The sequence below is a fragment of the Emys orbicularis genome, chromosome 6 (genome assembly GCF_028017835.1).
Source record: "Emys orbicularis isolate rEmyOrb1 chromosome 6, rEmyOrb1.hap1, whole genome shotgun sequence".
NCBI classification, from domain to species: Eukaryota; Metazoa; Chordata; order Testudines; family Emydidae; genus Emys; species Emys orbicularis.
This window is the reverse complement of record NC_088688.1, coordinates 112,851,870-112,996,048: the sequence shown is the minus strand read 5'-3', so window position 1 is coordinate 112,996,048 and position 144,179 is coordinate 112,851,870. Positions and strand designations below refer to the sequence as shown.

Here is a 144,179-nt window from a genome sequence, read left to right as displayed (position 1 = left end):
ATGATTCTGCTACGAATAATAAACTGCTTTTGAGTAATATTCTATTGAACACGCATTGCAGGTGCTAAATTATCTTCTTGAAACTTGTCTTTTTTTTCATTTGATTGTAGAAGTTAAATTATTTCAGATCTTACAGTATTTGTCTGGTTGCTGTGGGATTGGTTTGTATTACTGTTTCTCTCTATGATGTGTATATTGATTGATGTGTCTGCACTATACACTTGTGGCAATATGTGTGAAAGGAATAGCATAATCAGAAATTACTGTTTTTAGTTGGTGGTGGTGATGTTGCTAATTCACTCTCACACGATTAACTTTGAAACCGGAAGTAATTGCTGTGAACTGGGTGAGAACATTAAACACCAATGATTGGATATACCCTCTGTCATTCAAACCAACAGCATATTCAACCAGAAGAAAAACACAGAGACTTAAACTCTGTGGAACAGTAGGTTTCAGCTGAAACTTCAAATTTTAGGCCATGTTTTTTGTGGTGTTTGTTCCTTTCTAAGAATAAACATGTGTGATTTTATTTAGGCTGCATCTTTAAGTATTTTATGCTGTTATTCTTTTTCTAGTTTGGTTTTTTAACTTTTTGAAAAATTAGAGAACACCTTTTACTTTTGCATTTTGCTGTATGTCTGTAAATTGTTTCTTCTTAAGGTGTACGTCACATAATAACCCTCTTTGGAAGCGGCAGAAAACAGAATGCTATTTTTGAGTGTCTGTATGAACCACAGAGCTTAGGAGCAACAGTCCTTGAACTAAACGAGTAAAAGAGCCCATCTTTTTACCACACAATCTGCAATATGTCTTCTTATTGATTATAACTTCCTGTTGAAGCATCTAGTTTAAAAGGAGAAGATGGGCCCAACAGATATGGGGCCTGATGCTCATCTACATTAAGACCTTCCTTTACAGTGCTCCAACAGTCACAACCATGTGAAGGCCCCTTTACACTGCCAGAGCGGTGAAAAGGGGCCTGAACGTAAATGAGAATCAGGCCCATGATGTACAATAATAGTTTAGTTAGTTGTTCTCTATATCTAGCAGATTTATTCGATTATTTTAATATTCACTCCTGCTACTGTTAACATTACTTCGTAGCATTTCTAAGTATTAAGACAATGTCTTTCCTTAATATTTTTTTCCATTAAACTAAGGTCTATGTGACAAGTTACTGTGTGACTTAATTCCCTAAAAAGAAGAAGGTGCTCTTTCTTCAATAGACAGTTCTGACATATATGTATCATAGTTATTTTTAAGGTGCCCATCACTTAAATAGCTGACACCATAAAAAACAAATGTTGAATGGGATACCAAGAGCATGAAAAAGAACAACATGCAATGAAATTTATATAGAGGTTCTGTTAGATAAAGAACCAATTGAAAAATAATTCCCTAAAGGACCCAGTTTGCCCCTTTATTCACACTGAGTAGTATTTTATCCTGCAAGTTCTCCCACTCAAGTCAATGAGACTACTTGCAAAGTAAAATACTACTCTGTATTTTACTGAGAATTAGCAGAATTAGCCCTATCACATGGTAACTGGCAGAAATTGCTGGGACCATCTATTGGTAATAATGTAGAACTTAAAATGTTTCCTGATAATGTGGATGTTCCTTTATAAAGGGACAGGGAGAAAAAATAATTAAGTTATTATTCCACTGTTTTATTTATTTCAAGTTAATAGGTGATTTCATGCTGTTTTGGACAACCATAACTGGACAACGTAACAACAGTCAAAGCACTGAACAAGATAATGGTAGCATTCAAATTCCATGAAAGAATGATCTTAGAAAGGTGTGCATGTCCAAGTGGCCCATGCACAGGTATCAGGGAGTTCTTACGTTCAATATGTTCCTATATGGGTACACAGCTGAGGGCACAATCTGGCTTTTAAAGTTTATTTCCACTATATGTTTGTACAGCACCTAGCACAATGGGGCCCTAAGGATATAGCGGTAAATCTGTAATACAAATAAATATTTTTTTCTTTTTACTTACTTAAGGTAAAGGCTTAAAGTGTTAGTGAAAACTGGAAGAATGATGAAGCTCTGGGGTAGAGCAATATGTTGTTTTTGTAGGTTCAACAAGGAGTTTTGTATTTTTTTTTCTCCTCAAAACCTTTCATTCTAAAGGTGAAGAGGAACTGGGGTGAATGCCCAGGGCCATGGAAATTATAGGCCCTAGGCCCAAATTGGTATTTTCTCTTTTTTAACATTTTACCACCCATCTGATCTCTTAACCTTCCCATCTGTCAGCATCCCTGCAACCCCACAACATGGTTAGTATAATGACATGATTAAATGTAGCTTTTCCACTGTCACATAAAAGTCTCATTTACTCCTTAGAGTGGAAAGTGAGGTTCACAGAGAGTAATGGACTCATTGAATTTTCTCCAATGACCATGAAAGGGAGAGGACAGACAAGACCAGCTTTAAGAGTGAGGGATCCAGCTACATGGTTTGGGGGCTAAAGCCCCCCAGTTACCTTTTGGTGTCCCACCCGGGAGAGGGATTGGGTTGCAAAACCACATTGAACAGCTGCCAGCAGGAGAGCTGTCCTTGGTGCTAGTGGCTCCCCCAAAGATCCCTGCCGCAGTTCCCACCGAGGAATGCGTGCCTGGTTGCTAATCCATGTGATGAATGCGCTGGTAGCCAGAGCTAAATTCTAATCTGTTTCTCCCCCAACACTATCACTGTCGCTTCCGCCGCCTCCTCTCTCTCCTCTTTCAGTATTTTTCTGCAGAAATCAACATGCAAAAATATTTGCTTTCATGGTCGAGCTTTCCAAATACCACACTATATATTTTTCTTTAATCTACTAACATTTATATTTTTAAATATATACAGCAACATTCCCAGCTGCCACATGCCAACCCATAATTTGTTTGTATCTCGCTGAACTTTTAAAAATAAAACTCTTGAAGAAAAGAAAATTTCTTCCTGCGACAAGTACTGTGGGATTCCAGAAAAGGGATCACAAGCCTTGTTCAACTTTTTCATGACAACACCCATCTACCTCACCATATTTCATTCTATTTATCTGAATTCACTTTATCTTTATCACCCTCAATTGATAAGCATGCTGGTTTTGCCAAGGTACTATACGTTTTATTGGCAGAGGCAAGGAAAACAAGAATTGTGCAAACATCTTGACACATGAAAGTGAAACCTGCATATTCTCCAACACCCACCTGTAATGTACAAAGTCTTTAAGTCTGGTTTTTAAAAATGGATGATTTGGAAGGGGAGGTGGAGACATTATTTCTATTAGTTGTACCTAGAGGTCCCAACCAATACTGGAATCCCTTTGCCTTAGGCACGTTATACAAACACATACTAAGAGACAAACTGCCTTAGAAAGCTTGCAAACTAGACAGGTGAGAGGTGAGTAAAGAAAAGAAAGAAACACATATGACTATTAAACAATCATAATACCTTGCTCTTTTATAGCAATTTTTAAATCAGTAAATCTCAAATTGCTTTACAAAGGAGATCAGCCTTATTAACCACATTTTACAGATGGGGAAACTGAGGCACAAAGCGGTGAAGTGACAATTTCTGAAAGGTGACAAGGGGTAGTATAAAAACTCGAGTAGAATAAGCTTAGATTGGGAAGGGAAACTGAGGCACAGTTCGATGAAATGGCTTTCCCAAGGTAACACAACAGGTCGGTGGAAGAGTTGGGAAGAGAACCTAGATCTCCACAGTCCCAATCTAATGCCCTAGCCACGGGGCCACCCAGATTATCCTGGCGCCAAGCAGGATTAATATTTTTTGCATATCTGTAGTACCTTTCATCTGAGGCTTTCAAAACACTTTGCAGCCATCAGTGGACTGAGTTTCACGTCCCCTGTGAGGCTGCGGAATTACTGGCCCTACTTTATAGATGAGGCAACTGAGGCACAAACCGAGGAGGTGACTTGTTCAAGGTCACTCTGCCCGTCAGCAACAGCCTCGCTCTTCATTGGCTATTCCCCAAGGCTGACTGAAGGCTCTGGAGGAGCTGGGTTTTGTTGGGTTGTTTTTCCACCCCTCCCTCCTGCGCGTGGGGCTGTCAGGCGAGATTAGGCCGCAGCCCAGGAAAGGAGCCGCCTGTGCTGAAGGCGGACAAGATTACTGCCGAGCAGGGCCGCCCTACCCCCCATCCCTCGCTCCATGGCACTGGAAGCACCATCCAGCAACGGCCCAAGCCGCAAGTCCTCCGCTGACTCTGCAAGAGCGGGGAGGGTGTGCGTGGGGGGAGAGGAGGGGGGGAGACGGGAAGGTTCCTGCCCCAGAATCTTTGGCTGCGAACGTTCTATAGAACGTCGGTCGGAAGCCAGGAGCGCATGCGCCCCCGGGACGGGCTCTCACACACCGCGCTCCCCAGCTGTTCCATGGCTGGCCGCTGTTCGCCTGGGTGCGTGACATCAGCGGCTGGGCAAGTCAGAACACGTACCGGGCGGCTGGGCAGGGGAGGGGACAGGCGCGGGGCGGGGAGGTGCACCAGCTGTACGAAGAAAACAAGTCCTGAGCTTCTCCAGCGGAGCCGCAGAGGCGGTGTCCCTGCAGCCGGCACTCACCTCTCGCTCGGCGCCGCGGCGGTGCTGAACCTGGGCCGGGGAAGAAAGAGGAGGGCGACGCGGGAGAAAGCCCGGGGAGCTGTTCAGACCCGCCTGCCCGGTGGTGGGCACCGCTGGAGCTGCAGCCACCCCAGGAAGCGCCGCTGCCCCTCGGGGTTCTCGGAGGAGAGGCGACGAGCGGAGCTGCACCGGCAGCCGCGCCGCGGTCTGATGGCTTAGGAGAGCGGTGCGAGCTGGAGCAGCCCCGGAGAGCTCCAGCCCCGAGACTTTGCCGAAAGGGGGAAGCGCAAGACGGGGGCCCCGGACACTGGTGCTAATTGATGTGAGATCCAGCAGCGAGGAAGAGGCATGGGCCAGCCCGGGGCCAACGACATGGCCAGCGCCGCTGCCTTAGGGAATTTGGAGAAGGTGAGGGAGCTGCTGGACCAGAGGGCGGACCCCAATGCAGTCAATTCCTACGACAGGACGCCGATCCAGGTACAGGGACCAGCGAGAGGGTTCGCGGGGAGCCAGGCAGGAGCCTCAGGACCCGGTGGGAGGTGGTGGTACAAAGAGGGGGAACCAAAAAGACTCCAGGACTGCAGGTGCTGAGCACTTAGCACGCTCTGGTTTTAGTGAAGGCAGCGCCTCGTAGACTCGGGCTCTCTAAAAGCCTCGCAGGCATTCTACAGCTATCATCACACACAGCAGCTCCAAAGTGCGGGGAGCGTCGGTTGTTACTTTCACCCCGGGCTGACTGCTCATAGCGTGGGGGTGGCAAAACGACACATCAATGTAGTCCTTCCGAAAGTCAGCCGATCCCCTTCCCTGATGGTTCTTTTCGCTATTTATTCGCCATGCACTCAATCATTCTTGCAGGCGATTAAAAAAAATTAAACCTGTTTTTGTTAGCGTGTGTCGCATTTTGTGACTGCTTTTACGCAGGGAGTGTTGTTTCTCATACATGTGCCAAAAATCACCCCTTCCGCCGAGAACGTAAAGTTGACACTATAAATATCAATGATAGCCCATAAAATCCAAAGGCGAAGCGGAATGGGAAATTCTATCCCCAGTGCATACAAACGCTAGACATTTTTTCACAAGATTAACAAAATGCTGAAATGGCGGTACACCATCTCGGTGGCCGCAGAAATATCTATAAGAAACAAAGTATTTAAAGTCATAAAACACTAAATTTGACTCCTCAGATAAACATCAGACATTATTAACATTCTAAAAGGACATGCTTCGGTTGGCTAGTTATAGATAAAGATATAAATATATGCCCGATTTAATATTTATCCTCTAGTATTTCTTGGTAATTTTCAGGGCCCGATCCTGCACCCCCTACTCAGACAAAGCCCCCATTTAGTTCTTTGGGGGTGATCTACATGAGGGAGGACAGTCCGAAGGAGTAGGCACCAAAGCCACAGTTATGAAATGATCGAAGAAAACTAGTTCATCTCACTTAACGAGAAAACCGAAAGTCTATTAAAAACACGACCTCCTTTGAAAGCAGTTTTAGTTTTAACAACCTATTGTTTTTATCTGTAACTGTAATTGTGACATGATGACTCAAACCCACCAAGTGCTTTAAATTCTCGAATTTCAATAATTGCTATATCTGTGCCTAAATATCATTTTCGGAAAGGGTGCCCTTTCATTTTAAATCTACTACAGGAAGTAGTGATATAATATTTTCGTCCGAGACCGAATACATTAACTAAACTATATACGAGTAGAAACACTAGATCATGGAGGGGAAAAAAGGGTATGCATTAGAGTGAGTTATTTATGTCATATATAGTGAAGTACAGACATTAAAAACTTTAATCTCCTGCAGGAGTACTAGAAAGTAAAGTACATTCTAAATCTTGATTTCTACTTAGGTTCAGTTATTTATGTATTTAGCAAACGTTTATGTATATTCTCGCATAAAACAAAATTGGAATTACCTGAAAAGCTATTGTGTAAGACCGGCAATGACAATTTGTATTACAACATCAACATTTTACTGAAAAGGAGTAATTTATGCATTTGATAATATCCCTTCAGTAGAAATTGTGCTGCATCATTTAATTTGCTGCACTTTTGTGAAGTATCTTTCAGTATTTAGATTTCAACATAAAAAAACTAACTTTAAAAGCAGCGAGCTTTCTAGTATGGTTATAAGGTAAATAGAAATTTTAGTGTCTTCATGGCCATTTGACTAAGTTAAAACTGTATTTTAAATCCCTTAAAAAGAAACACATAGACACAGGCGAATCATTGTTTTCGTAAAGTCGTACCGGCAGAAAGCATAACAGCTGTATAAGTGCTAGTGAATGATCTGCTATTTTAAGCGCAGGGGTGGGGTGCGGGAGTTGGAAGTGCCATAAACTAAAGCAAAGTTAATTATTTTTAAATTGAAATTCAATATTTTTATACAGAGGGAAAGATTTAAATCTATATTATACCTACCATTCAAAAAAGCAGCTTGGAGGTAGTTTTTGCTTTTATTGTTGTTATTCTTGTGCGTGTGTTTATAAATGAATTTCAAGTTTGAATTTTGTATTTTCATAATGAGCAGCTTCTTACTCAGGTAACATTTCTGTTCGCCTTAACGGGAATTCTGCCAGAGTAAGGACTGCGGGATCCCGCCCTTTGGGTCCACCTAAGAACCCTCCGTTTTAGTAAAATGTCAGACTTTCCTAAAACCGGGGTTCACGTTTATGCAGATAAATGGTCGGTAGCATTTCTCTGTAGATGTGCTCACAAGCTGAAAGCGTTTTCCCCAAATACATTGTGCGTAAGAGGGGATTATTTACAGTATATCACGAATGTGCGCGCCTGTATGCACACTGATGTTTTAATACATACATGAAATAATATACACATTTACATACCTGGGGGGGGGGACACACCTAAGACTTGATTTTCTGGCCATTTCAAACAGCTTACCGTTTCTCCTGGTCTTGCAGCCTTTGTGGTATTCGACGCCTTTGGAGCCTAGGAGGCGATTGACTCTGATCAACATTTTATTAACCTATCTTCCAGATGCCCTGTTGTAGGTACAGGCCTGACCCGATTCCCATTGACTGTAATGGTAGTTGGATCAGGCTCAGACTGAAAATCACAATAGTTAACCCTTTGGCATTAGTTACAGAGAATCCAATCCTGCAGTTCAGTCCCTACCCAGGCTTGGCCACCAGTGGGAGTCTTGCCCGTCTAAAGAGTTGGCCAAACACGGAGTCAGTGACTGACGGCTTCTGCCCCTCTCCTCTAGGTCATGATGATGGGAAACACCCAAGTGGCGGAGCTGCTGCTGCAGAGAGGAGCGGATCCCAACCGCCCGGACCCGCGCACCGGCTCCCTCCCAGTGCACGATGCGGCGCGAGACGGTTTCCTGGACACCCTTGTGGCGCTGCACCGAGGCGGGGCTCGGTTGGATCTGCGGGACAAATCGGGCCGCCTCCCCATTGACCTAGCTGTAGAGAGCGGGCATCAGCAAGTGGTCAGCTACCTCCGAGCCCAGCCTGCAAGGAATGCCGCTCCGCCCCAGGCATAGGGCCCGGGCGGGTGGCCAGCTCCCTGCGGGGCTCTGCCCTGCTCAGCCACACAAAGCACTGAACTGCAGGCACCAGGTTCGTCTACAGCAGCCGGGTACCATCCCCCAGGACAGCTAGGAGCCGCCTTGTTACCCTGACACAGTAGGCTGGAAATCAGAGGGTGGCAGCAGGGGAGGCTGTGGCCACCACTCATTAGGTTGCACCCAATTTTGTTCATCTTTAATCCAATGCTGTACCCTCCCCACATTTACAGAAGAGTCCACATTAATTGATGTTATAATATTTCCTCCTAGAACATAACTTATTGTCCGGCTTTTTTTCTTAAATGTATGAAGTATAATAAAGAGGAATAATATATTGTAAATATGCCACTTGGAAATGTTCTCAAATGCTCTAAAAGCAAACACGATCTTTGTTTTTGTTTTTGTTTTAGATTTTTACTTTGCACAAATATGTATATTAGCTTATACTTGAAAAAAAATAAAAATAAACGTTCAAACACTACCACTGTAAAGGAAACCATGAAGGTAAATATACCACTTAAATTAATAAACTATTACTAGTCTGACAGAAGCCAAATCTTTGTGTATTTCTTGGGTTGCAGTTTTCCTTCCCAGACCTGGAATACGAATAGATGCTTCCCAGTGCCTGGATTTTCCAAAAGATGCGGATAGGAAAGAAGCTAGACGTCTTTTCAAACATAGAAACCTGAGAGGGTCTAAGAATTTTATATTCCTAGGGCAGGGGTCGGCAACCTTTCAGAAGTGGTGTGCCGAGTCTTCATTTATTCACTCTGATTTAAGGTTTCGTGTGCCAGTAATACTTGTTAACGTTTTTAGAAGGTCTCTTTCTATAAGTCTATAATATATAACTAAACTATTGTTGTATGTAAAGTAAATAAGGTTTTTAAAATGTTTAAGAAGCTTAATTTAAAATTAAATTAAAATGCAGAGTCCCCCAGACCCGTGGCCAGGACCCGGGCAGTGTGAGTGCCACTGAAAATCAGCTTGCGTGCCGCCTTTGGCACGCATGCCATAGGTTGCCTACCCCTGTCCTAGGGCCAGATCCAACTCCCATTGATGATAATGGTTGACTCTGATTTTAATAAAGGCTATCTGAGGCTCATAGTGCTAAAATGATCGTTTTATTTTATTTAACAGGGTTTTGGATAATTAGGGGTACTCCTATTTGCATTTTAGACTCATATTTTCACTTAACAACTGAAGGTGTAGACTATATCGTCAGGTGAAATCATGTAAGATGTTAAAAGTCGCTATAGTAATAAAATATTTGCAATGTGTCCCACAAAGATTAAGAACATAAGAATGGCCACACTGGGTCAGACCAATGGTCCATCTAGCCCAGTATCCTGTCTTCTGACAGTGGCAGGTGCCAGATGCTTCAGAGAGAATGAATAGAACAGGGCAACTATCAAGTGATCCATCCCTTCCAGTCCAAGCTTCGGGCAATCAGAGGGTTAGGGACACCCAAAAACTGGGATTGCATCCTTGAACATGTTGGCTAATAGCCATTGATGGACCTATCTCCATGAACTTATCTAAGTCTTTTTTTAACCCAGTTATACTTTTGACTTTAACATCTCCAAGCAATGAGTTCCACACTTGACTGTGCCTTGCCTGTAGAAGTACTTCCTTATATTTGTTTTAACACTGCTGCCAATTAATTTCATTGCAAGAACCAATTATGTGAAAGGGTAAATAATATTTCCCTATTCATTTTCTCCAACCATTCATGATTTTATAGACTTCTATAAGATCCTCCCTTAGTTCTCTCTCTAAACTGAACAGTCCCAGTCTTTTTAATCTCTCCTCATATGGAAGCTGTTCCATATCCCTAATAATTTTTGTTGCCCTGCTTTGTACTTTTTCCAATAGATCTCTTTTTTTAAAAAGATGTGATGGCCACAACTGCATGCAGTAATCAAGGTGTACCATGGATTATAGGATATTTACTGTTTTATTATCTATCCCTTTCCTAATGGTTCCTAACATTCTGTTAGATTTTTTTGACAGCTGCTGCAAGTTGAGCAGATGTTTTCAGAGAACTATCCACAATAACTCCAAGATCTCTCTGAGTGGTAACACCTAATTTAGACCCCATCGTTTTGTATGTATAAGTGGGATTACGTTTTCCAATATACATTACTTTGCACTTATCAATACTGAATTTCATCTGCCACTTTGTTGTCCAGTCGCCCAGTTTTGTGAGATCCCTTTGTAACTCTTCACGATCAGCTTTGGACTTAACTATGCTTTTTGTATGCTTTGCAAATTTTGTCATCTCGCCCCATCCTTTTTCCAGATTGCTTTACAAAGTGCAGTGCCACAAGAAGGAAACTGCGAATGATACAGGTTTTTAGAAATCCTATGCTGCCTGACACTGAAAATACAAAATAGTTCTATACATTTCAATATCCTGATGTTCCCTGTCTTTTCATTTCTCTTTTAATTCCCTAAAAAAACAACCATCACCCATATCCAAGAACAAAATATTCAGGACCAACTGTGTATGTGTGTATATACATTCACAATCAATTTAGGAAAGTCTCACCCCAAAATGGAAGGAAGTCTCAAATACATATTAGGGAGAAATTACACTGAAAAAGTTGAGCTTCCAACAACAAGAGCGAGAAATGAATACATTAAAAAAGGACTATTCATCTAAGCAATTTCAAGCCGTTGATAATGTATCCAAAGGCATAATTTCTCAGCAAGAAAACAAAAAGCTGTAACCCAGAATTAAAAAAAATAGAAAACAGAATCCAGTAAGTCAATACACACTCCAATTTTTTATATTTTTTATTTTGGATCTGCGTGGTCAAAATGTTCTTACTATTATGAGAGAGATACTCTTATCTTTATAGAGTTGAAATTTTGGTGGAAATAGAACAGAGCTGGTAATACACTAAGAGGCAAAAACTCACGATAAAAGTAATTTCTTTCTGTTCTCTGACTTTGAATGACCTTGATCATATCAGACATCCTGTGTCAACTGCTCGTTACAGAATTAAATTCACCCCGTGAAGAGGGCTAGCAAGACTCCTATGTCTAACGGTAACCCATGACGAATAAGTGTAAGTGAAGGCCTTATGCAGCTCCTCTGCAAGGGATGAATGTTAAACTATTTTCCATACAGATTTGCTCTCCTCATTTTATTTATGTTTCTAACAAATCTGGAGGAAATCTTGTTCAGTTTACTCACATGCGTAACCCCACTGATCTCTGTGGAATTAGCTGGGCAAATTAGAAGGCAGGATTTGGTCCCTTATTTGGATTATTGCTGTTCACATCCCTGCCATTTAAAAAAGAAATCTCTTGTAGACAGTAACCGGCTCTTCACCAACCAAAGGCCTAAAACAGATTATTCTCCTCCCTCTGGGGAAAGATTAATGGAGATTTTTAAAAGGCATTATTTACTTTCATTTGAACTCTGGGGGAAGAGAGGATCCCTCTCCTGACCTTCCTAAGCAACCTCTGTAAAACCGGTATTTGCTCTCTGGACTCCATTCTGGAAATTGTGCCATTGACTTCCATGGGAACAGCAGCAAGAAATGTGTGCAGTGATAATCGTGTCCACCAATTTTAACTTCCCTTAGTTGACATGAAAGTTAAACATCAATAGACCAAAATTCAAGCTCTCCTCACTTTTCAGAGTAGGCAGGTGACAGGAGAATGTACTTGTACTTGAGCTCTGGCGACCCATACCTGGACTACTCCGATAGAGCACCGCACCCCCTCCGAGCACTCCCCAAATCACCCAGGACCATTGAGAAGCGTGCTGGGGACTATGGGAAAAGCAGGATATTCACGCTAAAAAGCAGACACCACGTCTCCAGGTCTGAACCACGGCTCAGCGAGTGGAAGGGTTCATTGAGAGCCTGCAGTGTCAACTCTATAGATTGGGGGGTAATAGGAACTACACTTTAGCTACATATTTCTATAAAGTAAAATTGCCCGAGGTGCCCAGTATCTAAAAATCTTCATGGCTATTGTAACTTCATTGCGAATTCGCCATGTTCATGTTTAGCACCGCGACGTGTTTATAGAAGTAGCAGAGACATTCGATTAACAGGAGTGTTTTTTTATTAGTGGTAACGAAGGTTATGCATAAGCATCAGTAGGAAAATCGCTCCCACAGACCGCGAGAAAGAGAAGAGCAAAGGTGAGCGGTTCTGGCCCACAGGGCCCCTGGAGAAAAAAATTGACCGGCAAAAATGTAAGCACATGTGTATCATATAGGGCCACATTCTCCGCTGGTGTATGGCAGCATAGTTCCACTGGAGTCAGTCGAGAGTGGCAGATTTACAGGGAGGGTTTGACCCACAGTATCCCTACATTTATTTGACAATGGATTAAACCCTATTTGATACACAGGTAGGCGTTGCCCATAAATATTATTTTCACACTAGTTATCCTTTGGGGGCCTAATTGTGCTCTCTGGTGCAAGGGGAAGCTTTGCTATTAATCTTTTTGGAAAACTATGGGGCTGTTATGAGGCCATTAACGTATTGTAACCTGACCTTTCTCAATTTCCCCTGCCCCCTCCCCCCCAGCATTCATGCAGTTTCCCTGACTTTGAGCCAGACTCTGCTCACTTTATTCATGTGAGTAAAAGGACCAGACAGATGATTTTCCTCTTTAGCTAAATTAGAGCTGCTGCCCAAGCCTGCAACTGGTTCTCCCACAACCATAAACATACCGGAAGAACCTCCGAAACTGGGAGCTGATCCTGCTACTCTAACTCGTGTGAGTCATTCTTACTTATGCAAGCGGTTCTAAGCGGCCTATTCAGCGGTGACGTTCACCACTGTGCAGAGGGGAAACACAAAGCCTATTGCAGCAACTGAGTTCCACTATTTTGAGGGCTGGAATGGCACTTAAGTAACTGCATAGGGCTTGTGCTGGCTCTCAGCGCAGGGGTGAATTTTATCGTGAGGAAGGTTGCCAATACATGACCCTTTAACATAAACTTTTGAACCCTCTGAATGTAGAGCCCATATTATCTCAAGGGCAGCATCATTGGCTGACTGTTTGCAGCATTGGGCTTTCCAGACATTCTCTTTGCCTCGAATAGAATTATAGGGTTTGGACACTACTGCTTCTCTATTAACAAAATGTGTATAGTTTGTATTAAATAACACCATTGTAATTGATTTGTAATAACTTATCTAACACAATGGCATTATATACTTCCCCGGGATAAGGGACACTCCTACCAGCATTTTTGAACTGAATTTTTGAATAGTATTCGCATTAACTATTGATAACGACTGAAAAGGGGTTTGTTTGTTTGTTTTGCTTCCACCTGCACCACAGTGGGTCAATTTCTCCTTGCTTTACTCACATCAATAGTCCTAGTGAAATCAGTGGGACCACCAGCTTTGCTAAGGCAAGGCAGCAGGATTTGGCCCATATTGTTTAATTACTTAATCTACATTTTATTGCTGTAAGAATTTGTTAGCAAAAAAAAAAGCCACCTTTGTTATTAAATTCCTGTTTTCACTCATTCTTTTCCCAGAGGTGTTGAAGGAAGTTTTAAATGCTTGTTTTCAGGCTACTGAAATTTTTTTTTTTTTTGACAGCCCAGAAGAGGCGGTCTCTGAAAATATGTAATATTCACTCTCTGTACACATGAGCCATCCCAGCTCCTCCATCCCACATTTACAGTACTCAAAACAAAAACAAACAAACTCACCCAAGTGCCCTGGAGTCCTCCTCCTCCCTAATAAAAACAATTCAGAAATGTTCAAAAATCATCTTTCGAGACTTCCTGCCCTTGAAGTGTTCCCTGCATTCTCTGCCCACCCCAAACGCTCACTACATTTCTCTTGGTGTCTGGAATGTGCAGAGGCTGCACAACACCCAGGGCCTTCTGAAAACTGAACTGTCTACACTAAGGGGGCTATCCTGGCAGAGCTCCATCGCCCTACAACGGCCGGCCTAAGCCAGACCCCCAAGGCTGCGGCTGCTACGTAGTGCCCAATTCGCGCACCTGAGCCAGGCTCTTGTGCCCATTTTGTGTCTCTGCTGAAATGGCGCTGAGAGGAGAAGGAGTTCTCGTTTCTATCTGCTCAGCGGCATGGGAAGGACGGGAAGAAAGTATCTTCCCCAAACATCACCGATTTCGTGGGTGCTGCCCCCAGATCAGAACGTAGTAAACTAGGGCATGATGAGCCGTTTCTGAGCTAACAAACAAAAAGTCCAGGAACTCCCTTCGACATGCTCTTAATACCCACTGGGAAGGAGATGTAAACAAGCCCAGATCAAACATTGTTTTCTAAGGCATCTTCTTAATTTGCTTACCCAACACGGGGATTAATACATTGACTCAAACCTAACTTCCTTGAGAATTGGAGCATGCAATTTCTTTTGAATAATATCCCCCCGCGCGCCCCTCACAGCGAGCTGCCCCTCACTTGCTAGGCTTGTGTTTGTTTGTTCGTTTGACACTTCACAAACATCTTGCTTTTCTCCAACATGACACATTGGGATCAAACCGAAAATAAAACAAGTCCGGGCATCCGCACAAACACTGGCGGGGCTGAGAGATCATCCTTAAACTCCCCGACCCACCGAAACGGCGTTTGCTTTTTTAACCACCACTTCTAAAAAAGTCACCTATCGGGAGAAGGGGGGATATGCCGCGCAGTTAGTTACCCCTGGCTGCAAGGAGGGAGTAAAAGCAGGGCCCGATCTGCGGAGCGGCACAGACAGCAACGGATCCGCGTCTCATTCAAGGGGCCATGTGACAGCCGCGGACAATATTTGTCGTTTGCAAGCGACACGGGCCGCTATTCGGGCTTTTTCCCGCGATGGCTCTTTCCTCTGCGCCGCTTCCTACCTTCTCCAGGGAGCCGGTTCTGCGGGCTTGCGGAACCTCCCCGCCGGCCCGAGGGGACGCTCCCCGCTCGGCCAGAGGCTGGGGGGAGGTGCTTCCTCCCCCAAAGGGTCCGATTAAAAAAAAAATCAAACTAGAGAGGAGAACGAATAATGTCGTAAGAGGCTTTATTTAAAAAAGGGGCTGTGATTGGCTGGCTTTCCTGCGGCGTTTGTGCACTTGGTGGAGGAGCCGGCGATGCTCGCTGGAGCGATGCACAAGGCTCCCTGCAGCCCGCCAGCGAGGGGGCGGACACCCTCGCTGCCCCCAGCGGAACTGCCCCCCTGCTAGGATCCAGCACCGGGTAGGGGGAGAGGAAGAAGAGCAGAACTGTCTGCAAATGAATGGAGTGCACGGCTGCTCGTGCAATGGCCTGGACCTGCCTATAGGGGTATCTATAGCTAAAGCACTCCGGGGGGGGGCGGGGGTGGATTTCCCGCTCCTTGTGCCCTGCGTGGACAGTTACTAACCTGAGCCCCGCAGGGTGCTCGCCCCAAACCGCTGCGCGCTGGCAGGAGCGCCCCAGCCAGCATGGGCATTAGAATAAAATGCACCGTCCGATTTAAGCGCCCGAGAAACCTCCCACGCGTCAGGGCTGTTTTGCTCAAGATCATCCAAGGCTTCCTCGAGGCTTATCCAAGATCCAGGCCCCTTCGCCTTTCCCTCGTGGTGATTTTGAGGAAGCGCTGCAGCAGGCGGGCTGAGCCTGGTCACCCCGCTGAGAGCAGGTAGGAACCAACCTCAGAGAGGGGTGGGGATGGAAGGTGCCACTCTTGAGCCTGAAGGTGAAATTCCGGCCCCAGTGAGGTCAATAGCAAAATTGTCATCCACTTAAGTGGAGTCAGGCAAAACCGGACTGGCTTCACTATAGTAACCTGCTAGGTAGTGTGTGTAGAGACAGCCAGTCATGCTGATACTCTTGCTGGGGTCATTTCTTATTATTCCGATTGATTTCAGGAACTTCTGCTTACAGACTGATGGCCCGAGGTGGTCCCATATTTAAGGGTGCACTATTTTGGCCCCCTTATAATTTTCTGTAGTGTACAGCAGCAGATTTTGTAAACATTATAATAAATTACAATCAATAAACGTCCACAAACTATTGCTTCATCATTATGGCACTCTGTTTGTTCCAAGTAGATAGAGCAGGAGATTTTTCTAGAGTAATGAAGGTGCATCTATAATCACCATCAAGGATTACAATTGGAGACAAACGTTCTCTTGAGTAGGCACCAAAAATATTATTTTGGAGGGAGAAAATGGCCGATGACACACACACCACTATTTTGTGAATAGCCAGATAGGAAAGTCAGCATGTTTGCCTTTTCAATGTGATATTTTTAACAGTGAAATCTATTGGCCTGGTTTTATATATTGTTATTGTATAAACATCCAAAACTAAGGTAACTTTGCTTATCAGTTCATAGAGTTAATTATTAGAAGTCATAGCTAAAGGATCCTGAGGGGCTCACTCAGGCAAAATTCAAGCACTTCAGTGGTAGTTTTGCTTGAATTGGGACTTCAAAACTGGTCCTTGCAGGGTCTGTTTGGCCCTTTACAGTGCAGTTTAGGCCTTGTTTATTATGATTTATTGAATACACAATAAACAAAGTACTCTGTGGATTATCTGTGGATTATAAAATGTGCAGCGATGTTAAACTGAGAAAGAACACGATTTCTGTAGTCTAATAGGAAATGCCAAGACCGGTATTACCGGGCATAAAAACCACACTTTTTAAAAAATCCAAACAAGAGAGCCCCCGGTTCGGAGATTTAAAATATATATATCACAGTGTTTGGAGCAGTAAATAATTCTATACTGCTGATGGAATACGAAGCACTGGTTAGGCCACTGTACAGGGAAGGTTTTGATCAAGAGCAATTATGGAGTGTACATCATTATCTTTAAATATCCTTATTTAAACTAGATGATCGGCCTCCTTGCTTCAACCGCAGCGATAATAAGTGCTAAAAAAATATATCCTCATCAACATCACGTCTGTGATTAACCTGAAAAGCATAAATACCAAAATATGGGACTGATTCTGAAAATAGTTACTGCCTTTAAGTCACTGAAGTCAGGGTCAGAAACCCTGCTCTGGCCAGCATGTTTTGCCCTATATTTCTGAGCCCCCAAATAACTATTTTTATATAATTGAATTAAAAACAAAAATTAAAAAGCAAATTAGTACTAAAAAGTTCATTAAGGTATTCAAAACATGATTGTTTTTCTCTTGGAAGGCCAAGTTATGTTTTGACTGAGGCTATAAAACTTGGAATTCCCCCTCTGGCCCTATCATGGTTGTTCTATACAATATAATGATATTAAAATAAAGAATAATAAGCCTGGGAAAAGAGTAAAGTGAATCTCGAAAAAAAAGAGAAACAATTAAGGGCCCAGATTGTAGGCAGATGCATTCATAGCCCTTGCTGAGGGTACTGGGAGTTGTGTGTGTGTGGGTGTGCGTGTGTCTGAGGGCAGAACTGGACACATTCATTTGAAAATATGGCAGCTGCACTGATCTTTGCCCTTTCCCCATCTGGATTAGAATGAATCTAAAAAGTGACAATATTTATGAGTATCTAATTTAGTTGTTTTATCAGAAAGTGAAAGATCCGGGAGGAAATAAAAAGCGATGAACCGACTGAAAAGAAATAACAGGGCCCAGCCCTTCAGCTCTAACTCCCTGGAGCAGTGCCATGGAACTGCTCCGAGGAGCAGTTACCGAACCAGATAGACCCCGAAGTTTACAAAATGGCTGATTATATTTTACAGCAAATCCTGCGTATATTAATGTAAATGAAAATTAGGCAGAAAGTTACTTATTTTGTATGCACTCGTGTAGGATTTGTGCTAAGACTTGGGACATTTGTTTTAATTTGGCACATAAGTAGTTTGTTGATTTAAAAGCAGTAAAAAATATTCTAAAATGCTATTAGGAAACCCTGCATTCTGATTAATCCGCAGCCAGCCTGAGATTCTTGAATATTGTAATGGGCCAGAACACATCTTTCAAATAACACTACTGTATTGTTACAGTAAACCTAGAAAATACATACAGTACAGTAAATGAAACTATTAGTAAAACACAGAGAGCATTTTCTGGCATTGGTTGAACCATAGGATCAGGAGACCAGGAGTTTTTTCCTGGTTATGTCACCTACCTTTTATGCGACCCTGGACAAGGCACAATCTCCCTTTGCCTCAGTTTCTCTGCTTCTACATTTACATTCGAGGTTTACCGAATGTGGTGAGGCTTAATTAATTATATGTTTGTAAAGCGCTCTGAGATAGTTACATAGCATCCCTCATCCAACAATTGCCATTCACCTGCTTATACTGTATTCTTATTATAACTCTACCAAAGTTCTCCTCTATCGTGGTTCTTTTTAGATTTATTAAAATTAGTCAAGCTATTTCCATACAGGCTAAATCCATCCTTTCAGTTACTTATTCAGAGACTGAGGAAGCCCTTACGTACCACGTTATCAGAAAACCATGACCCATCCATTCAATTGAACACTGACCTAATATATTGCTATATTAGAAAACAGCAGAGAGAAAATATTTCAATTCTCCATTGTTAGTGGGGGGCCCACATTTTTTCCTTATTTGCATGTTCACCTATCACAGCAAAATATAATATCAATCACTTTGCTGGTAAGTGAAGACACTTTAAATATTAAAATAGGTTGTTTTCTGTTTGGGGTATAACCAAAATAGTTTAACTTTGTATAATTGCAGCTTCCAATTAGGTCTGTTTTCATCATTATTCAAAATTATTTTTTTCAGTGCACTTTAGAGAGGCAGAAAAATAAAACCCTTAGACCAATTAATTGGGGTTGCTAAATTGTTTAATGGGAAATTTTCTGCAGAAAGTAAGCTTTCATACAAAAGTATAATTCTCTTTTTATCCCTTCCGCTTCAACAAAATATTTTTCCAGCAGTAAACAGCTGCAGTAAGTAGGTTAATCAAATATAATTCTGTGGTCAGCATTTGTTCGGCAATATTGTGGTCATCTCAGATATTATTTTGTGATACTTGCTGGTATATGCGAGCTGCTTGACTGAAACAGCACAAGGAATGCTAGGATCTGGATTTCTGAGGGAAGCGTGGACGGATTTAAAGGGGTGCAGAAGGGAAAAGGGAATAGTTTGAGGCCATGGGTAGAAAAGGTTGAAAACTGACGATGTAGAAAAAAAAATATTAGCAGGGTTCTCGAAGCCTTTCTTCTGCTATCTTGTTTGATGCTGATCTGCAGTTTTGTGGCTTGTGTCAGTTCCCATAAAATAACGCTTTTCTCTTCTAATTGGGCCAAATCTATGCAGGGCACCCAAGTGCCGTATCAATTTCTTGGTTTATAAAGGCTTTTGCGATTATTTACTTTATATTAGCGTGATAGGTCGATGCATTTTCCAGAACTTTAAAATAAACCACCATTTGTGCAGCCCATTCCCACCCCAGTACGGATGAAAAATTCGGACCTGTCACAAAGATGCCAGAAGGATCCAATGGAACTTGCCTTGCATTGTGAACGCGCCAGACTTGGAGCTCTTCCCTCCCTGAGTGAGAAGCTGGGCTCAGATAAGGAAACATGACACGTTTGTGGACATCCATTTTCAAGATACACGTTTTGCCTGACAGTGACTGGGATCCTCTCTTTGCCGTGTGCGTACATATCAGGGCTGCTATCACAACTCCTACGCCAATTCCCTTTGTCTGATATGAAATAGCACCGTGCTCTATATACACAAGAGCATCTTCTAAAGCCACCCCCTTGTAAATTTGTGTACTGCTAATTCGGGTAACCGGGTAGCTCTCAAGTTTCTAGGGCGTCCTGGATTTGCTACCGCAGCAAGCAGACGTTTGTTTTGTTTTTTTAATTTGCTCAGCTGCTTTTTCTTAGTATTTCTGTAGCCATCGCACCATTTTCTACTATAAACAGAAAAGATTAAGGAACTAAACTTCAGAATTGTACTTCCTTAATCTAATGTCTGTATCTAAACAGAGTTTATCACCGTAGGATCTGGGCACTGATTCCGACCAGCTATAGTTTCATTTTTATTAGTCTCCTTTTTTCCTTTATACAAATCAATTGTATAGCTGCCCACTATACTCAGGAAGCTGTAAACTCAGAGATGAGCATCAGACTGTGCACATCCACTGGAATTAGGGCTTGACTGATTTCATTCCCACTAGAGAAAATCCAAGGTAACTTCGTTGCCTTTAGCGGAGTTTTTCACACCGGTAAAAAAAATCACAGTAGCGCCACGAGAGTTACTAGCGAAAATTCAAGGTAGGAATGTGATCAGATTTCTGTCCATTGTCCCTGCAGAGTTAGCAGGAGTACAAACTAAGGCCACAACCCTGCAAATTACTTTTTCACCTGAATAATTTTATGCTCGAGTATAGTACCATTCATTCATTCAATGTCGCTACTAGCATTTTTGCAGGCTCCAAGCCTTATTTTCCCCCCAAGTAAACCAAGCAGTTATTTGACTCAGTATCTGACTCAGGAAGCAGATGCTTTGATTAAGGTAGTTTTGTTTTTACAGTCACGTTTATGAGCATAACAACATGGTAGGTGGGTAGTTTAAAATGTTAAAATCTTAATCTCTGGGGATTGGTCCTGCTTTAAGCAGGGGGTTGTATTAGATGACCTCCTGAGGTCCCTTCCAACCCTCATATTCTATGATTACAGCTAATTTTGGGGGAGGGATAGCTCAGTGGTTTGAGCATTGGCCTGCTAAACCCAAGGTTGTGAGTTCAATCCTTGAGGGGGCCATTTAGGGATCTGAGATAAAAATCTGTCTGGGGATTGGTCCTGCTTTGAGCAGGGGGTTGGACTAGATGACCTCCTGAGGTCCCTTCCAACCCTGATATTCTATGATTCACCATCTTGTAACTTGTTCCTAAATATCCTTGTTATGGCAAAATATTTTTAAAGTGCTTCAGAGCTGTGTGGTTTGGGTATTTAGTATTATTAATTTAGACCTGGGGGGGGGGGGAGGAAGTGCAATCTTGTATCTTTGAAGCACTGTTTCTGTGGGAGAACAACATGAGGTTCAAGTCCTACTGTGCAGTAGTTCTCCTATCAGAAGGTGAAAAGTAGAGGAACTGCACATAGCCTATGAACCACAAGAAACAAGGCCTAAGCAAGGTTTCTGTTGTGCCTAGGCCTCCTGGTGGCCTTCTCCACAGGAGTGGATTTCTCCCAGGGGGAAAAGAAAACAAAAAGATATTTTATAGTTTCCAGGTACAGTGAAAGCACATAGGCCTCTCAAAAACAGATAGCAGCATTGCTACATCCTCTGGTCCCCTTCCTTGTCAATAACCTGAACTACCTCTTGATTTCCAAACATTTGGCCTATACATCCTGCTGTTTTTTCTCTCTACTACAACCGATATAAGAGCTACTTTTTATCATCATCAATACTGTCCTCAGCATGTCCCTGGTGGCTTGAGTCACTATTTCTTCTCTCCTTGATGAACAGCCACTAGATCAGTGGTTCCCAAACTTTAACAACCTGTGAACCCCTTTCACTAAAATGTCAAGTCTCACAAACCCCCTCCTAAAAAGGAATATTCCCAGGGATTTTCTCCTTTCCCTGAGTACAAATTATAAAAGCAGTGATCTTGGAAATATAAAATTTGTTTTTATGACATGCTTATTACACACTATTTATTATTATTAATCATTACAGTATTGTTATTACATTATGAAAAGGGTAACACTCTTCCAAGAGCTCATTTTCGTAGCTTGTATCACTTTGAATAAACCTGTTATAAGACAAGGCTCCTATGTTTCATCAAGGAGTATCAGATGTGAAACAGCATGAAGACATTTAAGAAGCCAACTCCAAGAGTTCCTCCTACACAAGCATTCAGGTCTTGAGCAGTCCAGGCAAACAACACACGTTACAACAAAGCTTAAACTTATTCTTCATAATAATTTTAAAAACAATACTAGCTGCCTATTTAATATTAAAAACAGCAAAAAAATATCCACCTCCTGTTCCATTTTTTATAAGGCGTCTTGAAGTTTAAATCTCATCAGTGTGATAAATATGCTTGCTTTGATCTGCTTAGCTCTTGGAAGTCCAAGTCCAGGGGCTCCGGGCTGCTGTGCTGCCCAGGGTGCCTAGGGACAACTCTGTCCACCATTAGGGATTTTTTCCCCAAGAACCCCCTGTAACATTACACAAACCCCAGTTTGAGAACCACTGCACTAGATGGAACACAAACTTCTTACAGAACAAAATTCTCTTACCACATGCCATTTGCAGTGATACATTTCTTGTGAACTCACAAAATACACCCTCCTTCAGAACAATTCACAGGAAGTGTCACAAGGCAGCAAGTTGTGTATAGGATAGACTGAAGGGGGGTACGCTGAGGTTACCGGGGAGGCTAAAGAGGAACTAGTTCTCGTGATGTGGTGTGGGCTTGATCCAAAGTCCATTGAAGGCAGTGGGAAAACTTCTATTGACTTCAGTGAACTTTAGCTCCGGTCCTAAATTATTAAGATGTGGACAAGTATTTCAGATTTGGGGACAAACAAGAAGTTTTATATAAATTTGTGATTTCTTTTTCCACAGGAGATTTTACACACACACACACACACACACACACAAAATCTCCTGTGGAAGAAATCACAAGACTTGGTTACAGCCTGGAGGTGAAGGGAGGCGGCATAAGAATAACTAATAGTTAATAAGGATGCATTTCTTTTCTTTGACTGAGCCACCAACTCCCATCTTTCCCTTCAAGTGATCTTAAATGTGACACTGGAATTGGCCATGGATGGAATTAAAACCCTCAGAAAGGAGGTTTGCTGGGGTTGCGCGGCGGGGGAGGGGTAAACAATAGAATTTGTTCTGTAATGTTTAAAAAGCTACAGTGTGGCCCACAAGATTGTCAAATCAAAAGGGAATGCTTCCGTGTCTTACAAGGCGGCTTCAGCTGTAGGCTTACAACGTGCGGGTACAAGGAGCGGGTGGCTTACCAGAAGGGAGGCATTTCAGAATGTGTTAAAGGACACAGGAAACCATGAGGTTTCAGAGGGGCAGCCGTAGTAGTCAGTATCAGCAAAAACACGACAGTGACTAAGTGCTTCGTCGTCCCTGACACTGGAACTATTTCCCACTCACGTACAAATCCCAGGCCCCGATCCTGCAATGCCTTGTGCACAGGCCGACCCCTGCGCTGGGGAGCCCCGCTGGAGTCAATGAATGAAATCCTGGCCTCAGTTGAAGTCCGTGGCAAAACTCCCATTGTCTGGGGGTGTGGGGGTCCAGGATTTCACGGACTAGCGTCTGAAGCTCCATGTAGGCGCAGTGATCAGTCCAGACACGCTAACGTCGCAAGATCGGCCCTCAGCAAATAGAAAACAGCCCTTTCTTAAGAATTCCTTCTTTTCCGAGTGGGGGCATGGGTCGTCTCTCGTGGACGGTGCAGAATCCGCCATCTCAGGGGATTTTCTTGAGCCCAGGCCTGTTCACACGGGGCCCTCTGCCCCCACCTCTGTTGTAAAGCAGCCTGCCTAGTGCTCTGCCATTACCCCTACAAACCTCCTAAAGGGACACTCTACCTCACGGGGAGGCTAACACGCACTCTAGCGTCTAACCTTCTGCTGGTTTCCTCTATGGGTATGTGAAGGGAGGACACACAGATGAACCCAACATGCGGACTCTCCCTGCAGCCCACCAGGGAGAGGCTTCTGCGGGGTTGAGGGAGAGGATATTTCTCTCTCTTCTATGCTAGGCCCAGCTCTAGGATGGCTACTTGCTCGTGCAGAAGTGGAAGAGAGCACAAGACCCTAACCTGTCCACGGGCGGAGCCAATTGGGTTCCCCTCGAGGACAACCTTACATTATAAAATGCTGGCAAGAAGGTCAGAATCTCTTTCCTCATTCAGTGGTTCTTCCGTCCGCGTTCTCGTGCTCCGTGTGGACACTGAGCAAAATGGGATCCCTGGTGTAAGAAGCAACGGAGTAAGTATGTGGGGGTGGTGCCCATACAGCTCTGTAGCCAGGGCTGTGGTCTGCGGCTACAAAATAAAAGCATTTTGATATTATGTCTCTGGATGGCTCTCGGTATTAGTGATGAGCTGCAATGATTTCCACCTCCATGACGTTTGTTCAAATGGATCCCAGGATAGAGTATCAACATTCCAACACGCCTTGTGCTCTGCAGTGAAATCTGCCTTCATTTCCTGGGGCATTTCTTCCTCCTCCCCAGTCCCCCCCCCCCACTGCCCACACACCACGTTTGTCTGATCATCTAATTCACGTGATCTCAGATTGACTACGTACTGGTTCTACAGCATGACCTTTCTACCAAACCGAACAATATGAATAAAACTACAGTCCAGGAAGTGATGCTATTAACCTGCTTTCTGTTGCGTTGTATGCTCATCTGAACCGCAGTCTGGACCGTTAGATTTTCTGGGCTGGAACGTCACTGATGTTAATGGGAATCTTGACTGTGTTATAGAGTTGTAACTGAATGTAATGAGTTTACAGAGCTCTACAGGGCATAATTTGGCACGTACAGTGGAGGTGGATTTCACCTCTAGTGAAAACAGGAAAAATCTTACTAGCTTCAGAAGCTACTATTCATCTTTGCTTTCATGGCGATTACTTGCTGGGATGTTATTCATGGGGATTACTTGCTGCCCTTGTTCTTTGTCCGCTAAGTGAAGTGCACAGATACGCTGCTGTGTTAATTTCACTGGGGTGAAATGGAAATATATAGTGAGGTAAATCTAGCAGTTTATTATCTGCTTCTATATTTGACCGTTACGGGGCTCGGATTGCGCAATCATGCTGGGTTATCTAAAATAAAACCGCGTAGACTTCTTCTACGGATGTCTCTGTTCATGGAAACTTCTGCTGTAAAGTTAATAAAATCAGCGTTGGTCACATTTCCTGCCTCCACTTTGTGAGTATTTCTCCAAACATTGGACATGATCCGAAAATATGGCACTGTAAGAAGTGCTTTGACAGCACTTTCCCGCACAGGTGCTGTGTCTATTTTGCGCTATCTATGGTACCGGTCGCGGCTGGTGAAGAAGCCAGGATTTTCCTGGGAACACGAGCACCTTTACTAGAAATACCCACTCACATAGTGCCATGCATACAACATCACTGGTTAGCAGACAAAACAAACAGTCACATGACAGTATCATGGAAACACGGCTGCCAGAGAAATTTGGGGACGTCCTCTCCTCGTTGATCTACTTTAACCGGTGAGACCGAGTGTGCACATGGGAGCCTCCCGAGGGTGAAATGGTTAAAGACCCAGGGGGTGGCCCCGGTGGTAGTTTTAGCCGCAGACAGCGGGTGAAAGGGATCAAGAACGGGTTGCAGGCAAAGGGGGGATTGAAGGAGATGGACATGTGTCTGGGAAGTGGGAGATGCGGATGAGGGGTAATGTAACCGCCTGAGCGAGGGAGACAGGGTGATTGACTGAGTGGGATGGATGGAGGACAGCAGCCAAGTTATTTTAGCTTGCGCCCTCCTAGCCCTCCATAAAACCTGGCTTACCCATCAGAGCGGTGGGGGAGGAGGGAGTCTCCGGGGAGCAGGGCGCTGCCCCTCACCTACCACCCCACCCACTTCTTTTTGGTCCACCTCCCTGATCGCAAGAAGTTTTCTCCTGGGAGCTCGCGTGGGTCGCTCTGGCGAGATCAGGAGAGAGATTTTGACCGGCTGGGACCGCCTTGGGTCCGGATTCGCGGTCAAGCGGAAAAGTAACGGTCAAGGTAGAGGAGACGGCGCTTAGCTGGCGGTCAGCCGAGCCCCAGGGCGCCCCTCGTTGTAGATTACCCTGAGCAGGAAGAAGGGTGAGCACTGGAGGCTCAGTGTGGAGGCGGTGGCGCGTGTGTATGTGTGGGGGGAAATGTACGTGTGGGGCCGGGGGTGACTGAGCGAGGCCGGGGGACACACCGCGGCTAAGAGGAGAGGAGAGCGGGTGTGCAAGGGGCGAAGCATAAGGGGGGAGGAAAACTCCAGCGGGGGAGGGGACATCTCTCGGCAGGGTGCCTGTGATGGGCAGGGGTGGTTTTCCAATCCCGGCCGCTGCAGCCGCCTCCCTGCAGACTGGCAGGGCTTTCCGGCGGTCTCGCTGCGTGGGGAGCGCGCGTGCAGCAGGAGAGCAGGGGGACGACAGCCAGGTTATTTCTGGGATCGTTCCCGGGGCTGGGGGCTGCAGTGTCACCCCTGGCTGGCGGGGGGAGGCGCCCTGCACGCACGTGCCCATGAAGGATGGGGAGGGGCGGGACTGTAAGGAAAAGGAAGGAGGTGCAAATAGATCAGTCTGGGTTGGGCCCGCAGTGCCGCTATTTAATGCGGTGGAGTGGGGGAGCTCGGGGCTATCTGGCGCCCGGAGGCATGCAGGCGGGGGCTGTAGCTGCAGGCGGCGGGAGGGACCTTCTGGCTAACGCCGCGGCTCAGGGGGACGTGCAGGGGGTGCGGCTGCTGCTGGAAGCCGGGATGAACCCCAACACTGTTAATTCCTTCGGCAGGACCCCCCTTCAGGTACAGGGCCACGGAGCCCAGCGGGAAGGGAACACGGGCACCGAGGAACGCGAGCCATAGGGACTTTGCATTTAAAATCAGCTTTCCAGCGTTGCTGGCTCGAAGGGAGATCTCACGGGGAGGGGAAGAGAGCCTGCTTCAAATAAGTAAAAATAGGGATTGTAAAAATCTCTAGTTTCTGTGCACCTATTGAGTCGGCCATTAAGGGAAGCGCATGGGAGTCACTTAAGAGAAAAACGAATTCTGCTTCTGGACTGCTAAATGTTTAAAAATTCATTGCTGCTCGTTTAAAATTATTATTCATCGGTATTATGTACTCTTAGGGGTTAAAAGTATATATTTTCCACAACACGAATCGAATTATGGGGGACATGAACCATCAAGCAAAGGGATAGCTCAGGATGTAGGAATACTGATAAATTACTATTTCTAAAATGATTTCTATAACACGGTCCACTTTGCTTTATCGTTCATAGCCCACAATTATACGCGCCCCTTTTCGATTCTTCACCCCTTAACAAGTTCCAGACGGAGAAAAAAACTGCAGGAGTGTTTTGATAAAAGGTTTACATTAAAAATAGCACTATTTTAGATGTTTTAGCATCAACTGCATTCATTTCTGAACATTAAACATCATTTAAAGTTATATTTAGGAAATGGTAGTTTGTTTCAATTACTATTTCAAACAATACCTGGATCATATAAAATGCCAGATCACATTAGATTTAAATCAAGCATAACTGGACTCTGAATGACTGCCATTTTGTTTGACTGTTTATAGAGGGAAAGAATTATACTTCCAAGGAGTAAACATGGCAGGGGAGAAAAGGAAGGGTTGTGTGGCTGAAGTTCATTTCCACATATGTAGCTAACTTAAAAAAAAAAACCCACAAAGTTATCCACATAGGTGGATGAGTTGTTATTGCTTTTTGTGTGTTAATTTATATCCACATACGTGGAAACTCATCCATATGTGGATAACTTTAGAGAGAGAAAAAACACTAAAAACCCTTCCCCTTTTTTGCTGCCCTTAAAATGGCTGACTCTCAGCCCAACTTGCATAGGTTCTGGCTGTGCTCAATTACATTTGATAGAAATGGTGCACACAGATTTCTATGATGAGTTTTTATTCCTTTTTTCCCCCCTTCTTTTAAAAGAACATCCTTTAACCCACTTTCTATTTATCTTACCCACAGAGATTATTGGTTAAAAAAAATGATATTTGGACACAATAAATTAGTAGTAAAATACATTTGAAGTTTCACTATATTAAATGTATATTAAAGTAACTCTATATCTTGTTTGATTGTGCATGTGAAGCGAAATACACATGAACATATTTTAAACACTTCATATTTAAGTATGCTGCAATATTAATCAAGGTCTAATAAACCCAGGTCAAGAGATTATTTTAAATCATAAAAGGAAATCCAAAACAAGACAAAACCACCCCTCCAGTTGTGTCGCCCTTTCCTTGCGCATTAATTTGCAATGGAAATCTGTCAAATGAAAGACTTTTCTTCTACGCAGTTAATTTTATTATGAATTAGTTTTCTCGTACATTCTCCTAGTTCACTTCACAGAGGAAGTTTTTCAAAGAACTGTTCATCTCTCTCAATCACATGTAAATGAAGGTCATGTCCGCATAAATTAACTTGATAAATGTGATGGCGAGTTTTATTTTTTATCAAATATAAAAATGGGTGCCGTCAAAAAAACATCGCTACCGAGCGAGAGGTCTTACGGATGTGTATTTGGTACATATGCTCTTGAGTTGCACTGGGTAAACGCTTTTTAATTTGTTTAAAATGTTTAATATGAAGTGTTTACAGAAAAATACTATCATACATACTGATTTGAAATATGTATTTGTGCAGTTCAAGAACTAGGCACCGTTTACAAGTAGCTAAATATACAAACCCCTAGAAAGCCTGCCCTGGTGAAGCTACTGGCAGTTCTGTCATGGACATCGAGGGGGCCCGAATATCACCCTGAAGATTTACCTCCTTGGAACATAGGTGTAATTCCAAAGTCAAGCGACCAGATTCTGATTTCCATTACGCCGGTGTAAATCCAGAGCAACTCCTAGAGAGCGTAATGCGGCTCAGACTGACCTTAGCTCAGATAAAATCCCCATTAGACCAAACGAGATTCTTGGAAAGAGCAAAACTGAACCCTAAAATCGATCAAGGCTCACTGACGGCTTCTCCCCCCCAGGTCATGATGATGGGAAACACCCAAGTGGCGGAGCTGCTGCTGCAGAGAGGAGCGGATCCCAACCGCCCGGACCCGCGCACCGGCTCCCTCCCAGTGCACGATGCGGCGCGAGACGGTTTCCTGGACACCCTTGTGGCGCTGCACCGAGGCGGGGCTCGGTTGGATCTGCGGGACAAATCGGGCCGCCTCCCCATTGACCTAGCTGTAGAGAGCGGGCATCAGCAAGTGGTCAGCTACCTCCGAGCCCAGCCTGCAAGGAATGCCGCTCCGCCCCAGGCATAGGGCACGGGCGGGCTAACAGCGCTGCCCAGCTCAGCCACAGGGACCAAATGAAATGCTTGCACCACTGAAGTCAATGGAAATTTTGCTGTTAATTTCAATGGAGCCAGGATTTCACCCCAGGTTTTTCGACGGCAACCGGTGACCCATCCGCCAGGCAGCTGCATCCTTGTTGGTCTCTTGCGGGGCGAGCAGGGACTGCGCTGGCTGGGATGGAAGGTTCACGGGCTGTGGTAGAAAACAGCTGGTCTGCTTGGTTCCAGTCAGAGTAGAGAGTGTGGAGAGAAAGATAACCCACTTCTGCACGAACAGATTTATACTCCGACCGCTTGGATATGGTCAGATTCCGTTTGTAGTGAGCTGCTAAATAGCTGCAGTGGCGGGCAAGGGCCAGGTTTTCGTTTATGTGTTACAACCCTTTAAAAAAAAAAGTATTTTATTGAAAAGCCCTTCAGACAAACATCACTTCAAAAATTTTAGAAGGAAGAACTCTTGTTCAAACAAATTAAAACAAAGTTCATAAAGAAAACAGACTATTCGTAAGCATTCTTCCAGTGACATAGTGAAATCTTCTGAAGGGGTTGGTAAGGTAGCACTGTATGTAGGAGGCGTCCTGCCTGCCTGCCTGCAACCCCCAGCTGGTAGCACTCCAGTGAGTGTGTTGTCTGGGATTTATCCACTTTATAACCGAACGGTATGGGGTACCTTTCCAGAAAGCAGGCAGGACCATGAGCCTGATCTCATTCCCTGTGAACATCAATGGAAAAAGCAACAGAGGGTCCTGTGGCACCTTTAAGACTAACAGAAGTATTGGGAGCATAAGTTTTCGTGGGTAAGAACCTCACTTACAGTCAGTCAGTCTTGCATCTGAAGAAGTGAGGTTCTTACCCACGAAAGCTTATGCTCCCAATACTTCTGTTAGTCTTAAAGGTGCCACAGGACCCTCTGTTGCTTTTTACAGATTCAGACTAACACGGCTACCCCTCTGATACTTGACATCAATGGAAAGAATCCCATAGTCGTGTAGGCAGCCTGATTCCATTCCTATTAAACCCTTCAAGAAGGCAACATAATTTCCCAGCACAGATACAATATATTTCTTTAAAATGTCACACAAAAAGCATCAGTTGCAAGTGTAGCCATTAGGGCGTGACTCAAAGTGGTGGAAGTAAATGAGCGTCTCCCCCCCCCCCCCACCGCCTCCCCGTCAATGGGTTTTTAATTAAGCCCTTCATTTACTGTGACATGTATGCGATTCCTCTAAAGATGTTAAATAACCTGCATTACAGCTAGAAGCCCTTGACTCTCCCTGATTATATAATGCATTATATAAGAAATAAACACATGCATAGCACAATCATAATAAATAGCTTCCTTGGACGTTTTTATGTAGTATGTACTGTTTAAGGAGTCTATCCTGCAAGCTGCTGAATGCTTTCAATGTTTACTTAAAGGCCATTCAGTACCTTAAAGGAGTGGAACTTACATTTTACTCTAACACTGTTTATTGGATGCCAACCTTTCCTTAGCTCTACTCTGTTACAGTCAGAAAACCCTTGCTGGTCCATTTGCTCAGCATTGGTAACGGGATTATGGGCCCTTAATCCCACACTTACTGCCATTAATGGGAATCTTTCCATGGATACCAATATACATTGGATCAGGCCCTCTAGGCGAACCAAATGATTTGAAGAATATTAGCTTCTAATGGAGCTAATAGCTTACCTCTGGAGAGCTACTATTTCCCATTAGATCGAAGGGAGACATATGCACATGAACATTAGAGAGGTGTTTGTGTACAATTATTTTAAAAAAGGAACTGAACTGGGAGGATTCTGATGTTTAGATTAAAAAAACCCAAAATTATAAAACCACCACAATATGGCCTAAAGAACCTTTACATTCCTTATTATCCACCAAGAGAATCTCCCTGGACAGATGAAGCAGCAGGCGCGTATGTTGTATAACATCACCACAGTGGGGGGAAATGTTGTATTCAGCATATTAAATTCTTAGATAACACTAGTGTTATTTCTGTGAATGGTACTAGAACTCGCTCATAACATGATTCAAAATACGCAAGTTGATTTATTGGTTTCTGTACTGATCTAAGTGATAGAGCAATGCTAAATCACAGAGTAATGCTTTTATTCATAACAGTACTAGAATAGGCAGCTTTGCATTCTGTTAGTTTATTTAGATTTTAATTAGATCCCTCACACTATGAAGAATGTGAGTAATTTACCCGTCTAATTTTACTTTCGAGGTATACACCCAAATTATCCCATTCTAATTCCCACTAGTAGGGAAACTCTGAAAACACACAGATTCAGAAACCTTAAAAAATTTACTAATTTTATACCAGCAATGTGAACGTGTATCTCTAGAAAATATTCCTATTATGAAATCAATAGTGCTTTGCCATTAATTTCAATGGAACCAGGATTGGGACCATTATTATGGAGTTTTGTTTTTAAAATTCGCAAATAAGCAATGGACGCAAGCAACAGGGACATCCAATACGACAGCAGAAGAGCGTGTGAATATTTATTATTGATATCTGCACACCAGCTTCCCCCCAAAAGGAAATTAATGAAATAACAGTTTATAAATGTGATGGTGTATTGCTTCTGCTTCCCATCCAGTACTGCGTAAGCTGATTAAGTAGCTGTTATTGTTTACGTGCAAAATATTAAAGTGGGTTATCAGATAATCTAAAGTGACGATTACTTTGTGTTTGCATTAGTGTCCTAGGCTGGTCGCAGGATTCTTAGAGAGACGAGGGAATATCTTGTACTGGACCTTCTGATGGTCAAGAGACAAGCTTTGGAGTTTACATAGAAGTTGGTCCAATACAAGATATTCCCTCACTCACCTTTTCTCTCAGTGTTGTTAAACATTCTAATACACAATTCAATATATACTAGTTGAGATTATATTAGAGATAGGTTGTCGGAAAGCTAATAAAATGTCAAATTGAACAAAAGGTGTATTTCAAGAGTAGAATTTAAAAAAAAAACCACTAATATGAATAATTGAGTTCGTCTGGCAATTTGCGTGGATAAACACTTAAGAGAAGCAAGAAAATTCTACCAGACTTGGTATCAGTGCTACTCTGTGGATTTAAAACGTTATGTAGAATTCTTAAATATTAAAGATAAGGACGATCTATAACATATACACATGTAATGCTTTATACCCATATCTATTAAATTCTCACAGTAATTAAGTGATGCCAAACTAAGAGTTTTCTTGCTTCTGTTTTTTTAAAAATGCAGTTCATTATGCTACCCATGCAAATAACCAAAATGAAAATAGTTCTCCATAACGGTAACTGAGACTGTATTTGAATTCTAGGTTAGGAATAGGTGGCATTACACTGTTTTGGATCAATTTCTAAGAAACTTTATTTCAGTTTTCCGACAACTCAAAAGAAAAACAAACAAACAAAAACCCACACGCAACAAAATTAGAAAAATCCCCATTAGCAACTAGAGATCTTATTCTGCAGTCGACGTGCTACGGAACTCCACCAGACAAGGCAACGCGAGTGCAGCTTCCTCAATTCTAACTCCGGCAAGACTTTCCTGGTCATCCTTTGCTCCAAGTTCTCACACCAAGAAAATCCTGGAAGCATTTTGATACGCGAGCGCTACTTAACTCATTCAGGTCCTTCCTTCCCCGCTGTCCAGCGGCGGGTTAAACCGCGGAACCTTACGGAGAAAACCTCCAGTCCTGGGTTTGTTACTTTAAAAAAGAGGCTCTGCTGGAAGGGGCTGATCTCGCAAAGCGCTCGTCCGCTACCATTCCCGTTCCTCGGTATGGGAGATGAGAGCACTATTCAGAATCAGGCCACCCAGGGCCCAATCTTGCAAGGTGATGAGCGCCCGCAACTCCTATTAAAGTTAACGGAGTTGAAGACGCTCAGCACCTTGTAGGATCGGACTCTGCTCTCGTTTCCTCCCATGCTGCAAAAAGAGCTATTAAGTGTGCAGGTGCAAGGGAACTTCGGGTGCAATCCTGAAACGCCACTGCCCTGAAGTAGCATTGTCCCAACCGTTCCTTGGAGGATACAAAAGTCAGCACAAGCATTTGTCTTGCTATGAATGTGCTGTAGTGTGAACTCCCCGTCGGTGCAAGAGTCACCAAAGGATGTGAAGCCCTCTAGGGAGGGGGCGTTCATATGAAAAAGAGCTGTGGGTTGCGGTGCCCAAGGATGATCACACAGTTTTGACAAAAGGAGAGGTCGCACGCGTGTATTATGGGTGCCTTTATTACCTGGGGGGAGGGAGGGGGAAGGAGACCTCAGTACTTTTCCAGATTGAACACACTGGATTCTATGAATGGCGCAGAATGTAGATCAAATGCGCCTCTACAAGCAGTTATAGGTGAAATCCTGGCCTAATTGGAATCAGTGGGGAAACTCCTATTGACTTCAATGGGGCCAGGACTTCGTACGCGAGCTCCGCGGAAATTATACACGGGTTCTTCTGGGAGCACATCTGTCACGCTATAGGGTTTCATAACGATCTATATTAAAGTTAACTCTATGTAGATATACTTACACAGGACATGGGGCGGGGGAAAACATGATTTCCGAATTAAACAACTGGGGTAATCTTTGGGCTAGATCTTGCCCCCACTGAAGTGAATGGAATTTTTCCAATTGACTTCAGTGGGGCAGGATTATCCCTTTGAAAGTAACATGAAAGTAGCCAAATTTACTCTCGAGGGGGGGAAAATACACAGGAGTGTGTCTAAGGGGGACTAGGATTCCATTTGATACGACTTTGCCTAGACTGTGTATTTGTAGACACGGACAGTGAAGAGGGTCAAGGATACTGCTGAATCAGTTAGATTTAGTGTGTATATCCATAGAGGTCAACTGGTTCAAGGTTATCCTGGAGGAATTGGGAGGGGAGTTATGCATATATGTGATTTTGCCTGTGTGTCTAGATCACACTCTAGGCAAAGTCACACCTGGCAAATCTGATTCCAGTCCCTCTTTTCATAAACCTGTGATGAGCAATAAAGGACACGTTTGCTTGTCATAGCAAAGCAATTCTCTCCCTGCAGAATGGACTCAAACATTGCAGCATAACTCCCTCCTCATGTTCCCAATGAAAGCATGAGCGGTAAGCAGCCTGTCTGCATTATGTTTTAGGACATCTTGCAAATATCTTCGTATACATCTGGCATGTCGGGGTGAAATCCTGGCCTTAATTGAAGTCACTGGGAGTTTTGCCACTGGCTTCAAAAGGGCCGGGATTTCACCCGCATGCTCTTGTTGCCTCCACACGGAAACTGGAAAAGCAGGATCTGCATGGCCATTTGTCATCACCTTCAAGAAAGGTGTGTTCCTTCAGTCGGAAAAGTCCCAGAGAAGAGTCAACATGTATTTAAACATATTCCTCATTTAAAAACAAAAGCCACTGCTCACAGCTATTCTAAAGCAAATTCGCTTCCATTTTCCAGGCCCTGCTAACCCCTTTACATGAACGGCAGTGTGCACGCTAATACACATTCAAGCTCCCCAGAGGCTCTTCTTGGGGTCCTTACTGCTCTCACGGTCTCAGGCTCCCAACTAGCTGACAAAGTGAATCAATGGCGTTTAAGCTGCTTCTTTCAAAACCCTCCCACGTGGCTTGCTTGACGTTCAGTTTTAGCTTTGGATGTAGAAATCAGCGACGGTCCCTTAGGGGGGAGGCGGAGAAAGACAGCCAGGACCGCCCCGAAAGGGGGCGGAGAAGGCAGCCCGGTTGGCTGCCCCCTCTATCACGGGACTGTCAGAGCATCGCTGGAGCCAGCAAGCTCGGAGGGGCGGGGGGCAGCAGAGGGAGGAGCCGCTGTGCAGCCGAAGGCGGGGGAAGACGCAGGAAAGCGAGCGTGCAATGGGCTGTAGGGGAATAAGAGCAGAGTCGAGGCACTTTCGGGTCCCGGAGAGGAGGGGAAAGGGCCGATCCTTCAGCCCTCCGTCTGGCAGAGCAGAGCTCTCCCTGGAGTCCAGGAACGGTCGGTCTGACTTCGGACTGCAGAATCCATCCCCGGAGCCTCAGCTCCGCGCCCAGTGGCTGTCGGGTGGAGCCTGGCCAGCTGCTCTGCGCTGCCCGGAGCTTTACCGACCCCTGCTCTAAAGGGGGAGACATCCGCCCGGAAACGCAGGAGCGCCGAGCGATGCTGGAGGCGTTTGTTCCTCGGCGGGACACGCGTTCCCCCCCCCCCCCCCCCTGCGCCGTCCGCCCGGCTCGGGGGAAGACCGCTGTAGCGCAGGGGGCGGGGCTGTAATATTGAATTAATAAAGATCCCCCCCCTTCCAACGGAATCGTAGTTCAACGGCAGCCCTGCCCTCCTGGCTCCAGGAAAAGCCCCCGAACACGTGGTAACAATGCAGTTCTTTTAATTCCATTACCCCCCCCCCCCCCACACACACACACACACAAGTCTTTCTGCATCCGTTTAGCGAGATCCCCGGCACCGCGTCTGTGGCTGAAATACCGGCTGACATTTCTATATAATAAAAGCGATACGCGTAACTTGTCCCCCCCCCCCCCCCCCGCCGCCCTTGCCCCAGTTTTCCCCTTGGTGCTGCTTGACATTGCCTGGGTACAGCACGTTCCACTGTCCGCCCCCCCCCCCCCCAGGGGCTCAACAGGAATGTCCCTAAGGTCGGGGCCGAGGGACAGGCCAGGCCCCCTCTCCAGTAGGGCGCCTGTCCCGGGGCAGAGGAGACGAGGCGGGGTGCTCCGGGAGCAGGGCTCGGCTTGGCGCACGGCTGGCAGAGGGCGCTGCTGCCTGGCCTGGGGGGTTCCGGGAGCGCGCCCCCCTCCCCCAGCGCTGGGACTCCGGCAGGGGCTGCCCAAGCCCAATAGCTCCTGTGCCGGGGAGTGGGTGGGGGGGGGGGGTCTCCTCTAAGAGCCGGTCAAGGGGGAGGGCCAAGGCTCCCCCCTTGCGCCTTGATTCCCCCTGGGTAGCTAGCCCGGTTCCCTTGGGGTACAGGTGGGTTTTTCTACCCAGTGACAGAGATTAAAACATTTAACACCTCAGCTGTCACTCAGAGATGCCCCGCACAGATTGCAGGGGCTGACGGGGCCAGGACCTGACACTGCTGATCTTTTCTGTAAACACGGAGGGTTCGCATGGGCAGTGTCCCTCCAGGGCAGAGGAGTTCCTCGAGGCGGCGCTCAGGAGGTTTTCTATATTCTCCTCTCCGGGCAGTCACTTCCCACCGCCCCCAGAAGAGGCCAAACGGGCGCACTCGATGGCGCACCAGTTCCGCGGCGCGATCGGCATCTGCCCCCCGCAGCAGCCTTTAAAGACATGCTCCACTAGACGAGCAAACGCACGGCGCTGCTGCATTCAATGCAGCCATCTTTGCCGCGGAGGGGCGGGTCCCTGCGGACGTGAAGTCTCTAGTGTGCAGCATCCCACAGGCAATGATGACACGGAAGGTAGGTCCTGTGTGTCACAGGCTGGCTCAGGCCCAGACCATAGGGCTCGCAGAATTAGGAGCTGTCCAGTTTCTCCGCCAACATACTATAGGGTATGACGGAAATAAATGCTAACCAGTGTGCCATACGGCAGGGTGGGTGTTAAAAAATAGAATGAATCTGACTGGCTCTGTTAATATTTTCATTCCCTGTAGATTATTCCCAGTCTCACCTACCCTACACTGAAGAGTTTCAATGGAAGGGGTGCAGGTGCGTTTAATCTCTCTGTCACACACACGCTCGAGAAAAGGTCCTTTTCTAATAACCGATAGGCTGTGGTTTAAGAGAGATCCGCTGCTGTAGGTTTTGGAACGGTGGAGACCTAAACTATTCCTAGAAAGTCATCCATGAACTGAAAGCTGAACAGGGCTTCGATGTTTTGCTATGAGATTTTTTTTTTGGGGTGGGGGGAGGAAGAGATGCCAAGGTAATTTAGGAGCCGGTAGAAGTCTCAACACTAAGCCACAGTATTGATTGAGCCACATTCTTTCCATTGCTAAACGTCATTTACAAGGATTAGGGATAATTCTTACAGTGAAAGCAATTGCAATGTTTAGAAATGCCCGGGATAAATTCAGTTTGCAGTGACGCACTGACAGACGCATCTTTTAACGGGCCAATCTAGCTGTAGAGTTTATAAAAATGGTTTGCGTGAGTAGCCGCCCGCCATCGCGAAGATATAACAAAGCACCGACTCTAGCATTTGTCTAGTGCTTTCCATCTTCCGCTGTCTGATCCATCCCCGCCACACCCGATATTGTATATGGGGAAACTGAGGCCGGGGGTAACATGACTCGGTCCAAGTTGACAGCCTGTCGGTGTCAAAGACTGGAGAGGAATTCAGGGAGGTTCCTGGCTCCCAGGTCTGTACTCCGAGTGCACAAGTCCGTGCAGCGTCTAGGTAGTAAGTAGCTAGAGTTCATACATGGGGAGCTGAAGGAAAGGAGTTCCCGCACGCCACTGCTGCTGCTTGCCATATACTAGGTTATAGTGCGTGTGCTTTCACCAGGAATGGCTCTTTAGAGGTGGCTTAGTTGTTGGAAAGAACCAGATAAGGGGAAGTGAAGCTCAGGGATGCACCAGGCCAGTTTGCAGAGCACCGGGGTCTTTGAAGCCCGGTGGCCGTGTTTGTAGCGGCTGTCTAGGGTTAATATAGTCGGGCTGGCGGGCAAACAAGAATCCAAAGCTTTCGGAGTTGGTTTTCCTTCTGCACTAGGCCCCTCCCCCGGGAGACCCAGGTTCAATTGCCCTAGTCCCGCTTGGCTATTGGAGGGGCTGTGGTTGCTCGCTCCCTGGTTTTGACCATAAATGCCATCCTCGGGCTTTCCTGACATCTGTCAGAACAGATCGGCCCTTTTTCATAAGCGGTTTCCACCACTGGGCATTTTCTGACGTAAGTGTTTCGTCAAAAAGTCACCCCAGCTGCTTTCTAATGTATCCCAGCAGAGCTGCTGCACAGGTCCTCGTTTTCTGTGCTCTGCCCCTGAGCCCGCTGTCTCCGCTCTCACTCAAACTGCCTGGATGAACCTTCCCCACCAGCCTGGTGGCACCAGAGTGGGCCTGGGGCCAGCAGCAGGAGGCTCACAATGGAGTTACTCCGCACTGCGCAGTGAAAATCAAGCCCCAGATACCAGTAGTTGCTGCTAACCTAAAATGGATTCCACGGCACCCACATGCACTTATTTCAGTGTGCAGAAGACGCCCACTAGTGCTTTTTTTCCACCCCCACTGACCTCTGCTCTTGAAAAGAAGGTGCCGAGGGGGAATTCAGTGAGCTAAGCTACTTGGTTGAGCATTTAAATTAACAGAAGCCAGGAAACTCAGCTGCATCAGGCGTCAGCCTCGATTAATGCTTATTGGTGGGATCTGGCTGCTCCCCGCCAAGTGGGTGAAATGCTGGTTTGACTTTGCTCCCTAAAGCGGTGCTGGCAAGCAGCCGAAGTGCCCGGCTTGCTTTACCTAGAATAACTAGCCCAGTAAGGCTGCTTAAACAACCACCCTCTCTGTCCGAACCTGCAGTAGCTGTGCTCCCCATGGCAAGCCAGAGTGTAAGCAGCCGATGGAGAACAAGTGCCTGAACCAACCCTGTTCTACAGCCCGACTGCAGCTCTCCATCTGTCACACCCAAGGCAAGACGCTAAAAGATTTGGGAGGCTGGGGGGGTCATTCAGACGTCCCTTTCCTCATTCTCCTTGGTCAGTCTCTGCGCTTGATTCTGTACAGATCATGGCTGAGACAGAACGCTTCAGTCTAAAGAGGCTCCAGGTGTCCTGGCATTGGATTTAACTAGAACTGAACAGTCTTGTCAAATAAATTGTTCATGGGTTATTATTATTTTGCACGGTTTGACTTGAGAGAAGGCCAGGCTTTGAACAAAGTTTACCAATGCTACTTCCTGAGATGCCTACAAATTTGAATGCCTCAGGCACCAGGACAATGCAGGGCAGCAGTTCCAGACCTCTCCAAACAGATTTAGAGATATACTGATGGGGGGGGGGGGGAGGGAAGAGGGACCCTGGTAGGGAGCAATCACTAAGGGGTGTCAGTCTGTCTCCTTTGGCACACCCTTAACAGCTGATTTTGGCTTTTCCAATATGCACGGTTCTCCGAGGTAATGGACATTTTTGTTGCCCCACGGAGATTAGTAGGACTCTCACAAATGCCTGCCTAAAAGAAGCATGAATTATAAGCCCATTTTCTAGAAGGCAGTCACCATTAGGAGGATTGCATAGAGCCATCAAGTTACTAGGCAGTCACTCTTCCTACCTTTAGTAGGCTGAGCTCACTGCATATGCATTCCTCATTTTCTCCCAACAAGCTCCTGGTTTACCACCCCTCCTATCCCCCTCCATTTCAGAGACTCTGCATCTCCCGGTAATCTCCCCCCAACCGCAGGTTCTGTGTGTTCCACCATTTTCTCTGAATGGCAGCATTTTTTTGCTCATTCCCACCTCCCCCATGCCCTCCATTCCCCTTAACCCCGCCCCCCCCACACAAGCAGCTCTGTGTGCCCCCTTTTGCCATTCTAGGGTCCCCAATCTCCCCACCAGGGGTTTTGTCTGCCTCTCATTCCCACCTTCCTCCATACAAGCGTCCCTCATTCCCCATACCAGGAGAGGTATGCACACCCCCATTCCCCTATTTGCCTGGGAGATAAATCATTAGAGCATCAACATGTTAAATTATACTGGAGGATGAGCAGGGGTCTTGTTATGATGGAAAGCATTAATGGGTGCCATCAGCCAGTTACTTGAGCGATAGACAATTGCAGAGGTACTTGAGGCTTTGGCTATGCTAAACAAATGGTAGGCTCTCTTTACCCCCCCTCCCCCCCACACACACACTGCATTTGTTTTCCTTCAGATCAGTTGGGCCATTGATGCCTAGAACATTTCCTGAAATTTTGGAATTGATTGGATGTGCTGCCCAAGTTATTGCATTGCATACAGAAGTACCATCAAGTTAAGTGTAAGGCCTTCAAAAGTTCAGCAAATCAGGGACATGTCTACTTGAGAAAATACATTTCCCCCCCCTCCCCAATAGCGATGAAGATCAACAGGGCCAGAAATAGCCTCCCTATCACATGACAATCTGGAGACTACATCTAAGCACACACAAATGTGGAACTCTCTCTCCTCACTTTGCATCTGCTCCGGCTCTCACTGAAGTCCATGGGATTCTTCCTATTGATTGCAATGGGAGCTGGATTAGATCCTAGAGGCATGGACTCTGCTTCAGCAAAGCACTCAATCATGCAATTGGCTGTGTCAGAGGCATAGTGATGTACTGTCTATACATCATTCTGTCTGACTGAGGTACAGAGTTGTGGACAGTGTGGTCCCCGGAAACGGAGCAAGATGAAGCTGGAACTTGAGTGATGTGGAAGCCTGTTTGTGGCTGTAGGTACACCTGTTTTGTAGAATAAGTAGCTCATGACTGGTAGCATCCTTCAGGGCAGGACTTTTTGGATTTCTTTGCACAGAGGCTCTAGGGAATGGGCAGCAGTAAGTTAGATTCTTGAATAGTTACTGAACTATTCTGACGCAGAAACAAGGGAGTACCAGAACCTAAGACAGGAAGCGCCAATGTGGTAGGGGTGAAGAGAAAAAACACACCCCATGCAAACAAAGAAGAGGGGAGGAACAAAGTAGAAAAGAGCATGGACCAGAACTGCAGGCAGCATGGGGGAGAAGAGGAAAAAGGACCAGATACAGGATGGTGAGTAAAGTCAGTAATCCCATGAGATAAGAAATTTACATTTAAAAACTAGTTCTATTAGGGGCGATGGAATAGAGCCAATTCAGCCCTTCTCAGACTGACAGACAAAGGGGAAAAAAAACAAAAACCAAACCTCTTGTTTTTCCTAAAGAGACCAGCTAATTTTATTCTCAGGCAGCCAGCAAAATATGTACTTTCACAAAATTTTTAAGTATTAGTCACAGTTCAGAAAGAAACAAACCAAAGGTACATACATTATTGAAATAACTCTCTCACTGCATGGACACTGTCTCCCCCCCACCCCTTCTTTTCTGGCTGCTTTCTATAAGGCTCTGCTAACAGAGTGCAACTTTTTATCTTGTGAGGGTTCCTCAGGGTCCAAACTTCCCAAAATCCCAGCAGACTTCATTTTGCTAGGGAAATTGTAGCAGGGGGAGACCAAAATCATGGGGATCTTTATGTCCCAAAGCGGCTGTACCATCCAGCCCAGGTGCCATCCTCAACTATACCTGTCTGTGTAGGTGGGTCAAAGCTTGCAGTCTCTTTTCTATAGCAAGTTAAAGCCAGTACTTTAAAGGCTTTGTTAGTTCATTGTTGCCCCATGTCTCTTTACATTACAAATTCCAGGATTTTCCCTATTAAAGTTTTATAATTAGTTTCTCTTTAGAGCTGGAACATTCATAAAAACTGAACAGTCACATTTGTAAATGAAGTACTTCACCTGTATTCCCCCCCTTTTTGTATTTGTTTTCTATAATTAATCTAGCAGTCACATGTGCTGGCAGGAACAGATACTGATGCAACAGATGTCAACAGAAACTGATGATGTGTCATCTGGTCTGTGCATCCAGTCACAACAGCTTGATTTAAAATATTCCTAATAAACGGTCAGAAGATATAGGAATTATTTGCTGATTGGATGCAAATAAACAATACTTCCAAGAAGATTGCAAATTGTTTGGGAATAGATAGCAATCAGAGAAAGGTGGTGGTGGGGGAGAAAATCAAAACTTTTTTTCCTCTCATCACCCAGTTTTGCTCTACTAATTAAAAAATGAAAAGTTCTAAGCGAGTCTAAATTTGGGGACCTTCACTAGAAAAGTCTACTACCTAAAGAATCATTTGAAAGTTTTCTGGGTTAAGATAGATTTTTATAATGTGGGTTGACAGCTTTAGATTTTAAGGGGTTTATTTTGCACTGCCTCATCTCTTGTGCCTCTGTCATTTACATCTGTGCAAAGTGAATGACAATGCTAGTAAATTAATTTTTTTTTTAGTGCTTAATTTTGCACTGAGCTAAAGGTCTACATAAACTGCCAGGCAATGGAGACGAAGGACCAAGGATTCAGACTTTTTGGTTATTTTTTACCCTTGTGGGGTCTCAACCTCTTTTTCTTCCCAAGCTGGTTTTCTCTCCCATACTGACCCAGCCTTAGGGAGTCCAAAAAGGCCAAGATCCTCAAAAGGTAGCTAGACTCCTAATTTCCACTGAAATCAACAAAAGTTAGGAGCCTAAATACTTTGAGGATCTGGTGTCAAGTGTCTAGATATTTTAGACTAACTAATTGTAAGTTAAGAATTAAGCCATTGTCCACTGACCTTACTGTACATTGACAAACAAGGTTTAGCAGAGATCAAATCATCTAAGCCATTTACTGATTTTGTTTGAGATACATTGCAAGCTGGAAAAAGGACTCCACCACACATAAGTATGTTTCGATTCCCACGTGTGATAGCATGGGTGCTCACCCCACCCGCATGCCCTCTGGTGTCACCTCATACACACCCTGTTGGCCCAGAGGAGAGCAACAAAAGCATCCCTGCCTCAGTTTCCCCTAGTGGGCTTTCAGTTAATTCAGTGATGCTGTTATGTAATGAACAGTGGGTCTAATTTATTTAACCAGAGACAAAACAAACATGTAAGCAACTCTTCACTCCCCCCCCACCCCGTGTCCTAGCTGGGAGGGGGTCAAGTCAATATTAGTCTGTCCTACCTGAGTCCGTCCATCTCCATCCAGGCCCATCACCACTAAGACCTTCTCAGACCAGGACCCTCTTCTCCCATCACCTGGATAAGGGGTCCATCTCAGGGCTCCTGCAGAGGTCAAACTGCTGCAGCTCTTCTTTGGAGCAGCATGTAGTACCTCAACAACCTTGACTTCTTGCAGCTGTCTAGTAAGTTCCATTCATGGGGACCAGGCTGTCACCACTCATAGCCCTCACAGAGCTTAGTCCCCTTTCTGGTAAGCTCTCAAAGCAGCTTCTCTGAGAAATCCCTCTTTTCAGATGTTAAGGGCTATCTGCCCCAGCCCTTATAATCCTTTATTAGGCCCAAGTGTTCCCTAAGTAATTAACTGTCACCCAGCCATCTAGGTAATTAATTATTCACAAGCTGATCTGAGTTGGCTTATTCTCCTTAGCAGATCCTATCGCAGGTAGATTGGCCCCTGATTCCCCTGAAAGGGCCAGCCTCTGTGATGAACTACTTTTGGGGTTATTACTAAGGGCTCCTTGGTTATGGGAAATAAGTTAGGGAGTCTCAGTTCAGATTCTAATGAGCAAGTGTGTACAGTAGAACCTCAGAGTTAAGAACACCTCTGGAATGGAGGTTGGTTGTAACTCTGAAATGTTTGTAACAAAACATTCTAGTTCTTTCAAAAGTTTACAACTGAACATTGACTTAATACAGGTTTGAAACTTTACTATGCAGAAGAAAAATGCTGCTTTCCCTTAATTTTTTTAGTAGTTTACATTTAACATAGTATTGTATTTGCTGTGTGTGTGTCTGCTGCTGCCTGATTGCCTACTTCCGGTTCCAAATGAGGTGTGTGGTTGACTGGTCAATTTGTGACTCTAAGGTTCTACTGTATTATAATTGAACCTCCTTGCTGGTAGCTTCAGGATGGAAAGGCTCTGGAGACTCCAAAGAGGTGGTCCTTCTAGAAGGGAGTTGAGGGCTATTGATGTGATAAAGCCACTGTCAGCTTTTCTGCCCTGTCATGACTATTAATGCAGCATTGCTCCTGAGTACAAACTCTCTTAAAATTCCTCTGAGAACAGCCCTCCTTAGTTTGCAGTTTGTCTTTGAGAGCAGATGGTGAATTTCATGTTTGAATGAGTCAGGCTTCTTCAAGGCTGCAGCTACAGAGAAAGTGCTGTCCAAAAAGTATGTGCAGAAATTTAAACCACATTTTCAAACTTGCCTAAATACATAGACGGTTTACAACATAAGGCCAATTCCCTGTCCTGAGTAAATAATTACTTTTATAAGAATCAGAATAGGCTGCCACACACCCCTGTGTGTTGCGAAATGTTAGGTTCCATTCACTCATATTGTCCTATTTCAGTCATTACCATAATGATGGTGGGTGAGAGGAAGCAACCGTTAGAACGGTTAGCCCACAGTTTCTGTCTTAAGGGCCTGATCCTGCCAGGTGCTGAGTGCCTCCTGAATGATGCAGATTGCTCCTAATGCTAATAAGCACCTATCTGCTGTGGGTGTAAAAAAACCCTTCCCCAAACTAGGACCACCAGAACACCACAGTGTTATCAGAGCTGTTAAATTATCATTAGTATTTATATCAATGCATCAGCTGTAATGTTTTCAGTATGCATATGATATTTATGTCAAGTCTAGGCCACCTTGCAGATGCTAAGAGGGACCTGGGTGTTATGGCAGACAGAAAATTGGATGTGAATTAGTAATACGGCCAATTTTGGACATCACAAGGAAAGGGGACAGGGTAATGATCCCATCGCAATGTGAGTGTGGTGCACCTGTATCTGCTATATTGTATTTGCTTCTGGGCATCACATTCATTACCAGTCGGATCCTGACAAAGGGGAGAGTGCCCAGGGAAGAGCAACAGAAATGATCAGGGCACTGGAGGGAATTGATGTATAAGGAAATATGAAAGGAGCTAAATGTAGCTTGGCTAAGCAGTGGCTGGGAGATGGAGGGGGCAGGGGTGGGACACACTACTAGTTTATAAATATCTGAAGGGTGTGAAGGAGTGAGAGGAATCATTTTGAGTGATGCAGAGGGGTATATGTAGGAGCACTGGGATGCAACTGAGACAAGGGATGATCTAGGCTGAATGCTGATGAGTGAGATCTATTAGGCTCTGGAAATATCTCCAAAGAGAAGTGGCAGAAGTCCCATCTCCTGAGACATTTAAATCTAGGCTGAACAAAATAATAGAAACTGTGCTGTAGATGATCCCACAGGAACTTCTGAGGGTGGGAGTATTTCTACCATTTTCACTTTATTATCTATTTGCATTTTGATTTCTCTCCCCAGTGACTCTTCTGAACATAAGAACATTCATGGAGGATAGGTCACTGGCTATTAGCCAGGATGGGCAGGGATGGTGTCCTTTGCCTCTGTTTGCCAGAGGCTGGGAATGGGTGGCAGGGGATGGATCACTTGATGATTACCTGTTCTGTTCATTCCTTTTGGGGCACCTGGCGTTGGCCACTGTTGGAAGACAGGATAGTGGGCTAGCTAGAGCTTTGGTCTGACCCAGTATGGCCGTTTTTATGTTCTTCTTCTTCCTGGTTTGTTTTCTTTAATACTGTGCTCCAAAGGTAATTGCTAATTTCCCTTAATTCACTCCTCAGGATATGTCTACGTGACAGCAACACAGCTACAGAGCTGCAATTGTGCCACTGTAGTGCCGTAGTGTAGACCCCTCCTACATTGATGGAAGGGGTTTTTCCATTGCTGTAGTTAATCCAACTCTGTGAGCAGTGGTAGCTAGGTCAAAGGAAGAATTCTTCCATCGGCCTAGTTGCATCTACACTGGGGGTTAGGTTTACCAAACTATGTTGCATGGGGCCCAAATTTTTCCCCAGGCATGAGCAATGTAGCTAGGTCTATCTAATTGTTAAGTGTAGACCAGGCCTCAAAGCACATTGACAGTGAAACAAGTTGGGACAGGAGCAGGAAGCAGAGGAATTCCACATTCAATCTCAATCTCACACCCCAAAAGGCTTCCTCCACCACAGTATGGCAGGCCACGTCTACACTACCATCACTACAGTGGCACAGCTGCGGTGCTGCAGCTGCAACGTTGTAGTGTAGATGTTTCCTGCAGCAGTGGCAGGGGTTTTCCACTGACATAGTTAATCCACCTCTCAGAGCGGTGGTAGCTAGGTTAATGGAAGAATTCTTCCGTCGACATAGCAACATCTACACCAAGGATTATGTTAGCCCAACTATGGTGTTCAGGGTGCAAAATTTGTCGTAGTCCAAAGTAACATGGCTAGATCGAGCTAATTTTTAAGTGTAGACCAGGCTTAGGTCTGAGAGGCTGAATTATTCCTGGGAAGCTCCAAAAGTGGACTTTTTCAGGTTGGTCCACCTCCAATACTACACCTCAGGTCATGCAGACTCACAAGTTGGGCAGAGTAATTCCCCCGTGTGGTGAGAAGCTTGTTTGTAAGACATCAGCTTGATTTATTTGGGATAACCCCCATAAACTACCACTTTATCTGGATTTCCAGTGCCAAAATAGGCTCTCATGAGCCAGTTGATGGACAAAGCTCCAATGTATGTAATTCACACAGTCTGTCTCTACTTCTCTTACTAGCTACCATCTTCAACTTACACTTCATGGCCTGAGAAGCTAAGGCTTTATTTGCTGGCTGTACAGCACAATAGCCTTTAGCTTATAAAATACACATTATATGCTGTAAAGTTGTACTGTGTACTAACAGTAGGCTAGTTAACAGACTCCTTCCTTCAAGCTCCACTGGGGATCCCTGCTAGCTGATTGAGTTGCGGGAGACGGGGGGTTGTGTCACAACTGGCAGATTTCATCTGCCTGTAACATTGTGGGGAGGGGATACAACTCAGAAAGTGAAGTAAGGTAGGTGCTGAATGCCCCGTGTCCTGTGCTAGTGGTGGCAATTAGCCTATAAACTTGATATGATCTCATTGTTAAACAAGATCTTTGGAAGTCACTATTAAAGCTTAATAGACAATGTAAAAAACAAAGGTGAGCTCAGAATGGAATCCAAGAACTGGGCACCCCTGAACATTGAGAAATTTTGGATATGAACTTTGTGACCAGGACCCATCTCTAAAAAATACCTCACTGATCGAGAAGCAAAATTATCACAATCAAGAGTCCAAAAATTAATGGGTCATTCAGAAATAATTTGAAGGTCTATGTACAAAATCTCATAACACAATGTATGTAAAACTCTGTAGTCTGCAAAGCACATTAGGATCCCTCCAGTGGAAAATATAAATGTGAAATATGATTACACATAACAGTTCTCTGAATACAAATGTTGTTCATCTTTAACTGCTGTTATGCCCTTGACTGTGGTACCATGCAGTTAAGTAGGCATACATCTGTTCTGTATCAAAAGCTTCCATTCTGAGAGCATGGAACTAGCTGAAGAGTCACTCTTGTGGATCAGGGCAATGGGAGTTGGAAGGTAAGTGACTAATTAGTGATACTGCTCACAAACCAAGTTCCAGAGCTATATGAAATCTGCTACTTTCAGTTTGCAAAGATTTCCAAACCAAGGCCAGCTGGCTCAGTTTGCCTGGGTTCACGCCCCAGGAGATTTGTGAGGCACTCTTTGGCCCAAAGAGCTCACAGTCTAAGTAGGCAAGACCGGTGGACAGGAGAAGTAGCATTCCCATTTTACAGATGGGGAACAGAGGGAGAGAGAGATTAAATTACTTGCCCCAGGGTCACACCATGAATTCATGATAGTGCTAGGAATTGAACCCATGTCTCCCAAATGCTAATCCAGAGCGTTAATGGCACGGCCATCCTTCCTTTCTAATGTCATCAATTAATTTTGAGACAAGCAATTTTCATCCTCGCTCTTGCTCCCCACAGGCTGTGTTTCCTACTGAAGGTAGGGGTATGAGGCCTTGCTCAGGGGCGACTATGTATTTTGCCGCCCCAAGCACAGCAGTCAGGCGGCTTTCGGCAGCATGCCTGCGGGAGGTCCACTGGTCACGCGGATTCAGCGGCATGCCTGCTGGAGGTCCGCTGGTCCCGCGCCTTCGGCGTCCCTGCCGCTGAATTTCCGCGGGACCGGCGGTCCTCCCGCAGGCATGCCGCCAAAGGCAGCCTGACTACCACCCTCACGGTGACCGGCAGGCCGCTCCCCGCGGCTTGCCGCCCCAGGCACGCGCTTGGAGCGCTGTTGCCTGGAGCCACCCCTGGCCTTGCTCAATGTTAAGGGTTGTGAAGTGCATGAAATTACTACCACCAGTCATAAGAAGAAACCTATCTCCTGGCTTCCGGCTTAGGGCTGGTCTACACTGGGGCGGGGGAATCGATCCAAGATATGCAACTTCAGCTACGCGAATAGCGTAGCTGAAGTCGAAGTATCTTGGATCGAATTACCTGGGGTCCAGATGGCACGGGGTCGACGGCCGCGGCTCCCCCGTCGACTGCGCTACTGCCGCTCGCTCTGGTGGAGTTCCGGAGTCGATGGTGAGCGCGTTTGGGGATCGATATATCGCGTCTTAACGAGACGCGATATATCGATCCCGGGTAAATCGATTGCTACCCGCCGATACAGCAGATAGTGAAGGCGTACCCTTAGTGTCCATCTACTTGGCCAAAGCGTCTTTTGTTGGAATAGCAGAAGCAGCACATCTTCTCTTATACCAAAGGGTGCCTGGGAGGATCCATGCTGCCTGTGTCCCACCCAAGTCAGTTGTGTGACTGCTTCAAAACAGTGCAGCAGGTTCCGTGACTCTGGGAAGTATGTGCAATGCAGAAAGAATGTTCAGAGGCTATAGGCACAAGCCTCTAACGTTCTTTTGCACATGTGCAAATAGAAATTTTCTGTGGTTTGTAAGTCCATCAGATCTTGACGGACTTATACGGGGACAGCAAAACCTTTTTTGACCACTGGACTATCCCTCTATCAAATTTCAAGTTCTGGATCCAAACTTCTGAGGTGTTAGAGCTCTACAAAACTGCTCAGAAAATATGTAGAACTGGCAAAACCACCTGTTTTTCCTCAAGCTTTTTCTCAAAATGGCTACTCTGTGTTTTTGGATGGGGGGGGGAGGGAGAGGAGGGAGGGCAGGGACTCCATCTAAGGCAGACATCAAATATGGAAAATTTCAGTCCAAACACTTTGATTTGCAAAGTTGTATTGCTTTTAAAAATGGGGATTTAAAACAAAGTTTTAGGCAACCTTTAGATAGTACCAATACCCCCCCCCCCCCTTTTTTTTTTTTTTGCTGAGGGAATAAATAAAAAAAAAACCTTCCCAACAGAGGCAAATTATTTTTTTAAATGACAATAAAACTTAGCAAAACCATTTTCAGTGTCTGCTCTGTAGAACTGGACTATTAAATTCACAACTCCAATAGCCATACTCGGTCAGACCACTGAAGCATTTAACCCAGCATCATGTCTCTGGCAGCAGCTGTACAGAATACAGCAGAAGAGGTCTTAGAAATGTCAAGGAATGGATTTAAGTGGTGCAGAAGGCCTAGGGCAGGATCTCCCTTTTTAGGTACATTCCAGCATCTATGATTAAATCCATCTGGAATTCCTTTCTGTTTTGAATAGCTTTTACTAACACAAACGACTTTGCATTATTGGCAAATTCCACTAATAGACCTCCACTTTCTTCTCCAAGGCCCAAGTGTGATTCCACCTGCAGAGTTCTCAAACGAGGAACAGGGTCCAAATAAAAAAAAAAAACAGCACTGGGGTCAGTTCTGAACTGAAGATCCACCCCTTACCACAATTATTTTCTGTTGCTTCACCCATTTTAAATTCACGCCAGACCTTTCCCACAACAATCGGGATTTTTTGTCTTAATATTTTATGGAGGACCTTTTAATGATGATCTAATTATTCACTTTTTCAAAGAACTCTGGTTGTAGTAATGATGACTGATGCAAAAAAGTAGAACTAAATTATCTTCTGACATCTAAATTTCTCTCCTAATCTTAGTGGTCTCGAGGGCCTACAGTGAGACACACATGTAGCCAGATTGTAAGCCTCTTTGGGTAGCAATGTCTTTTCGTTCTGTGTTTATAAAGTGCCTAAAACAATGGGATCCTGGTCTATGCTTTGGATTCCTAGGTGCTACTGCAATACAATAATAACAACAATTAAAATGTTTTTAAATACTTTATCTTTAGTTTTTCTTCATGTAGGGCTTCATTTTTATCTTAACAACTGGTGATAATTTGCCTTTTTCATTTCCAATCTTCTCCTCACCTGGCATGGTTTGTGTTTTCATCTGTATTATTTGGGCAGAATTTCTACTTTCTGAAATATGTCTTTAAGATCTAAACTCATGTACTCTTCTCCTTAACCATGCAAGGTTTTGCTTAGGTGTACACAAAAGTAGTACAATACTTTCAGATTTTCAACTCCTATTAATACAGCGTTAGTGAATTACTGTATAGACTAATTACATGCTTATCCAGTATTTTTGCCATCCAAACAGATAAACTCAGTTATCTGAATAATGTCCAGAAATAAAACAAAGCCATTCCCACACAATTTATAGAAGCAGGAGGTTACATTTGGTTTATTTATTAGACAAGCAGCAGCAGATTACTTTCTTGAAGGCAAATTGTATTCATTCTGCGTATGCAGTAGAAGATGTAGAGGTGCATGAATATATACATTGGATACAATCAACAGTAGATACATTCATCACTAACATAGTTGTAAATCAGAATAAAACTAAAGAAAAAGAATTCTGTAGACAAATGTAACAGAAAATGCTACCCCTGGTGCACAGAACAGACAGTGGCATCAGGCCAAAATGGTGTGCTAAATTTGTCACTTCAGTTTTAGTTAATTAGGGCCCGAGCCAACTCCAATGAAGACAATGGAAGTCTTTCCAGTGACTGCAGTGGGCTCTGGATCAGATCCGTGATGCACATTACTCCTTCCCAAACTCAAGCAGCTCAAGCTAAAATTGAGAAACATAATTTCATAAAGTTTCATGAGTCTAATTTTTTTAAGAGATTGAAATCCAGACTCAATTTTGCAGGAATATTTATGTACCTGTAAATATCTGTGCCTGCAATCAATTGCAGACACAGATCTAGATGTTTGTCTCCTGACTTGCTCATGCAATCAAGTAAACATTTAAAATGGTGACATTTGTACTCAAAATTATTGCTGCTGCAAAACAGCTGGCACAATTTCTTATGGTGAAACAGTATGGCAGCAAAAGTGGACATGCTTTTAAAATTTGGGCTTAAGATGTCCAAGTTACAAACCCCACAGCAAGCAATTTTTTCCATAAGAGAACAGTGAAAATCAATACAGGTAAAATATATATAAAAAAAAATATAAAAATACTGCAGTGTATTTTCTTAAGTAACCTATAGTCCTTCAGTTATATTTTTGTGATAAAAGATAGTTTGCTCTCAGAAAAAGGAGATAGCAAAGCAACTAATAGCTCTGTCGTTTTAACTTTCTGAAGTCTTTATCTTTTTAAACTGATCAATAAGAGTACACAATCTAACCCCTCCTCGTCTCTTACCTTCTTCCAGGCCATGAGCTATTATTGAGCAAAGGATGAACAAAGCACTCTGAAGTTTGTAAACAAGAACAGAAGTACTAGGATCTTAAATATGATAATTTGTTATGGAATGCTTATCCCATTGCCCTACCAGTTCATACAATCAATACATTCCAAGGCTATTGGTAAGTTCTTCAACAGTCTTTACCATGATACTTTACTAGCAGACAAGAAATAGACCAGTGCAACATTTACTGTATTCTTTCATGCTAAACATCAAATTCCCAAAATATTGTAACTGTTAGATGTTCAAGACCGATCCTCTCCTTTCTTCTGAGCATTCAAACTTCAGAGCCCATCCATGCTTTTAATGTTTTGGTAACATGACTGAGCACTGCACAGTACACTGAAATACAAAATCAAAACAGTTGAATACACTCTATCCCAATATACACACACAAATAACTTTAAATTTTAAAGCATTCTCAACAGCAAACCATGTTGATTGCATGCAGATTAGAAACGGGTATGAATTCTCTTGATGTGTGCTTGTTGTTACAAATCAACTCCACAAAGTACTAGATTAAAATGAATACTTAGCTTTAAAAATTAAAGTTAAGAAAAGTCCCATTTTGGGGTACTTTAACTGTTTGAAAAGTAGCATATTGGTCACACCCATTGGATTTATAGAAATCTAAAAGTAAACTTAATCCTAAAATTCTGAAAATAACAAAAATGCTAAAAAAGAAAATAAGTTTTGCATGTTCCTTTAACTTATGTAAAAAACCCCGAGCATCAGAAAATTGAAAGTAATGAGAAACAATTGTTTTCCTTAAGCTAGAATGCAGTGAATACAATGCTCATGAAACTTAGGGACTGGCCTGGGCCAAGCTGAGCATCAGAGTCTGAGAGATGTTGAGTACTCAAAATTTCCACTGAGTTTAATGGGAGAAGCTCGGCCCTTTTGGACCAACTCCGTGATCCTGCAGTAAAACCTGTAGGGAATCCCATTTCACACGAGTACTTTTAATCACATAGACTTCATTGAGACTATTCCCATGAATACAGTTACTCATGTACATAAACTTTTGTTGGCTCGGGGCCTCACGTGTTACTTAGGGTACAACTAAACACAGAGAAAAAAAAAAGTTAGCTAGGAAACACATTTTAAAGCCCTACTGTAGACAGGGGCAAGCTATATTTTAGCATGTGTAACTGGTTAAGGAGATCCCTAAACTCTCACCTACTATCCACATTGATCAGCCAACATGTTAAAATACAATTTGCCCTGTATACAATAGGCCTTTGAAATGAATTAGTTAAAACATCTAGGCAAATGTGTGTGTGTGGTTTTTTTTTTTTTTTTTTTAAATGTACCCAAAACTCAGTGGAGCTCTGCATGGTGACTGGAGTTTGTCTGTGTGGCACTCACTGCAGAATCAAGGCCTCTGTGTGAACAGACTTCCCTACATGTGCTCTAGAAGACAGATCAGTCTTAACATGAAATTTCCTTTCTATCCTAGTATTGAGCCTCTCTCAAGCCAAGACTGCTGGTTGTGTCACATTGTGTTAAACTGTACTGTGCTTTTGTATTGAGTCCAAATGACACCATCATTGATTGTCACCTAGCCCATGAGTTGAAACTCTGGTCAGTAACGAGACTGAGTTTTTCTCTGTCCAATGTTTTCCCTAATCAAATGACTAACAAAAGATAGAATATCATAGTAACAAACTCAGACTACCTCATGGATATGCTAAATAAGGAGCAAGTCTAAACATGTATCAGTCAAAGGGCTATTCATGAGAATCAGTTGAGCTTTCACTTGCTAAATATAACTATGTAGGGCTCTACATAGTTTACTTAGCTTTGTTATTGAAGCATCACAAACACAAGATCTGTTTTCAAATCAAGAGTCTCCCATCATTTATGCAGTTGATTCTGTGTTTGGGCTTACAAGTTAGTTAACATTTTTGGTATTTCCTGGCTGGTGGCACAAACACAATGATATCATCATGTCCTGTACTGGAAGCCTACAGGCATTCTATCCCATCTGTTTCTTAAAGGAGAAGCATTAGTACAACTGCTATGCCTTCAGAGAGGAAATTATTATTAATGATAATTTATGAAGGCTATTAAATACACTAAGTCTGAAGCAGGGGTGACTCCTAGTTTGACTCCATACAACTTTGATAATATATAAAATTGGCCTGTAGATGAGCTGTATGCAATGTTATTGTAGCCATGTTGGTCCCAGGATATTAGAGAAACAAGGTGGGTGAGGTAATATCTTTCACTGGACCAATTCCTGTGGGTGAGAGAGAGAAGCTTTCAGGCTGAAGAAGAGCTCTGTGTTCGCTTCAAAAGCTTCTCTCTCTCATCAACAGAAGTTGGTCCAATATTTCCTCACCCACCTTGTCTCTCTGTAGATGAGCTGACAGTTAAAAAAACAACAACAAAACACCCACATGAAACTGTTAAAGCTCATTTTTATATCTTTGACCTCCAACCTAAGGTTCACTTTCTTTCTCACTGAGGAGAGGACATGGGAGGGTGCTCAGAGATATATCTGAGAGCAAAAGACAGAAGAACAGGCAAGAGATGACAGGCAGGGTGAAAGATGCTATGCTGAAATCTTGTCACAGGAGTAAGAACATTTCACTCAACATCTCTGTTAAACACTGCAAAAACTTCTAATAGAGGAGGCTGGCCCATGCAAACTTCAGCTGCAAGATGTGGGGGCAGGAGAAGGAGAAAGAGGTAAATGCCTCCCTGAGTAAGTTTCCCCACCCACAGTTATGAGCAGAGGGAAGGAGAGAGAGCGAGGGGAGGTGGTGTTACCAGTAGGGGTTGAGGGCAAAGGCTCTGAACTCAATCTCATGCTTCTCAGAATTGCTGTTTACGGCAGTCCATAAGCACCCAGCTGCTGAAGCATGGAAGGGGTGGTTGTTCTTTCACCTGTGTAGCAGGGCCCCAGAATACCAGCTGGGATCTGGCACGTGCTGCCACTTTGTTTTTAGTTCAAGCAGGGAGAGAGGACAGGGTCAGAAAAACGAATGTAATCACAAAATAAACTGCTGACGTTTAAAGGGGGCAAACAAGAATTTACATGGAAGAAAGCTTTGCCTAGCTCCAACATGGGAGAGGGGATTTTTTTAAACGTATGGTTCAATTATAACATACCCAGTGTATCTCTGTCCCTACTCCATCCCATAATTGCTTCTCTCCCTACCTACAAACAATAAGGCCCAATCCCAAATGTCATTTACCACTATTCAGTGCCTCAAAAATCCTCATCCTCCTCAACCTGCAGACTTTCCTACCACTTTCCCAAAGTGCCCCTGGCCTGGCACAACTTCTAATCCTCCTAACTTCCTTCCAGGACTCCAACCCAGCAATTCCTCAATTATTCACATCAGGTAATTCCTTATTCCTGATCCCAGCCCCATTAGTAGCTTCCAAGCCCCTCATCCCAAATTCCGAAAGCTACTCACAGTATCCTTTTCTCCATTACTTAAACACTCAGACCTGACCACAATCAACATGGGAAGGACTGGAGCTTCATTGCTCAGGGCACAGGGAACCTCAGCTCTCTCCAGCCAGCAGCACTGCCCCACCCTGATGTACGAACTGACAGGACAACCCCACATCTGACACTGAAGTACACAAAGGGTACATCTACACTGCCATTAGACACCATGGCTGGCCCATGTCAGCTGATTCAGGCTTGCAGGACGCGGGATAAGGGGGCAGCCACCAAAATTAACCTTCTCCCCATCCCAATCCACAAGAATCATCTTTAGGGGAATAGACTCCATGGTTCTGGGACCCCAGACATCTACACCGCAATTAAACGGTCCCTTAGCCCGAGCCAGCTGACATAGGCCAGCCATGGATGTTTAATTGCAATGTAGACATACCCAAGGTGGTCACGTGACACGGAAAGACATGTGACTGTGAACTTGAAAACGTCTGTGGGTCAAACAGGTCACTGGATCATTTTTAATTAAAACAAAACAAACCCAAAAAGCCTACAATTAAAAAAAAAAAAAAAAAAAAAGATGGGAGTCCATTTCCCTGAGGATGATTTCTGTGGATTGGGATGGGGGAAGAAGGTTGACTTTGCTGACTACCCCCTCCTCTACCTGCTTCACAACGTCCCAAAGACTGCAGGAGGGTGAAGCGATCCAGCTGGCCGCCTACAGAGGTGTTGGGAGGAGGGGCAGCATTACAGGAAACTAAACTCCCCTCCCAGATGACAGAAAAAGATAAAGCGATATTGGGGCTTATCAAGGCTGGAGCAGGGAAGAGGTGAGCCAGGGACCCATCCCATGGTGTTGGATTGTAGCCATGCGAACCTACCCTACGGTCAATTCAAAGCTTAAACTTGTTTAAGGATTCATGCTTGAGTTTTGCCTGAGACAGTGTGGCTTTGAATAGGTCCAAAACATGAGGAGATGTGAGTCTTCACTAACTGGACCATATGAAAACACAGATTTTTAAAATAATATTTTTATTGGAACTTCAAATTTCAAGTGCTAAGGGAGGAGCACAGGGGGAGCCCTTAAAGTGCAGACAGATCAGCACTCAGGGACTGGTCTCGTTTACTGTCCCCAGGCCTCCCTCCCTTACACAGCACCACTCTCCCTAACACAGCCTCCTTCCCCAATACACACCCTTCATTCCTTCAGACCGCCACACATATCTGGCTTGCCTCTGCTGCCTGCCTTCACAGCCCCACTCAGCCCTCTCTCCCCCTCAGCTACTCTGACACCAGAGAGTAAGGGAGTCAAGAGGAGTCGGGAAGTGCTTGTGCATAAAAAAGGCATGGGGAGGAGTAGGGAAAGAGATCAACATTTTAACATCCGAGACAAAAATTCTCTCCCCTAGGCAAAGGAATAAAGTGACTGAATGAAACTTTGATGCGGAATTTGCATAAGCCAACCCTGTATGTTTTAAAAGTGTTTGTCTGAAATTCTCTCTCCATAACACTCCGAAAAGATATTTCCTTTTCACCCTAGCAATCCCGCTTTGTGCATCTACTGTCACAGTGCCAGGGTGAATAGAATTCTGAACATCTACACTGTTATCCTCATGTTACCGAATGAACAACTTTCCTTTTGCAAACTCATAAGTGCAATTAGGTTTAATCCTTCCCATTTGGCTCACTATTATTTTGAGCTATCCACTGACTAGAGATGTAGGTCTGTAATGTGGAGACTCATGCAGATTTGTACTTTTCCTTGCTATAGGAGTACCACAGCTTTCATACATGTACTGCAGATGTCCCTCTACTTTTTGAAATACTTGTAAAATTGAGGCGAGCTGTTTGCAATAAAGCTTGTCAAACTTTGTAATGAACCTTTCTCCCCCATATTGCGACTTTGTTGAATCGCAAATTTTTTTAAACGGTGTTTTGAATAGCAGTATCATGGGCCATTCACTTACACAGCACGTACTTCTTTCCTTCCCCTCTCTCCCCCCCACCCCCCAAAAACCTGTTCAAATATTGTGCTTACTTTCATGTTATGCAGAGTTTCTGTCCAGTCCATGGAACCTATTTGAGGTATAGCAGTAAGAAGTATGCTCGTTGCCTTGTTCGCATTTTCTTTCAGAGTCTTTAAAACCTTATCCACTGAAACCTAGAAATACAATAAAAATTAATGATTTTCTCAAACTTGTGTGTAAAACAGATAATGTTCCGCAAAACTCAATTCCTAATTAAGCAACACCCTACATCCCCCGTACAACTGTTTTAGCTCAGAACACATGAATAAAAACAAAAAATCCTCTATGCATTTTAAATTGAGATGACAACATGCCACAGAGGAGATCTTTTTAAAGAATCAATAGTTTATTTTTTTGTTATACTGTACAATGGGGGAGTGATTCTACGAAGTCCATACTCAAGATACCCCAATGAAACTGTTCACCAGAGTAAGGATTGAAGGACTGGGGCATTGGTGTGGAAATGGTGACATATGTTTACTCTAGCCATCTTATGCTTCATAACTATAATACTACTGAGCTGACACATCTGAATAGAGTGAGACCTCTTGCCACAGAATGTTTGAAAATGTAAAAAATGACTCTCTATACAAAGACAACCTGAGAGAGCGGCTATTAAGTTTTAACTGTAGGAAAAATTTCAGTGCTATTCTCAGGATAGCAGCAGCTGCAGTATGGTGATTTTCATAGCCTCAGTAAAAGTTTCAGCATTCTTTGTGAGGGTATCAGTTAGATTTTAGTGGGCCATCACTGGCTGAAATCTTATTGTATAATAATGGACACTGTAGGCACATAAATATTTTCAGTCTTCAAAAATGCAACTGAAGAATCTACAATATCCAATACAATATCCAATACAATTTTATGGGACTATCAATGCAGAAAGCAAGTGAAGGTCTCAGGGACCCATATCCTCGCTGCTGTTTGCCTGCATCTTTGTGAAAACATCTGTGCACAGACAGATCAATATTGCAGAAAACTCTTTCAATTTTGCAACAGATTTGTTCTTTCCAGCTCAAAACTATGTTAAGATGGAGATAAGGTTGAGAATGCATACAAGTAATTTAGCATAAAAGACACTACAGGGGTGTGGTAAATATCCCAAACACAAGCACTGCAAACCCAGAAAATTCAGAGTTAAGGTTAAACTTGAAGGAAATCCAAATATATTAAAAGGTATGGAAATATACAGTTAAGGAACCAAAACAACCTTCTGTCTAATAATGGAATCCTCCATGGAAAAAAGAACCCAAATCCATCTTTAAAAATCAGTTGCATTTAATCTGGGACCACATGCACCATTTTGCATTTATCATAATTGTATGGTTATCTCAGGGCATCACTACAGGACAGCAATAAGGCTTTTTAGATACGTTACCTGTGTTGTAATTTTGTTAATGCTACACTGTATTCCTCATATATAGCAAAGATATTGAATCCCAACTTCAAGTGCAATAAAACGCCTCTCCCCCTTCCCCCCCGCACAAACAAAAACTTAACTATTGAGCTTTGATCAGCACCTTCATAAATGTAGTAAGAGCAAAATTCTGCTACGGATGCCCTCCCTGTGACTTAAGTGGCAGCTGTGCACACACATCCAATAGAAGATCTGGCCCTAAATGTTGATTTTCTTTCATAGATTTAGAATCATCGGGGTAGAAGGGACTACAAGGGTCATCTAGTCTAACCCCCTGCCAAGATGCAGGATTTGTTGTTTCTAAATCATCCAAGACAGATGTTTCAAGGCCAGAAGGGACCACTGTGGTCATCTAGTCTGATTTCCTGCACAACAGAGGCCACAGAAGTATTTTTGTATCAAGTCCAATAACTATTGGTTGAACAGGATGGTCTCTTTTAAAAGACATTGAATTTCAAATTAAAGGCAAGTGATGGAGAATCTACCATATCTCTTGACAAGAGATTCCAATGTTTAATGACACTTGCTGTTAAAAAAAAAAAAAAAAAGAAAAGAAAAAAAGCCACATTTCCAGTTTGGAATTATCTAATTTTCCGTATAAATTATTTTTTAGATACACTTGCTTTCTGGCCAAAACCAAAATGCCCCCCAAAAGCTAGGAAATATTTAATATAAACATAAAAAATATAGAACCAGCTATTTTACAGAGTTGCTTTGGCCATGTATTAACTAATATATACAACTGTCTCCATTTCTGCAAGTCTTACAGTTGCTGCTGCCATTTTCGGTGATGACTAAGGTTTAACTGGCAAGCACCGTAAGCATTCTGTTGCTTAGTGGTTGTTCTTGAATGTATTACATGAGAAAAGAGGTATAAGAACTAAAAAGGATGTGTTTTTTTGTGGAGAGCTCAAGAGACTAAGGACAAGGTCAGTTACAGGAAAATGATGTCACAACTGGCTTTATACACATACCCTGATTCACACAATAAGAGGTGAACTGTTTTATTCGTGATAAGAGAACTTTATGAAAGGAAAAAGAAGGGATATTGGGCTCAGTCCTGCTCTCACTAACATGTAAGTTATTTCAGAATAACTCCAATGACTTCAATGGAGTGAATTAGGATATAAACTGGGGTAATTAAGAGCAGAATTTGTCTGGTATAAAAGGGCCTACTGTGATTTCTATCAAGAACTGTATAACTTTATGCACTTGCACTACATATAGTTTGCCATAATCTAAAACAACAAGACCAAACAAAGCAGAAGCTTCACTCACGGCTTCTTCATGCTCCTTCCAGCAGTCATAATCTGTTGCCATAGCAATACTTGCATAGCAGATTCCGGCTTCTCTTGCAAGAACCACCTCGGGAACTGTGGTCATGTTGATAACATCAGCCCCCCAGTTGCGAAACATTAAGCTTTCTGCCCGAGAACTGAAACGTGGCCCCTCAATGGTGATCATTGTCCCCTTTGAGTGGCACTTGATCCCATGCTTCTTGGCAATCTCCATCAGAACCTTCAAAAATATTATCACAGAAATAGCACATTATTAATCACCCATGTGAAGCCAGCTATTTCCTCATACAAGAGAAGTAAGTAAAGAACAAATATCTCTGTCTAGTGTGACACTCTTGTCTCTCATCTGAATAACTTTCACACAATAAGGCTGTCTTTATAACAGTAGTGGCCAAACTTACTGACCCTTGGAGCTGCATACAATAATCTCTTGGAAGTTCAAGAGCCACAAGACACTCACAACCTGCCCCGTGAGGTGGCACCTGCCGGGGCTCGGGGCTTCATCCTTTCAGGGCGGTGCCTGGCTGAAGCCCTGAGACCCCCTTCCCTAGCCCCACCACCCTGCCGCAGGGCAGAAGTCCTGAGCTCCCTCCCCCAGTCTGGTAGGTGGAGAATAGGTAGGGTGCGGGGGGAGGGGAAAAGAGGGGACCCTCCGTGAACCGCACTTTAGCTGTAAAAGAGACGCATGTGGCTCGCGAGCCATGGTTTACTATGAATGTGAGCCTAATTTGACAACAAGTGTCAAACAAGGAAACCCACTCCCCCTTCAGCTTCCTTTGCCAGGGCTGAAAACAAATAGTTCTGCTGATGAGGACAGGATCAACTGTGTTTTAACATCCATTGTTGGAAAGGGGACTAAATATCTGGATGCCTGCTCTGCATTGCTGCAGTGGGAGTTGAACTCAGTTGATCCAGTTTACACCAGTGGGATTCTGTTTCCAGCATTGGGTGAGAAGGCCAGGAAGCAAGTGTGTTTGATATGCAGGCCTTGCTTATAGTGAGACTTCTGGTCAGAACAAGTCTAAACAAGGTGGTAGTGGAAATGCTGGTGGCCAGTTTACACTACCATTACCACCATTGCTCCCAAAGGTGGAGCTGAACTGATGATAGCAAGGGTGGGAAATTTTAAGAAAAGTCTAGTGAAGACGAAGCTTAAGCATGTGAGGGAGGGAAGTATGGTGGAAATTTGGAGAGAAATCTATTGATTTGGAGATATGAGGGTTATATCTCTGTCTTAATTCCCACACCAGTGGCTAAACTGTATGTTTTGACATACACTAGATGTTAGTCATTAGTCTGTGCAATCCTGACCAGGAATGCTTTATCGGTTCACTTTTACTATTTGGAACTCACTGGAAACAATTTACAATCTCTGAACTAGTATCAACTGTCACAGCCTAACTTATTCCAAAATAGTTTCCTTTTATCATAACAGAGAAAAGGATCATTCCTTTCTCATTCTGTATTTCAGGGCAACTTCTCTTAATTTAATTTCTGGATTTACAGTTCATAAAATTCTGGAAAGTTTCTTTTTCTCTGATATTTTTGGTAAATTTAGTTGTTTAAAAAAAAAAAATCTATGAATTACATATCCCAGTTGTTCCATCCGGCCACAACACATTTATAATTCTGGATTTTTGTCTGGTTTTAATTATTACAATTGGGTTAGGGGAATTATACTAATATATACCTTTTGAGGGGTTCTGATGACATGCTAAGCTCCAGGACATAGATCAAGCATATTATGATAAAATCAGAACTTGAAGAAAGATCATTTTAGTGCAATCCAGATATTTATCTTTAACTTTATAATCTAGCGATTTAACTGCAAAGAGGCCTAGATTCATGATTTATCTATTTTTTTGTTTTGGAAACAGTGATGTGGTTCCATCAGTGACGACTGCATGTGTGTAGAACCTCCCTTTTGTTATTGCTGCTCTAAGAAGCAAAGGACTAACTTTAGTCACGTAGAAATACTATTTTTGTTTATTATACAGAAACAATAACTATCTACAATGATGCAAAATGGTAATAAGAGCTAACAGCTCAGCACTGATACGTGAATATATTAAATGCTCTGGACACACACTGAGTCACCTGCTTAGTACTTTATTGTATTGTCTGCCTTGGAATGGTAACGGATAGCATGGTGACTAAGTGGGTTGAAAGATTTTTAGAAGACTAATCTGACCATAACTTCTGTAAGTGATTCTGTGCCCTCTGTGTATTTCATTCCTCAGTGACTCTTAACATGTATCTCTTTCTTCATTTTCCCTCTGCTCAGATGGAAGAACGTTCCGGCCCCACTGAAAAAAGGCACTTTTAACCATAAACAAGCTCATAGACTCATAAACTTTAAGGTCAGAAGGGACCATTATGATCATCGAGTCTGACCTCCCGCATGATGCAGGCCACAAAAGCTGGCCCACCCACTCCTGGAATAATTCTCTCCCTTGACTCAGATGTTGAAGTCCCCAAATCGTGATTTAAAGACTTCAAGTCACAGAGAATCCTCCAGCCAGCGACCCCTGCCCCATGCTGCGGAGGAAGGCGAAAAACCTCCAGGGCCTCTGCCAATCTACCCTGGAGGAAAATTCCTTCCCGACCCCAAATATGGCGATCAGCTTAACCCCGAGCATGTGGGCAAGATTCTCCAGCCAGACCCTCCGGAAAAAGTTCACTGTAGTAACTTTTAATATCCCATCATTGACCATTGTTACTAATTACCAGCTATGGCACGTTATTGATCTATTGACTAAAATCACGTTATCCCATCAAACCATCCCCTCCATAAACTTATCAAGCTTAATCTTAAAGCCAGAGAGGTCTTTTGCCCCCACTATTTCCCTCGGAAGGCTGTTCCAGAACTTCACCCCTCTGATGGTTAGAAACCTTCGTCTAATTTCAAGCCTAAACTTCCCGACGGCCAGTTTATATCCATTTGTTCTCGTGTCCACATTAGTACTGAGCTGAAATAATTCCTCTCCCTCCCTGGTATTTATCCCTCTGATATACTTAAAGAGAGCAATCATATCCCCCCTCAGCCTTCTTTTGGTTAAGGTAAACAAACCGAGCTCCTCGAGTCTCCTTTCATACGACAGGTTTTCCATTCCTCGGATCATCCTAGTGGCCCTTCTCTGCACCCGTTCCAGTTTGAGTTCATCCTTTTTAAACATGGGAGACCAGAACTGCACGCAGTACTCCAAATGTGGTCTTACCAGTGCCTTGTACAACGGAACCAGCACCTCCTTATCCCTACTAGAAATACCTCGCCTAATGCATCCCAAGACCGCATTAGCTTTTTTCACGGCCACGTCACATTGCCGACTCATAGTCATCCTTCTCATCTTCCATTACTTCCAACCAATGCGTCCCCAGCTTATAACTAAAATTCTTGTTACTCATCCCTAAATGCATAACCTTACACTTCTCACTATTAAATTTCATCCTATTACTATTACTCCAGTTTACAAGGTCATCCAAATCTCCCTGCAGGATATCTCGATCCTTTTCCGAATTTGCAATACCTCCCAACTTTGTGTCATCCGCAAACTTTATCAGCCCACTCTTACATTTGGTTCCGAGGTCAGTAATAAATAGATTAAATAAAATCGGACCCAAAACCGAACCTTGAGGAACTCCGCTGGTAACCCCCCTCCAACCTGACAGTTCACCTTTCAGTACGACCCGCTGCAGTCTCCCCTTTAACCAGTTCTTTATCCACCTCTGGATTTTTATATCGATCCCCATCTCTTCCCTAAAACAACAATACTGAAAAGAAAAGCAGCATTTCCTATTACTTGTTAAAATAGCACAACCCTCCTCCAAACAGAAATCCCAAGGTGCATACAATAAGAGCAGCAATATTTAAAAAAGTATAAGAATAGACTAGTCTCCATCCTTAAAATTATTAAATAAGCCTGTTGTAATATTTGGGCCTACAAATTTACCATGACTGTGAGCTCAACTTTAAAAGTAAGTAAAAGTTCATAATATGTCACAATAACCTATAATAGCAAATGCTGATGGGAAAAGGTACAAAAGGGAGAAAGACTGAATCAGTCTAAACAAAAAGGCCTACTGATGTAACTCAAGGACTGTGTTAAGATCATGCTTGGTAAAGAGGAGGAGCTGACGACCAAAAGTTATTTTGTCCACCAATTAGGTCTAGTATCCAACATACTGGGGGATGGGCAATTCCACCTATCACTCCCTTTTGGGATCCTTAAAAGGAATAAACTTTGGGAGAGAAAAATGGACTCCTGGATCAATCTTTACCATCATGGCTGCCACGCCCACTGTCTCCTGGACCCCAGACCTTCTTCATCCTAATCCTGAGAAATGTCCTGAGCAGACGGCCTGAGAGAGGCAGATGACATCACCACCTCCACCAGTTCCGGCTGAATCCTGATCATCATCTCGGATGTGAGACCCCCACAAAATGCATCCTTTTTCCTTCCCTGCCTTATTTCTCTCTGTCCTATCTCCTTCCTTTTTCCTTCTGTCTAATAAAAGTCTGGCTCAGCTAGCCAAGACAGCATATTTTACAACATTGCTATAAGCCTGTGACAGAAAGAGGCAGATAAAAGAAATGCTCTAAACAGCCTGATGCTGGTATGAGTTTGCCAGGTCTCAGAGTGGCTAACACGACAATGTGCTGGGACTGTTTTTCCAGCAGCGAGGTTGCACGTGAAAGTCAACACCAGAGACAGAAGCTACATTTCTATCTTGGCTGTTTTCTCTCTCTCCTTTGTGTGTTTTTCTTGGTTTGTCTTCTTAGGAACCTGGATTGGACTTTAACAACATCATCAATAACAACAACAACTCCAGCCCATCTCCTAGCTTCTCTTTTCTTCAAAAAGGACAATTATTGCCATCTTTAATACCATCTAAGAGACTGTCAAACACGATGGCTTTTCCTTATACATACTCTCCAGTTAAAGGAAAAGGAAACAAGAAATGTTAAAATGAAAGCCTTCTTCAGCTACTTTACATTTCAAATGCTTTAACTGTTTTTCCTTCTTATCTTGAATAAAAGGTTAAAAAGGATGTTTAATGGTGTGTTTGCCATACTAAGCAGGCCAAGGTCTCTGTATACCAAATGCTGAACCTTGTTTAAAACTGTTTAATGACTGGGTTATGTTAACACTTTTAATTCTTTGGGCCCATATATTCCATCAGATTAATACAACAAGCCTTCATCCTGCTATGCCACATGCTATACATGGGTAAAGCTGCTCAGACATTGTGTAAGGAAACAAGTGCCACATTGGTACCGTCTGTGAATGTTATGTTGTTACTTTTAATTATTTGTATTGCAGTAGCACGTAGGAGCCCGAGGCATGGACCAGTACCCTACTGTGCTAGTGCAGAACATACACTGTACAATGACGGTGCCTGCCTCAATTTTCTCAATTGCCCACAATGTCATTTCAATGGATTGGTACTCAATAATTTACAAGCCTTTCACCCCCATGAAAGTCCCTGGGGAAATCCAGGTTGCCAAACACTTTCTTAAGCTAATGACTAAGCAATCGGCATTCTTTTCCCTGGAAGACAGAACTTGGTCTGACTTTTTCATCATTAAAACACAAAATCTTTCATTTTCATGCCTAGCAAATTCTAATTTTATTTTTAATTTGATCAAATGCCTGAGACACAGGACTAGGGAGGCGGAGACTGCATCTGGATTACAGAACCACTTAGTTAGTCTATAGCATTATAAACCACAAGGGATGTCCAAACAACTTTTAAATATTTGATTTTTCTTATGAAATCCACTAACCTCTCTGGTTTTGGTGCAAAATGGCTCAGCCATTGGAATATGACATACTCCTGGAAGATTGGAATAGCACCCATCATAAAAAGTGTTCTGTCTTTTGACAGTCCTGGAAAAAGAGAAGAGCATATTTAGAGATAGAAGCAGCAGGAAATTCATGGATGCTGGATGATTAAGTTGTCAACTGATGGGGAAAGGGCATGAAAAATCATGTTAATAAAGATCTCCAACACTATTCTTTACCTGTTTTGCCCTGATATACATCTTTTGAAATTGTGGTGGAAGGGAATAAAGCAGTAGTTCTAGCAGTATATTATCAGTTCATTATAGAACATTAAGTTCAGTCAAATGGAATCTCAGTATGAATTACTTCTATAAAGAGATGACAATCAATTTTCAGTTCCTAACAAATTCCAGTTTGAATTACTCATAAATGTACCAAAAAAAAAAAAAAAAAAAAAAAAAAAAAGCGCCAGTCACCTTACACTGAACGAATGGGCACTCTGGGGAACAAAACATGCACAAATTCAACCACAGCAATATTGAAATTAAAAGTCATCCTCTCTTCTCAAAAGAATAATATCCATGTCCACAGCTTGAAACTGAAAGAAGGCTTTTCCCATTTGAAAAGGTGATTGCCCCCCCCCCCCCTCCCCGCCGATGGGAAACTGCTTCCCTGCACGAAAGTAACCAAACAAACGTGCAGCTCATCACAATGCAGAATTGTCCATCACTAACAATACATATTCTTTCCATTTTGCCATCTGTCAGAATTGTGACATCATTACACCCTCATTGTGCTTAGTCTGCCCATTCAGTTAACTGGGTGGTGCAAATTCTCTGAAAACAAACCCTCTGAGAGTTATTCCTCACTTAGTAAGTGGAAAAAAGCCATTTGTCCTGTCATTTGACTTTAAGCTCAGGAGTTATTTGACTTGAAAGGTTAACTTCACTTTAAGTAACTTTTTGTTCCACCTTAACTTGATTTTCCCCCCAGTTCTAACACTTTAAACAAGTGGTGGCAGTCATGCATACAGGCATGAGTATGTTAATATTATGTATACCTAATACTGATTTGTTCCACACTGAAGAATAATTTATGGGTGCACAAGATCAGAATCAGAATACATCAAGCGTACCATTGTATCGGCATGAGTGGTACTGAATCCGCCCAAGATTTAACTTGAGCTTTCTGGTTTGGAAACAATTGTGCTACCATCTAAAGTTACTTCATGGCATTGAGAAGAATGACCCAAATTGACTGCAATGGGAGTTGTGCCCATGTATATGAAGGCTGAATTGAGCTCTATACAAAAGAACTAAGTCTGTGTGATTGTTTTTCTGTTCTAACAGTTGTGTCATTACAAAGTGGGAAGTTGCACATGAGCATAAATGTATGATGACAAGATACTGTTAGCATACTAAATATTCTGTATTCCCACAGTACAACATACATAACAATAGGCAACTATTTGCTATTGGACCCTGCTACAGCAATGCACTGTCACAGGTATGGCACACACATGACTTGTTCCCTACTGGAGTTTAATGATACTGCTTTGCAGGTCTATAGTTCCTCCTACCTGAGGATCCCAAGGTGCTTCACAAATGTTAATGAATGTAAGCCTCATAACACTCCTGTGAGGTAGGGATTTATCCCCTCTGAACAGATACAGAAATGGAGGCACTGGGAGCTGAAGTGACTGCCCCATGTTCACACACTGAGTCAATGGCAGCGCGAAGAATGGAACACAGGTGCACCAACTCCCTCTCACGTGTCATAAGCACAAGACCATTTTTCTTTAACTTCTTTAATTCTCTCTGCCTTTTGAGTGACATGGTTTAGCTGTACTCGTTCAAAACACATGGGGGAGGGAGAGAGAGAGAGATAAAAGGAAGGGACAAGAGGGAAGGACACTTGCAATAGGATTTGTGTCCAAATCTCCTAGTAAGCTTTGAAAATCCAACTCATAGTTAAGGGTAAGATTTAGTCATGAAAGTCGCAGATTCTGTGACTTTACTGGACTTCTGTGACTTTTTTTTTGCTTCAGCAGTCAGCAGCTGTAGCCGAGCCGGGCCCGGAGCTGGGACTGTGCGCCCCTAACCCATGGCAGCGGCTGGAGCCGGGGCTGTATGTTCCCCCCGCCCCCTGTGGCTGCAGCTGTCGCCGTCCCCGCCCTGTGGCTTTGGCCAGGACTGTGGCCCCTCCCCCCCCGTGGCAGTGGGGCTAGGGCTGCCAGTCCCTCTGCATGGGGCTCCAGCTGTCATTCCTCCCCCAGCCCTCCTCCATGGTTATTTTTAGTAAAAGTCAGAGACAGGTCACGGGCTCCCATGAATTTTGTTTATTGCCCATGACCTGTCCTTGACTTTTACTAAAAGTAACCGAGAGAAAATCTTAACCTTACTCATAGTGCACAAAAGGTGCAATAGATGCTTAACATACATGCAAAATAGGCAGGCCCCTGCCCAAAGAACTCAGATAGGACAAATTACAAATGAAGTCAAATTACAGAGAAAATGTGTGTGTGTGGGGGGGGAAGGGATATAATACAAAAAGATAGTTTTTAATATTTAAATTTGACCCTCATACCTAACATTTTACTATTTGTTGACTCTATGCTTGCCTAGTATATTTTTATATTATACATTTTCCCCCAGAAGACAAAACTCTTTTTATAATTAAACCACAAAATTTTTTACTTTTCATGCCTAATAAATTCAAAGTTTCTTCTTTCATTTGGTGAAATGCTTGTGACACAGGAGAAGAGAGGTGGAGATTGTATCTGTATTCTGGAAGCACTTAATCTATTATTGCATTATCAACAACAAGGGCTGTCCAAACAAGTTTGATTTCTGTTATGAAATCCTCTAGCCTACTCTTTTTTAAATAATGATGGCCCTGATCCTGCAAACACTTAAGCCCATGCTGACATCTTTGCAGGATCAAAGCCAAAGTGATCACAAGTAGAAACATTCCTGGAACTTCTGATGAATGGAGAGTTGGTATCTCTCCTTGCTGGACCCAGTTCAAATTTAATAAGATGTCTTATTTTGAAGGCAATGGGAATATTCCACACTGAAAGTTATGCACGTGCACATTTGCATGATTGGGGTCTTTGTGGGTTGGGGGGAAGAGGGACTATGTTTTGTTTTGCTTTGTTTTTGTGACATTTCTCCACTTTCTGGAAGTAAAAAGAAAATGGGAAGAGAGCAAGAGAAAAAGGACAATATTTTTGATAATGCTATATTTGAAAAAATTAAAGTTTGTAAAGAAGGGGGTTTCCCTAACTGGGTTTTTAAATCAGATGTAGGAAATAATCCCTATTCAGGAAGGGTGCTTGCAACTTTAAACATGTGCTTAAATCCCACTGAAGTGATGGGACTTAAGCATATCCGGAGAGGTGAGTGTGTATGTTCCTGAATAGAGGACATATTTAACCACATATTGTAGTGCTTTCCTGAGTCAGAGGAATAATTTTTGACCATATTGTATTGACTCCCCACTGCTTCACCAATCCTATTTAAAAAAAAAAATAGAGTTATGGTTAACATTTTTGAATGAAAGCACAACAAAAGCCATATTTGTGAACAATACGGAAGATTTTCTGCAAACACTTATAAAGCCTAAAGATTTAATTGAGAATGATAGATTCACACAAGATTTCTCCTCCCTCATAAATCCTTCAGTGCCTTGCCACCTCTTTTTCAGTGGCACATCCAGTGTTATGAGTATTTATTGTGTATATTGTCAGTTTTGCATAGTTTGATGGCTAGGCTTTTTGGTTAAAGGGAGGAATTGCTGGTAACTGTGGGAAATCACTCAAACACTGCCACCTGTGCAGCAGATAGAGGGCCAAAGTCTGAAGTCCTTCCTCAATTTTTATTTGGGCAAAACTTCTTTTGCACAAGTAAGGTTTAAAAAAAATTAAATAAGGGCTTCAAGACTTGGCTCATATTGCTTGCTCAGCTGCAATACAACTGATTCTTACCAGTTTTTTCATTTATATTTTAGCACCGGGATTTTACTAAGTGGTGATGTCACTTAAGTTCTGGTTTATGTTAAGAGGGGAAGTCAATATTTGAACAGTTAGTTTCTAGTTTTTCTACTTGTCTTTAAACACTTGCATGATGTGTGCAGAAAACTTTGTATTATTAACATTGTTTGTAAAAGTCTCTCCTCCAAGTTACCAGTAAACACTTTTCTAAAAATATTTTAAATATTAAATTTCAGTGGCATGGTTTATACTAAAGTAGGCTTGAAGAAAACATTTTAAAAAGTTTAAAAAGAAGTACTATTCTCTTCAATATGAAGCTATTCAACAGCAAGACAGGTTAGCAATTCAAATTTATAAGCAAAAACTGTATACACTACATGAAATGTGTCAAAACAGTAACATAATTTTCTCTTTATGGGATAAAGCAGGGGGGCAACCAGAATCCAGCTAATTTAAGGTCACATACTCGTCTGTGATTTCCCTGTGTCAAGTGTCTGCCAATGAATTATTTAGAATGGGAGGAAATGGAGAACTAGATAATCCTCTTCCTGCTTGATACTAGTTTAGACATTATTAGCCAGTCACTTTCACTTGAAATGATCCTGAGCAAATCCCAGACTGCAGTTTCTTGCTTAGCATATATGAACTCTATTTCTGCCCCTAGTTGCGGCTCATATGCCAAAGGTTATAGAGAAACCTTACCACGGAGTTTCAATATAGATTCAAACATGTGGGAGCTGTTACCCCAGGGATAGATCATGACTGTATCTACTCTGAGCATGTTTTTACACTCAGTGTGTCACAATCTCCCTCCCAGTTTCCCCATTGCTTCAAGGAAGGAATAAACTGTGCTGGGTTTAATGTCTGATGTGCCAGGCACATGGGTGTGTGTGGGGAGGCTGGGGTGAGGGAAGAAGAGCCAAGGTTCTACCCACCTCCTCTCACCTACTTGTGCAGAGGGCAGGAGGTGGAGGGGGGGGAAAGAAATGGAATATCTCTACAGAGCCTCCTTCCCCACCTACCCTGCTACCTATGATGATGTGGGTAGCTGGTGAATGGGAATGCCTTACGGCCTCTTACTTACTCCCTTCTGCAGTCCCAATACCCAAGCCACAATTTGGCCTTTTTAGCATTATGGCTCACATACACTTTGATCAGTGGTCCCTTACCTGTAGTACAGCATTTAACTGTGTTCTCTTTAGGCGTCTCTCTCTTTGTGAAATATATATTATTGTTTCTTTTTTTCTGGCTGACTATTCACCTGCTCTGTTTTAAGATTGAATCCTAAAGGAATAATTGATATTTTCCTTGTTATGTGGATGCAGTTAGTTAGCAGAAGCCGTTTGTTGAATTAAATGAATTATCCGAATAATTGCTAGTCAGCATTACTACCAAAGCACTTGTGATTGTTTCATAACTGTATGCTAATTTGATTTTTGGCAAGCTCCTTTCCCCAGCTCAAGTGATTACTACAAGGTGCACAGACAGATTTATAGGCACAACAGGATTTCAAGTTATGACTAGTTGTAACGGCTGCAGATATTGCCAGACAGTCTGCAATTATCTGTAACCAAACAACAAACAGTTACGGGGAAAAAAAGTCGCTATGCAATAGTGGCACCACATTACCCAAGAGAACTGTACCCGGTTTCTCTTTTCTCCAGAATTGTATCTACCAATTAGCTTTCTAATTTTTTGTTCTGGTTTCCCTGCAGAGCCAATGCAGCTCTGGCAAGAGTGAGCTGGGTTGTATTCTGGTTTCTACCCCATCATAAGACAAATAGTTAATAACTACATTCCTGTGGTGGAATCTTTGAACTTAGAACGATGTAAGACCCAAGAAAGAACAAGGTTTGACTTTCAGATCTAGGTCAAGTCTGCATTAAAAAGTTGAAATTAAAAGAGTGAAATTCACTTCACGTGTCTATAAGGCCCAAGTAACTGAGCTTTATGGGGGTGAAGCATTTGGATGTGTACACATCTGGGTGAAATCCATTCTCTCAAACTGTCTCCAGGAAAGGGGACAGCAGTGTAAATCCCTCACCACCGCTACTCCAGCCCTCCACTCCACTTGCACAGAGTAGGAAGGCTGCAGAATTCAGGTAATCATGGATCCTTTCCTGGCTTGCCTTCAAGGGTGTTATGTGGGGCTGGTGCAGAGGCCCCACCCTTCCATGGACTAAGAGGGTGTGCAAACCTGCCCTGTTGGGCCACTCTGCCTGTGTCTCCCTTTATGCAGCCCTATCATTTGATTTAAGCAGAGCAGCAGGCAGTCCACAGGGTTAATGTACTCTGAGCGAATCTGATATGGAGTCACTGAGGCACAAGAAACATGGAGCCTGACAATATTATTTTTACAGTCACTCTTCAAAGTGAAACTGTAAATATGCAGACTGGCTGAGAGAAGAAGCCTTTGCTAAATGTTTCCATTTTGTATGGAAACTTACATTTTTCTTGTAGGGTTATATTATATCACTAGGCCCATGCCAGTGGTCAAAATTTGACTAAATCTAAAACCACTTCACTGTGCACCCAGTTCCATTAAGTCCACCCCACTTTCCCCTTTCTTCCTCTACAGAGCATCACAACTAACAAAGTGGCAAAACTAAAATTCATTATGAAAGATAATCGTGGTGCTCAGTTTTTCTCTTTTTTTGTGACATCTCGGTTCTGTCTTTGGGGGCATTAAGGAAACCACACCCCCACCCCAGTCAAGAAGCTCCTGCCTTGTAACAGTCTCAGTAGTTAATTTCAGTGGTACATGTAATACAGAGAGTTCGAGGAACAAAACTGACGAATGTAGAAGCAGCCTTTTAATGTGGTAACACCCCCTCTCAAAAGCTTGCTTTGAATACCTTCACCGCTGAGCTTTCCAGTGCAAACAGACTGCAAGTTGCATTCTCATCGCATTTTTACTAACAGCTCTCCGCAACAGGTGGGACAGAAACCTGCACAGTGCAGTGACTGAGGCCGTCACAAACAACAGCTTGTATCATCCAAAGAACTCTTCCAGACTTACTTCTGCCAAAGACAACGTCTATTAAAAGGGTGAGGGTGGCGGTCACTGCCTACAAGGTGGTTTATGGCTCAGGTGGGATTTCTGGACAGAAGCAGGGAAAATATCAGGGAGTTATTTCATTACATTTATAAAACAAAAATCATTAGTTTCTACAATTGCACACACACCGAGATAATCAAAGGCAATAAAAACATTTTTAAAAGAACCGGCCCTTAATATATAAAATTACATACAGAAAGGCACTTTAAAAGAATGTTACTTAGGTTGCAAAGTCAAGCACTCAAAAGTTAAGAAAATACTAAATTTACAGTTGCCCATGCAACCTTAATTCTGTCCCCCTCTTTCACATGCAGCCTGGGCACTGCATAAAACAGGGGTCCTGTGGGAAATATAGTGTGTGATCACGTAGTTAAATAAGGGGCCTGAATTAAGGTTGTGCAGGCAACAGCAAATTTAGCATTTCCTAGCTTTCGACTGTTTGACTTTTTTTACAAGCAGTCTTTTTGGATGTAATTTTTTTTTTTTTTCCTGGAAATGAACAAAGATAAAAACAAAATTCGAATATGTCCAATTATAACAGCCTCCTCCTTGAGCTACAGGATGAACTATATTAACTGGCAGCAGCAGAAGGCTGTTATCTGGGGGTGGCGGGAGGTGGGCTGCTGGCAACATGTGCTAGGTCCAGAGGATGCTTAGGTAGATGTCAGTCTGGTGTTCTCTCTTTCCTACTCTAGGAGGGTGGGGACTCCTGCCTCATGTGGTGCCCCCCACAAGATGGAGCAGGGAAGTGGTAGGGACTGCTGCTGGGGCCAAGTTAGGCACGCTTTTGAGACCCAGATCATGATCTCCTTCTTTGAGAAAGTAACAGATTTTTTAGATAAAGGAAATGCGGTGGATCTAATATACCTCGATTTCAGTAAAGCGTTTGATACGGTACCGCATGAGGAATTATTGGTTAAATTGGAAAAGATGGGGATCGATATGAAAATCCAGAGGTGGATAAAGAACTGGTTAAAGGGGAGACTGCAGCGGGTCATACTGAAAGGTGAACTGTCAGGTTGGAGGGAGGTTACCAGTGGAGTTCCTCAAGGTTCGGTTTTGGGTCCGATTTTATTTAATCTATTTATTACTGACCTCGGAACCTAATGTAGGAGTGGGCTGATAAAGTTTGCGGATGATACAAAGTTGGGAGGTATTGCCAATTCGGAGAAGGATTGGGATATCCTGCAGGGAGATTTGGATGACCTTGTAAACTGGAGTAATAGTAATAGGATGAAATTTAATAGTGAGAAGTGTAAGGTTATGCATTTAGGGATGACTAACAAGAATTTTAGTTATAAGCTGGGGACGCATCGGTTGGAAGTAACGGAAGAGGAGAAGGACCTCGGAGTCCTGGTTGATCGCAGGATGACTATGAGTCAGCAATGTGACGTGGCCGTGAAAAAAGCTAATGCGGTCCTGGGATGCATTAGGCGAGGTATTTCTAGTAGGGATAAGGAGGTGCTGGTTCCGTTATACAAGGCACTGGTGAGACCTCATTTGGAGTACTGTGTGCAGTTCTGGTCTCCCATGTTTAAAAAGGATGAATACAAACTGGAACAGGTACAGAGAAGGGCCACTAGGATGATCCGAGGAATGGAAAACCTGTCGTATGAAAGGAGACTCGAGGAGCTCGGTTTGTTTACCTTAACCAAAAGAAGGCTGAGGGGGGGATAGGATTGCTCTCTTTAAATATGTCAGAGGGATAAATACCAGGGAGGGAGAGGAATTATTTCAGCTCAGTACTAATGTGGACACGAGAACAAATGGATATAAACTGGCAGTCGGGAAGTTTAGGCTTGAAATTAGACAAAGGTTTCTAACCATCAGAGGGGTGAAGTTCTGGAACAGCCTTCCGAGGGAAACAGTGGGGGTGAAAGACCTCTCTGGCTTTAAGATTAAGCTTGATAAGTTTATGGAGGGGATGGTTTGATGGGATAACGTGATTTTAGTCAATAGGTCAATAATGTGCCATCGCTGGTAATTAGTAACAATGGTCAATGATGGGATATTAAAAGTTACTACAGAGAACTTTTTTCCGGAGGGTCTGGCTGGAGAATCTTGCCCGCATGCTCGGGGTTCAGCTGTTCGCCATATTTGGGGTCGGGAAGGAATTTTCCTCCAGGGTAGATTGGCAGAGGCCCTGGAGGTTTTTCGCCTTCCTCCGCAGCATGGGGCAGGGGTCGCTTGCTGGAGGATTCTCTGCGACTTGAAGTCTTTAAATCATGATTTGGGGACTTCAACATCTGAGTCAAGGGAGAGAATTATTCCAGGAGTGGGTGGGTCAGCTTTTGTGGCCTGCATCATGCGGGAGGTCAGACTAGATGATCATAATGGTCCCTTCTGACCTTAAAGTCTATGAGTCTATGATTGTACATGAGTCTCTGCAATCGTGTGTCTGAGCAAAAGGTCTTTACCCATGTAGTCATAGTGGGACCCTGTAAAGGGAAGCAATGCAAGAAGCCTAGGAGGAAATGAGAAAATCAGTGTGCTGTTATTTGTACCAAAAACTGAAAGCTAATTTATTATTTAAACAGTGCCTGAAGTTTGCTAGCACTTTACACAACAAGACAGACACAGTGCTACCCTGAGGAGTTTATATTGTCTCACTTTTAGGCACGACAGAATAAGTGAGAGCAATGAATAATAGGGGGGAGGAAAGGAGAAACAGCACCTGAGTTACAGTTGTAAGATCACATGGTTACTTGGACTCATTAGGTGAATGTTTTGATGGTATTCACTTTTTTTTTTAAGCAGGCATTCAAGAGGGAGGAAGAGGTGGGACTAAGATTAAAAAGACTAGAGAATGAGGGATAGTTAGGGATGTGGGGATGCCCAATGGGTTAGGACTAATACCGATGTCCCAGGTAGCTAACAGGAGGAAAATGGAGAGGTGACTGTGAAATAAAGATGTGTAAGAGTGGGAGACAAAGGACAAGAAAGAAAGAAGGTGGGAGGACAGGAAAAGGTTGAGTACACAAGAGCAGGAAGGGAGTGGCAGAAAGGGTAAATGACAAAGGGGATAGACAAAATGTGGAAGTGAAGATTGAAGAAGTAGAGTCTCCAGGGGAGCTGGGACCAGGGAGGGCTTGGGGCAGTGTGGGGAGTGGGGTGGGTAGAAGTTTCCTGCTGGGGCCAGGGAACGGCAAGGGGTGAGACAGCAGGAGAGAGAAGTGTGCAGCCAGGGAAGCAGGTACTTGCAGAGGCCAGGGGAATGGGAGCTGTTGCAAGTGAGAGTGAGGTGACTGCAGCAACCTGCTCCCAAATCGCCTGAAGGCAGGAGCAGGTGATAAAAAAATCACATGACTTGTGATAAATTTGTAAGAGTTGGCAACACTGCATTCTAAGCAAAATGCACATAAATGAGCTACAGTATGACCTGCAAATACAGGAAACAGTTGTTCAAAAAGGGCTCCTATCGGGTTCAGTCACTTAGACACGCGCTATATTTAAAATCACACTGGTTTGTTTTCCAAGAAACAGCACATTGTACAAACAAAGGCATTTGGTAAGAGGTTACAATTTAAAAAGAAAGGCGCTGCAGAAAACAAGCCTCGACATGCAAGCATTCAGCCTTAACAGGCAGTGTAAAACTGCCAGAAGCTAGGCTAAAAGAATGACGATCTTTCCCACAGACTACTCTTAAGTTGCTAGAGGATGAAACGCACAAACAAAAAGTTACACATGCAGTACGTTTACAAAATGTTGGCATTAAATACACTGTTTTTTAACCCCCCCATCTGCCAAAACATTCTCAGTTTTTTGTTTTTGTTAGAAACTGGAATGATAAGCAAGGAAGCAGTCTGCAATGAAGGGGACTCTTTGGGAAGCAAAGCACTGTACACACTACACCTTCATTAGGATTCTTGGGAAACCAGAAATGTTATTAGCAAACACTCCATGGACTTGTTCCACTCTCTTTCTTTGACCTTTGTCTCTATTTCCCTGCCTGTGCTCCTATCACTTGACTGTACTGCTCTCCACTTGGTCCCTCTGCTGCACAGTCTCACCACTGTTCTGCTTCTGCAAGAGAGTCTTTTCCTACATAGCTCCTATCTACAGCAGTTTTCCTGCATCTCCCCATCTTAATTCAAATCTCTGCTGATTTTTTTCTTTTGCAGATGCTCGAGTTTCATGTGTGTGGCGGAATACACTCCTGTATTCACACCCTACACACTACTGTAAAGAATATTTGTACAAAATATGCCTTGTAAGATATCATTTGAAAACTCATAATTCAATGGTCAATAATATCATGGTAAAATGTAAGCAACTACATTATATTCAAAATTATGAACAGAAGCCGAAATCATAACTGAAATGTGTTTGCTGATAGGCTGCTGGACCAGGATTGTGGCTATACACAGACTCTCAGGGTGTGACCTGCATGCTGTTAGACTATTTGTGAGTGGCCCAGGTGGGAGCTACAGTAGCAAAGCATGATAAGGCACCCAATGTTGCAGGGAGAGGGTGACACAGTCCCTCACTGGTCTGGATTGCACCCCAAAATGTCATAAACTACTCCTCATTTGCTGTTGAAAAAAATACACAGTAATTTCACAGCCATTATCCACTGATATCAGAGTAAAATCAGCATCTTGCAGCAAACTGAACTTTAGTGGCTCCTAAACACACCATAGACGTGTTTTCGGTCAGCATCAAGAATAAAATCCATCCATCAGCACACCTCTATTGGTGTCTAATTAATTGAACAGAGTCAATGAGACCATGTAGTCAGAGACAAAAAATAGATACATGGTGAAAATACACTGCCTTTGACCCCTGAATCACTATAAACAATGGGTCAAGTATCCAACATTTCTTTAAGCAAATGCGCTGCTTGTCAGAAAATAATATGCCTATATATATATATATATATATATATATATTTTATATATACACACTAAAAAATAATAATAATGCCCAATTAGAATCAAATGTCAAAAATAGAAATGTCAAAGTTTGTGTGTGTGTGTGTGTGTGTGTCTCTCTCTCTTCCCGTCTCCCTCTCTCAAGTCTTTGCTTGAAGAAAAAACCATTAAAGAAACCTCAGTGAACCTTGCACAGGTGGGTCATAGTAAATAAGGCACCTGGCTTAACTGATGGAGGGATACAAAATATCCCTCAAAGATTCAAAAATCTATAAAACAGTCTTAAAATAATTTTCCTGTAGCATAAGTCATATACGGAATACATGACAGTTTGAGAAGAACAAAATGAATCATTCCTGGCCTTACCACTTGTAAGAATTACACAACCCATAAGTCACCACACAGAATCCTAAAGCTGATTACCCCTGAAGGAGGAGCTTACTGTACAACATGCAAAACAACTATTTTGTGTGTATGTTTTTCTTTTTTTGGGGGGGGGAGGAATTGGGGGGAAATGTGTTAAATTGAGACAATCATATATTCTTTTGTGTCAACCAACCAAAATTTACAGATCCAGATTGTCCTTGAAGGAGATAACGTTAAAAAATCCCTAGCTTTGTCTCAACAGACCCTTGTTCAATCACAAGGCAAGCAGAATTTTGAGGCCTTATTCTTGAGCACAACCAATGTAGCTGAACAAAACTGGCAGTCTATCTCCAGAGATGCCTAGCGCTAAAAAAAAAACTTGCAAAAATTCTTTCTACTTTTAAAGCGTTTAGAATTGTATAGACAATTAAAATAGGCCTAATTTCTGTCCCAATTCATAATTTAACAAAGCTCAGACCTTTGTCAAGTTAAAAACAGTTTATAAAGAGGAAATTATTATTGCTTTTGTTTTTATTATTTTAGAGATAAGCCAAGTCTGCTACCCCCAAAAATAATTCTAAAGACTTTCTTAAAGAACTTAGTACTAACTCTCTCCTAGAGCTACTATTACTGCAAGTTCATGTTCATATGCCCAATTACCACGGACTCTTCTGTGTAGGCTTGTGAACGACACCCACAGAAGTCAATAAGAGCTGCGGATGCTCAGTGCCTCTGAAAATCAGGCCTCTTTTATTTAGGTGCCTAAATATGATATGGGTGCCAAAATGTAGGCACCTGAATTTGAAAATGATGCCCTTGGTTGCTTACTTTTCTGCCTCAATAAGATCTGCTAACTTGGTTGTCACTGTATGCATATTTAACAAACATGCACTCAGGTCAGATGTAGATATCCAAAGTAAAACCTTGGATCCATTATTTACCTGTACACTTTGGGTTCAGAACATTGGGATTTGGGCCCATCTCTAATACACAGATAATGCTCTCCAAGATCAGGGCTAGTGTTATAGAGACAGGGATTGGTAACCAGAGATGGGTTAACTTCATCTGTTACAGCCTGTAACATTGCTCCTTTTGCACATGATGGAGCATCCAGCATGAGAAAAAAAACCCTACAAATGAGGCCCAGGAAAGAAAAGAAGTTACAAAGAATGGCTGTATTGAAATGCTCTCAAATTATGATGTTTGCTTCAACATTCAGCACCTTGTAGCAAAGTTGGCTAGTTTTACTGGTGGGGGAGAAAACCCACTCTTTATTTTAGATAAAAAATGACACTATTCCAAACACTGGATTTCCTTGCAGATTAGCGCTATAGCTTATGCTTTGTACTCTTTGTAGTGGATACATTCAGCATCGGGTAGGCTGGCATTTGAAATGCCAACTGTGTAATTCTCCCATACATTTATAAAAACACTTGGCATAAAACTTGACTACATTCACCCACAATGATCAAAACCACACCCTCACCATTGTCTTGAAGCTCCTCTATTATTCACACAGGGTGGGACTGTAGCTCATGTAGATATGCCTGAGCTAGCTTTCATCTAGCTACTATGGCTAAAAATAGCCGTGAGGACACAGCAGCACTGGCTGCAGCACATGCTAGCCACCCAAGGAATTACCCAGGGTTCTGGGCGGGCCTGTACAGCCCGCTCTGAAGTCTGTGATGCCGCGGCTTCATCAATAGTGGTACTCAAGGTAGCTAGAGCAAAGCCTTCTGGGGTATGTGTACACAAGCTACAATCACACCCTGCGATAGATCCTCAGTCAGGCACCAGACTTTAGTTTTACGTGGTGCAATGGAGCACAAAGTTGGAGGCTTTAAATGAAAATAAAGGTTTCATAACAGTGCCTTTTAAGTAAGCCATAACTCATAACAGAGAACAAGTCACCCTTGCAGCCCACAGTCCTAGTGCAGCCTCACTGTTTATTACTGTAAATGTCATATTTCCTCCCCCTAAATAAGTTTGTGTTGTCCCTGATTTTTGGGCACATACTTTGAAAGCCAGTGTCACATAGTTGGGCACAGACAGGCCGAGAGCTGAAGGGTAAAGTCTCCTTTCATACAAACAGACACCTCTCATCTGATCATTCATGAGAAACTAGTAAAATAAACTAATGAAGTTTAAGTCACAGGCTGCTTATATGTTTATTTCTACAAGCTGAGTAGTTCAAAACTAAGAAGAGTCAGAAAAAAATAAAAATAAAAAAAAAGGGCTACTGACAAGCACAATCTACTCATTATTACATTAAGTTTGTGTTTATGCTTCTAAAAGTCCAGGAGAGGAAGAAGAATAGAGTTGTGGTTTTATCTGGTAGCAACAAGGGCCAGATTCTCATGTCAGATGTGTGCTTCCCATTCCTATATATCTACTGCTTCTGTGTGCATGAACACAGTAGCTCATGTTTTTAAATGCATGTTGCTGCAACCCACGCATCTGATACAGGAACTGAGCCTTGGCAATGAATTCTAGTTATTTAGATCTTCACTGTTGATCAGTGCAGATTAAGCAAACCTATTTTTTCTTATTCTCAAAGGGGCCTTGTCCATATCTAGACTTACACAGTCAAGAAAACATTGCTTCAGGATTTCTTCTAGTGCACACAGTATACCACCTAAGACAAAACTTCAACAGCATTTGAAACAAAAATACAGGTTGTTTAATGCCTTTAATAAAACTCTTCTTTTGCAAGGGCTGCTATTTGAATACAATAATCCTGGTTAAGTGCCTAATCCCCACTCAGTCAATTCACTTTGTATTTTTGTGCCTCAGTTCCCCATCTGTAAAATGGGCATAATAATCCTCACGTTCTTCAAACTTTTCTCTCTCCTCTGTTAGACTGTAAGATATTTGAGGCATGGGCTGCCTTTTACTAGGTGCTTATACAGCACCTACCACTGTGGTTTTGTTGGGGCCTCTCGATGCTACTATAATACAAATAATAAAGTCATCAAGATGACTTCCTCCAGGAAATGAAGTCAAAAGCCTTTCCCCATCTCATAAGAATTTCCCTTTTTGGCTCCAATACTGAAGACTGCGACTTCATGCCAGTGAGCCTTAAATGTTTATTGACTGTTATTATCATAGCATCCAGGAGCTCCAGTCATGGACCAGGACCCCATTGTGCCAGGTGCAGTACAAACACAGAACAAACAGACATTTCCTGCCCTAATGAATTTACAATTTAGGTTAAAAGCAAATGTGATTGGATGGCTCTACTTCACAAAACACATCATGTTGCTCCTTTACCTGTCAATGAACTGGTCGATCATAACAACATCTCCAGGCTGTATTTCTTCTCTTAATGAACCACAGGCGGTAGTTACTAAGATATGAGTACAACCCTCTTCTTTCAATGCCCAGATGTTGGCACGGAAGTTGACATTTGTTGGCATAATAGTATGATGTCTCCCATGCCTGCAAGGACAGAAGTGGGATGTGAGATGAATAAAATTAAATTAAACAAACAAACAACAACAAGCCAACCAGGAGTTTAGGAAATTTAATTTGCCTAGCAAAGCTACAAATGGAACTGTATCATAACTTACACTGTTGCCAACTCTGAGGATTTTATCATGAGTCTTGGGATATTTGGTGTTTTTTTTAAAGTACCAGCTCTTGGAGTCATGTGAATGTGAGAAGTTCAGCTTTCACTTTTTAAAAAAGAATAAGTTTCTAGCTTTCATGGTTGTAGAGAAAAGCTTGAAAACATTACCTGAGTGCACCCTAATGGTAAGAAACCCCAGAAGGTAAATAAAAAGTACCCAAAATTTATTATTTTTTAAAAATCTTATGACTTCTGAATACCTGGGGTTGACAATACTGAACTTCCCATGTACTGTAATCCATTTATAGGATTTACTTGCACAAGGTCCCACACAAAAATTCTGTTTGTACGTTCCATTCACTTGGCCCCCATTGTTACTTTTAGTATGATGTGCCAGTGCTGTTATCAGAAGAGTGGCCCTGTGACACTGTGGTATTCTCGCTCTCATTCCTCTCCAGCACCGGATGTGCTTAATTTTATAAATATAAAGGTTATTTTTCTGTCAGCATTATGACCACCATCTGAGATCTGAAAGTCAAGCTGGGTTCTTTCACCTCTTACATCTTCACTATTATAAACAGAAATAAGTAGTAAAGATAAGATTCTGCACTCAGAATAAAACCAGCAACGTCTGATGATAAAATGGGCAGAAGAGTATCCAGCTCACCTTTCCATCCACAGCTCTCACAGAGTCTGTAGTAGTAAGATAAAAAAGTTAAAGGGGGGAGAGGAAGTTTTAATAGCCCACCCCTCTCAAAAAACAGCACAAATATGGTATTTCCTCCACCCCCCATCTTTTCAAATCATGGTGGGGAAGATGTATGACATTCAATCTTTCCTTTTCTCTTTGGAAGAGGATACAACACTGCCCCTGGGGCTAGGTCTACACTAAAATATTACATCCGGGTTTGATAAACTAGTGTCTAAAATGGCTTACCCAGCCTCTCCAGAATGGTAATAAACTCCATTTTTTAGACCACCTAGAGCAGTCAAACACACTATGTTAAAAAGGATATTGAACACTGCTGTCCACGTCAGTCCAGACAATCAAATTCTACACTGACTGACGTATACGGGGCAGTCGTGTTTGACACTCATTGTCTAACGAGGCAAAAGAAAAATAATATGGTGTACACCCAATATCAGGATACGGCTACTAAGATTTTTTTGTTGTTGCTTGGTCCTTGGGAATCCTAGTGTATAGTTTTAAAGATATACAGAGAAGCATGATTAGACACACTATAAGTTCCAGTTTGCATGTTTGTATCTCGGACTACAATTTTTTTGTTGAGTGGGGGACGGGGAAAGCAGTATACAGTAACACAGTAAGGCATAGATTGCAGGGGAAAGAAAAAAGAATAGTTACATAAACGTGAGTGCAAGGAAAGGACCCAAGTCTCCCCAAACTAGTAATACAAACAGGCCATTAGTCTGACAGTATTATATTTCATGTGAAAGGTAGCCACACAACGCCCACTAATATTAATGGGACTTGCATGGCAAAATCCTGGGACATAATGCAAGACTTACCACAGGACAGCATATAACTTATTTTAACCAAAATAACCAAGGATATCAGTAATCACATGAAGGGCCATGGTAAGTAATATGGCTAACCTCAAAGTCTTCAGCTCTGAAAGAACTACAGTTACTGCCCCACCCAATTAACTGATTTTCTTTTTTTTTTTGGTGTTAATTCAAGCGTCTCTCAAATTTTCTGTGTTTATGTAATAGAATCTTTTTTCTTTTTACTGGAAAATATTCCATGACCTCATCTTTAATAAACTAGATATTGAAGGCCATGAAAAGAATCCAAAGGGAAAAAGGCCAATGGAAACATAGCAGAAGACAAAAAGCACCCAGGGAAACAAATATTGGAGAGATCCAACCAGATGTGATATCCACACTCAGCAGTTGCATCCAGCCGCAATAGAGCTTGGAGAGAAGAAAATAAAGAGGAAAATAAAATCACAAAGTAAGGCAAACACAGAATTTACCCACCATACTCAAATAGTGACACATTAGCAGGTGTGCTATATCCACTCTCAAAAATTATAAACTCAATTCTGTATATAGAATGGAAGGGAAAAAACAAAAAAAGATTTTACTTAGCAGAGAGCTAGATACTGTACTATGAAGATGGCAACCACTCCAAAATCCTACATTTTACTATGTAAGCCTCAGGAGAGACGTTAAGACCAGAGTAAGCCAAGCAGGACCCAACCCTATCTACCTCTAAGAGAAACTGTAAAATATATCAATAGAGTGCATAAAAGGGGCATATTATTGCCCACATGACAGTGACTTAACTAGAGGAAAAGACCACAATAGAAAAGAAGATAGCAGCACAAGAAAATATGGGAGATTTCTGCACACCCCCCACGATTTTTTAAATAAAAAAAATAAGGGCTGTAGATTAATCGCAGTTAACTCGCAATTAACTCAAAAAAAATTAACCACGATTAAAAAAATTAATAGCGCGATTAATCACACTGTTAAACAATAGAATACCAATTGAAATTTATTTAAAAATTTGTATGTTTTTCTACATTTTCAGATATATCAATTTCAATTACAAGACAGAATATAAAGTGTACACTGCTCACTTTATATTATTTTTGATTACAAATATTTGCACTGTAAAAATGATAAACAAAAGAAATAGTATTTTTCAATTCACCTCATACAAGTACTGTAGTGCAATCTCTTTATCACAAAAGTGAAACTCACAAATGTAGGTTTTTTTGTTATATAACTGCACTCAAAAACAAAACAATGTAAAACTTTAGAGCCTACAAGTCTACTCAATCCTACTTTTTGTTCAGCCAATTGTTAAGACAAACAAGTTTGTTTACATTTACGGGAGATAATGCTGTCCACTTCTTAATTACAATGTCACCAAAAAGTGAGAACTGCCATTCGCATGGCATTGGTGTAGCTGGCGTTGCAAGATATTTACATGTCAGATGCGCTAAAGATTCATATGCCTCTTCATGCTTTGGCCATTGTTCTAGAGGACATTCTTCCATGCTGATGATGCTCGTTAAAAATATAATGTGTTAATTAAATTTGTGACTGAACTCCTTGGGGGAGAATTGTACGTCTCCGGCTCTGTTTTACCTGCATTCTGCATATATTTCATGTTATAGCCGTCTCGGATATGACCCAGCACATGTTGTTCATTTTAAGAACACTTTCACTGCAAATATGACAAAATGCAAAGAAGATACCAATATGAAATTTCAAAAAAGATAGCTACAGCACTTGACCCAAGGTTTAAGAATCTGAAGTGCCTTCCAAAATCTGAGCGGGATGAAGTATGGAGCATGTTTTCAGAAGTCTTAAAAGAGCAACACTCTGATGTGGAAACTACAGAACCCAAACCACCAAAAATGAAAATCAACCTTCTGTTGGTGGCATCTAACTCAGCTGATGAAAGTGAACATGTGTCACTCCGCACTGCTCTGGATCATTATTGAGCAGAACCTGTCATCAGCATGGACACATGTCCTCTGGAATGGTGGTTGAAGCATCAAGGGACATATGAATCTTTAGTGCATCTGGCATATAAAAATCTTGCGACGCTCGCTACAACAAAGCCATGCGAATGCCTGTTCTCACTTTTTGGAGACATTGTAAACAAGAAGCAGGCAGCATTATCTTCTACAAATGTAAACAGACGTTTGTCTGAGCGATTGGCTGAACAAGAAGTAGGACTGATTGGACTTGTAGGCTCTAAAGTTTTAGTTTTATTTTTGAATGCAGTTATTTTTTGTATACAATTCTACATTTGTAAGTTCAACTTTCATGATAAAGTGATTGCGTTACAGTACTTGTATTAGGTGAATTGAAAAATACTATTTCATTTGTTTTTACAGTGCAAATATTTGTAGTAAAAATAAATACAAAGTAAGCACTGTACACTTTGTATTCTGTGTTATAATTGAAATAAATATATTTGAAAATGTAAAAAACACCCAAAGTATTTAAATAAATGGTAGTCTATTATTGTTTAACAACGCATTTAATTCTTTAAAGTGTGCAATTAATCATGATTTTGTTTAATCGCTTGACAGCCCTACAAAAAATTAAACCTTGGCTGTATCCAGAATGCAAAATCCGATTTTATTTAGATTTGCTGGAGGATCTCTTGGAGGTCTCAAAGACGTATATGTGAGCTCTCTCTCTCTCACTAAAGTTTCAGCACACGCATACACATCCCAGCTCTCCCTATCTCTTTAACAAAGTAATCTTTTCAACCAAGCATTCACTGGAGCTAAATAGGCATTAACAACAGGAAAAAAAAACAACAGACAAACAAACAAAATTCCAATAGTCTGGCTAAAAATCCTTTCCTCTCATACCTGCTCGGCCTTCAGTTCCTTGTGATGGCATAACTGCACTAGTTCTACAGATGCCAGAGTGTCTTTCAGAGTTGACAATATCTAGATTTCTAACTTAAAAAGGAAACAGAAAAAAGTCTGACAATTTTTTTGGGGAAAAAAGGTAACAAGCCCCTTCTTCCTAGCCCTCACTTTTGCAAGTCATCTTTAAGGCTGGATTTTCTTTTCTTTTTTTATGCGGACAGGATTAGACGGGATGATTTTGCTGAGGTGTGGGATGAAACCACAGTGATACATTTACATTTTCCTTCAAGCAAATGTCTCTAGCACAGAGGTGGGCAAACTACGGCCCGCGGGCCATATCTGGCCTGCGGGACCGTCCTGCCCGGCCCCTGAGCTCCCGGCTGGGGAGGCTAGCCACCAGCCCCTCCCCTGCTATCCCCCCACAGACTCAGCTTGCTGCGCCGCCAGCGCTTTGGGCAGTGTGGTGGCGTGGCTGGCTCCGGCCAGGCAGCGTGGCTGCCAGTCCTGCCGCTCTGAGCGGCATGGTAAAGGTGCAGGGAGGTTGGATAACCGGCAGGGCGGCATTCAGGGGACAGGGAGCAGGGGATGGTTGGATAGACGTGGAAGTTTCAGGGGGCGGGGTGTGGATCGGGTCGGGGCAGTCAGGGGATGGGGGGGGGGTTTGAATAGGGGGTGGGAGATTCTGAGGGGGGCCGGTTAGGGGCGGGGGTTCTTGGGAGGGGGCAGTCAGGGGACAAGGAACAGGGGGGGTTGGATGGGCAGGGGGTTCTGAGGGGAGCAATCAGGGGTGGAAAGTGGGAGGGGTCGGATAGGGAGCGGGGGTCAGGCTGTTTGGGGAGGCACAGCCTTCCCTACCCGGCCCTCCATACAGTTTTGCAACCGCAATGTGGCCCTCGGGCCAAAAAGTTTGCCCACCCCTGCTCTAGCAGCTGCACTCTTTCTTGTCAGGCAGGCCAGAACATGTGCGGTACCCCAAACATCCTTTGTAAAACATCACAAATTGCAGGGGGAAATGCTTCATGAAGCTATAGGAACTGTTTAGATGCTCATTAAACATGCACAGGAGTGATTTTTCCCTTTCAACATCAAAAAAATAACCACATGCCCCACAAAAAGTAGCAATGGCACAACTTGTTAAGAACCATTTACATGCAAAGTTTCAACCTTCACCCAGGTTTGTCGTCTCCATGACTAGCTGTAATTAGATTTAAAAAATTCCAAAAAACCTAGGAAGAGTCCTTACTAAACTCAAATGTGGCTGGATAAAATTTCCTCAAATTTCCACCCCCACCACCTCTAGACCACTCTTCAGCCTTACAAAGGACCCCAGAATGATTTGAGAGTCTGAACAGGTGGTTATCAACTTTTTTTGCTACAAGTGAAAGGCACAATACATTTTTACTGTATTTTCTCTCTATTGGACAACACCACAAAGCAGATCCTTCTACTGCATCTGCTTTCATTTTAAATCTGAAGGAGTACAATGCTCGTATTTGTCACTGAAAGGTGGACTGGATCATTGTAGGATCAATTATGCCTGGAAGGACTAGTTGAATCAGAACAGCTGTACCTCCTACATAAAGTCCTAGTATATAACAGCACTGTGACAAAGTTCTGTTGAACCAGTGGAGGCTGAAATTGAGCTAGGGTTTGTGAATGGATAGTGTTTGACAAGAGTTCCAGATGCCTGAACTGCTCTATAAAGGACAAAATTATGTCATATAGACCAACTTTAAGCTCCCGATTCTTCTCCCAACTGAAGTCAATGGAAGTTTTGCCATTTGCAGGATCAGACCTAAATTTGTTAGTCATAAGAAGCAGTTAGTCCATCTGACACAGACAGAAAAAGGAAACGTCTAAGACAAACCACTTTATTTAAGACATGAGTAACACAAAAATCCTTTGAAGAGATCTTTACCTTGCTAGAAGCACACAGTCAACATTTTTTATCTTTCCCAATATCAAAGCATCTGAGGGCTGCAAAAACAAAGAAGAAACAGTCACAACATGCCAACGAGATCAGAAACATTTATTGATATTTATGCATGATCAATATCACTATGAAAAGAAATAAAAGTTTACTGCTGTAGCTTCTCCTTTTCTTCAACTCATAAATAATTGCAATTTAATGCGACAGATTACTAAAACAGATTACTAAAAACTAGAACTGGAAGGACATGTTTTGCAATCACATGGTTTCAGTGTATTAATACTGTCACTAACATCTGAAGTTCAACCATATATTTCACACTGCTGTTCAAACATGTTACATAAGAACAGGTTAACAAACATCTATCAGGGATGGTCTAGGTATACTTAACCCTGCGACAGCACAGGGAGTTGGACTAGATGAATCCGTAAAGTCCCTTTCAGCCCTCAATTTCTATGATAAACATTAAAAAAACAAATACACTAAGGTTACCTTTAAAAGTAATTGCATCCATGCTAATTTTGTTTTTTCATAGCATTCTATGTAAAACAGGTGTCACCCCTTAATTGAAAATACTAATTATTTTGTTAATTGATCATTTACATTTTAAAAGATATTAGCAGATGAGTTCACAGGAAACTTGTTAATTTGATACATGATTAAAAATAAACACAGATGTGACGGATTACTAAAACAGATTACTAAAAACTAGAACTGGAAGGACGTTTTGCAATCACATGGTTTCAATTTATTAATACCATCACTAACATTTGAAGTGCAACCACATATTTCACACCGCTGTTCAAACATGTTGCATAAGAACAGGTTAGACAAACATCTATCAGGGATGGTCTAGGTATACTTAACCCTACCACAGCACACGGAGTTCGACTAGATGAATCCGTAAGCTCCCTTTCATGCAGTGTTGAAATACTGTAGATCAGTGGCTCCCAAATGTTACTGGTTCATATACAACCTTCTTAGAAGAAAAGGTGTTTGAAGTATCACATTTACTTTAGGTCTTAATAGTCTTAAGTTAAGTATTTACAGACTCATTGTAAAACAAGTTTTGAATTTGGCTGGTGGAGATCTGCCTGGGAAAAATAAGAAGAGAAGGGACCTGCGTGGAAGGGCTACAGGACATGAAGTTTAGAGCTGGCCAGGAATTTTTCATTAAAATACTTTATTGTTGGAAAATGCCGATTCACTGAAACCAAAATTCTGTGGGAACCTGTTGGCTTTCTCAGGCCCAGAATGGCACTTCTAGTCAAAAGCAGAAATAGACCCACCTCACGATAGCATGGTGGTCAAGGCACTCATCTAGGCTATGAGTGACCCAGGTTCAAGTCTCTGGCCTGCCTGATTTAGGCAAGTACCCTGACCACCAGGCTATGGGTGTATTCTGAGGTCAGGGATCTCTCTCTGTTGTGTTATTTTTGGGGGTTTGTTTTTTGTTAAAAACTGCAAGAGATCTCAGTTTTGTCCTGATGCAGAACATGAAAAAAAAATTAAATCACGAAAATATCATGAGACAGGAAAACAGTTTCCTACCCATGTCTAAGGAGGTTAGACTAAGGGTATGGATTCTGGCTGGAGTGGACGGGGGGCTCTGGTGGAGTGGAGAGAGAAAATAATAGGCAGGGAGGGGTGTGACGTGGTGTGGCATGTGTGTAAATAAAGGGAAGCTAACAGAAGCGGCTAACAGGGGAGTTTTGCGAGGGAGTTCTCCAGGTGAAGGAGGAGAGATTACATGACCCTTGGGGTAAGTTTGTTGTTTGTGGTATGTGTGTTTGTGGCGTGCTTGCTGCTTGACTGTGTGGTCTGTTTGTTTGGGGGACCGTGAGCTGAGGCTGAGACCTTCTTAACGAGGCTTTGATCCCTAAGCCCTTTAGCACCCATCAACCCTTAACCAGGGGGCAGGGCTACTCAGGAAGACCAGGGCTTTAAAAAGCCTACTCCTAAGCGACCAAAGGAGCTAGGGAACAGGAGCGGCTAACAGGGGAGTTTTTGCGAGGGAGTTTAGAGGTGGAGTGTGAGAGGGGACTAGATACGCTTAACATTTTTTAAACTTAAAGCCAAAGACACCCCCCTGATAAAAACAAAACAACGACAAAGGAATGAGCTTTAGGAGTAAAAAGATAATGCAGGCAGAAGTCCAGCAACAGAGTAGGGACTATCCAGTTTATTGCACCCAATGCAGCATGTATGATTACCTGCCCTATGGGCAGGTGGTGTATGTGTGCATTCAGTACAAGGAGCTCCTGGCCCTTAGAGACCGTGTACGGGCTTTTGGAGATCAGAGTGGTTGAATTGGAGGAACTAAAGTAGACAGAGAGGTACCTAGATGAAACTTTCCAGGACACAGTAGTATGGTCCCACCACCGGTCTGACAGACTCTCTGCTGTTGAGGAGGATGAAAGTCTCAGGGAAGGAGAACATCCAACTGGAGAGCAGAGGGAAACAATCCCATAGTTGGAACCCTCCTTCCAGATGATGTTGTGGTATCATTTCACCCTGAGGATAGCTCTCCGGGGGACGGAACTCCAGTTATTAGGAAGAGACAGGCATTAATAATGGGCAATTTGATCATTAGAAACAGATCGATGGATTTGCGATGACCGGGAGAACCGCATGGTGACTTGCCTGCCTGGTGAAAAGGTTGCAGATCTCTCGAGACATCTAGATAGATTTATGTGTAGTGCCTGGGAGGAGCTGGTGGCCGTGGTACATGTAGGTACCAATGACATAGGGAAGGATAGGAGAGAGGTCCTGGAGGCCAGATTTAGGTTGCTAGGTAAGAGATTGAAGTCCAGGACCTCCATGGTAGCATTCTCTGGAATGCTTCCAGTTCCACGCGCAGGTCCAGTTAGACAGGCAGAACTGCAGGGTCTCAATGCATGGATGAGACAATGGTGTAGGCAGAAGGGGGTTTACATTTACAGTATTAGGAACTGGGGAAACTTTTGGGAAAGGAGGAGCCTATACAGGAAGGATGGGCTCCACCTAAACCAAAATGGAACCAGATTGCTTGCTCTTAGTTTAAAAACTGCTCTTTGACCTTTTTAATTTTAAGGGTTGGGGGAAAGCCGACAGGTGCGGAGGAGCACGTGGTTTGGACAGCGACATCCCTTAGGGGAGGATCTACTAATGGAGATTCTCTATGTCCTAGAAAGGAGGAGAGGATGGAAAATGATAAAATACAGGTAGGATAGGATGAGAAACAGTCAAATGACAAAAAGTCCCATTCAATTACATCGTGTAATGGCAGACAGCTAAAAAGTGACAAGTTTTTAAAGTGCTTATATACAAATGCTAAATAATAAGATGGGTGAACTAGAGTGCCTCATATTAAATGAGGATATTGATATAATAGGCATCACAGAAACTTGGTGGAATGAGGATGATCAATGGGACACAGTAATACCAGGTACAAAATATAGCGGAAGGACAGAACAGATTGTGCTGGTGGGGGAGTGGCATATGTGAAAGACAGCGTAGAATCAAATAAAGTAAAAGTATTAAATGAACCAAACTTAAATGAATCTCTATGGATAGTAATTCCATGCCCTAATAATAAGAATATAGCAGTAGCAGGGATGGGCAAACTTTTTGGCCCAAGGGCCACATTTGGGTATAGAAATTGTATGGCGGGCCATGAATGTTAACAAAATTGGGGTTGGGTTTCGGGAGGGAGTGAGGGCTCTGGCTGGGGGTGTGGGCTTTGGGGTGGGGCCAGAAATGAGGAGTTCAGGGTGTGTGTGGAAGGTTCGGGGTGGGGAGGTTCGGGCTCCGGCTGGGGGTGCAGGCTCTGGGGTGGGGGGTTTGGGAGCAGAAGGGTGCTCCGGGCTGGGACCGAGGGGTTCGGCGGGCAGGAGGTGGGATCAGGGCTGGGGCAGGGGGTTGTGGCGGAGCAGGGTGGCTCGGGTTCAGGCTCCGGCTGGCACATACCTCAAGCAGCTCCCGGAACCAGTGGCATGTCTCCCCTCCGGCTGGCCAGGCGGCTCTGCTGCATACTGTCCCATCCGCAGGCACCGTCCCTGTAGCTCCAATGGGAGCTGCAGGGACGGCGCTTGGGGCAGGGGCAGTGTGCGGAGCAGAGCCCCCTGGCTGCCCCTATGCGTAGGAGCCGAAGGGGGGACATGCCACTGCTTCCGGTAGCCATGCAGAGCGGCCCCCAACCCCGCTCCCCAGCATGAGCTCGAGGCCGGCCGCGGCCTGCGGGCCATAGTTTGCCCACCCCTGAGCAGTAGGGATATATTACCGACCACCTGACCAGGATGGTGATAGTGACTGTGATATGCTTAGGGAGATTAGAGAGGCTATTAAAATTAAAAAAAACAACAACTCAGTAATAATGGGAGATTTTAACTATCCCCATATTGACTGGGTACATGTCACCTTAGGATGGGATGTAGAGAGAAAGTCTCTTGACACCTTAATTGACTGCTTCTTGGAGCAGCTAGTCCTGGAACCCACCAGAGGAGAGGCAATTCTTGATTTAGTACTAAGTGGATCATGGGATCTGGTCCAAGAGGTGAATATAGCTGGACGGCTTGGTAATAGTGACCATAATATAATTAAATTTAACATCCCTGTGGTGAGGAAAACACCACAGCAGCCCAACACTGTAGCATTTAATTTCAAGGGGACTAGACAAAAATGAGGAAGTTAGTTAAACATAAATTAAAAGGTACAGCGCAAAAAAGTGAAATCCCTGTAAGCTGCCTGGAAACTTTTTAAAGACACCATTATAGAAGCTCAACTTAAACGTATACCCCAAATTAAAAAACATTGTAAGAGAACTAAAAAAGTTCCACTGTGGCTAAACAACAAAGTAAAAGAAGCAGTGAGAGGCAAAAAGGCATCCTTTAAAAAGTGGAAGTTAAATCCTAGTGAGGAAAATAAAAAGGAGCATAAACTCTTGCAAATGAAGTGTAAAAATATAATTAGGAAGGCCAAAAAAGAATTTGAAGTACAGCTAGTCAAAGACTCAAAAAGTAATAGCAATTTTTTTTTTTTTTTTAAGTACATCAGAAGCAGGAAGCTTGCTAAACAACCAGTGGGGCTACTGGGCGATCGAGATGCTAAAGAAGCACTCAAGGATGATAAGGTCATTGCAGAGAAACTAAATGAAATCTTTGCATCAGTCTTCATGGCTGAGGATGTGAGGGAAATTCCCAAATCTGAGCCATTCTTTTTAGGTGACAAATCTGAGGAACTGTCCCAGATGGAGGTGTCAGAGGAGGTTTTGGAACAAATTGATAAACTAAACAGTAATATGTCCCCAGGACCAGATAGTGTTTACCCTTGAGTTCTGAAGGAACTCAAATGTGAAATTGCAGAACTATTAACTGTAATCTGTAACCTATCATTTAAATCAGCTTCTGTACCAAATGACTGGAGGATAGCTAATGTGACGCCAATTTTTAAAAAGGGCTCCAGAGGTGATCCCAGCAATTACAGGCCAGTAAGCCTGACTTCAGTACCGGGCAAACTTGTTGAAACTATAGTAAAGAACAAAATTGTCAGACACATAGATGAACATAATTTATTGGGGAAGAGTCAACATGGTTTTTGTAAAGGGAAATCATGCCTCACCAATCTACTAGAATTCTTTGAAGGGGGTCAACAAGCATGTGGACAAGCGGGATCCAGTGGATATAGTGTACCTAGATTATCAGAAAGCCTTTGACAAGGTCCCTCACCAAAGGCTTTTAAGCAAAGTAAGCTGCCATGGGATAAGAGGGAAGGTTCTCTCATGGATTGGTAACTGGTTAAAAGAGAGGAAACAAAGGGTAGGAGTAAATGGTCAGTTTTTAGAATGGAGAGAGGTAAATAGTGGTGTCCCCCAGGGATCTGTACTGGGCCCAGTCCTAATCAATATATTCATAAATGATCTGGAAAAAGGGGTAAACAGTGAGGTGGCAAAATCTGCAGATGATACAAAACTTCTCAAGGTAGTTAAGTCCCAGACAGACTGCGAAGAGCTACAAAAGGATCTCTCAAAACTAGGTGACTGGGCAACAAAATGGAAGATGAAATTCAATGTTGATAAATGCAAAGTAATGCACATAGGAAAACATAATCCCAACTATACGTATAAAATGATGGGGTCTAAATTAGCTGTTACCACTCAAGAAAGAGATCTTGGAGTCATTGTGGATAGTTCTTTGAAAACATCCACTCAATGTGCAATGGCAGTCAAAAAAGCGAACGGAATGCTGGGAATCATTAAGGGATAGATAATAAGACAGAAAATATCATATTGCCTCTATATAAATCCATGGTACATCCCCATCTAGAACACTGCGTGCAGATGTGGTCGCCCCATCTCAAAAAAGATATATTGAAATTGGAAAAGGTTCAGAAAAGGGCAACAAAAATTATCAGGGGTATGGAACAACTTCCATATGAGGCGAGATTAATAAGATTGGGACTTTTCAGCTTGGAAAAGAGGCGACTAAGGGGGGATATGATAGAGGTCTATAAAATCATGACTGGTGTGGAGAAAGTAAATAAGGAAGTGTTATTTACTCCTTCTCATAACACAAGAACTAGGGGTCACCAAATGAAATTAATAGGCAGGAGGTTTAAAACAAACAAAAGGAAGTATTTTTTCATATAACGCACAGTCAACCTGTGGAACTCTTTGCCAGAGGATATTGTGAAGGCCAAGACTATGACAGGGTTCAAAAAAGAACTAGATAAATTCATAGAGAATAGGTCCATCAATGGCTATTAGCCAGGATGGGCAGGGATGGTGTTCCAGCCTTTGGTCTGACCCAGTATGGCCACTCTTATGAAGGAGTGCTTTGGTGGGGGTGGGAGTATGAAATAAAGGGCAGGGAGGGCTGTTGTAACAATTAGGCCTACAAAATTTACCCTAATTGTATATCAACTGGGAAAAGTATATGAAAGTATATAAGATGTTACAATAACCTAAAACAGTGGTTTTCAATCTTTTTCATTTGCAGACCCCCCAAAATTTTCAAATGTAGGTGCATAGACCTTTGGAAGTCTTAGACATAGTCTGCGGACCCCCAGGTGTCCGTGGACCACAGGTTGAAAACCACTGACCTATAACAACAAATGTTGATGAAAGCAGGTAAAGTTGTTTTTAATAATAAACATTATAAACAAGTGCAAGAGAACCAGAGAGACTAAATTTAGTCAAAACAAACAAAATGCCATATTAATATAATTCGAGGGGTATGTTAAAATCATGCTTGATACAAACAGAAGATGTAAAACCAAAAATTAATGAACCAAAATTAGTACATAAGATATTAGGCCTGATTGGAGAACAAAATAATGAAGGGCGGGGCTACTTCACCCATCACTTCCTTTTTGGGTCCTTAAGGAAAGAGATTGTGGGGAAGAATGGATGGAAAGTACAGACGGACGCCACTGAAGCAAACTTCACCATCATGGCTGCCCCGCCCACCATTCTCTGCGACCCCGGGCCTTCGTTAACCAGATCCTGAAAGGTGTCCTAACAAGACCGAGCTAAAGAGAGAGGGACCCAGATAACACTGCCACCTCTCCAGCTCCAGCTGAATCCCAACCATCACTTGGGGTGAAATGGAATCAGACTTTAACAGCAGCAGTAACAGCACCAGCTCATCTTAATTAATTTAATTTAGTCTGGAAAAGAGATGACTGAGAGGGGACACGATAACAGTTTTCAAGTATATAAAAGGTTGTTACAAGGATGAGGAAGAAAAATTGTTATTTTTAACCTCTTAGGATAAAGCAATGGGCTTAAATTGCAGCAAGGGAGGTTTAAGTTAGACATTAGGAAAAACTTCCTAACTGTTAGGTTGGTTAAACACTGGAATAAACTGCCTAGGAAGGTTGTGGAATCTCCATCATTGGAGATTTTTAAGAGCAGGTTGGACAAACACCTGTCAGGGATGGTCTAGCTGATACTTAGTCCTGCCATGAGTGCAGGGGACTGGACTAGATGTCCCTTCCTCTCGAGGTCCCTTCCAGTCCTATGATTTTCTTTCCCAAAAAGGACAATTACCACCATCTTTGATACCATCTAATAACTGTCAAATAAGCTGATTTTTCCTTCTAAAATTCTCTCCCACTAAAGGAAAAGGGAACAAAAAATGTTAAAATAAAAGCATTATTTAATACTTTAAATTTCCAATGCTTTAACTGTTTTCCTTCTTTTCTAGATCTTTAATAAAAAGTTAAAATAAAATTTAAGTGTGTTTTCCATGGTGTTAAGCAGACTGAAGTGTCTGTATACCAATCCCCGAACCTTGTTTAATGTGAGATAGCGACTGCGTTATGTTAACACCTTTATCTCGTTTATTCCATCTGCAGTAATACAACAGGGGACTGGGTGGGGGGAAAAAAAAGAGTGCAGGGGAAGCTTAGAGGGGAGGGCTAGAAAGGTGGGAGAGTCTTGGCTGGAAGGACTTTACCTGGGCATCAGGCAGCTTCTGTACCAATTCATCATTGTTCTAAGGCTTCACATTCCTGGTTTCCCTCCAGCTGCCTCTGAGCCAGGGAGCTCTGCAAGTGCCACTCTGGAGAGTCTTTCCCACAGATCTCCTCTTGCCCTGGTCCCTGGACTCACAACTCCTTTCTCTTCGTTAAGGGATTCCACAGCCCTCCTTCATGGGGTTGTGCCATGATTCAAGCAGGCTTCCCCCGCCCCACCAGTATCTGGGTTCCAGCCCCGTTCCACAGAGCCTGCCACAATCCTTGGACTCACACACTCTGTCCTCTTGATTCTGGGGCCCCACAACTATCCTTCTTGGGGCTGTTGTGTGAGTCAGGCAGCCTTCCTCAATCCACCAGTTTCTCTCCTGGTTCTGGTTCCCATACCAGAGAGCGTCTTTCCTAACTCAGTGCTCCCCTGTAATTCAGCTGTCTGCACTCTCCTTCTTAAATCTTCTTAGAAGTCACCTAAGAGCTGGGTTTTATGTTAAGGAGGTAGCTACCTGATCAACATCTGGCCTCCATTTCTCAGCTAGTCTGCTGCTCGCTTGAATACCTGTTTGCTTAAAGGGGCGCATGCACTGGGACAGGGGTTGGCGGGCCCCAGGTTCCACTACCCCTTAAAGAGGACAGACCACCCTGTTACAGTGTACCACTGCCAACAAACTCACCAACCATGGTTGTGGAACCTCTGCTGTTGATAAGTCACCTGCAGCTTCCTTCTCCTCTTCCATCCACTCTGACCATGACATTGGTTACCCTACACCACTACAAAACGTAATTTTCATATTTCCTTATGCTATGGTGGATTGCTTTTCACAATGGCGGTCATGAGGTTAAACAGTGAAAAAAGGCAGGGAATCTTGAAGACCATCATTACACAAGAAAAAGTTATTTATATATATAGATCTGACTGCTCTGTTTTTTCGCCCCACTTTCATAGCAATCTTCCCCACAACTGAAGTGCAAACCATTAGGGCTGTTGATTAAACACAGTGAACTCATGCAATTAACTAAAAAAAAATGTAATTGCGATTAATTGCACTGTTAAACAATAGAATACCAATTAAAATTTATTAAATATTTTGGATGTTTTTCTACATTTTCAAATATATTGATTTCTATTACAACACAATACGAAGTGTACAGTGCTAACTTTATATTATTTTTTATTACAAATATTTGCACTGAAAAAATGATAAAAGAAATAGTATTTTTCAATTCACCTCATAGAAGTACTGAAGTGCAATCTCTTGATCATGAAAGTGTAACTTACAAATGTAGATTTTTTTTGTTACAAAACTGCACTCAAAAACAACACAATGTAAAACTTTTAGAGCCTACAAGTCCACTCAGTCCTACTCCTTGTTCAGGCAATCACTTAAGAAAAACAAGTTTGTTTACATTTACAGGAGATACTTCTTATTTACAATGTCACCTGAAAGTGAGAACAGGCATTCACATGGCACTTTTGTAACCGGCATTGCAAGGTATTTACATGTCAGATATGCTAAACATTCATATGCCCCTTCATGCTTCCACCACCATTCCAGAGGACATGCTTCCATGCTGATGATGCTCGTTAAAAAAATAATGCGTTAATTAAATTTGTGACTGAACTCCTTGGGGAAGAATTGTATGTCCCCTGTTCTGTTCTACCCACATTCTGCCATATATTTCATGTTAGAGCAGTCTCGGATGATGACCCAGCACATGTTCATTTTAAGAACACTTTCACTGCAGATTTGACAAAATGCAAAGAAGGTACCAATGTGAGATTTCTAAAGATAGCTACAGCACTCGCCCCAAGGTTTAAGACTCTGAAGTGCCATCTCTGAGAGGGACGAGGTGTGAAGCATGCTTTCAGAAGTTTTAAAAGAACACTCAGATGCGGAAACTACAGACCCCGAATCACCAAAAAAGAAAATCAACCCTCTGCTGGTGGCATCTGACTCGGATGATGAAAATGAACATGCGTCAGTCTGCTCTGCTTTGGATCGTTATCAAGCAGAACTTGTCATCAGCATGGATGCATGTCCTCTGGAATGCTGGTTGAAGCATGAAGGGACATATGAATCTTTAGTGCATATGGCACATAAATATCTTGCGATGCCAGCTACAACAGTGCTATGCGAATACCTGTTTTCACTTTTAGGTGATATTGTAAACAAGAAGCAGGCAGCATTATCTCCCATAAATGTAAACACACTTGTTTGTCTGAGCAATTGGCTGAAGTAGGACTGAGTGGACTTGTAGGCTCTAAAGTTTTACATTGTTTTGTTTTTGAGTGCAGTTATATAACAAAAAAAAAAAATCTACATTTGTAAGTTTAACTTTCATGATAAAGAGATTGCACTACAGTACTTGTATTACGTGAATTGAAAAATACAATTTTTTAAAATCTTTTTACAGTGCAAATATTTGTAATAAAAAATAAATATAAAGTGAGCATTGTACACTTTGCATTGTGTTGTGATAGAAATCAATATATTTGAAAATGAAGAAAACAGCCAAAAGTATTTAAATAAATGATATTCTATTATTAACAGCGCAATTAATTTTTTAATCGCTTGACAGCCCTACAAACCATCTCCCTTGCTCTATATACCCAGAATCAGTGCCACAAAATGTCACCAACTAATTTTGAAAATGACATTAAGAGGGGCTCATGGTGCATTACCTTCATTTATGCTGGTAACATACTTTCTAGATAAAAGTGAAGAGACTACACCTCAGCATCTAACATCCTAAAAGCCTGGGAGGAGGGAGAAGAAAAGGGCCCTAGGCAGCAGCCTACTTGTTAGTGTTCTAAAGGGCCGTTTTCATCAGAAAATGTCCATTTGTTGAAACCGAAACTTTAGAGTGGAAAGGGTCGATTTCAATGAAATTTTAATTGGGAAGGTTTCTCAGGTCCAGGATGGAGTTTCTCTGGTCAAACCAGAGAAAGAGAGAGATCTGACTTCACAGCCCCATGGGTAGGTCATCCACCCGGGATGAAACTGGGTCCAACATGTCCCAGCTGAGTGCCCTAACCAGCAGGCTATTGTGAGGTGGCAGGGTGCCTGTCTCTCTCACAAGTTTCCATGAAAAACTAGAAAAGTTTTAGGGTTTTATCCTGATACACAACAGGATTTTGTTGTTGTAATCTTGAAAATTTTCATGGGAGGGGAAAGCCATTTCTCACCAAGCTCTAAGCCTCAGTATATCAAATGGAAAAGTCCCTCCCTCCCTCCTACCTATTCCCATCCTTACCCCCTAGTGGTATTCTCTCCATCAGTGGGAAATACCATTGCTTAGAGCCATATACCCTAATAAGTTTATGGTACTTCTACTAGCTCTGCCATCCTCCAACCTGTTACCTTACCAAAAGGTTTAGGGCCTGGTTTTCAGAGATGTTGAGCGTCTGCAGCTCATGTTGACAAAAAATTAGAATGGCAACTCCTTAGAGAGTCTGAAAACCAGGCCCTAAATTAGTGGAAATGAAGCTGTGCACCAAAGTTTAAGCCACCTTCTTCAGTGCCAGTCATTCCATTCTTACCCTGGGTCTTAGAACCAAAATACACATTTACAAAATCTTTTAATTTTACTTCTTTCTTGATCATAAGTACTAATTCATTAACTATCTTCCAAGTGTTTAAAAATGTCCATCCATGCAATTTTAGGAATGCTATGATGTCTAATACTTGCCATAGAAACACTGTTTGTAGTTTAATGCTAAGTACAATATCTCAGCTGTCATTTGATTTTATATCTGCTGTTTTATTTTCATTACGTGGTCTCAAGTGCTACTTTATTGGACTATGTATCATGCTTGAAATTCTGCCAGATATGGAATCACAATGCTTTTAGAACAAGGGAATTGTCCAGAGGATTTATTTTTAGAACAGTATCATATCCTGATTTTTTAAAAAGTCCCTATTTAATTTTAACCTACTGACATTTGAAACATCTCATTAGTCTTGCTATTTCCCTTATCAAATGCTTACTTGCTGTTCTGAGCCAGATGTGGCTTTGGGAGACCAAAGTTTCCTTAGGCATCAGGATAGAGAAAACCCTTATTGTCTAGTTACCAAGGGATTTTGTTCTTACAACATTCCATAGCACAACTCACTACACAACTAATGTTTTTCAATTATGAAGTATCACAGCAAATTTGCTGTGTAACCTAAAACCATCCATAACATAGCTCAGAGCTAACACTACAGGATAATAAAATAATGTGTGTGTTTAAAGCCACAGTTAATAAGAGCTACTGACATTAGCTCTTATTACCTCAGACCCGAAGAAAAATTAGAGAACAGAACAGTAGATTGATGCATTAGCTCTTTCACATTGCAAAGTATAGATTCAAGTGTATCTGGAATTATAAATACAGTGATTTTGGCAGTCTCAATCTAGATGCTATTAGACATTTTTCCACACCACCATATTTTGGTATACTTTGCAGTCTGAGGCTTGATGGGGGAAATGCGATGGCACAGCAGTAGTGCAGCAGGTCAGATTTCAAAGTTGCAAGGCCAATCAGTCCAATTCTCAATTTCCTTCACTATGGCACAATTTCCTTCTATATTCTTGTGAGAAAACATCAAAATACACATTTAATAATAATGACTGCTGTCACAGTGCTGGATTCTACAGAACACATTTAGGTTTTGCCAGGAGAACGCCTGTTTCTCATAACATAAGAAAACTAAGGGGGAGACATGATAAGTTTTCAAGTACATAAAAGGTTGTTATGGGGGAGGGGGGCAGAAAAATTGTTCTCATTAACCTCTGAGGATAGGACAAGAAGCTATGGGCTTAAATTGCAGCAAAGGAGGTTTAGGTTGGACATTAGGAAAAACTTCCTGTCAGGGTAGTTAAACACTGGAATAAATTGCCTAGGGAGGTTGTGGAATCGCCATCACTGGGGATTTTAAAGAGCAGGTTAGACAAATACCTGTCAGGGATGGTCTAGATAATACTTAGTCCTGCCGTGAGTGCAGGGAACTGGACTAGATGACCTCTCGAGGTCCCTTCCAGTCCTACAATTCTATAATAGGAACAGTAGTCCTGGGGAACACAAGGAGGAAAAGGAAAACTGAAGAGAAAACTAGAACTATGAACATTTTGTTGCTAATGACAAGCATTCTTACACCATCATACGACAGCTTAATATTAACAAGTTGCAGGATGAACTATTGTGGGTGAGAAAGGGGTGATGTGAGTGTTTGTAAAGCCCAAGGGGCAGGCTCCCTAGAGACAAGATTTCAACCTATTTCAGAAGATTGGAGCATTGCTAGTATATTGCTCACTAAGGACTTGTTTACACGTACAGCACTGCAGCGGTGCAGCTGCTGTAGCGCTTAGAGAAGATACTACCTATGCCGATGAGAGAGCTGCTTCCATTGGCATAGGTACTCCACGTCCCTGAGAAGCAGTAGCTATGTCGACGGGAGAAGCCTGTTTACACCCGAGTGTTGTAGTTATACCAACGTAAGTTGGTAGTGTAGACCCAGCCTAAGTGTAGACAAGGCCTCAGTAACATTGCTATTTCAGTGTGCAATTATCCCAGTGGCAACAGGATATAGTTTTAGTTGTAAAGAGTTAATAACAAAACTTTATAAAAAACAATCTGTAGTAAAGATCTAATAAAATACTCTTTCAATGAAAGACCTAATGAAAGCGTCTCAAGCATTAGCGTATGTAATGACAGAAAAACATTACCTACATATTCACATTGTGGTTAGATGTTAGGCTGTGTGTGTGTTCTCCCCATGTGCTGCCCCAGCTCTGTGCAGATAGCCAGCACAGCAGACCTCAAGCGAACTGCCCAATGACCACAAGACCCATAAGGTACGAAGGCGCCAGGTTTACTGTTGACAAAATACAGTAATAGCACCTGGCAGACTCTACAAGGATGCTAAGACAGGTATGCCCGTGACAATCGACACAGCTCAGTGAATGGCCTGACTTTCCATTCCCCCCTCGGCTGGACAAAGATACTCCCTCTGAGATACATCTTTATACCTTGATACAAACAAGTTAGTACTGCCCCTTTGACATAGTTACTGCCCCCTGACTAGTGGCTAGTTATCACCTTGTACATGTTGGTTCAAATAAAACATCTCTATTACGTACTGTCATCCTGACCTTATCTTTTAAGAGGGGTCAGTGTGTTCCTGTTACCCTTGGGGAATGTTTCTGTACCATCCTTGATATCGGGATGTGTTTGTGTGAGTACTCTGTGCTTAGCACTTCTTAGGAATGTGTCTTTCTGCAATATTAGCCCCGTTCTTGCCAGATTCTGTGAGCAGGCCCTGCTTCATACCAGGCCTGTGATACAAGGGCTTATGTCTCAGGCTCTCTTCCTACTACACACGTTACCTAATGTTCCAAAGCAGAGAAGGAAACAAGGAATAAAACAGCACATTACGTAATGTGAATCTGTTACTAATGGTTTTCTGTCATTATGTGTATTTTTAAAATTATATTTAAATATAGTATACTCCTGTTCATCCAAACCCTATTATCTGAACCTCCCCGCATTATCCAATCTCGTGTATCTCATGGTGGGGGACAAGGAAGGGAATCAGATAATAGAGCAGAGACAACGGCCAGGACTATGAGGAGAAGGACAAGCCCCTGACTGCAGGGGAAGCCATCCTACTGCTGAAGTGCTCCTGTGACAGTACGGGGAACCCTCCACACCACCACTGTCATGAGAGTGAGTGAGCAGGGCCGTGACAGTGGAGCTGCAGAGGGCTACCTATCCAGGCAGGCACAAAGCGACAAGAAGGCTGTAGAGCACAGACCCCCAACCAGGACTGCAAGGAGGATGAGAACGAGTTCCCAGATGCAGGGGAGGCCACCCTGCTTCTGAATGGCTCCTGCCCTCTTGATTAGCCAAACTCCATGTTATCCAAATAAAATCTATGTCCCCCATACTAATCAGATAATTGAGAGTATACTATATATAAGGGGTCGGCAACCTTTCAGAAGCGGTGTGACGAGTCTTCATTTATTCACTCTAATTTAAGGTTTCGCGTGCCAGTAATACATTTTAACGTTTTTTAGAAGATCTCTGTCTATATTATATAACTAAACTATTGTCATATGTAAAGTAAACAAGGTTTTCAAAATATTTAAGAAGCTTCAATTAAATTAAAATGCTGATCTTACGCCACCAGCCCGCTCAGTCCGCTGCCAACCTGGAGTTCCGTTCACCTAGGCCGGCAGCGGGCGCTGAGTGGGACCGGCGGCCGGGACCCCGGCTGGCAAGGGGCCAGCAGCCAGAACCCCAGACCGGCAGCGGGCTGAGCGGGGCCGGCAGCCGGGACTGCAGACCAGCAGTGGGCTGAGCGGCTCCTGTCTGGAGTCCTGGCCCTGCCCACATAGAGTGGGTACCGATCTTCTCCCTGGTTTTAGCCCATTTTCTTCCTCTCTGTCTGCACTGAGCTGAGGGTGGGAGTGCACTGAGCACAGGGCTGGGGGTTAAGGAGCAGGCTGGGGGTTGGGGTGTAGGGTCTGGCCAGGAGCTAGAATGAAGGAGGGGGGCTCAGGGTTGGGGCAAAAGCTTTGGGTGTGAAGTGCTTACCTGGGCAGCTCCCATTTGGTGCGAGGGGTGCAGGTGGGAATGTGTGTGGGGGTGGTGGTGGTGCAGGAGCTCCCATTTGGTGCTCAGGGTGAGGGTGGGGATGTGGGGAGTGCAAGAGTCAGGGCATGGGGTGTGGGGGGGGCTGGGTACGTGGGGGGGGTGCAAGAGTCAGGGCAGGGTGCTGGGGTGTGTGTGAGGGGGTGCAGGAGTCAGGGCATGGGGTATGGGGGCACTGGGTATGTTTGGGGGTGCTGAAGTCTGGGCTGGGATCGTGGGGGGGTGCAGGGGTCAGGGAAGGGGGCTGGGGGATGTGGGGAGTGCAGGGGTCAGGGCAGAGGGGTGGGGATGCGTGAGGGGGGGTAGGGCGGGGAGCGGGGTGGGAGTTGGGACTCCTGGGCTCCGGGAAGGGGCTGGTGTCTGACGCCCGGGGGAGGAGTGCTGGGAGCGAGGACTCTGGATTCCTAGGTTTCCAGCTGGGCTCTAGTTGTTCGAGGGGGTGGGGGGCAGACGGAGACTAGGGCTCCGGACTCCTGGGTTCTGCCCTCAATGCCGGAGGGGAGCGGGGTCTAGTGACCTGGGGTGACAAAAGAGGCGCAACCCAGCTGTTCCCAGAGTCCAGCAGGCGGTGAGCCGCAGCCCCCGGGCTCGGGTTCGGGCTGTGGGACGCGGCCAACCCCAGTACAGAGCCGAGCTCATCCCGGCACCGGGGTTCCAACCCCGGGGCAGCCTGCCTGAGTCCAGGGAGCGGGGTCGGCTGTGCTTGGGGCAGGCGAGCGCACGGCGCAGCTGGGACCCAAGACCCTTCCTCACTTACAGGCTTCGCAGGCGCTGCGACTCCTGTGGGGCCCGGGTCCCTCTTCTTGCCCCCGCCAGCGGGGCCACTTCCCGGACACGCTAACCCGGAAACACAACCTCCCGCCGGAAGTGACAGAGGTCAGCAAAGCATGTGCAAATGCCGGCGGGAGGGGCGGAGAAGAGCGGGCCAGGCCGGGCAGGATTTTTAATGGCACACTGCTGCCTGCTGGGGTCCTGGCCACCGGCCCCGCTCAGCCCGCTGCCGGCTGAGCGGGGCCGGCGGCCGGGACTCCGGCAGGCAGCAGCGTGCCATAGGTTGCCAACCCCTGCTATATATGCTAATGGTTGAGAAGCTCCTTAATCCCATGAGTATTCTCACTGAAGTCAAAGGGAGTACTCATAAGATTTCATTTTTTTCTTGCATAAATATGCGAGTACTCCCTTTGACTTCAATGAAAATTCTCATATGATTAAGGACTACTTCTATACAGGTTTGCAGGATCAGGCTTTCACAATGGAACATCTCCACTGTAAATCCACAGAGAATGCAGCAAGGAGAAGAGAAAGATCAAGAACATGATGTTCACACACACAGAGTGAAAAAACAAGCAGGTAAACACATTAAAAGGACAATGTATGTATATTTTCAACAAATGCCCCAAAATCCTAACTCCACACTATCAGTAAGATATAGCACTGTATATAAAAAATGTAAAAATAAGAGCAGAATCCTCTAAAATAGAGCTCTTTAAAGAACTGGACCATGATACCTTCATTTAAATATTCTCCAAGTTCATTAATCAAACGCTGTGTCATCTTCAGTGGAGGTGGAAGGGGAGGTTAATTCTCTCTCATATGACCTACTTTTGCTTCAATAAAAACAAAAAGCTGATCTACAGAACAAAAGATGCCTTGCTTGTGAAGTAAGAACCGATGCCAGCACACTCACGACTGACAAGAATAATTGGAGAGCATTAAAATTTGCTTGCTGTTGAAGATTTTACATTGCCTTTGCAAAAACAGCTTTAGAATTGAGTCATGTTCTTCAGGAAATGTCCTCTGAACAGAGGTTTTAATGTAATAGTAGTTTTGAAGTCCAGTGATAAGGAGAAATATTGGCTGCAGCTAACCAAGGGTCAATGCTATGAATCCATAGTGCTCCCAACTCCTTCTGACTTCAGTGGGTGTGCCCAACACCTTTGAGGACTAGGTGCTAATGGGGATAAGGCAGTGCCAATCGCTCACAGAATATTTTCCACCCCCAATTTTAGTCTCAATGAGAGGGGAAACAGATCTGGGATACTGATGGCAAATTCCTTTCTTTAAAACCAAGCACAATTAGTAGATATTTCAAGTCATTTGTGGGATCATGCCAGACAATCAGAGAACTGAAAAACACTCATGGTGTTTTGTATAGTCACATTTTCCAGGTTCCTTCTGAACCTCACATTACCCTTAGGTATGAAGAAGTGTTTATTAAATGTAGAAAGCAATCTATCCAGTAGGCCAGTGTGCGGAGGTAGGGAAGGGGACGAAGACGGCTCAGGTAACTCATTTTAACACACACCCTACTAAGCTGTTCCTCATCATGCTCCCTACACTAAACAAACAGCAGTAAAAAGATACTTGTTCTGTTGCAGCCAAAAGGCAGGGCTTGCAAGAAACATCGAAAGTTTCAGAGAGGTCTTCTGTTCTGGCAGTACATTATTAAGATGAGTTGCCAAAGAAGCTTTAAAACACGGGACTGTGCTCTTTTTGCTTCTTTAGGATCTGAAAAGCTGGAACACTTTTTTTTTTTTTAAAGTTGTTTCTTTGCTTGGTTTTGCTAGAAGGCCTGTTGGAGGACTCAGGGGTATACTGGGAGCACTCTCACACATTAACTGAATCGTTATGGTGTTAAGTCTTTAACAAATGTATCCTTTCACCCATGTGCTTATTAGGAGATAGAACTAAACGAAAATGTTAACAAACCCACAAAGTTCTGAACAGTCCAATTAGAAATCCCTTTACCTCTCAATTGCTCAGACTGATATTCTACTATTTCACTACAGTAACTCCACACTTAACGTAAGTTGTTTCGTTATTAGGTCGCTGACCTATTAGAGAACATACTCCTTTAAAGTCCTGCAATGTTCCCTTATAACGCTGTTTTGCTCCCTCTGCTCCACCCTCCCGGGACTCCTGCCAGGGAGTGGGCAAGCCCCCGCACCCTGATCCTGCTCTCCGGCTGGAATGTAGGGCGGGCGGAGCAGGGCAAGCCCCCTTGTTCCCACTCCACCCCCAGCAGGAGCGCCAGGCGGGTGGAACGGGGCAAGTCCCCACGCCCCCATCCCGCTCCCGGGCTGGAACGCCTGGCAGGCCGAGCAGGGCAAGCACCCGCATCGCCCCTGTCTCAACCAAGCTTCACAATCATCAGTGAGTACAGTATTAAATTGTTTGTTTAAAATTATTTAAAAAACTTATACTGTATATGTATATAATGTCTTTCGTCAGGCGAAAAAGATTTCCCTGGAACCTAGGCCCCCCTCCCCCCCATTTACATTAATTCTTAGGGGAAAATGGATTCGCTTAACGTCGTTTTGCTTAAAGTAGCAGTTTTTCAAGAACATAACTAGGACGTTAAGTGAGGAGTTACTGTATTTCTTCACAGCATTCCAGAGTAGACAAGCCCTTATTTGCCAATATAAAAAATAAACATAAAAACAAACAAACAAAACCCCCTCACCTTTTACACAAAATTGTAAAATAAACTCAAAACTTCCAGGCCTTCTTTAAACAGCCTCATGAACAAACAAACAAATCTAACAAGTCAAAACAAGGGGGGGGGGGGGAATGTATTCACCCACTAATGAAAACTAAGTCATTTAGGGCCTGCTCCTAGTTTGTCTGAAGTTAATGGACTTCACCCAATGATTTCATTTTTCACCCTTCCATTTCATGGTCCCAATCCTACAACCGGCTGCATGTGACAGGACTAAGGTCTCAAATCTTAAACTAAGGTGCCAATCCTGCAAACTGTTCCATTTTGGTGGTTTATGGCACTGGCATGGACCCCAACTGATGTCAATGGGGCTCTCTGCAGGTGCAAAGGTCCACCTGCATGGAACACCTTGCAGGATCAGGGCCTATATTAATATGCCACGCTAACACGACTATAGTTATCACTAACTCACTTTTAGATTTATGCTACAGCATGTTAAATTTTAAAAAATAAAATAAAAAACAAAGGGCAAAATGGGCTTTTATAAATTGTCCAATTCTAAGTTTAAAATCCACAAGTTTCTTAGGTATATCAGTTTCGATGTTCAGGATTTTTCTCCCAAGTTTAATTTTGGTTCTAACGTGTTTCCTCCTATATATGTTGCCCTATGTAATAAAAATGAAATGTCAAAGCGTTTGTTTTCTCCTTTTAAAACACGACTTTACTGTGTTACAATGCATATACAGTACATATTTCTATTATGACTAAAGAATTCAGAAAAAAAATGGCTGAATACTTCCTTATCATTTCCTAATGCTTAAATTTAAAAGTTGATTCATTGCTTGTAGAAGGTGCAAGACTAAGAGTTTTAAAGTCCACCCCATTTACTCACACAGGCCTGATCTTGCCAAGTGACACACCTGCACAGAAGCCCATTGATTTCAGTGAGACTGAGCACAGGTTTTAGGGATCCTGCAGGATCTGAGCCATATGAATACAGCAACAGTATAAGCTTCCCCACATTGTCCTGCCAATGTACCCCAAACTGTGATCTGATGAGACCTTTCCAAGGTCAAGAGGACAGTTAAATCTTCCATGTGAATAAAGCCCCAGAATTATATGCTGAGACTGCCAATAAAAAGGTGTCAATTGCAATGGTAATTTTCCAATACGCACAATTTCCACTGAGAACGTTACTAAAACCAGCAGCTAATCATACAGAGGAAATGTCAGATGGCAACTATTTTGTTTTTGCTATTCTAGCCTGGATTCAAGACAATGTCTTAGAGGTGAAAGGATCTCTGTTCTATATGAGATTCTTGTTTTAGTTTTGGGAGCAGGGTGGGGAAGATGGAGGGGTGCAAGTGAATAAGTCCCCTTCATCCTCTCCCCAGTACTCTTGCAGATTTTACAGGGTGGTTGGAAATTCAAATATCTACCTCTAATTCAGCTTTTCCCTTACCTTATTACCTCCCCACCATGGCCAATCGCCACTGTCCACATATACTCCATTCTCCCAGTGTCCCTTACACTCACAAAGTCTTCCCCAACACCATTTTGGTTGGAGGTGGGGTTCTCCTTCCATATCTTGGACCCTACAAGGTAGTGCTGAACCCCATGAAAAAGATATACAGGATTTAGGTTTCCACAGAAGTTCCTCTCCATAAAATAACTGTTATTGCCACGTATCATATGTCTTATGAACTGTACTGGTATAAGATGGTAAACATACAGGAAAATATCACACGGATGGTTGTTCTGAACAGTGCTCAGTCTCCTCTTCTGCAGATATTATGGAAGATTTAAGTTTAATTTCCAGTTTTGTTATACACTACTTACATGGTCACTTACTCTCTCTGCCTCAGTTCCCCACCTGTAAAATGGGAATAACAACACTTCTTTTCTTCCATCCTGGTCTATTCCATCCTATTGCAAGCTCTTTGGGGCAGGCATTGTCTCTTACTATGTGCTGGCACTATAGGTATACACAATTGGCTAAACAAACAGACCTAGGGTGAGATCCTCACCCCAGCTCCAGCCACTTTTGCTTGGTAAAAGGGCTGGAGTAACATAAAGCCTCTGAAAGCCCAGAAGCTGGCTGGTAGTGAATTCCTCCCTGCACAGGACCAGCAAAAGACAGCCATAAAGCTGTCTCCCAAAGATCCCCTTGTAAATCTTGGTGTAGGGGGAGTACCCAGGTGGGCTAATGATAGCAGCATGTAATACTGCAGAGATTCTAAGTAGTGCTGGGGCCCATAGGCTGCCAGGGCTGTCTAAATTATGCCAGAGTCTGTGAAGCAGCCAGAATTGGAAAGGTGCAAAGGTATCTTAAAACCACCATATCCCACCCCGGGGCTATGGATTCTTCATTGTGCTTATCTCATCATGTTTAAAGAACAGTGGGGGAGGATGGGGTGTATTCTCTTCCACACTTGGTTGTCATTAGAACACCTTGCTTCTCGCAGTCACTATAAGCTGACTCTGATACAGTGTACAAACCCCATACTGGGCCTGACGGGGTTAAAGGACAATACTGGGCCCAGGTATCCCCACCTCTCCGGACCTGCAGAGCATCCTCCAACTGCAGAGGAGGCTTAAAAGGGAGCAACTTAGCTCAGAAGGGGGAGGTGGGGAGGGAAACACACTTACCTTGAGGGCTCCTGGACAAGGGTGCCGAAGAAGCCTCCTTTGGGGAAGAGGGCTGATATTGTGCCCAGTTGGGGCTGAAGGTTTAGCTGCCTTTTCTACTGATATCTTAGGTTGTACTTGGAGCTGTTGGGAGAGATGGAGGGACCCAGGAAGGGTAACTCCGAAGGGACTCCAAGCTGCTAGACTCTTATAGAGCCTCGGTCAGAGCCCGGTGGAGTGGGAAGGCCCAGGCTGCCCTACCAACTTCTTCTGCTGCAGATGGGGCATAAGCCTCATGGTAAGGAGGGGGCAAGGACACTGAAAACACAAGATGATGCTAAGCCCACACACGGGTGAGGAACTGGACTGAAAAGCTGTCCTGGGTGGGGTGAGGCTGGATGCTGGACCCTCAGAGGACTCTATTACACTGACCAACACTCGGCACTCTATTGTGAGCAGTGTCTCCTTTGTACCTCCATTTACACAAAGGCTGAAAAATTTACCATAAAGCACACAAGTAACAGTCTCTTTAAAAAAAAAAAAAAAAAAAGCATCTTAGCAAGCCATAAGAAAAATATTATACAGACCTTGCCATAAGGAGTATCCACATATTTTTCTGTTCTTCCTTCCAAGATGTCAGGATCGTCCAGACCAGTTCCACCAATAATTCCAATCTTACAAACAAACAAAAATAAGTATTAGAGCTCTAGAGATTACACTGCATTTTAAATCGGACAGTGACACTAACCCTGGATTTCTAGCCAGCTACACAATTTATTTTTTGATTCATCTATGCTTGAGATGGGCCCAGAACCATGGATCCAAAAAGCACCAATCATTATAGCTACAGCTAAAGTTTCTCATGAAGACTTGCAAACATAGTTGTACCATGTCACTTTAGGCCATATTTCATTTAATTTTCCCAAGTACAAAGGCTTGACTACGACTCCCCAGGTCATACAGACACCAAATTTAAAAGTTATCAAACAGCACAAAGAAAGAGTCACTGATTAATCATTTATCCCTAAGGCCTGGTCTACACTAGGCGTTTATGTCGAATTTAGCGCCGTTACATCGAATTAACCCTGCACCCGTCCACACCACGAGGCTATTTAGTTCGACATAGAGGTCTCTTAAATTCGACTTCTGTACTCCTCCCCAACGAGGGGAGTAGCGCTAAATTCGACATTGCCATATCGAATTAGGCTTGGTGTGGATGGAAATCGACGGTAATAGCTCCGGGAGCTATCCCACAGTGCACCACTCTGTTGACGCTCTGGACAGCAGTCCGAGCTTGGATGCTCTGACCAGCCACACAGGAAAAGCCCCGGGAAAATTTGAATTCCTTTTCCTGTCTGGCCAGTTTGAATCTCATTTCCTGTTTGGACATCGTGGCGAGCTCAGCAGCACTGGCAACGATGCAGAGCTCTCCAGCAGAGATGGCCGTGCAATCCCAGAATAGAAAGAGGGCCCCAGCATGGACTGATCGGGAAGTCTTGGAACTGATCTCTGTGTGGGGCGATGAGTCCGTGCTTTCCGAGCTGCGCTCCAAAAGACGGAACGCAAAGATCTATGAGAAGATCTCTAAAGCCATGGCAGAGAGAGGATACAGCCAGGATGCAACGCAGTGCCGCGTGAAAATCAAGGAGCTGAGACAAGGCTACCAGAAGACCAAAGAGGCAAACGGACGCTCCGGATCCCAGCCCCACACATCCCGTTTCTACGAGGCACTGCATTCCATCCTAGGTGCGGCCGCCACCACTACCCCACCACTGACCGTGGACTCTGAGGATGGGATATTGTCCACGGCCGGTTCCTCGGACATGGTAGCAGACGGGGAAGATGAGGAAGGAGATGAGGAGGACGAGGCAGTCGACAGCGCTTACCAAGCTGATTTCCCCGACAGCCAGGAGCTCTTCATCACCCTTACAGAGATCCCCTACCAACCCTCCCCAGCATGTAACCCGGACACAGATTCAGGGGAAGGATCATGCAGTAAGTGTTTTAAACATCTAAACATTTATTTTTAACAAAACTGGAATATTAAGAATAAGAACAATGTGTTCTTCATTATTTCTTTACCCTGGGCGCTTAAGTATTCACTTCCAACTATTTTAAAAAAATCTAACAGTGTCCGGTTGTGCATGATTCTGCTGCCCAAGCTGCTCCACTCTTTAGTCCCTGCCACTGCAGCTATATTAAAATCCGGTCTATATGTCCGGGGATAGAGCTGAAATCCTCCACGGACATCTCGACGAAGCTCTCCTGGAGGTAATGGGAAAGCCTGTTCATCAGGTTCCTGGGGAGAGCGGCCTTAGTGGGTCCTCCGAAGTAGGAGACGTTCCCGCGCCAGGAGATCCTCAAGTACTCCGGGATCATCGCCTTGCACAGCATGGCGGCATAGGGCCCTGGTCTTTGCAGGCTTTCCCGAAGCATCCTTTCCTTCTCACTGTCCGAGATCCTCATTATTGTTATGTCGCTCATGATGACCTGCTTTGAATTAGGTAGGGGACTGTTAGTATTGGGACTGCTTGCAAGTTCCTTTACAGAACTGTAACTGCTGGTTTACAGCCACGCGGTGGAGGCGGGAGAGGGGCAGCATACAGGGATCTTTCCCTGGGACATCCGCGAGGGGGTGGGACAGGGCCAGAGTTCATGCTTGGCCGATTGGTGGCAGCAGAGACTGGCATTGCTTTCAATGTGAAAGGAGGCCAGTGGTACTACTAAAGTTTTAAGCAGCCACAAGTCTACGGCTTACCATGTTTGCCTGCTACAGAGATTCTGGTGTCCTGCCCCGCTTCCCAGATCGGCAGTGCAAGACCCCAGGCACTGAAGGCGAGGTCCGAAAATTCGACCTTGTCCTGAGTGCGCATGTGATAGGTGCGGTGCATGGTCTTGTTCACAGAGAAAGACTATGTTCTTTGTTCACAACTACATTTATGTTTCGGAGGAATTCACTACCTTTTTCTCATTCCCACAGCCACATCTGCGACTGTCTCCCAACCCAGCCTGGCATCACACTCCCAGAGGCTAGCGCACATTAGGCGGAGGAAGAAGAAGACGCGAGAGGACATGTTCTCAGAACTAATGGGCTGCTCCCGAGCCCAGGCAGCACAGCAGAACCAGTGGAGGGAGAATTTGTCCCAAATGCACCGGACACACATGGAACGTGAGGAGAGGTGGCGGCAGGAAGACCAGCAGGCGACTCAAACGCTGCTTGGACTTCTGAGGGAGCAAACGGACACGCTCCGGCGCCTTGTTGATGTTCTGCAGGAACGGAGGCAGGAGGACAGAGCCCCGCTGCAGTCTATCAGTAACTGCACTCCCCCGCCACCAAGTCCCATACCCCCCTCGCCCAAAAGTCCAAAGGAGGAGGGGCGGCAGAGTCCGTGAAAACTCTCACTCGACCCCTGCAGACTGCTCAAGCACCAGAAGGCTGTCATTCCCCAAAATGTGAAAAGTCCTTTCCTGCCCGCCTCACCCAAGCCCCCGTCCAAGTTTCACCCCCCCAGTTTCATGTGTGGTTGTTAATAAAAAATATGTTTCTGTTCATTACTGTTTCAATCATGTTCTTTTGAGGGAGAGTCTGTCTGAAGGGGGGGGAAGGGCCCTGGTAATTGGACAGGACAGTCACCTTTAGCAGGGTACAGAGGCGGGGGCAGGTCCAGCAGCAGGGCACATACACAGTGCAGTGACTAGTTACCCTGGTCAGTCTGGGAGGTGGTTTTCATGTTCTGTGCGTGGGGGGAGGGGGCGGGGGGTTTGCTCTGTGACTTTGTGGCGGGGGAGGGCAGTTACAGATCTTATGCAGCGGTCCTTGTCCTGGATCACAGAGCCACGCAGGAGGGGATCTGTAACCCTCCTCCCCCTGCCATAAAGTCACATAGCCCCCACATACACGCAGTCCCGCTCAGGAGGGCTGGCAGGTTCCGTTGAAACAACCAGTCCGCCACTGCGAATCCTGTCATTCCTGGAGTTTAGAAGGATCATTTGCATCAGTACACTACACCCGCTCCCCACCACAGTCTGCGTCCCAGGTTTAAAACATTCCCGCGAAAACAGTAATCAAGACAACGGTGTTCATTAACAAAATAAAACTGATTTTATTTTTTTGGAAGGGGGTGGAGGGGGTCTGTAACTGGAGAGGATAGTCAACATTAACTGGGTAAAGAAACGGTGGCAGGTTCAGCTTCTCTATACAGAAACTTAAAAGTCACTGGTTACCCTGCTCACTGTGGAACCTAGCTTTCAAAGCCTCCCGGATGCACAGCGCGTCCCGCTGGGCTCTTCTAATCGCCCGGCTGTCTGGCTGGGCGTAATCAGATGCCAGGCTATTTGCCTCAACCTCCCACCCCGCCATAAAGGTCTCCCCCTTGCTCTCACAGAGATTGTGGAGCACACAGCAAGCTGCTATAACAATGGGGATATTGGTTTTGCTGAGATCACAGCGAGTCAGTAAGCTTCTCCATCTCCCCTTGAGACGGCCAAAAGCACACTCCACCACCATTCTGCACTTGCTCAGCCGGTAGTTGAACAGTTCTTTTTCAGTGTCCAGGGCGCCAATATAGGGCTTCATGAGCCAGGGCATTAGCGGGTAGGCTGGGTCCCCAAGGATCACTGTAGGCATCTCCACATCCCCAAGACTTATTTTGTGGTCCGGGAAGTAAATACCTTCCTGCAGCCGTCTAAACAGACCAGAGTTCCTGAAGACGCGAGCGTCATGAACCTTGCCCGGCCATCCGACGTTGATGTTTGTAAAACGTCCCCGATGGTCCATCAGTGCTTGCAGCACCATTGAAAAGTAGCCCTTTCTGTTAATGTACTGGCTGGCCTGGTGCTCCGGTCCCAGGATAGGGATGTGAGTTCCATCTATAGCCCCACCGCAGTTTGGGAATCCCATCGCGGCGAAGCCATCTATGATGACCTCCACGTTTCCCAGGGTCACTACCTTTGAGAGCAGTACCTTAACGATTGCGTTGGCTACTTGCATCACAACAACCCCCACGGTAGATTTGCCCACGCCAAAGTGGTTCGCGACAGACCGGTAGCTGTCCGGCATTGCAAGCTTCCAGAGGGCTATGGCCACTCGCTTCTGGACAGTCAGGGCTGCTCGCATCCGGGTGTCATTGCGCTTCAGGGCAGGGGACAGCAACTCACAAAGTTCAAGGAAAGTCCCCTTCCGCATGCGAAAGTTTCGCAGCCACTGGGATTCGTCCCAGACCTGCAGCACTATGCGGTCCCACCAGTCCGTGCTTGTTTCCCGTGCCCAGAATCGCCGTTCCACAACATCCATATGACCCATTGTCACCGTGATGTCCTCGGCGCTGGGTCCCGTGCTTTCTGACAGGCCTGTGCTACTCTCAGACTTCAGGCCTTCACCACGGTGCCGTAGCCTCCTCGCCTGGTTTATCTGCATCTGCCTCTGGGAAAGGTGGATGATAAGCTGTGAGGCGTTGACAACGGCCACAACTGCAGCGATGGTCGCAGCGGGATCCATGCTCGCAGTGCTGTGGCGTCCGCGCTGTCACTGACCAGAAAAGTGCGCGAACTGATTTCCCGCCGGCGCTTTCAGGGAGGGAGGGAGGGCGGTAGTGACGGACGGATGACGACAATTACCCAAAAGCACCCTCGACCCTTTTTTTTAACCCAGAAGACATTGGCGGCTCGACCCAGAATTCCAATGGGCAGCGGGGACTGCGGGAACTGTGGGATAGCTACCCACAGTGCACCGCTTCCAATGTCGACGCTTTCCCCGTTAGTGTGGACTCACAAAGTCGAATTACTGTCCTTAGTGTGGACACACACGTTCGACTTTGCAATATCGATTCTACATTTTCGATTTAAGAGAAATCGAACTAGCCTCGTAGTGTAGACATACCCTAATGTGAAAGTAAATATGGGTGTTAACGGGCAAAGTTGATAACTGATGCCAAAGAGATCAGCATAACCTATGCTGTAATCAAGGCTGTACCACAGATAGTATTCATATGAAATTGTGGTACACCTTTTCTGCAATGGGAAGAACAAGGACAAAGACTCAGTACCTCTGGTCACTGGGGACATAATGATCCCCAGAAATGCAACACCTGAACTGTCTTTAACCCTGATTGCCATTAAGGTATGGCTCATAAGCTTCTTCCTCTCCCAATAGCAGTTGCTTCTAGATGCATGGGGAAGAGATAAAAAGGAAAGTGTGTTGGCAACTAGTTAGATTTGCCTGACATGAAGCTACTAGCTGAGAAGCTACTAACTTTCAGGCCATGTAGTCTCCTTGAAAAAACATATTACTTAGCTGACTAACGCCCCGGTTCAGCAAAGCATTCAGTTATCCAAACCTGCACAGTGCCCCACACCATTTTATCTGAGGTTAAATTGTGTAAGACATTCACGCTGAGCACACAGACTTTTACCCAGGATGGAAGCTGTCAACCAAAAAGGCCTTCCTTGCTTGCCTGCAATATACGTAGGAAAGATAGGAAGTATGGCAAGAGACCACCCTGGCTTAACCAGGAGATCTTCAATGACCTAAAAAATAAAAAAAGAGTCCTACAAAAAGTGGAAACTAGGTCAAATTATAAAGGATGAATATAAACAAATAACACAAGTATGTAGGGACAAAATTAGAAAGCCAAGGCACAAAACGAGATCAAACTAGCTAGAGACATTAAGGGTAACAAGAAAACATTCTACAAATACATTAGAAGCGAGAGGAAGACCAAGGACAGGGTAGGCCCATTACTCAATGAGGGGGGAAAATAATAACAGAAAATGTGGAAATGGCAGAGGTGCTTAATGACTTCTTTGTTTTGGTTTTCACCAAGAAGGTTGGTGGTGATTGGACATCTAACATAGTGAATGCCAGCGATAATGAGGTAGGATCAGAAGAGGCTAAAATAGGGAAAGAACAAGTTAAAAATTACTTGGACAAATTAGATGTCTTCAAGTCACCAGGGCCTGATGAAATGCATCCCTAGAATACTTAAGGAGTTGACTGAGGAGATATCTGAGCCATTAGCAATTACCTCTGAGAAGTCATGGAAGACAGGAGAGATTCCAGAAGACTGGAAAGGGCAAATATAGTGCCAATCTATAAAAAGGGAAATAAGGACGACCCGGGGAATTACAGACCAGTCAGCTTAACTTCTGTACCCGGAAAGATAATGGAGCAAATAATTAAGCAATCAATTTGCAAACATCTAGAAGACAATAAGGTGATAAGTAACAGTCAGCATGGATTCGACAAAAACAAATTGTGTCAAACCAACCTGATAGCTTTTTTTTGACAGGGTAACAAGCCTTGTGGATAGGTGGGAAGCGGTAGACGTGGTATATCTTGACTTTAGTAAAGCTTTTGATACTGTCTCGCATGACCGTCTCATAAATAAAGTAGGGAAATGCAACCTAGATGGAACTACTATAAGGTGGGTGCAAAACTGGTTGGAAAACCGTTCCCAAAGAATAGTTATCAGTGGTTCACAGTCATGCTGGAAGGGCATAATGCGTGGGGTCCTGCAGGGATCAGTTCTGGGTCTGGTTCTGCTCAATACGTTCATCAATGATTTAGATAATGGCATAGAGAGTACACTTATAAAGTTTGCGGACGATACCAAGCTGGGAGGGGTTGCAAGTGCTTTGGAGGATAGGATTAAAATTCAAAATGATCTGGACAAACTGGAGAAATGGTCTGAAGTAAATAGGATGAAATTCAATAAGGACAAATGCAAAGTACTTCATTTAGGAAGGAGCAATCAGTTGCACACATACAAAATGGGAAATGACTGCCTAAGAGGATCTGGGGGTCATAGTGCACTACAAGCTAAATATGAGTCAACAGTGTAACGCTGTTGCAAAAAAAAGCGAACATCATTCTGGGATGTATTAGCAGGAATGTTGTAAGCAAGACACAAGAAGTAATTCTTCCGCTCTACTCCACTCTGATTAGGCCTAAGCTGGAGTATTGTGTCCAGTTCTGGGCGCCACATTTCAGGAAGGATGTGGACAAACTGGAGAGAGTCCAGAGAAGAGCAACAAAAATGATTAAAGGTCTAGAAAACATGACCTATGAGGGAAGATTGAAAAAAATTGGGTTTGTTTCGTTTGGAAAAGAGAAGACTGAGAGGGAACAGGATAACAGTTTTCAAGTATGTAAAAGGTTGTTACAATTCTTCTTCCTCCTTGTTTTTCTTAACCTCTGAGGATAGACAAGAAGCAATGGTCTTAAATTGCAGCAAGGGAGGTTTAGACTGGACATTAGGAAAAACTTCCTAACTGTCAGAGTGGTTAAGCACTGGAATAAATTGCCTAGGGAGTTTGTGGAAAATCATTGGAGATTTTTAAGAGCAGGTTAGACAAACACCTGTCAAACACCATACTTAGTCCTGCCATGAGTGCAGGGGACTGGACTAGATGACCTCTCGAGATCCCTTCCAGTTCCATGATACGATGTCCATTCAACTTCTCTTTGCTGGAGACGCAGGAGGTCCCAGCAACATCTGAGACGGTAACTAGGGATTTATTTTGAAAAACAATAATATGAGAGGGAACTATGCCTCTGCACTAATTTGTGCTACTTTAAAGGTGATCTTCAGACATAGGAGTATTTCACCAACTCACACATAAAAAAGGAGACAGATCGAGACCATTAAATCTAGAGCTGGTCAAAAAATGTCTGAAGAAACGTTATTCCATTGGAAAATGTCAATTGGTCAAAATGCTCCACTGAGTGTTGATTTGGATAAAAATTTAATTTAGAAAAAAACTGAAACCAAGCATTTTGATAAGGTTGGAACATTCCATTTAAAACTTATACAAATGTTTTGGTATATTTTGTTTTGAAACAACTTTTTTGTTTTTAAATTTATTTATAATTTTTTATTCTTGTAAAATGGCATAACAAAATAATTATATTACAAATGACCAGTCAGAATACCAGAAATGAGCAAATCAAATACCAATTTCAAATTACCAATCACTATTTCATATCATTTTAAATTCTTTAAATCCTAATCAAAAATATAAAAGTATAAAATATTAAAATATATAAAAGCCACAACTGAAACAAACATGACCCAAAACAAAATGTTTTGTGGGAAATTTTCATTCCAATTCAGAATGAAATTTTTTTGAAATGCTGGAATTTCCCACAGAATAGAAATTCTAGTTTTGATCAGCTCAGCTGCCCGAATGAATTATGCATCCTTCCAGATTTAAGGAGCTGTAGTCCACCTAACCCACTGCACCTACACAGACACCCTATTTTACAAGTTACTCAACCTTGCTTACCCAGAAGAATGCTGGAAAGGGGCCTGAGAACACTTCCACTATGGACAGAACCCCCACTGGGACTTTGTAGTTGTGCCACTGGACCTACTTTTGGGTTTAAAGTATTCTTTTTAAACCTTGTAACCTTCAAAGAGTGGTGCTTAATAATACCTGAAATGTAACAATGTGGTTTAGCATAACTCTATATTTGTGTTATAAAAAGCAAATTCCCATACGTGGAGTTTGCTTTCCAACCAAGGCCCACAACGAATCAGCAATTACCCTTACAGTAGTACCAGCTCCCCCTGCTGCTACCAAACCAACTTAACACACGTACAAAGAAACACCATTTCTGTTCTTGGCTCTACCGCCAGCCTGAGAAACCCCAGGCCTCTACACAGAGTGTCTGATAGGGGGACAGTATTCACAGCCAGCTTAGCGGCATCTTCTGTTAGTGAAAGTATGAAGAATGTGAATTCATATTCTGCTGGGGATACGGGGTTGGTTTTTTTTTTGTTTTTTTTTTAAGCTTTGTGTTCTGGTGCAGTCTGCATAGAGTTAACAAGTTCCAGCATAGTACTAGCAACAAAAAGGGAATCTCCATTTAGTTTTAGCAAACACTGACTTCTTCAATAAAGTGACATCCATAGGAATAAAGATTTTGCGCATGTCCTCTTGCGTCAGTCAGAAAAGCAAAACGGTTAAACTGTCAGTGCCACATGTTCACAATGAATACTGAGGACAAACTGACTGATTACTGCGTACTTCAATCCAACCAAGTTGTGCAGCCTTCACAATAGAATTAATAATACAATGAGAAAGAAACATACACTTCCAAGTTATGCCTTCCTTTGGCTTCCCAGTGGAAACAGTTGTCTTTGTATCTTTTAGGGTCTGATCCAACTCCCACTTAAGTCAATGGGAGGTTTTCCACTGACTTCAATGGGAATTAGATTAGGCTCTTCAGAGCAGTGGCTGTTTTTAATTGTGTGGTCCCCAAGCACACTGTTGGCACTTGAAGAAATAATTTCACCCTCTGTTACACACAGCAAAAAAATTGCTTTTTTCAATTGGCAGTTACTGTTGCAATGTTTGTCTCAGTTTTAAGTGGAAGAACTCAAATCATGTTGAGCTTTTAAAAACAAACAACCCCCCCCATTTTTGTCTTCCCCCCCAATACCTTGTCAGTAATAAAAGCATGTTATCTAAACTCTCAGAATGTTTTCTAGCTGTACAGCTAAGGGTTTGTATCTCTTAACAAAATAATAATAATAAAAAAGCACCAAGTGGAAATCCCAGTGACTTAAATCTAAACCAAAAATCTGTCTCTTGCTCTCAATTTCTACAGCCCTATGTTTATAGAAACCCTACAGATGCCCTGTCATTATACTGCAATTAGCTCATCAGGCATCTCTTTTCAATAAGCAAAGACTGTGGTCCTTGTTATGTGCCAAATACTTTTTCATGTGAAAGCCTGGTTCATGTCATCTGCTGTGCGATAGTATTTAAACAGATTTTTTTCCTTTTGGCGCCACCTTGTGCTGTATGTGTGTTATTGCAGGCAAACAACTAAATCCTTAATATAATCCAAATAGGCAGACTAGGGAAGAAAAATAAATCACAATAATATTTGCTTATAATTTTTGTAATAAGAATGGAGATTTTTGCTTTAGTGTTATTCACAGATCATGAGTATTTGGACAAATGCTGGTTTGTTCATGAAAATACTCAAGAGTCCTGAATGCTATGATTATTTGCCTGAAAACTGTACCTGAAGTATTATGGGACATTTATTACTCAAGATTCTCCTGTTCCAAAGTTTCAGTCATCCTCATATGGAGTAGAAACAACATCAACAAGGCAATCAAAGGTGGGACTTGCAGGTCACGTAGACATACCCACACTAGCATTAATCTAACTAGTACACTAAAAATAGCAGAGATGACACCGGCATGGACTTCTGCAGGGGTGCAGGAACAATTTGTATTGTGGGGGTGCTGAAAGACATTGAACCCCACTGTAAATCCTGTATATAATGGAAACCACTTCAAGCAGGATGGATAAAAATCAATGATTTAAATCGGATTTTTTTTATAAAATGCTTTTTGAGGAAAAAACCTATCTAAAGATAGTTTTAATGAAGATACATTATAGCTCAAATATCTCTCATCATGGAATAGGGATTATAAATTCTAATTCTATAGTATGAGAATATATTCATGTAATGTTTAAGAAAAGTGTTGTAAATGAATTCCAATAGTTCATGGATTAGGGACCCAATCTTATGGGGTTCCACAGGCTTCTGTACAGATTATTTAGGTTAATCTTTCTATCTCCCCTATGAGACTCAGTGCTCAGTCTAGAAGATACCATCAGAGATGCTTTGTTTTGCAGTTCTCAAACTGTGCATTTGTGTCTCCAGAGGTAACATGCTTGTTAACAGCAAAAATGTTTTTAAATAAATAAATAATATATAGAGGTGAGAAATAACAGACCTCAACTCTATTGTCCCTCTGCAAATTTGTGTACACAGAGTCAATCCCTTACCTCTCTCTAAAAGTGCAAAGTTTCAAAAAGTTCAATGAATAGAAGATTGCTGGGGGCGTAATAGATCTGGACAAGAAGAAGAAGAAGTCTGGAGATAAATGTGAGAAGGGAGGGACATATGCTTTTTTGTTAAAATATTATATGTTTGCTGTTGAAGAAAAAAATCCAGACTACTTAACGTTGTTGTTTTAGTTAAATAAATAATTTAAATGTCTGTCTGGTGATGTTCTCCTCCTAATACAGCGTGGCAAGAAAATCCTCCAAATATTAATGATTAAACTGCTGAATTGGAGATGGTTCACCTCCCAATGACTTCATAAATATCTGCTTCAATTACCTTTGGTAAATGAAATAACCAAACAATCATTAATATTCTGATATAGCTGTAAAACTAATCTAAAAAGTTTTCAAAATAAATCACTGTTTAAGTATAGGGTGTACCTTCTAAAAATGAAACCTACATCTATCTCTGAGTTATGAAGAATATGTATTAAGGTTATAACAACCAACAAGAATGCACTTTTATGTAGAAAACCATGATTAAATCGAGCCTTCCTGACTAGTGATTTAAATGATGATTTAAATCCACCCTGACTTCAAGCCAGGAGATGCTGCAGCACACCCCCCTTCACCTCTAGTTTCAGCACCTATGGACTTCTGCACAGACTAGCAACGTGAAAACGTACTCGTGTCCCTGCATAGGTTTACAGAGCCTGCATTGAAGCCAGCCTTGCTGCATCTTCAGTGCTATTTTTAGCTGTACTAGCTGTTACGCCTGGGGGAATTCTGCGCCACTGCGAAATGCAGAATTGGATGTTTCCCCTGCAGAATTGGGGCTGCAGAGCTGCTGGTGGCCATTAGGGGCATTGCAGCTCACAGAGCACCAGCCCGGTGGGGATGGAGGCTCTGCTTGCTCTGCAGCCTTGTTTGATCCTCATCCGCCCGTGGACGGGAGAAGGCCTAGGAGTCCTGGCTCTGGCAAAGGGTGAGGAAGGGCACCGCGTCCCCCCAGGGGATAGTAAAGAAGCTCGGGGGAGTACAGGTCCTGGGAGAGGGGGGTGCAGGTGTCTGTGCCAGGGGGTGCCTCGTAGCTGGGCTCTGGGGGGAGCGGAATGCAGTTGTCGGTGGCTAGGCTCTGGGGAGAGGGAGGTGCAGGTGCCTGGGCTTTTGCGGTGCCCTGCAGCTGGGCTGTGGGGGGAGGGAGGTGTGGGCATCTGGGCTCTGGGGGCGGGGGGGGGAAGAGGGCTCTGGAGCTGGGATATGTTTCATAGCTGGACTCTGGGGGGAGGGAGTTCAGGTGTTTGGGCTCTGGGGGGGGGCCCACACAGCCCCCTCCAGTATGCCCCCAATTGGGTTTCTTTAACTCTCTACTCCTGGGGGAATCTTTTTTCATTGTCATCTATATTGTTGACATACTTGCTGACAGGTATTTTGAAATAAGTTACCAAAATAATTGAAACTGGAGTGATTATATTGTGCTATTGACAAATAAAATATGCAGAATTTGGCAGAATTTCAAAATATTGTGCGCAGAATTTTGAATTTTTTTGGCACAGAATTTGCCCAGGAAGTAGGTCTAGTGGTAGTATGTCTACACAAGCTGCTATTGGACCTTTGACTGCAGCATAGACATATCCTTATGGGACCAATCACAAACCACAATCCTAACACAGGCTGGAAATTGTTCACATACTCTTCAGTGTTTGCTGAATTTTGTAACTCATACAAATCAGGATAGAAATTGTGAAATGTTTTTATTATTCATTGAAATTCTAAAATAAAATGAATAAAGAGGGTTAATAATCAAGTTTTTTTTAGTTGGGAACCACATATCTGACAACATAACTGCAGCCTAGAATTTAAGATTGAGGATAATTTCCGCAGAGTGTGCTTTTCAACCTGAATTATTCTATCCAGTAATTAAAGAGAACAATGCAAACTGGAGATATGGGGTTCTTCACCATATTATCAGTTGGCTGATGAAACTGGCCTATGCCTGTAGAACTTGGGCTACCTCCTCAGTTTTCACTACTACTTTTTTGTCTAGCCAGGATATAGCTGTAACCCCTCTCATTCAGCAATATGGGCGGGGCAGGGTGATTGTGACTCCCTGGTTGAGAATCCACAATACAGCCAAACTGTTCTTTTTCCTAACTGACCTTACTCTTACGCCTTCCCTCCTCCCAAAACACAATGTGACACCATTTTTTATTTTCTGCTTTAAAAATCACAGCAAAACTTAGTTCCACTAATAGAAAATAGATTCTATTTCTAAATTTCTAGTAACAAAAATCACAGATGCAATGGGATTTGAACACACTCCCTTTGTAATATAAAGCTAACAATTTAAACTCACATGTAGTGTCAGAGGCAGCGGCGGCTCCAGGCACCAGCGCTCCAAGCGCGTGCCTGGGGCAGCAAGCCACGGGGGGCGCCCTGCCGGTCCCTGCGAGGGCAGCAGTCAGGCTGCCTTCGGCAGCTTGCCTGCGGGAGGTCCCCGGTCCCGCGGATTCGGCGGCATGCCTGCGGGAGGTCTGCCGGTCCCGCGAATTCAGCAGCATGTCTGCGGGAGGTCTGCCGGTCCCGGGGATTCGGCTGCGGGTACGCCAAAGCCGCGGGACTGGCGGACCTCCCACAGGCATGTCACCGAATCCGCGGGACCGGGGACCTCCCGCAGACAAGCCGCTGAAGGTGGCCTGCCTGCCGTGCTTGGGGCGGCAAAAAAGCTAGAGCCACCCCTGGTCAGAAGGGTGCTTTCCTATGATGCTGTTTGAGGAGCTACCATCACAGCCCCCAGACAGCTTTCATCTCTGGGAATGCCACCAATCCAGGGAAGGTCTTATGTCAGGCTGCAGGAATGAGGAGCAGGCTGTCATCATTACAGGGATGGGGAGGTGGGGGAAGGGATTACACTGATGGGCATTGCTGGGGGAAAGGTATGCCCCCCAACCTACCCAGGGTGTTGGGGGAATATGAGAGTGGGTAGGGATTTTGGGGGTGATTGCAGATGGAACAATGGAGACTGGGAAATAGGAGGATAACCTAGTGCAATATGGGAGGGAATGAATCTTAGAGGCATGGGCCAGCACCCTTATCTACCCTTTGGCAACAACTGGAAGCCACTGCAGAGAGCTAGGGAGGAAGGGAGGAGTGCTTCACAGTGGGGAGGGGCAATATAGAGTCAGAGTAAGTTTGCTGCAAAGAGAAGATACACTAACTAGGAGCTGGGGGAAATCACCATCCCTCTTTCCTTGTGCCACAGCTGTGCTAACCATGCTTGGGGACAGGGGACAGCCTCCCAGGCAGGTAGTTCTCTCTAAAAGAGCCAGCAAAGGCTCATTAGAGCAGCTGAACCTTTGACATGAGGAACTGACAGATAAAAGCCAGTTGTTTACCTGTAACCACTGTTTTTTGAGAGGTGGGTGCAGATACATATTCCACTCAGGTGTGCATGCTGTGACCACTCGAAGAAGAGAAACCACATCAGCTCCAGCACTGGACTTCATGCTTCCCTTCCACAAGCCAGTCCGGCTGCTCCTATTCCTCTTCCTGTTTCCCAGGCCCCGGGGTTGGTCAGAAGAGGCTGGAGTTAGGCAACACAGCAGTTGGGCCTAGTGGCAGCATGGAACCATAGAGTTTACTGCTGCAGCAAGTCCTGCTTTCCTAGACCTTCCTGTGGGTTGTCAGGGACACAGCTGCTCAGATAGTACCTCAATGGACAGATATCCCTGTGAGGGAGACTACCCCAACCACAGAAAAGGCAGATGGGGCAAGGCAAACACCAACTGGGATACTCCCAGATTAGCTTCCCTTTTCTCTCAAGACAAGGGAAAATTGCTTGTCTACACATTGACCTCAAGAACTGTGGGAGCTTCTTCCAGTCCTCCTTGTTTCCCAGGTCCAAAAAGCTTGTCTTACAGAGTGGGGCAAAGGGCTAAGCATAACAGCTTTAACTACGGTGCCTCTGTCATTGGTGTGTATTATAGTGCCTAGAGACCCCATTGTACAGGCTATAGTACAAACATAAAACAGAAGGGAGTCCCTGCCCCCAAAGAGTTTACAATCTGAACACCTAAATTAATGCTCAATCAGTATTAACAGAGTCAATTATCACACGAGCTGGAGGATAGTGGACCCTTGCAGCGGAGCTCCCAGGGAGGGGGCACAGAGCCTCAGTGTGGATGAACCTGGCCTCTCCTAGCTCTTATTCCACAAGATCCATATGCAGGATCATTTGCAATTTTCAGAAAGTGGGGTAAGTGACGATAGGATTATAACAGAATTCTGCGGGGCCCATAGCCTTAACTATAGCACTCGGTACTATACATGGAGTTGGGGAGGAAGCAAATCCCCAAACCAGCAGGCAGTTAACAAATCAATACCTGGCAAACCTGCAGTAAACAAGACACCAATACATTTAATAATTATGCTTTTACCCACTGTTTGACCAGAGCCCAGAAATAGCTTTAGGTAGAGCACAGGATTCTTAGTGCAACAACAGTGTCTAACTTTTCCTTTTAAAGGTTGGATTCTTAGACTCCCAGAGTTGTTGCGTTGTCATGCTCAGCTGCTGCTGCTTATTTGGCTGAAGCAGCACCCTGTGAGTCTTTATGGCAACTGTAAATGAACGTAGCTCCCTGCCTCCCCTCCATATCCGAAAAGAAAACCCTATGAAGTGACTTTTATTAGACAAGGACACATGTTGGAGGCCTCAACATGTCCGCACTGTGCCCACTGGGGGCTGCCGTGTAACACGAGCAGCAGGGCCCTGCCGGACGGGTGGGGGCGCCGTGCCCCCCAGCAGGGAGGGCGCTGTGCTGAAGCGGGCGCAGACGGGTGGGCAGGGCAGACGCTGCTCACCCCGTGCCCATGTGCCCCGCACCCCGGCGGGGCGGCGCAAGCAGGAGCCTGCCACATGCACCCAGCAGCAGAGGCGCCTCCCTCGGAGCCCACGTGCGCCAGCCGGACTAGTCCGCGCCCCGCGGCGGTCGCCAGGGGCTCCCGGGGGGCAAAGGCTGAGCGGGGGGAATCTCCCCTCCGCCGGGGCCCGGGCGGGAGCCCGCAGCGCCTCTTACCTTCACGGCCGGGGCGGCCGCGGCTGCAGCCATGTTTGCTAGAGGAAGGACGAGGAGGCGGTCCCGGCTCGGCTCGGCTCGGCCCTGCCCTCCCAGGCTAGCGCCGGCCGGGGGCTGCAGTCGGCGGAACGAGCCCCGCCCCCTGCTGCGAGGAGGCAGCCGCAGCCTCTGAGCAGCGCCGCCTCCCCGCTCCCTTGGCGGCTCCGCACTGCGCCGCCCCTCCACTCCAGTCTGCGCCAGCCCGGAGCTAGCCGCTGTCCGGCGCAGGCTGCGGGGCTAGCCCGGTGGGGTGGCTGCATCCTGGTAGGAGTGGGCGCAACGCCGCCACGCAGGGTAGTCGGTGCTACCAGCGCGCAGCTCTCAGGGCTCCCCACCCTGGCCACGTGCTTCCCCCGAGGGCCACGGGAGCCCGCCGGCTGCTCCCCAATGGGGCGCTGTGAAAACCTGCCCCTGGGACTCTATCTGCCTCCCCAGAGCGAGCAGACGCAGGCTGGCCTCGGCCAGGGGCAGGAGTACCAAGTCCTAGTGTACAAAAATGAGCCAGGCCTCCCCCCAGTCAGATTAGTTTACACATTACATTTTAAGGGTGTTTTTAAAAATCGCCTTCCGGTGTTGGGGTGATGAGGGTATGTGTTTTCAAGCTTTTCTTCACAAGCATGAAGGCTACAAACTTGCTGTTAAAAAAAATTAAAAAGAAAAAGAAAGCAACAAGCTGAAATTCTCACATAACAACCCAATTCCTGTACTTTCACAAAAGCACTAAATATCACAAGACTAGTGACTTTGAGGGTTGGTAACACTGTTGATATTTTCCAGGAGAGAAACAACACTGTCCTGAACAAATGTGTCAGTTGTCTTGTTCTTATTCAAAGGGAAAAAGCATGAAACAGTTATGTTATTATTCAGGACTGGACTGTTCCTTGCCTGGAAAATGTGTAAGGAAAGGGTGCCCTGTTCCATTTGAGGACACAGATTCTGGAGGATAGATGTTTCACAGAATTACTATAAACACTGCAGTGTGCAGAACAAGCCAAGAAGATGCTGTGACATTATTGACATGAACTGGGACCGTATAGATCATTGTTGCAACCAAGGTCCTGTAGTGGCACCAAATCTTGTATAAAGGGGGTCAAATAAGGTGTCTAAGACAAGATTATGGTTATGGTTTGCTGGTTATAATTATGCTATCTGTGTGCATGTATCATTTTTGTATTTAAAAGTTATAAGTATTGGCTCTATACTGTCTGTATTTCAAACTTATGCTATGCTTCTGGGTGACACCCCAGACAAGTTGGTGTCAGCTCTGCCTAGCCTGCTTGATGGCCCATTAAGGATCATCAGCTATACAGCTGACCCATTGAGAGAAGGTAGACACACCTTGTGACTCAGCAAGGTATGCAGGGACCTGCCTATGGACAGAACTCTAAGGTTTTTCTATGCCACGTGCTGGATAGCGTGTTCTTGGGACAAAGAAAGCAGAGACCACATGGCAAGAGATTATAAAAGGCGGATGCCTCATCTCCATCTGGTCTTCAATCCTGCTTCTTACCTCTGGAGGGACTTTGCTACAAACTGAAGCTCTACACAAAGGACTGATGACCCATCCCAGCTGTGGATGTACTCCAGAGACTTGATTTGAACCTGCAGCTTATTCCATCATTGCTACAAGCCTGAACCAAGAAGTTTGCCATTACTGTATGTAATTGATTCTATTTAACCAATTCTAGCTCTCATCTATATCTTTTTTTCCTTGTATGAATAAACCTTTAGATTTTAGATTCTAAAGGATTGGCAACAGCGTGATTTGTGGGTAAGATCTGATTTGTATATTGACCTGGGTCTGGGGCTTGGTCCTTTGGGATTGAGAGAACCTCTTTTCTTTTACTGGGGTATTGGTTTTCATAACCGTTTGTCCCCATAACGAGTGATTCTGAGAAACTGGAGTGTCTAAGGCCTTGGCTACACTGGCAATTCACAGCGCTGCACTTGCTGCGCTCAGGGGTGTGAAAAAACACCCCCCCTGAGCGCAGCGAGTGCAGCGCTGTAAAGCGCCAGTGTAATCAGCGCCTGCAGCGCTGCACGCTCCTTCGCAGCGCTGCAAGCTATTCCCCTCGGAGAGGTGGAGTACTTGCAGCGCTGCGAGAGAGCTCTCGCAGCGCTGGCGGCGCGACTACACTCGCGCTTCACAGCGCTGCCGTGGCAGCGCTGTGAATCCGCGAGTGTAGCCAAGGCCTAAGGGAATTGCTTGTGTGACTTGTGGTTAGCCAGTGGGGTAAAACCCAAAGTCCTCTTTGTCTGGCTGGTTTGGTTTGCCTTAGAGGTGGAAAAACCCCAGCCTTGGGCTCTAACTGCCCTGTTTTAAGCAATTTGTCCTGAATTGGCAATTTCAGTTGGGTCCCGCCAGAACCAGCATCGTTACAGATGCACAATGTGTTCACAAGAGAAAGTGGAGCAGATAAATATTTTTATCAAAATGTTTGAGGATTATTGGCCCTGGTACGTGATGTGAAACCAAATAGCAGTGTTGTGTACTGACCAAGCTTCCAGGCCTGGAATGCTACATTTCATAAATGTGCAAATCAGACTGTTTTAGGTAGAATCCACAACAATGTCATTTCAAACTCACACATAAGAATGGCCATACTGGGTCAGACCAAAGATCCATCTAGCCCAGTATCCTGTCTGCTGACAGCGGCAAATGCCAGGTGCCCCAGAGGGAATTAACAGAACAGGTAATCATCAAGTGATCCATTCCGCCGCCCATTCCAGCTTCTGGCAAACAGATACTAGGGACACCATCCCTGCCCATCCTGGCTAATAGCCATTGATGGACCTATCCTCCATGAACGTATCTAGTTCTTTTTTGAACCCTGTTATAGTTTTGGCCTTCACAACATCCTCTGGTAAAGAGTTCACACAACACACAGTCAACCTATGGAACTCCTTTCTGACCCAGTATGGCTGTTTGTATATTCTTATGTGTGGGTTTGAAATTACATTGTTGCGGATTCTATCTAAAACAGTCTGATTTGCACACAGCTCTCCCTTTTGCTCAAGCACAGTAAGAGATTTTCTTCTTAATTTAGCAGACCACAGTCACCATTACCCAAGACAATCATATTTTAAAAGTTTGAGGAGTTGGGACCAAGATAACTAGCCTTGGGAGACACCTGGGAGATCAAAGAAGTTAGCCAGGTGAAACCTGAACTCAACTGAACTGTCCACAAGGGGACTGAAGATCTTCAATTTGCGTCTAGTGGCAGTGTTTACCTGATGTGAGCCAGAAGAGAAAAACATGTGCCACACATTATCAATAAATCAGCTGGCAGCCTACCCCAGAATGGAAGTAACTGGTGATGCTCTGCCCATCTCCTCTTCTTCCCTCTCCTACTTGCTATTTGCTGCCCCAAGAACACGTCATTGTTAGGTGGTATGCTCATGGCATCCGGCTAGAGCCTAGGCTGCAAATGAGGACCCTTCTGCACAGCAGAGAAGAATGCATGCAAACATGCCTTTTTCATTCCCCCAATCCTGGAGCCATTTTGTGCCAGGCCTGTCCCCTGTTGTCGGTAAAAGCAGCCTGCACCATCTGCCAAGGAGCCATTATGACATACAAGGTAATTCAACCAATGCCAACTCTGGGACATTCATCTGGTTACAGTGGGTGGCATATACTACAATGGTTCTTCCCTCCTCTTCTCTTTTACAGTGGGATCAGGACATCAAATGTAAATCAATCAATCATCTCTCCCCTCCCCCCTTCTTCTTAACCCTCTTCCACCTTAAATTAGCTGTATGTCCTAAAACTTAAGCAGATTATAATGTTTTAAAATTCTGATTTTCATTTATTAAAAAGAAATGTTGTTGACACTGGATGCATAGCTACAGAAAAGGTGATCTGAATGAACTTAGAAGTGATCTGATGCATATATACATTTGTGTAGTCAAAACAGAGTTTTCTGTAGCTATGTATCCAGTGTCATCTAAAACAGTGGTGTCCAAACTTTTTTGATCGCGCACCCCTATCAGTAAAAATTTTTTGAGCATGCACCCCCTGCTGCGCTGGCTCTACCATTTTTGCCAAAGCAAAAAAAAAAAAAAAAAAAAAAAGCCGCTCGGACTCCTGCCCAAACTGCCAAAGCAAAATAAATAAATAAATAAAAGCGCACCTCCTGCCGCGCACCCCAAGGATCCTCTTGCGCGCACCCCACTTTGAGACCACTGATCTTAAATTAAGGAGGAAGAGCAGGGAAACTGATAAATGATTGATTAAGTATTATTTACAGGATCCAAATAGCAGAAACTGCACACTAAACAAAATGTTTATTAGGTAGGAAGATCAGTTCATAGATGTTCATATCAAATATCAAAAAGGTCAATGGGCACCATCTAAAAGTGCAGGTACTAAACTGCATCAAAAGCAGGACTGTCCTATAAGCAAAAATAAAATAAATTATGTTTCTCTCATCCTCAACTCTAAGGATGAAATTCTGACTCCATTGAAGTCAGTGGGAAAACTCCCATTTCACCTTTAGAATGTAGTGGAGAAAAACATTTTCACAAGGAAACATCTCCATTTCAAGATAACACGTGTTTATGATAAACAGGGAGAAAAATATATGCAAAGTTAACTATTGCCAAACTGCAAATAGATAGTAATCACTATCCTGCAGGTGGCAGTATATTTGCATGCTATTGATATTAAAACACTGTATGAGTGACTGAGAGAAAGAGACAGAAAGTTCAGTTTCCTATTTTAGTACTTGGAAAGAGCTAACCATAGAAGTATACTTCAGTAATCAGTATAAAAGTCAGTAGCTTCACATTAACTGTAGACAGTTCCTTGCAGCAGTGACTGTACCTTTCTCTGTGGTTGTACAGCACCATGCACTACTATGGGACTCAGAAAAAGAGGGTGCACAGACACAATGTGGTTTACAGAAGATGAATGGCTTCAGAAAAAGGAATCCAATTTTTGACTCCCAAGTGCCATTTTCTTTTCTGAATAGAATGATCTCAGACATCGTGGGACAAATTTTGTCCTCAGATATGCTTACGGATGCCATTCACCCCTGGTGCGGTGGCCAGGGCAAATCCTTCTGCACTACTTAAGCCCCTGGTAGGAGCAGTGCAGTGGATAAGGGTACTAGTGCCTATATAACCCTATGTATGGCAGAAAGCCTCTCCATGCTTGGCCTCCATAGGCCAGGATAGAATTCCATAAAGCAGTTTGACCCAAAGGAATGGTACCCACAGAATCCACGTTTAGGCCCAGTGGCCCCAGCACCCACCGAGGATCTGTTTGCTATTCTTGTCAATAAATTGGAATAGTAGATGTATAACAGGCCCAGGCCCAGTCCCAGTCTATGGTTTGCAGGGTCAGCCTCACCTCCCTAACACTTCTGTGCACCATCAGCCTAGATCTTGATTGTTTGGGATTTATAAGGGTAGAATGGATTTCATCCATGCAGTGGAGCAACTCCTACTGAAATCAATAGGAGGTAAACATGAGTATCTAAATGCAAAATTTGGTCCCAGGAGTGAAAATTTTTGTCTTAGTTGCATCTGTAAAGTACAGTACCAGATAGAGAACATGCCCTAACCATTTGGGCCTCACCCAGACCACATCTAATGTGACATACTTGCAATGTTTTCCCCAGAAATTGAAATCAGGGTGGGTGTTGACTGATGAGGGGTGAGACTGTTAGGGCGAAGGTGGGCTGTATGGCACCATAGTAAACACTGAAAAATGTTTCACACCCATTTTATTAGATTTAACTCATGTTTTTAAATCATCACACTAATTAAAGTTGGCTACACAAGCCTCCTATGAAGCACTAGATCTATATCCTTCTTGGTTTCTTGTCATTTTGTACAACTCTTTTAAGGAACTTCTCAAATGCACTGCATTCATTTTTGGTGGCTTCTCATGTGTCCAGTACTTCCAGTCCTTCATGATATGCTCATGATCATGCAGAAGGCAACTTATTTCAGAACACAAAATTCTATTCAATGAGGAAAAAGAATGCTCAACTGTAGCTGGTGTGACTGGGACTAGAAAGAGATGAATTCCTACTTCTTTCATCCCAGGAAACATAGCACAAAAATTGGGTCAAACCACTAGTGATGATAAAGAAGTTGAAGTCAAATCTACATTCATTTATCGTATGATATTCCACTCTGTGTTCAAATTCTCTATTCCATCCTGATCACATGCCAGCCCCACTGCAGGTGGTGCCTCAGTTCACTCAACTGTCAGTGTTTTATAAGACAGGCATCTGTAAAAGTTATGTAGAGGTCAGGGGCAGCTCTATGTATTTTGCCGCCCCAAGCACGGCAGTCAGGCGGCCTTCGGCGGCGCACCTGCGGGAGGTCCGCTGGTAACGCGGATTCGGCGGCATGCCTGTGAGAGGTCCGCCGGTCCTGCAGCTTCGGCGTACCAGCCACCGAATTGCCGCCGAAGCCGCAGGACCGGCGGACCTCCCGCAGGCATGCCACCAAAGGCTCCCTGACTGCCACCCCCACAGCGACTGGCAGGCCACCACCCATGGCTTGCCGCCCCAGGCACGCGCTTGGTGCGCTGGTGCCTGGAGCCGCCCCTGGTAGAGGTTGATAGAATCCAGAAGTTGTTGTTGTAGAGATGTAAGAATCAAGTCAGTGTACTTTACTTTTTCAGCTGGCTTAACAAACACTTCTTGTCCTCTTCATTTAAGGAGTCAATATAAGTGTCCAAATTAGTCAACTTCTGAACTGAAATCTTTGCTTATTCCAGTACGTTTTCAATGGATATCTATCTGATTGATCCAAGTGTAGCTTCCATTGCTGGACAGAGTTCTACTACTGTTGTAGCAGATTCCTGGATGGCATTGTTTAATGACCCAAGTGGTTTAAACAGTAGACTTACAAGAGATAATGGTGATTGTCTTCTCTGAACTTAGTAGCAAAAGTAGTTCACCAGCCTCACTACTTAGATCTGTCCCATCTTGGTAGATACTTTCCAAAGCCAATAATAATGGTTGCAGTAATTTTAAGACAACAGCCATGGATCACTCATGAGAAAGCCAGTGGGTTTTCCCAGGTTGGACTAATTTGAATTTCAGTCCCAGTGTATCTTCTATATTTTACAAGACGTTCAGTCCTTTTGGACTCTTGCTGAAAAAAGAGTTCATAGCTTTTTAAATGCCTTTTGAAGATTCTGCAGCTTGTACTAGTGCTAGTTGGAGTAGATGGCCTCTTCAGTGTGTATAGGAGATTAGAGTTACACTTTTCTCTGAGAAAAGCTTGTACTACACTATGTCTTCCAGAGAAGTTTGCAGCTCCATCAAATGCACAAGCAGCCATCTCTTTGGCGTTCAATTTACATCCATTTAACTCTTCTAAGATGTGGGTTGTCAGAGTTGCAACCGATGTGTCTTCTATAACCTGAACGTCTAGAAATTCATCTACTGGCCTACCACTGACATCAAGATAATGTACGCAGTGACTTAGTACTTGACACCTATTTGCATCGGTTCATTCATCAGCCATGTATGCACATTTTCTGAATGTGGAGAGAAAGTTCTTCACTTTTTCAACTGCTCAGTCTTTCACTCTTGCACTGCATGCTTCTAACCAGTCAGCTGAGTTTCTTGCAGAAAGATAGTGAGCATTTGCTGGTCTTGATTGGAACCAGTGTCCAATTTCAGGATTAACAAATGACAATTCACTTAACATTGGCTTCCAGTTTGTAGTGTGTGGTATCTGTTGCTTAAAGAAAAAGTATGATGTGACAGCCATGTTTGTTTGAATAAACTGTGTTGTGTCTCCAGCATTTTTAACAGCCTTGTTAAGTACTTCTAAAATTGGCTTTGACAATGACTGGCTTATAAGGCTTTCTGCATGTTGATGCAGTCCAGAGGATTGGTGTTTTGCAGCCTTTTCACAGTTTGTCAGCATTGGCTTTGCTGATCGGTCTGGCAAACCAAGCTCCTCCACTTTTACTATATAAATCCATGGTATGCTCACATCTTGAATACTGCATGCAATTCTGGTCGCCACATCTCAAAAAAGATATATTGGAGTTGGAAAAGGTACAGAGAAGGGCAACTAAAATGATTAGGGATATGGAATAGTTTCCATATGAGGAGAGATTAAAAAGACTGGGACTTTTTAGCTTCGAAAAGAGAGGACTAAGAGTGGATATGATAGAGGTCTATAAAATCTTGACTGGTTTGGAGAAAGTGAATAAGCTCCTTCACATAACACAAGAACTAGGGGTCACCCAATGAAATTAATAGACAGCAGGATTTAAAACAAACAAAAGGAAGTACTTCTTCACACAATGCACAGTCAACCTGTGGAACTTTTTGCCAGGGGATGTTGTGCAGGCCAAAATTATATCAGGGTTAAAAAAAGAACTAGATAAGTTCATGGAGGATATGTGCATCAATGGCTATTAGCTATTAGCTATTAGAGGCTCTGAGAGCCTCTGCTTGCCAGAAGCTGGGAGTGGATGACGGGGGATGGATCACTTGATAATTGCCGTGTTAATTCCTTTTGAAGCACCTGGCATTGGCCACTGTCAGACGACAGGTTAGGGCTAGATGGACCATTGGTCTGACGCCATATGGCCGTTCTTATGTTGTTATGTAAAAATAATTATAATATAATAAAAATGTTTAGTACAGAAACTCCCCAAGATAATGACCTTGCGAGATAGCAACAATGTGAGATAATGACCTTGGCCAATAATGCGTTTTAAAAATCTTGTCTACTGGGAAATATATATTTATATAAGTTTATCAGTCACAAATCTAGCATGCTGGAGCAGTCACTAAAACACAGTCCAACAAACAAATGTTTCTTTAACGTGCCCCTCCCTTCTCCCTCTACCACAGCCCACACATAGTTGTTGTCCTTGGTCACTGAAGACCCAGAGTTCAGAGGTGCTTTAGCGTGAGTTAATCTCCCACCCTGGGTTGGTGTGGGGGAGAAGGCTGTTCCTACAGCTGCTCGCTACTCACTCCGGGCACTCACTCTGGCCGCTGTTTGTTGTGCCACCGTTCACTCCACCACTCCATTGCCGATGGCCCTGCGCCATCACCTTCTGCTGCCACCTGCCACCGTGACCTCTGCGAGTTGGTCTCTTGAGGTTCCATCCAGCTCTCAGTGATTTCAGCTCTCAGTGGGGGAACCTCACAGCGAGTGCAGACTGGGCTGTGTTTTCCACAGAAATGCTGTCCTGCAGCAGGTCTAAGCACTTAGACCTGATTATTAGTGATTTCAGCTCTAGTGGTCACTTAAAAAAACAAAAGACTCTATGGAGCCTAATAAGCTCTCTCTTTAAATAGTGGAGAAGAGCAAGTCAAACAGAGCCTGTGACTCTTAGGCATACCACACACCACCAAGCAATACCCCTGTTATCCCCCCTCCCCTCCATCACTGGGATCTGCCATCCAAACCCCTTGCTTAGTGAGAGCAGTTCAGCTGAGGGTGACCAGCGCTTAATTTGTAATGAAAGAGGCGCCAGGGCTCAAGCAAGTTTTTTACTTTCATAACTGATGCAGGAAGCCCAGGGGTCCTGGGGCTATGAACTGCCAAGCCTAGAGGTGCCGGGGCTCAGCCCTGGCAAAAATTAAGCACTGAGGGTGACCCCCTCAGTCAGGACAGGCTAAGTACAGTTCTGCTGCCCTTTACTCATACAATAAGGATAACAACATTTCATGACCCCCACAATCAATACTAACGTGATTTGTAACCCAACACCAGCCAAAATTGATCACTTGGGCAACACAGCTCTGTCTATACCTAGGCAAAATAGGTGAGTTCATGAAAATACAGTCTGGTCCTGAAGCCTTCCCTCCCCCCATCCCCTCCCCCCCGGCTCATCACTAGCTGTCAGGGGAGAGCTCATTCAGACCTTGCTTACAAATCATAATTTGAAATTATAATATGCCAACATTGTCAGAAAAAACAACAGCTGTGTGAAGAAGCTAGATCTGCCGCTGTGAATTGGACCCAGGGCCTTACAGTCTGTTATGTAAGAACCCTTCCAAAAAAAGGCAAAAAGGAACTTCCTTCTGACCAAGACAGTAGATTTGTCTCAGCTGGAAGTTGATCTTCATCTACCTTCCAGCACTGTACTTCCTTGTGTCTTCAATCTGTGTTAGAGGGCTTTATATGGAGCTAGTAAGTGCAAAATAGATATTGCTAAACCTTTCATTTTAGTAAAAACTGGATTGTATTTATGTCATCTGAATTTTAGGTCACCTGAAATGAGTTAAAATGAAAAGTAGCTGAGTCTAGTAAAGCTAAACTCTAGTCCTTATTTCAATGCAGCAGTCATAATACTGCATTTGGTAAATGAAAGCAATGGGATTTTTCTCATTCTCCAGTGACAGCTAAATTCAAAGTGTGAGTTATCAAGGATAGTATTCAGATTTACCTTTATCCTTCATTGAATGGAATCTAGTTATGAATCATCTGGCAAAAATGCTTGGGGTAGAATTACTAGTGTTTAATTATTCACAGAAAAAATACCACAGTTGTATTGCAGTATTCATTTTTTAGGATATGCACACACACCATCTTTTTTCTGTAAATGTGAAGACTTACCTTTTACTGTAATCTATCTATTTTAGATATTTCCAACACACCTGTCACTGTGACGTCTAAGCACTGAATATACAAATTAAAGATCTCATCCTGCTCCCATTTCAAGTCAGTGGCAAAATTCCCACTGAGTTCATCTGAACAGGATTAGTTCCTAGAGTAACATTAATATTGTCCAAAGGGATATCCACTTTCCTTCAGAGTACAACTCTGCATGTTTCTTGTGTAAATCTGAGCATGTCATGATGACCGGAAAACTCTACTCACAATGTTTCTGTAGTAAGTGACATTGTCTGCACTCGAGAAGGATTATAGGTAAAAAATACACAAGTGGAGAAGCTGAGTTGTGCACACCTAAAACATCTAATTCAGTGGTTCTCAACCAGGGGTCCAGGGCCCCCTGGGGGGCCTCAAACAGGTTTCAGGGGGTCCGCCAAGCAGGGCCAGTGTTAGACTCACTGGGGCTCAGGGCAGAAAGCTGAAGCCCCACTGCATGGGGCTGAAGCCCGGGGCCCTGAGCCTCACCACCGGGGGCTGAAACCAAAGCCTGAGCAACTTAGCTTCGTGGGGGTCCCTGTGGCATGGGGCCCTGGGCAGTTGTCCTGCTTTCTACCCCCTAACGCTGGCCCTGGCTTTCATAAGCAGAAAACCAGTTGTTGTGGCACAGGTGGGCCGTGGAGTTTTTATAGCATGTTTGGGGGGGGGCTCAAAAAGAAAAAGGTTGAGAACCCCTGATCTAATTAATGCATCCATATGACAAAGTATCCCATCATTGCTGAGCTACTGTTTTGACACATTCCAGAGAGTGGATGGATACTCACAGTCAGAACTACAAAAACCAGTTGAAATATTGATCTTCATGAAAACTAATACCAAGTACCTTTAAATTTAAAACTGTGACTATATGTTGTTAGCAGTTTTATTTAATAAAAGTAAAAGAAACTGTAATAATACCAAAATTTACATTTCTTTCTTGGTTCATATTTCAGATCAACAAATCTCTAATACAATTACAGTACTTTTATAAGACTGAGTTTGAAATACTGCTTTTGTTTCTTGCTCAGTTGCACAGCTGCTGATGCGGTGTTAAATCATAAAAATAATCCCATGAGTGTGTCAGGAAACTTCATGAATTTCAATTTGTGGTGTTTCCTTCATAGCAGCTGGTTGAGGCAGGGCATGCCTCCTCTCATTTTTGGATGACCCAAAATTTGTGGGGAAACTACCTGAGTTTCTTTCACATAGGAAGTACATTCCCTGGACCTATGTCAGATTCTGTGTTCAATAGTGCAGTCTACACACAGACATAGGATCAACCTTAATGTGTGATTTGCTTGATTGATGTATGGGACAAAACATATACATTGACTCTTACATGATATATGTATGATGCATGCAACACATTGGGAGAAATATATATATTTCATTTGCTTTGACTGAGAGACAAGTATATTTTGCAAAATGAATGAAAAATAGGTACTCCATCTGTTCCACAGATTTCAGTTATATCAGTAAAAATTCAACAATGGAGCTACTCTGGACTGACACCAAATGATTTCAGTGGAATTACTGCAGATTTATACCAATATAACTGAGACCAGGATCTGGCTCATATATTAGAAATCTCTCAGAAAGCGATGGAGTTGAGGTCCTGTTGTTTTGTATGGACCTTTCATTATCTTTCCCCCCGACTAATTTAACTCTATTAATACATATATTCAGATTCTCAGCTAGCATAAATCAACCTCAATTTACACCAGCTAAGAATCTGGCTCATAATATACAAATTTCTGAGATTTCAGAGGGATCTTTTATTTACTCATTCATGGGTAACAATATTGGTTTGTGAATTAAATATTTTAAAATGTGTATCTACTGCATCTCTTTCCTGGTAGGAAAATGTTTTTGGTAACTCTGGTTTAAATAGGTAAAAATTAAAATGTCGTCAGGAGTGGGAAATGGAATCTCATTCGATGACAGTTCATCAGTAGGTTGTAATCTTGAAGTTCTAAACCTAACATTTATCATTGTGGGCTGCTTCACCTGTCACACAGCTGTGTTTTGAAGATGTAGTCAGCTCTCCGCAGCAGCCACGTTCAATTAGGAGCGGGCACTTCAAAAAATATGAAAGCAACATGTTTCAGGACGACCAAATATTATCCAAAAAAGCACCATTTATGGGATTACTAAAGAGGTTATAATTTTTGTTCAATCTTTATTTATGACATCACAGAACCCCTTGAAACAAAATTACAGCCTTGCATTTTCCCCAGAGGGAGCTCTTTGTTCTTCATATTGTAAACGATGGGATGTAAATCAATTTATCTGAATAATAATAAGCAAGAGTTTTTCAATGAAATCTCATGTCAGTTTTACAAAAGTGGAAGAAATACACAATGCTTTTTTTTCTCTAGTTCTCCCCAATATGTAAGGGTTGGGGGATGGGTAGGAATGGTTTGGCAAATGACTAACATTTTCATTATTTAAATTATAATTTTATGATGCATAAAAGCTTGATTTTCACTTACACTAGGCTACTTTACACCTCTCTGGCAGTGCAAAAGGGCATTAAAGTAGGAGTAAACTCTATTTACACCAGTTTTAAAGCCCTTTACACGGTTAAATGTAAAGGGTAAAGAGGCCTAGTGTAAATGAGACGCAAGAGCTGAGCTAGTTTTACAGTGAGAGTGTGTGTGTACAGTATATACCCAAATATGTCACTTGGAACTCTGAAAATCAGGCCTTGTAAGGCAGAGGTGAGGAATCTTCTTTGTATCAGGGGCCACTGAACCACCGAAAAAAATCAGTGGTGGGCCACGCACATTCAACTCACCTGCCCAGGGGGGCGCAGGGGCTTCCATCCCGCGGAGGGGTGAGCCAACACTTGTGGCTCCAGCCCCATGGGGGGAAGCCCCAAGACTCGGAGCCACGAGTGCCGGCTCGCTCCACTGCGGGGGGGAGCCCCGAGTTTCAGCGCACCCCCCTCTGCAGGTGAGTTGAATGTGTGTGGCTCGTGGGCTGGATGAAAATGAGCAAGGGCCTGGACCCAGCCCATGGGCCGTCAGTTCTCCACCCCTGTTGTAAGGGGTCTGAAATTGGGGGTCTCCAATACTGAGCCCTCCAAAATCACTAATCACTTTTGAAATCTTGGCCATGCACTTCTGTGCGGGTGTGCAGCACTGTACAGCTATACTGTATATGTAAATGTCTGTGGGAACAAAGATTAACCTCTGTTCTCAAAGAGGCTAATCCACTACACTGCAAAACTGGTTTAGAGGTGTGGTCTAATGGTCTGAGAGCAGCCTAGGAGGCAGGAACTCCTGAGTTCTAATCTTATTTTTGACTGACTTCCTTTGTGGCCTTGGGCCACAAACTCTCTCCCTCAGTTTCTCCACGTGTCAAATGATGATGAGGATAATAACATTTACCTGTTTCAGTGGGGTGGGCAGATTAGTTAGCAAACTTTTGTAAAATGCTTTGAAGATGAAAAGCACTAAGTATTATTATTATATCTTTACCAAAAGATGCTGCAGAGATGTAATTGTCCTGATTACACACATCAGGACTTTGCATTGCTTATGCTAAAGCTAGTTCAAAGCAAGAAGATTCATATTACAAAAACATTTAAGAAAAAGACACAGTCAAGTCAAACTGACAACTTTTAGCATTGACTCATGTACATCTTGACATTAGCAGACTCCTACCTTGGACTGTTTAAAAACTTTCAATGTTTATTCTCCCCTTCATGCAGAATTTATGTTGAGACTGATGGGACTTAGGTACACATGCCAAAGGGAGAACCGACTCCACATTCTTGTAGCACTGACAACAGGGGAGAAAAAAAGAAAATACACATGATTTATTGTGTATTCTACTATGTACAAACCTGTGTGCGTAAAGTACTTATTAACTCCTTGTCTTCAGCTGTGTGCTAAAAACAACGGCTATTGCTCAATCCTGAAAGATGCTGAGCATTCTCAACCTCCACTGACTTCAAACTCTCAGAACGTGGAGCTGAAGTCCCAATGTTTTCTTGGACTATTTGATTGACTCAAATGGGAAGTCAGGACACTCAGCATTGCACAGAATCAGGCACCTGGGTCAGGCTTAAATTCAGATTTGAAATATCTTTTCCGATATGCTACTATCATGGCAAATTTTCAAGGGGCTGAGATAAGAAGCACGCTCAAGAGTTTCATATGTCAAGATGTAAAGTTGAGGAAAACTCACCCTCCCACTTAAGACAGAGCTACTAATGTCGAAGATCGCTAAATGTTACGAATAGTTTAATAGCACTGTAGCCTGGAAGCCAGAAAGGAAATATACTGGAAATGATCCTGTATGCCACCAGTCCCCGATGGGTAGAGGGCAAAACTAAACACAACTAGAGAATTATGTTTTCTTGTGTTGGCCAAAATAGTAACTATGTTTGATTAAGAACAAGTAATAATATAGCACCTTTCACATTGAAGCGCTGTGACATTGCCCCGGGTACAATCTGGACTGTTAAACAGCTGAGTCCCCTCAGTTCTCCAGCCTGGGGTGCCTTTTACACTGCTTCGCTGTGAGAGCAACTACTCCTAGGCCAGGTCTACACTAACCCCCCCACTTCGGACTAAGGTACGCAAATTCAGCTACGTTAATAACGTAGCTGAATTCGAAGTACCTTAGTCCGAAGTTACCGCGGTCCAGACGTGGCAGGAAGGCTCCCCCGTCGATGCTGCGTACTCCGCTCGCCGAGCTGGAGTACCAGCGTCGAAGGCGAGCACTTCCGGGATCGATCCGGGGCACTTCCGGGATCGATCCGGGATCGATTTATCGCGTCTTAACCAGACGCGATAAATCGAACTCAGAAAGCCGATTGCTTACATCCAGACCCGGATGTAAGTGAAGACGTACCCTTAGTCTGCTCACACACAAGCCTCCAGCATGTAAATTACTCCCAGCTATGCTGGCTGAGTGCTATGGCCAGCCACTCTTGAATTACACTGCAGAGCAACACCAGAAAACTCCTGGTGCCAGACTTTCCTTAGAAATGTGCATCTTGTACTGCCCAGCCCTCTCGTGGACAACACAAGCTCATATAAAGTCTGTCATTTTATTAATAGAAAATGATACGCGTAAACCATGTTATCTCAAATGGAGTTTCTCAAACACTTCAATCCAAGCACACTGATTTAGATAAAACAATAAAGCAAATTTATTAACTACAGAAAGAAAGATTTTAAGTCATTACAAGTAATGAGTCATAAAAGTCAGAATTGGTTACAAGAAAACAAAAGTAAAACACAACTAATGCCTAACTTAACAAGCTAAGTGGATTCAAAGCAAAAGTCTCTCTCACCACATGCTTCAGCAGTCTGAGGGTGTCGACACTGCCCATGTTACAGCACAGCCGTGGCAGCACTGTGACGTGGGCAGTGTAGACATGCTTTATCGCCAGGGGAGAGCTATCTCGGGAATAAAAAAGCCCACCCCGAATGAGGAGTGGTAGCTTTCCTGGCTGAATTCCTTTCAGATAGGATCCCTCCCTCAGTCCAAAGCTGTTTCTTTCTTCATCAGGTGTTGTGGCTGCTGTGGGTAGAGAAAAGGGGCAGAATAACTTGGGATGTCTGTTCCCCATTTTTATACTTTTGCCTTTTCTTTGAGAATCATCTCCAGCTGGGGTTCAGGAGACAGAAAGTTTGTGGGGATGGAAACCTCCAGCTGTTTCTTTGCCAAGATGTAAATTTCTCACTCACACGCATTTTCCTGCTGGAGAATGGCCACTTAACTAGATGGCAGTCCATTTGATTTCACTGGCACCTGGCTGAGGCATCAGTTTGCCTTTTGTCTCTGAGGAACTGGTTTGTGGCTGCTTCCCCAGATTTAGATGTCTTAGTGACATCATGCACTACAATCTTATAACTTTACATACAACATTGCCACACATATTTTACCAGGACAATACTGATCAGCAAATCATGAGCTTTCAAATGATACCTTACAAGGCATAGTTTGTACAAAATTTATCATAGTCTTGAAAAAGGGGTGGACATAGGGATACAGACTGTCACAAGAGTCCCAAAGCACTTTAAAAACCATAACATCAATTTTGCATCAGAATGTGCTGGGACAGACCCTTTGCCCAAGTGGAGACCCACTGACTTCAGTGGAATTGGCCCGGGACCACCATGCTGCTGCTGGCAGGAGGCGACCCAGGACCGCCGCTGTTGGGCAGGGCCTGCTGAGCTGCTTGGGTGGCCCTGGGGTCAGTCGTGCCTGCCTGCTGCAGAAGTCACAGAGGTCCTAGAAAGTCACTGAATCCGTGACTTTCGTGATCTCCGTGACAGACTCGCAGCCTTAGTTATAAGTGGTACCCGGTATGAGCACATTTACACTGGTAGGGTTTGCCAGTATAGCTATAGAGGTAGAACTATACCGGGACACCTTTTCTAGTGGAGACCTGGTCTGCGCTTTTTATCTCATTGCCTATCAATGCCTCTAAGGATAGAACAAGAAGCAATGGGCTTAAACTGCAGCAAGGGAGGTTTAGGTTGGACATTAGGAAAAAGTTCCTAATTGTCAGGGTGGTTAAACAGTGGAATAAACTGCCTAGGGAGGTTGTGGAATCTCCATCTCTGGAGGTATTTAAGAGTAGGTTAGATAAATGTCTATCAGGGATGGTCTAGACAGTATTTGGTCCTGCCATGAGTGCAGGGGACTGGACTCGATGACCTCTCGAGGTCCCTTCCAGTCCTAGAATCTATGAATCTATGAATTCTGCAGAGGGCTGCATTAGCAGATTCCAGTGCAAGACTGGGGAACGTCTGTCCAGAGGTGGTACTAACTAGGCATAAACAGAGTAAGCAATTGCTTAAGACCCCAAGCAGTTGAAGGGGCTCCAATTTAGGTATTACCTCCAAAATACCATTCATCTTATTTAATGTAAACTTTTAATAAGTGTATTAGTGAGTGTTGTATTGGTATAGATTTTGGTTTATTGAAATAATGCAATTAATATTTTTAGTGGGTGAGAAGTAAAATGGGGTATGCGGGGGGGAGGACTTTGGGGCACCCACTGATGCTGGGGGGGCCTCCAGGGCACCCATTGGTACTCGGGGAGGGGCGGCACGGGACCGCCGCTGCTGGCAGGGGGTGGCCCGGGACCACTGTGCTGCTGCTGGCAGGAGGCG

The 144,179-nt window shown here is 43.6% G+C and overlaps 3 protein-coding genes across 4 annotated transcripts; 2 read left to right on the top strand and 1 right to left on the bottom strand.

The window, feature by feature from the left end:
• The first annotated feature begins 4,641 nt into the window (after nucleotides 1-4,641).
• Nucleotides 4,642-8,667, top strand: LOC135880070 (cyclin-dependent kinase 4 inhibitor B-like). Its single transcript, XM_065406174.1, has 2 exons — nucleotides 4,642-5,048; nucleotides 7,816-8,667. Exons 1-2 carry the CDS (start codon nucleotides 4,920-4,922, stop codon nucleotides 8,095-8,097), a joined length of 411 nt encoding a protein of 136 aa, XP_065262246.1. The 5' UTR covers nucleotides 4,642-4,919; the 3' UTR covers nucleotides 8,098-8,667.
• A 17,722-nt stretch (nucleotides 8,668-26,389) lies between these two features.
• CDKN2B (cyclin dependent kinase inhibitor 2B) lies at nucleotides 26,390-29,035 on the top strand. The gene is made up of 2 exons (XM_065406175.1): nucleotides 26,390-26,536; nucleotides 28,754-29,035. Exons 1-2 carry the CDS (start codon nucleotides 26,390-26,392, stop codon nucleotides 29,033-29,035), a joined length of 429 nt encoding a protein of 142 aa, XP_065262247.1.
• A 21,215-nt stretch (nucleotides 29,036-50,250) lies between these two features.
• On the bottom strand, nucleotides 50,251-126,473 carry MTAP (methylthioadenosine phosphorylase). Of its 2 annotated transcripts, none has more exons than XM_065406211.1 (8): nucleotides 126,415-126,473; nucleotides 110,119-110,205; nucleotides 87,366-87,424; nucleotides 80,783-80,950; nucleotides 65,229-65,331; nucleotides 59,424-59,663; nucleotides 56,740-56,862; nucleotides 50,251-51,628 (listed from the first exon to the last, which is right to left on the bottom strand). In XM_065406211.1, exons 1-8 carry the CDS (start codon nucleotides 126,445-126,447, stop codon nucleotides 51,590-51,592), a joined length of 852 nt encoding a protein of 283 aa, XP_065262283.1. In that variant the 5' UTR covers nucleotides 126,448-126,473; the 3' UTR covers nucleotides 50,251-51,589. The 2 variants fall into 2 exon arrangements, with proteins under 2 accessions (XP_065262283.1, XP_065262282.1); XM_065406210.1 differs by lacking the exon at nucleotides 126,415-126,473 and adding an exon at nucleotides 124,735-124,805.
• Nucleotides 126,474-144,179: the final 17,706 nt, after the last annotated feature.

What these genes read in the sequence shown, in the direction of transcription:
- LOC135880070 (XM_065406174.1), top strand. Translation starts at nt 4,920, where the DNA reads ATGGGCCAGCCCGGGGCCAACGACATGGCCAGCGCCGCTGCCTTAGGG. An exon ending in ACGACAGGACGCCGATCCAG is followed by an intron (nt 5,049 to 7,815) that starts GTACAGGGACCA and finishes CCTCTCCTCTAG; the next exon opens with GTCATGATGATGGGAAACAC.
- CDKN2B (XM_065406175.1), top strand. Translation starts at nt 26,390, where the DNA reads ATGCAGGCGGGGGCTGTAGCTGCAGGCGGCGGGAGGGACCTTCTGGCT. An exon ending in TCGGCAGGACCCCCCTTCAG is followed by an intron (nt 26,537 to 28,753) that starts GTACAGGGCCAC and finishes TCTCCCCCCCAG; the next exon opens with GTCATGATGATGGGAAACAC.
- MTAP (XM_065406210.1), bottom strand. Translation starts at nt 124,773, where the DNA reads ATGTATCTGCACCCACCTCTCAAAAAACAGTGGTTACAG. An exon ending in GGAAGGAGCATGAAGAAGCC is followed by an intron (nt 56,863 to 59,423) that starts GTGAGTGAAGCT and finishes TTGTATTTCTAG; the next exon opens with GTTTCAGTGGATAAGGTTTT. An exon ending in AAACTCTGCATAACATGAAA is followed by an intron (nt 51,629 to 56,739) that starts GTAAGCACAATA and finishes TTTGTATTTCAG; the next exon opens with TGTACTGTGCAGTGCTCAGT.